The sequence below is a fragment of the Punica granatum genome, chromosome 2, assembly GCF_007655135.1.
Source record: "Punica granatum isolate Tunisia-2019 chromosome 2, ASM765513v2, whole genome shotgun sequence".
Classification (NCBI taxonomy): Eukaryota; Viridiplantae; Streptophyta; class Magnoliopsida; order Myrtales; family Lythraceae; genus Punica; species Punica granatum.
The window spans coordinates 15658005-15796448 of NC_045128.1; the positions used below are offsets into that span (position 1 = coordinate 15658005).

At 37.7% G+C, this 138444-nt stretch overlaps 6 protein-coding genes and 1 long non-coding RNA gene across 10 annotated transcripts; 4 read left to right on the plus strand and 3 right to left on the minus strand.

The window, feature by feature from the left end:
* Window positions 1-1832: 1832 nt before the first annotated feature.
* LOC116193718 lies at window positions 1833-3946 on the plus strand. Its single transcript, XM_031522465.1, has 2 exons — window positions 1833-3185; window positions 3335-3946. Exons 1-2 carry the CDS (start codon window positions 1833-1835, stop codon window positions 3944-3946), a joined length of 1965 nt encoding a protein of 654 aa, XP_031378325.1.
* Window positions 3947-24704: 20758 nt separating this feature from the next.
* Window positions 24705-30985, plus strand: LOC116194950 (oligouridylate-binding protein 1-like). Its single transcript, XM_031523882.1, has 12 exons — window positions 24705-25035; window positions 26397-26458; window positions 26747-26849; window positions 27074-27150; window positions 27222-27283; window positions 27375-27462; window positions 27621-27696; window positions 27821-27851; window positions 28473-28592; window positions 29145-29230; window positions 29982-30155; window positions 30499-30985. Exons 1-12 carry the CDS (start codon window positions 24955-24957, stop codon window positions 30775-30777), a joined length of 1239 nt encoding a protein of 412 aa, XP_031379742.1. The 5' UTR covers window positions 24705-24954; the 3' UTR covers window positions 30778-30985.
* A 1291-nt stretch (window positions 30986-32276) lies between these two features.
* On the minus strand, window positions 32277-33452 carry LOC116194951 (FCS-Like Zinc finger 13-like). Its single transcript, XM_031523883.1, has 2 exons — window positions 32826-33452; window positions 32277-32693 (listed from the first exon to the last, which is right to left on the minus strand). The coding sequence occupies exons 1-2, from the start codon at window positions 33347-33349 to the stop codon at window positions 32534-32536; spliced, it is 684 nt and encodes a 227-aa protein (XP_031379743.1). The 5' UTR covers window positions 33350-33452; the 3' UTR covers window positions 32277-32533.
* Window positions 33453-53705: 20253 nt separating this feature from the next.
* On the minus strand, window positions 53706-75899 carry LOC116193526 (THO complex subunit 2). 3 transcript variants are annotated; one of them, XM_031522260.1, is made up of 33 exons: window positions 75183-75899; window positions 74959-75084; window positions 72698-72739; window positions 71486-71545; window positions 71301-71363; window positions 70793-70873; window positions 68559-68630; window positions 68398-68445; window positions 68246-68314; window positions 68020-68153; window positions 66700-66775; window positions 66205-66398; window positions 65643-65723; window positions 65254-65464; window positions 64921-65163; window positions 64763-64843; window positions 64557-64676; window positions 64413-64472; window positions 63533-63660; window positions 61664-61760; window positions 61455-61583; window positions 60453-60556; window positions 59986-60166; window positions 59738-59904; window positions 58984-59590; window positions 58745-58849; window positions 57885-58040; window positions 57731-57811; window positions 57250-57642; window positions 56651-56846; window positions 55773-56554; window positions 54621-54937; window positions 53706-54210 (listed from the first exon to the last, which is right to left on the minus strand). In XM_031522260.1, the coding sequence occupies exons 1-33, from the start codon at window positions 75321-75323 to the stop codon at window positions 54141-54143; spliced, it is 5415 nt and encodes a 1804-aa protein (XP_031378120.1). In that variant the 5' UTR covers window positions 75324-75899; the 3' UTR covers window positions 53706-54140. The 3 variants fall into 3 exon arrangements, with proteins under 3 accessions (XP_031378120.1, XP_031378119.1, XP_031378118.1); XM_031522259.1 differs by having other exon boundaries at window positions 55773-56846; window positions 63533-63666; window positions 64419-64472; XM_031522258.1 differs by having other exon boundaries at window positions 55773-56846.
* A 19694-nt stretch (window positions 75900-95593) lies between these two features.
* Window positions 95594-96097, plus strand: LOC116193719. The gene has a single exon (XM_031522466.1). The coding sequence runs from the start codon at window positions 95594-95596 to the stop codon at window positions 96095-96097; it is 504 nt and encodes a 167-aa protein (XP_031378326.1).
* A 6937-nt stretch (window positions 96098-103034) lies between these two features.
* Window positions 103035-105253, plus strand: LOC116194902. Its single transcript, XR_004154554.1, has 2 exons — window positions 103035-104132; window positions 104400-105253. It is a non-coding gene; the product is annotated as an uncharacterized LOC116194902 (long non-coding RNA).
* Window positions 105254-109263: 4010 nt separating this feature from the next.
* Window positions 109264-121994, minus strand: LOC116196062 (DEAD-box ATP-dependent RNA helicase 13). Of its 2 annotated transcripts, none has more exons than XM_031525584.1 (16): window positions 121616-121994; window positions 121133-121423; window positions 120838-121010; window positions 120558-120752; window positions 120231-120407; window positions 118608-118996; window positions 117423-117603; window positions 115904-116026; window positions 115674-115790; window positions 114516-114620; window positions 113051-113191; window positions 112883-112948; window positions 112377-112538; window positions 109906-109987; window positions 109715-109815; window positions 109264-109596 (listed from the first exon to the last, which is right to left on the minus strand). In XM_031525584.1, the coding sequence occupies exons 1-15, from the start codon at window positions 121779-121781 to the stop codon at window positions 109760-109762; spliced, it is 2424 nt and encodes an 807-aa protein (XP_031381444.1). In that variant the 5' UTR covers window positions 121782-121994; the 3' UTR covers window positions 109264-109596; window positions 109715-109759. The 2 variants fall into 2 exon arrangements, with proteins under 2 accessions (XP_031381444.1, XP_031381442.1); XM_031525582.1 differs by having other exon boundaries at window positions 109264-109599.
* Between the last annotated feature and the right edge of the window lie 16450 nt (window positions 121995-138444).

Genomic DNA, 138444 nt, shown 5'->3' on the forward strand with positions numbered 1-138444 from the left:
GAAATTATATTACACGGTAACGTAGCTCACAAGGTTCATCGAGAAATTGACTTTCCGATTACTTGAGTAACAGTGATGCATTGCTAGATGCCGCTCACTGTTTGTAATATTGAAATAGAGATTTCGATATTACTGTCAACGTAATTGGGAACCTACAGGGTTACACACGACGACTAAATCGACGGGATATTTTGAAACAATAAAATCGTCTAATAGAGATTAGATGATTTATGGTGCGACCGATTAATTATATTCGATTTATTAAATTAAATGGATCGCATTGATACACGATACAATGTGTATGTATGTAATATATATAGAGATATATAGATCCGCGGAATTTTGGATTTCGTCACCGCTCTTTCTCATATAAAAGGGGGGGCAATGCATAAAATGTATGGCAGGCTATATATATATATATATATCTTTTATGCATTTGTGCTGCGAGCATATAAGGATATATATATATATACATACTCAATTGGGTTTTTAACTCCTTCCGTCCCACACCGGTCAAAAATTAAAATCTTTCCTCCCCAAAGCCTTATATATATGTATACATATATACAGTTGAGTTTTAAGAGTTAGCATATATGTGTACGTGCTATTGCATTTGGAAATTTAATTTGAATTGTTCAAATTGAATTAATCCAATTAGTCTAATAAATTTCGGGTGTCGCACCGGTGTTTCCTTTGAGTATTGGCCGCTAGCATCGCCGATCTCGAAGACTCGTCGACAAAGTCAGTGTGGATACCGGTAGAGGCGTCACGCGTGGGACGCTCGGTCGACAATTTTAAATATTCCAGGTACGCTTTTATTTACTCTTGTTCTTCTAGTAGGTCTTGTGATTAGTTTCACGGGTACAAAATTTTTGAATTTCCATTCCTTTTTCGCTTCCGTTGCGCCCCCTGGAACTAGCAGATTGACTGTCACTATCTACCTTGAATGATTAGTTTCCCTACCCACGATCAATTCACCTACACTTCCAGGCAGCACTTACACAGAGATATGTGTCCATTACTTTGATGATGTTTTTATAGTATATGAGGTAAAATTAATAAGGTAAAATTAATCAGAGGATGACTTTCATTGCAATAATTCACTCACATTCATTACAATGTATTCTTTGTTAACAGTTGGAGTTGTTGCTGCTGTACTTCTTGACTGAAGGTTTGATCTCCCTTTTTTTCTACTTCCTCCATCTCTAATATCCCTAGGCCTTTTCTCACCCTAACATTCATGGAAATTTAAAGTGACAAATAATATCGTATCATGAATCTCATATTGGATATTTAGGATATTTAACATACCATTGTACATGATGGGGAATTTTATTAATTAGTAAGTAATAGTTGCAATAATCTAAAATGTTCAAATTCTAGAAGTCTAGAATATTCTGGGTCATTTATGTGCGTCGTTTTGAAGTCATTCGGTCACTAAATGTAGGCAAATTAGATAGCACTGGAAAGCTCCAGAAGTCTAGTTTCCATAACATTAAATGGTTTATCAATCGGAGCTTTCTAGAAGAAGTTATGTTGAATTTACTAGAGGGTGCCAGAGCAGAATCCGAGATGAAGTGTGTAGAAGGATCTAAACTAAGTGTGAGTCTAGGCCAAATTAGTATAAATAGGGGACCTCATATGGATGTAAGCAAGTGTTCTTGAGTGAATGAAATTATCCATTGTGACTCAAATTTGAGTTCTCTCGACCTAGTGTGTCTCGGGTGGATTCTTGAGATATACTTTGTCTTTCTATCTCGTTGCTCTTGGGGGCTTGGCTCTCTTCTCTTCCTTTCCGCCATCAGATTGGTATCAGAGCCACGGTTCTTTCCATGGCGAACTGTCGACGTAGAGTACCCGACGTCAACGTGGCTCCCACGGAGCGTGACTTTCGTGATGTCGAGATGGATGAGTTGAGGAGGCAAGTGCAACAACTCCAACAGCAACTTGAGCGTCTCCAAGCTGGAAACAGTGACGAGTCACGTCATGGTTCGGATGTTGGCGAGGTTGGGGAGGTTAACCCTTTCCATGACGAAGATTCTGATTTGTCTACCGAAAGGGCTTCTTCTCGATTTGGCCGGAGGAATCGTTTTGAGGATTATGGCATCAAAGTCGACATTCCCGACTTTGAAGGTCAAATGCACCCAGAAGATTTCATTGATTGGTTGGCTACCGTTGAACGAGTCTTCGACTTCAAGAACATTTTCGAAGAAAAGAAGGTGAAGTTAGTCGCCATCAAATTGAAAAAACATGCTTCAGTTTGGTGGGAGAACTTGAAGAGGCGTCGAGAACGTGAAGGAAAACGGAGGATTGTGACGTACGAAAAGATGAAATGGGAGCTCAAGAAAAAGTTTCTTCCCGCGAGATACAAGCAAGATATTTTCTCTCTACTCTACAACTTCAAGCAAGAGGAGTTGACCGTAGAGGAATACACCGCGGAGTTTGAGCATCTCATGATGAAGTGCAATATCGTGGAGCCTGAGGAACAAACCATTGCTCGGTACCTTGGTGGTCTTCGATTCGAGATTCGTAACGTGGTCCAATTGCAACCTTATTGGACTTTCGAGGATGTTTGCAAGCTGGTTGTTCATGTGGAGAAGCAATCTAAGGAGAAGAGTACTCATAAGACCTTGGGACGAGACGGGGTCTCTAACCGGGGGAGTGCTCCGACTCCGAAGTCATCATCGACTGGTAAGGCTTCTTCTTCCAAGGCTACACCCGCACAAGGTGGCACTTCTCGCAACACTTCAAGCACGATATCAAAACAAGACTTTAAGTGTCGAGGATTTGGTCACATCACTTCTGAGTGCCCGAATCAAAAGATTATTTCCTTAGTGGAGGAAGCTAATGATGAGCCGGTGTACGACACTTACGACGAGGAGGAGAATGAGGTTGAGCAAGAAGAGGTCACTTATGGTGATCAAGGGGAGGCTCTCGTCGTTCAGCGCATCTTGAAGTCTGCACATGTTGCGGATGATAAGTGGTTGCGGCATAACATCTTCCACACCCGGTGCACTTCCCATGGCAAAGTGTGCACGGTCATTATCGATAGTGGGAGTTGTGAGAATGTCGTTTCCACTACCATGGTGGAAAAGTTGCACCTCAAGGTGGAGCCTCATCTAGATCTGTACAAGCTCTCTTGGCTTAAGAAAGGTAACAACGTTCATGTCAATAAACGTTGCTTGGTGCAATTCTCTATTAGCACGCATTATAAGAATGAGATTATGTGCGATGTGGTTCCCATGGATGCGTGTCATTTACTTCTTGGACGGCCGTGGCTATATGATCGAAGGGTGATTTATGATGGCTTAAGAACATCTACTCCTTTGTCAAGGAATGTGTCAAGATTATTCTAGCACCTTGTAGAATGGAGGACAAGTCTAAGGCCGTCATGGGAGGAGGGAGCTCTTATCTCTCCAAATCTCAATTTCTCCAAGTCATGGATCGTTCTTTGGAGGCTTATGCACTCGTGCTCTCGGAGGAGAATGAAGAACGAGAGGATATTTCACCCGTAGTGAAGTCTTTGCTCGAAGAATTTCGGGATGTAGTGCCCGATGAGATTCTGTCGGGACTTCCTCCCATGCGGGATATCCAACATCATATTGATTTGGTACCCGGGGCTGCTATCCCAAGTAAGGCGGTGTATCAAATGAGTCCAAAGGAACATAAGGAGCTTCAACGCCAAGTCGACGAACTTTTGCATAAGGGATTGATTCGAGAAAGTTTGAGCCCTTGTGCGGTTCCCGCTCTTCTTGTGCCAAAGAAGGATGGATCTTGGAGGATGTGCATTGATAGTCGGGCTGTGAACAAGATCACCATCAAGTATCGCTTTCCAATACCGCGACTTGATGATTTGCTTGATCAACTTCATGGAGCTTCGATCTTTTCCAAAATCGACCTTAGGAGCGGATATCATCAAATTCGAATGCGTCCCGGAGACGAGTGAAAGACGGCATTCAAGATGAGAGATGGTCTCTACGAGTGGCTAGTTATGCCATTCGGCCTCTCTAATGCCCCGAGTACTTTCATACGCCTCATGAACCATGTGTTGAAAGCTTTCATCGGCAAGTTCTTAGTCGTCTACTTTGACGATATTTTGATCTATAGTACCAGTGTGGAGGAGCACCTGGAGCATCTTCGAGAGCTCTTTAAGGTGCTTCGAGAGCAACGCCTATATGCCAACCTCAAGAAGTGTCACTTCCTCACAAATAGTGTCAACTTCTTGGGTTATATTGTCTCTCAAGAAGGCATTCGCATGGATCCAAGTAAAGTGGAGGCGATCGTAAATTGGCCGACTCCAAGATCTCTCCAAGAGGTTCGGAGTTTCCATGGGCTAGCTTCTTTCTATCGGAGGTTCATTGCGGGGTTTAGCACTCTTGTCGCTCCTATCACGGAGTGTTTGAAAGGAGGTGTATTCAAGTGGGACGAGGTGGCTCAAAAGAGTTTCGAGCTAATAAAGAAGAAGATGATGGAGGCACCACTTCTTGCCTTGCCTGACTTTGAGAAAGTCTTCGAGATATGTTGCGATGTTTCGAATGTGGGAATTAGAGCCGTTCTTTCTCAATAAGGCAAACCACTTGCTTTCTTTAGTGAGAAGTTGAATGGACCGAGGAGGAATTATTCGACATACGACAAGGAGTTTTATGTCATTGTTCGAGCTTTGGCCAATTGGAGGCATTATCTTATTTCGAAGGAATTTGTGCTCTTCTCGGACCATGAGGCATTGAAGTACATTAATGGCCAGCATAAGCTCAACAATCGCCATGCCAAGTGGGTGGAGTTCCTACAAGCCTACACGTTCGTGATCAAGCATAAGAGCAGCACTCAAAACCAAGTCGCCAATGCTTTGAGTTGGAGGTGTGGATTGCTTTCATCTATGCAAGTAAAGGTGTCGGGGTTCGAGATCATCAAGGAGCTTTATGAGGAGGATGTTGATTTCTCCAAGACATGGCGTGAATGTTCCAAAGGCCCTTGGAAGGACTTTCTCGTACATGATGGCTATCTTTTCAAGTCCAATAAGTTATGCATTCCTCAATATTCTTTGAGGGAGGCCATCATCAAAGAAGCTCACGAAGGAGGACTTGGAGGTCACTTTGGGCGAGATAAAACGCTTGCTCCTATTGATGCGCAATTCTATTGGCCGAATATGATCTGAGACATATCGAAACATATGGAGCGCTACAAAACATGTCACATTGCTAAGGCTCATTCTCAAAATACGGGCCTTTACACTCCACTTTCGGTCCCTAATGCACCTTGGGAAGATGTGAGCATCAATTTCGTGGTGGGATTACCAAGGACACAAAGGAACAAAGACTCGGTCATGGTGATGGTGGATCGATTCTCTAAGATGGCGCACTTCGTTCCGTGCCTTAAGACCATGGATGCGTCTCATGTTGCGGATCTTTACTTCAGAGAGATTGTCAAGCTTCATGGAATTCCGAGGACCATCACTTCCGATCGTGATACGAAGTTTATGAGTCACTTTTGGCGTACGCTTTGGAGAAAGCTTGGAACTACTCTTCAATTTAGTTCCTCCCATCATCCTCAAACCGATGGCCAAACGGAGGTGGTTAATCGAAGTTTGGGAAGCTTGCTAAGGTCCTTGGTGAAAGGAAATATTCGTCAATGGGACATGGTGCTGCCTCAAGCGGAGTTTGCTTATAACTGGTCTCAAAGCAAGTCTACCGGTAAGAGCCCATTCGAGGTTGTTTATGGATCTAATCCTATTGGTCCGTTAGATTTGGTCCCTCTTCCAATTAATCACTCTTTCAGTAGTGATGCTGAAGAAAGAGTGAAGCAAATTTGGAGTATGCATGAAGAGGGTTGCAAGAAGATCATCCGGCAAAATGAGAAGTACAAGGAGCAAGTCGACAAGTTCAGGAAGCTGACAACTTTCAAGGAAGAAGACTTGGTATGGATTCATCTTCGCAAAGAGCGGTTTCCCCAAGGTCGCTTTGGTAAGCTCAAGCCTAGAGCTGATGGACCTTTTCGCATTTTGAAGAGAGTTGGCGAAAACGCATATAAGGTTGAGCTATTGGGAGACCATTGAGTTTCTGCGACTTTCAATGTCTCTGACCTATTGCCCTATGCTGGAGAAGACGAAGGGTTCGACTTGGGGACAAGTCTCTTCCAACCGGGGGAGAAGTGATGGGGAATTTTATTAATTAGTAAGTAATAGTTGCAATAATCTAAAATGTTCAAATTCTAGAAGTCTAGAATATTCTTGGTCATTTATGTGCGTCCTTTTGAAGTCATTCGGTCACTAAATGTAGGCAAATTAGATAGCACTGGAAAGCTCCGGAAGTCTAGTTTCCAGAACATTAAACGGTTTATCAATCGGAGCTTCTCTAGAAGAAGTTATGTTGAATTTACTAGAGGGTGCCAGAGCAGAATCCGAGATGAAGTGTGTAGAAGGATCTAAACTAAGTGTGAGTCTAGGCCAAATTAGTATAAATAGGGGACCTCATATGGATGTAAGCAAGTGTTCTTGAGTGAATGAAATTATCCATTGTGACTCAAATTTGAATTCTCTCGACCTAGTGTGTCTCGAGTGGATTCTTGAGATATACTTTGTCTTTCTATCTTGTTGCTCTTGGGGGCTTGGCTCTCTTCTCTTCCTTTCCGCCATCAGTACTTTGTTGGGTTGACATTTCTACAGATCCACTGACAATCTGCTTAACAGAGAATGTTCAAAATCCAAATCTAGTTTATATGGCTAATAATGCATTCCATAAATTCATTAAAATTCAAATGAACTTACTGGTTCAGTATTGTCTTTGGCTCTTAGATTGCACCTCCTCCTATTATGACCAGGCTGCCTACAGAGGCTACACGTATTAGTTGTATCTTTACAAGACATTTGTTGAACCCCATCTTTTCCAACAGTAGTCTCCAACCCAGTTTTTCTTCTCTGTTTCTTTGGTCTGCCATTCTTCTTCTTCTTCTTTAATAATGGAGGTACAGGTGGTTCATGCATGTTAGTTCTTTCCCAAAACTTAGGATCCCTCACAGGCTCCATCACCTTCTCGTAAGCTTCTAAAAACATCTCATTCTTAGAGAAGCTATGAACACAATCACTTGGGTCTAAACCCTTATTTAATAAGGCAAAAACAACATGACAATAGGGAATTCCAGAAAGCTGTCATGCCCTACAATCACATGATTTATTCTTGATGTCAACCACATAGTTAGTGCCCCAAGCCTCGATCTCATAACCATTTTCACCATTCCAAGTAACATGACAATACCGACTCATTTTCAGATTTTCTTGCAATTTTTTTTCAATCCTTGAACTGAAATCATTCGTCCACTTCTCACAATTTGCTCTCTGAGTAGGGATCCTTTCCATCACCAACTTCCTAATGTCCTCTAACATCGAATAAATGGATTTACACCTCGCTTCAAGTATTCTCCCATTAAAGGCTTCATACAGATTATTATCAATAATGTCACATTTAACAATGGGATTAAAGAAAGCCTTACATCAGTGCTTGAGATTTGGTCTCTTTAGCAAATCCTCATATGCTTGGGGTGACATTTTACACAATAATTCCATATTTTCCTTGAAATCGACTTCAGTGGTTGATTTGACAATGTTCCATAATTGCCTCTGTATCTTTGGCCCCTTGTGACTTCCACCCCAATTAGCATAGATGTGCCTTGCACACATTCTATGTTCTACATGAGGGAACAACTCTGATACTGCTTGCACCAACCCCTATGTAAAAAAACAAAAAAAAAATAGCATTTTTAAAAAATAATAGGAGGGGAACAATTAATCTATATGTATATTATTGACATTACCTTTTGTTGATCAGATGTGATTGACCAACCCAAGCCATAAGTTATATTTAAGTCCTCCTTAAGCAGACTTAAAAACCATAACCATGTATCTTTACTCTCAACTTGAACTACAGCCCAAGCAATGGGAAACATTTGATTGTTCTCATCCCTACCAATGGTAGTGAACAGTTGACCCTTAACCACTGTCTTCAAGAAACAACCATCAACCCCTATTATTTGCCTACACCCCTTTACAAATCCTGTCTTCAAAACATCAAAGCACACATAAAATCTATCAAAAATAGGTAGCTCAACTGGTATTGGCCTCTCAACTTTCATACAGATAGAGGAATCCCTATTTGTTCTCTTCAACTCATCAGCATAAAACCACATCAGTGCATACTCTGCTTTCCTATCACCAACCAACAAATCATAGACCTTTTCCTTTGCCCTCTTACACTGGGATCTAGATACTTCCACACCTAGCTGCTCATTCACTAGCTTTTTGAATTCATTTAGCTTAATGGATGGAAGTGATCGGATTGTGCCCATGTACTGTCTATCCAACCATTTTCTATTCATTTTACTATTCTTGTAAGTGATATTGCAGGTGTGATTGTCAAAGATTTTCCTCACCTGATAAGCACCGAGATTCTTCATGAATTTAGAAACTATCTTCCAAGGACAACTCTTCTCTTTACACCTTAGTCTTATATACTCTTTGCAATTTTTTTTGAAGTATAGGTTCCTTTGGCTCTTCACAGAAGCTAAACAAATTGCATCCTTAAACTATTTTCCATCTTCAAACAGTTGACCTACTGTAACGGTAGGCAACTGACAAGTCGGTTCATATTGAGGGAAAGTACCCGACTTTCTGAAGTAACTTCTGGGTTGCTTTTCTCTCATCGTGTCTTCATTATCCCCAAACTCCGAACTTGTTTCATCAGAATTAATACTACATGCCTCATTAGAAGATGGATAATCGGTTATGTATCATTCATCTCCTACATCAACAGCAACAATAACACCATCTTTCTCTTTGCCCTTCTTGTCTTGCTTATCTTGTCTTGCTTCCCCTACAGATACAGTCTATACATCCTTCTGAAGCTGCAAACTCTTCAAATTTTCAGCTCTCTTCTTCTTTGCAATTTCAACTTGGAATCTGATGTCTTGGAGCTTCGGATTATCTTCTTCACTTAGATCTGCAAGCACATCCGCATAAGCAAAATCACTCTCACTCTCACTACTGTTCTCTTCACTTTATTCTGCAGCTTGATCTATATCAGCATCTCCCTCAATAGCCTCAGCACCTCCTTCAGCAACTGCCTGAGGTTGCTGAAACGCTTTAGGGCAAGGGTCGATGTGCTTCACATACAATTGGCAATATTCATATTCCAAAAGTTGCCCTATCAGTTGAATGACAGAACTGTCCTTGTACACCTCAAATAATCCTCTTTTAACCCTTTTCCATGGACCCTACACAAGATCACCTCTACATTATCTTTATACCCATCTTTTCTAATTCTTTCACCATATGAGTAGCAGACACTTTGTCTGGGTCAATATCCCAACGCGATATCTCACCCCCACTGTATAATAGTTCCCCTCATCTTCCTTAAAGGACCCACCATGGTGTATTTCAAGAGTGTATCCATGGTAATTGAAGTTGTGAAACTCATCCATTCTACAAGACCAATGTAATAGAACAAACATCACAGTATTGAAAATCTTTCATTAAAACACGGTTTGTCCAAAAATTGAATACAGTTCATGAAGCCAAACCTACTGAGGAAAGCTCACTAAATGATCAATCCTTTCTTCGAGTCAAGCTTCCCTCTTCTTCTACTTCGGGTCAGGTCAGGTCTGCTACTCCCCACCTGCAACCTCTTCCCCTCTCCTTCTCTCCCGTATATCGTGGCCTCGTAAATTAATTGGGGGTCCTTTGTCTTGCTATTCTCCTACGAATCGAGAGAAAAGATTTGAAACTTTCAGAAAACATCAAATGCTGAACTGTACAAGCAAATGAGGAACTGTACAGTTCGAACATACAGAAAATATTCACCAGTAATTAAGCCATGCTGAACTTTTGTTGTAACCTTTTTAGATGTATGCTGAAGATGCTAATTAATATCATCAGCTCAGCTAGTTTCTGTCATTAAATTTGAATGATGAAAATCATTAACACTGAGATTGAAGTTGCTGAGAAATTGGAAGCTCTCTCATTTGCTGAACTCACCCTAAAACCGAAAGTTCACCTCCACGATTTCGAAAGTTTGGAATAACTTCGAAACTAAAAGTCTGGAAGTTCACCCTAAAACCAAAAGTTCTGGAAATTCACCCTAAAACCGAAAGTTCACCTCCACGAAAGTCTGGAAGTTCACCCTAAGTTCACCCGAAAGTCTGGCTAATTTCGAAACTGAAAAATCTGGAAATTCGCAACCGAAAAGTTCACCCAAACCTCCACGATTTCGAAACTCTGGAAGAAATTGGAAGCTACAGAAGAAATTCGAAGCTACAGATCGCTTGCTTTGCACTGAGATCTCCACATCTGGAAGGAATTTCAAGCAGGTTTGGGGAAACGAAGAGAAGGGCGGGAATTTGAGATTTAGGTTAGGGTTTCGGTTAGGAATTTCAAGCCCGAAACTTACGGTTTCAACCCGAGATTTCGGGTTCTCTATTCGGGCCAAGGGTGCCACGTCATCATTTAACGGACACATGGATGGATTTGACTGCGTCAAGTCCACGGTGGCGGGTCGGTAACGGTTGCGGACGGAAAGGACCAATTGTGACACATTTCCAAAACTTATGGAACTTGTTTTTTCAAAGTGAAACATTTAGGACTCAATGTCAAAAAAAACCAAACATTTAGGACTCACAATGTCATTTTCCCTTCTTTTTTTTTTTGCATAGTTATCAAGGAAGTATCGAGGAAAATTTCCTCGGTAACTTAGCTTTGATTTTTCCGCAGGTAACCCATCGATGACTTGCCAGAAAGAATTTTCTATGCCTTATTAGCTTCTTATTGGCGACTTTGCAAGGGAAAATCATCGACGAAAATTCCCTCGATAATTTTCATAGGCAATCAGCATGTTTTTAGTAGTGAATCTTTATCGCCAAACAAGTTATTCCGAGAAAAATATTCTCTTTTTCCAATTCCTATTAGAATAAATCAAACCCTTTTTCTTTTACATTTTCATTTTTTAAAAAAATTCCATCTTTTTTTATGTTTTAAAACCCGTCCCGGTCGGAGCAAGGTATGCATTACCCGGTTCTCCCATCAATCTAAATCCCTATCTTTATGGACCAATTGTTTCAAGAAAACAGTATTTTATTGTTTCAATTTTTGCTAGAATAATTCAATAGAATTTTTGTGTATATGATGCCAGATATACAAATGAGACTTATACGATTTTTTGTTTTAATTTCAATTTTATATTTCCAATTGATCTCATGTAAAAGTAATTTTTCAAAATTAAAATCTTTGAATCTTTCTTGAATATATATATATATATATATATATTTTATGGAGGAAGCGACTTGGGAAGATCTTCCAAGTGGCACCTCCTTTTTTTTATCCTTTCATTTTTTAAAATTCCATTTTTGTCGAAATTGTAGAATCTATTTCGTTCGAACAAGGTATAACGCATATATAACCTGATGTACCCATCAATGTAAATGACCCGATCTTTAATCCCGAACAAGTTATTCCGAGAGAAAATATTTTATTTTCCCAATTCCAGTTAGAATAATCAAAACCCTTTTTTTTCTTTTACATTTTCACTTTTTTTTAAAGGGGTATTTACCTAAAATAGCCTATGTTTGTCCGTTTTGTCAAATCTATCATATACTTTTTTTTGTCAAATCTATCACATGGTTTACTTTTTGCATCAAATCTATCCCGGCGTTATCTTTTCCGTCGATATCTAACGGCCGTGCTGATGTGGCGCCTACGTGGCAAGTGTGGCCCACTATCTCTCCACGTGCCACGTCAGCACGGCCGTTAGATGTTAACGGAAAAGATAACGCCGAGATAGATTTGATGTAAAAAGTAAACCATGGGATAGATTTGACAAAAAAAACATAGGATAGATTTGACAAAACGGACAAACCATGAGTCATTTTAGGTAAAAACCCCTTTTTAAAATCCCATATTTGTTTGTGTTTCAAAACCCCTCCCAATCCGGACGAGGTAAATGACCCGATCTTTATGAACCAATTGTTTCAAGAAAATAGATTTTTTTTAATCAAAAGAAATTTTGTGTCTAAATTACTAGATATACGAATAAGATATGCACTTTTTTTTTAATTTCCGTTTTATATTGCAAATTGATTTCGTGTAAAAGTAATTTTTCGAAATTAAAATCTTAAATATCGGGATACCAATTCTCAACTTATTTTTATAATTTGTATACTTACAGTCACATAACTTATATATCTATATTCAAATGTGAAATTGCAAATGGATGACTTTATTAATGATTCTGAAATTTATATTAAAAAATCTTAGGAGGTTCTTATAATTTATTGAAAAAATAACGAATAGATCATTTTGTGGTTGAACTAGAGACTCATGATCAAGGGAAGATTGCGGTTCGAAACCCAGGTCGGGTTTTAAAATATTGCTTTTGTCGTCATATATCTGACCATTGAAATAAGAAAAAAAAATGAGAGAAGGAAAAGATGAGATAGAGTTCAGAAGAGGAAAGATGGTCTATAATTTTTTTGGTAAATCTTGATTAATAACTTTGTCATCATATCTTAAAAAATATATATACAACTTTGATATCTTATTTTCAAAGAAAAATTTCTTCAATTATACTTCCCAGTTAATATATAAGATTTTCATACGTTTCAAGTGTTCACCATAAACATTCCATAAGTAACCTAATTATTGAAAATTCCATATAAAATATTGAGTAGAGCAATCCATTTGAATTTCATAATTAATACACAATACAAGGCTTATGAAATACATTATAACTAGGGTAGTGCTCGCACTTCCCTACGAGAATGGAAGAAAAAACAACTTTTCTACGTATAATTATTGTTTTAATGTGAATGCACTGTAAAGTAATGATATATTCCAACTTTAAAAGTAAATAAAATTTGAAAGCAGAAGCATGATGTAGCCATCATTTTTGCATATCTACAGAAGAACCATGCATTAAAATTATAAGCTATTACAAATGACAGGAATTGCCTCAGTTGAAGAAAATAAATTCAAATAACAACATTAATGAAATAAAAAATAAACTAAGTCAATGGTAACTTATTAAAAGATACTTTGGATATTTATTAGAATTAAAAAAGTCAAGAAATTATATATCCTTTTCTTCTTACTTATTTCATAATAATGATATTTTGCATAACTGGATCAGTAAAAGCTCTTGCAAAGTTTTGCAAAACAAAGATTTTTCTTTCCTTTTTCGTTCAATGTTAATTTTCTTTAAAAATAAGTAAATATTTAAGTTAAAAATAAAAAGATGAGAAATTTCCACGGCATTTGGGAATGGAGTGGAGTTAAACTCCATTCCACTTCAAATATTATATAAATATTTAAGTGAGATTGTAATAATGATTAGAAAAAATATGTGTGATAATTTATTATTAAATTGAGGAATATGATAAAAAAGTAATGATTACGTTGATGAATTGTTAAAAAAGAAATTAATAGTTGAATTTAGTTTTAAAAATTTGAATTGAATGATAGTTAAAAAAAGTATATGAGAGAATTTATTTATATTGAATAATAAGATAAAAAAAGTAATGATTGCGTTATTGAATTGTTAGAAAAGTAATGAATAATTGAGATAATTTAGTTTTAAAAATTTGAATTCAATGATAATTAAGAAAAAGTATGTGAGAGAATTTATTTTTATATTAATAAGATAAAAAAATAAGGACTATGTTGTTGAATTAAAGAAAAAGTAAAATGGAGTAGAGTGGCGTTAAGTTGAGTATTTTTCACTCCAAAACCAAATATAATTGATCATTTCATGACATGTCACACGGCGTCCTTAGAAAGTCAAATTCTCGTTTTCAAATGTTGTAATGAAAAATATATGGATGATACAATATGATTAAGAAGAATGTAAAAGAAAAATTGGATAAGTTTTTGAAAATAAAAATTTCTTGGGTGATTAAGTGAAAAAGTAGGGAAAGGAGGCTTAATTAGAAAAGCATGGAAATAAAACTCTTTTGTAAAAGGACAAAAGAATTGAACCTAGGCCTCTGCTGCGAGAGAATGCCTCTATCTAGAGTAGGAATGATAATTCATGTCGTGTCGTGTTTAAACAGGGTCGTGTCTAAACAAGTTCGTATCAGAAAGCTCTAAACCCGAACACGAGACGTTTAATAAACATGTCAAGATTTTCAAATACAAAAACAACACGTTTAATTACGGGTTGAAACAAACACGACATGTCTAACCTGTTTAATTAAGCTTGTCTTGTATGTATACTTATATACACGATATGACACTATTATCTTTAGGTATATATTATACATACACGACATAACACTATTAACTTTAATTACACATTACTACATGATTAACATGATAAAAACACCATAAACGAGTGATTTATATAAACAAATATAGATAATTTTAGTGTACTTTCTTTTATAAATTGATACAATATGTGAAATAAATTTATTAACATGATAACACATAATATAAACGGGTCTAACCGTGTCTAAACGAGTTATAAGGGTTGAACCTATTTAAACAAGATTATTTATCGTGTCTAAACGGGTTTGACCCGTTTAGAACGAAATACATTTAGTCTTAACCTAAACCTGCTTAACTCCATGTCGTATTCATGTCGTTTTATTGTATTGTGTCAAATAATGTCGGCCCTAATCCAGAGTAGGTAATCATCACTTTCACTTAAAAGTATAAATTAATAGGATAGTTTTTGGGTTTAGCAGTTGAATATTCAATCGCTGTGCTTTCGTACGAAATGTTTTCGTACTTAGAAAATAACATTTTATACAAGGATAATTACATTTCTTATATAACGAAAAAAAATTAGTTGACTGTGTCGCACCTGGTTTTGGTCCATCAACTCTCGAGGGCCATCAAAGAGTCCTTGGCTATGACTTCCTAGAACTTCAACAGAAAGCAGACTGGTAAGCCCCAGGTCACTGTTCATAACCGGGTCAACAGGGGCAACCGGACGACTATGGAGCATAACAATGCAGAAGGCCTCATGGTTCCCCATAGATCCCAAAAAGTGGCCGGATAGCCCAAATGACCCATGATCTTGGTTAGCGGAAACCGACTCTAACAACACGATTCGTCACTCGATCATCGGGACATCGAAAAGTATTAACATGGAGCTCTTAAAATCTCTCATGGTGCCAAACTGATGAAGAGCACCTCCGAGCATACTCTACAAATCATCTGCTTGAGTTAAGGCACTCCCGAGTAATCGCAGACGACTTCCTACGATGCTTCTCAAGTCACCGAATCATCAGGCGAATTGTGGGCGCCTGAGGTCAGTCCGGCCAAGCCTAGGGGTTCTCAAGACCTTAGAGCTCACTTCAAACTGTTCTCCGGAAATCATCTTCGCTTCACGAGTGACTCTTGATTGGAAAAAGTTGCCCTTTTAGCAAGGTTCCCAAGCCAGTGGCTATCAGGCGAAATGTTAACACTCGAGGTCTGGCCCGGTCAGTCCCGGTGAACCCATGGACCAGGGAGAACATTTCAGATCAGACTGTACAAATCATTTAGGTTCCCGATTAGCTCCGAAAGGGTCCCAAACGCCGTCCGACAAACCTTCAAGATTCGTTTTCGACAAATGAAGAACACAGTGGATTCTGGACACCTCGAGACACTCAAGAAACAGTCAGGGAAGTTCGATTGCAGGTCCCTAGGTTGTCTTCGATTTTCCATTTGTAGCGGAGGCCGCATAGTCAATTGTTTTGCCCCAAGAACAAAGAATATCAAAACGACCGGTACAGAATGCAGAGACGCAAAAGGTCGACAAAAACAATTAATTTCGCTCAGATCACCCGAATTGAGCAAAACGAATCCTGAGCCTACGAGCCCTCAAGTTATTGATCCAAGCTAAACACATCGATATTAGGCTCTAAAATTCCTCTCCTTGCCACGCTCGACAATGCGCAAAGAGCTCGTTCTCGTAATTCCAAACGTGCCCTCGATCGAGACCTAAATATCTCAATTCCTTTCTTCCATCTAATGGAACCCACACACCTCTTTCATCCACCCATCTCATCCATTCTTCCATCTCACTCCCATCTCTTCTCTCATTCTCTTATTCTCTTCTCTTCCTATCCACTCTCATACACTTTTACATACATATACATCATATCTTCCATCCACCAATTAAAACCCCCCAAAATCTCCATCAACCAATCACAACACTCGTATCCCCATCCATAATCCAACCATCTCATCTCACCCCATCTCTTATATTTTCTCTTATTCTCTTCTCATTTATTTTATTCTCTTCTCATTTCTCCTATTCAGTTTTCATACACTCATACACCACCCCACACATATACATACACTTCTACCATCTATCCATCCCCAACATCCTATCATCCTCCAATCACAACTCACCAAAATTCTTTTCCAACTAATTACCATCCACCTATCTTCTTCATATATTCTTCTTAACAACCACCATACATACATACACATACACACATCTCTCATCCACTCTTCTTCCATCAACTCATCTGCATACACTCATAAACTATTCATCATCTTCTTCCTCTCTTCTTCTACACCTTCCATTCAATTATCAACTTCTCTTTTTCTATCACAAATCCTCTCACTTCTCTTTACATTCATCTTCAACTCATCGTCCATCTTGAACTTCTCTTTCCTTATCAACTGTCAATTCATCACCACTCATCACTTCTCTCTCTTCAACTCATTACCACCCATCACCAAATCATCATCTCTCCCACCACCAAGCCACTTACCTTCATCGAAGACCACCCTAGTTTTCTAATCACCATCGCACCGCCGTTTGTTGACCCAACCCAAATATCAAATGAATTACATACCCCATTGTTCTCAACCTTCCGAGTCCAACCGTGACTCCGTTTCTCCATTTGAGGCCTCTAACCCCTCGGAACAATACTGTGCAGCTACTTCCCTTCACGCTTTTCTCCCTTTTGAAGTGATTTTGCTTCCTCCACGACTATGGTGAGTCGTGCCCACACTCACGGACGCACCACCCATGTTTCTCACTCTCCCGGTGACTAGGAGGGTCACGGACCGAGGGCTTAACCCCTCCTAGTGGCGCCACCATCTCTCGGGACTTCCTCTCCAACTGAGGCCTCATCGGCGCTCTCCTTCCTCTCGTTTTCTTTGCAGCCCCAAGACCTCTTTCAGCTCATATATCCCTCCTCTATCTCCCTTCCCTTATAGGTCTATCGAGCCTCGAAGGCCTAAGCACGCACGTGAAGTTCGAAGCACCCGCGACCCCTCATTTCGGCCTCCTCTCACCCACGACATCACAGCCCCTTCTTGGGCTTCAACGAGCTTTCGTGCCACTCCATTCACACCCGGATAAAGGCATAACACCCCACGACATAGAGAAATTATGAATTTTCATTTACAAGTACTTGTGGGGCGATAAGGCAGAATCATTCTGACTTAACTTTTATGTTCTAAGTTTTGTTTTGTATGTAAATATCAATTTAACATGTGAATGTTTACTGTTGGAATGTAGAATAAGTGTTTGGACTCACTTCACGCGTTTTTTCTTAGATCCCAAGTTCGGCCTCAATGAATTTCGGAAATCATCTCACTTCAAAACGAGTTGTAATTTTTATCACATGTTCCTAATGTTATTCCAAGGCCCTACAAAAAAATTTCGATTTTTTTGGGCGTTGGATCTTCAGATAAATACTATTTACCCTCTTCGATGTTTTCGATCTGATTTTGATAGTTTTTGTGAATCATCCGATTTTGAATCGAGCTAAAATTTTTACCACATATTCCTGATATTATTCTAAGGCCTTACACAAAATTTAAAATTTTTCTGGGCACTGCATATTCAAATAAAAAATATTTACCATTCTTTTCAGTATTTTCGGCATGATTTTGATAGTTTTCATGAATCATTTGATTTCAAAATGAGCTAAAATTTTTACAACATATTTCTGATGTTATTTTGAGACCTTACACAAAATTTCAGATTTTTCTAGGTGCTACAACTCCAGATAAAAAATGTTTACCGAACTTTCTATCTATTTAACGGTTCAGTCCCAAGGTTTAAAATCGATTCTCTTTTAAAAGAAAATGTCCAAAATACCCAAATTTTCTTTAATGGAGATATTTGTACACAAATCTTTTTCAATAATTAAAATAATTGGGAATTAAAACTCTATTCGGATGGTCTATCTATAATCGATTCAACGATTTGAAACCCACAAATCCAAAAGCATTCAGTAAATTCCTTAACTTAATCAATCTCACATGCGTAGTAATGGAGACAATCCACTCGGCTAATTAATTCACCTGGCATGTTAATAAATTGTACTAATCGGATAATAATTTATAATTGCATCGATAAATCACGAATCGGTAATCATGCCCTTTTCGGAACCCACATTTTTAACAAAATATCGACACACTTGGTACGTGTAGCATGGACATCTAGGGAGGACTCGCATGTCTTGACTCGAGTCCCAGCCCGATTTGAGGTGGCTCGAGTCGAAACATGAGAGTGTTAGGAATTGGTGTATGCTCTAGAGGCAATCTATCATCAGTTCTGTAATATGATATGTATTTCATTATAATACGAGGCATTTCTGTTATTGTGTAGATTGCGCTAAATATGATTTTACACAATAATATCCTTGGAATAGTAGGTTCAATAGGCATCAAGTGTGACTTGATTATGAGATTCTATAATTACTGAACATTATTCCTAAATGTCCCTAGTCAAAGTATTATCGTTAATTAGGACAACGATAATACGGTTAGACTAGTGTGGGTGTTGATTGATGACCAAGTATCACAGGTCATGGATATTGAGTTATCAAGTCACACCACATGTATACATTAAGAGTAATGTGTATTGGACTGACCCGCCATGAGATTGCTACATGGGTTGTTACATGACTGTCATTAGCATATCTCAAAGTGACTATAGTGTAATGGTCCTTTGACTTGAGGTCACCATAGATTCATACATGTAATGTCATATACTTTGATACTGTCAAACGCCACTGTAACAGGCTGGTTATAAAGACAGTTATTGGGTATATCACAGAGCATGGAGAGGAATGTGAGTGACCAAAATAGAATTTGTCCCTCCTACGAAACGGGAGCGATATCTCACGGCCACTTGGTGGTTAAGTCTAAAAGTGTATGCATACCCAAATGAGTCGATATAGCGATATGGAGCTTATTTGTTCTGATAGACTTACCCGGTAAACCAAGAAAGAGAGATATTGAGCCATACAAGGATGTCATCGACCATGCCTTGAACTCAATAGAGATATAGAGGACAATGGATTATATTACACGGTAATATATGTCACATAGTTCATCGAAAAATTGACTTTCCGATTACTTAAGTAACAATGATGCATTGCTAGATGCCACTCACTGTTTATAATATTGAAATAGAGATTTTGATATTACTGTCAACGTAATTGGGAACCTACAAGGTCACACACTACGACTAAATTGACGAGATATTTTGAAACAATAAAATCGTCTAATAGAAATTAGATGATTTATGGTGTGACCGATTAATCGGACATTTAATGAGATTAAATTTGTCAATTAATTAGACTTGATTTATTAGATTAAATGGATCCAATTAATGCACGATCCATGTGAGGACACAATTTGGGATTCTTAATTCCCTTGTCTCACATCGGCTAGGATTGAATTTCTTCCTCCCCCTATTGCTTATAAAAAGGGGGGCAGAATACATATAAATATATATACTGATACATGATATATATATATATATACACGGGTGTATGCATATGTGTGTGCATATAAGTATATATTTATATATATATAATTTGGGTTGAATTGTTCAACTCAAATTAGGTCCATTGGTCTAAAAATTTCGGGTGTCGCATCGGTGTTTCTTTCGAGTGTTGGTCGCTAGCACTGCCGATCTCGAAGACTCGTCGACAAAGTCAGTGTGGATACCGGTAGAGGCGTCACGCGTGGGACGCTCAGTCGACAATATTAAATATTCCAGGTACGCTTTTATTTACTTTTATTCTTCTAGTAGGTCTTGGGATTAGTTTCACGGATATGAAATTTTGAATTTCTGTTCCTTTTTTTGCTTCCGTTGGCCTCGTGAAACTAGCAGAGAGTTCTTCTTGGAACACTTTCGAGTAGAGCGATAGGTCCCTTGGCTCTCTCAGGGTCCACACGACCCTGGAGAGTCCAAGGGATCGGTTGACACCGGCTACTGACCTCGATGGTCCGCATCACACAGTCTCGATTTCTTTTTTAGAAAATAATTTTTCACGTATAAGGGCTCAACTATCGCTTCTTAATTTACCGACAAACTTATGGTTAGAATGATCGAAACACTCCGAGCCACAGGTAAAGACGGGCAGCCCATATAATTGCAGGTCTCATCTACATAGCCATCTTTATCCGAACGGAGTGTTTCTGTCATTCTAATATAGATTCAGACGCTTATGAACGTGGATTAGAGATGCAAGCGGAAAAGGCCCATGAGAGGTTGTTCGGTCCTTCATATGACATGAGCAGAGATCTTGGCACCCCGGTGGTGATTTGCGTCCCCACTTCCTAAGTTTGTACTTAGATTGAGTTAAAATACGAAAATGGATTAATTTCGAAATCGACATAACTAAACACGGGAAAACAGGTGGGGCAAAACCCTAGGTTTTATCATTTCGACAAAATATATCTCTGTCATAACACATTAATCTACTAGTGTCACAAAACAGAAGAATTTAAAACAAACTTACACATTCAGGGCTTGATGATAGTTATCATGTCCATCGAGTCTTTTCTAAGCAAAGCCGAATGCTACATGCCCTTTGAGGGTGGCCCATGGCCGATTTTCACCATGTGTGTCATTTCTATTTTTGTCTGCTTAGGATGGAAATATATCTGTTAAGCAATCCCGATTCATAACCTTATAATCACGTAAATCTAACAAATAACTCATCATTTGTCTGTTTTATTCTGTTTTCTGGTAGTTCGAGCCCGAACTCATATGACACGATCAGCTCGAGGTCCAATGCCCCAATTATCGATCACGGGGTCCAATGCCCTCACACATCGAGTGCGCTCAACCCGAACGCTGGGAGAGGTCTAGCCTCGAGTTACCGTTTCAATCCGAGTAGCGTCCAAGCGAAGGACAACTCGGATCGGGGTTTGTGAAAAGAGATTAGACAATCACCGGGAGTTCGAACATTCCCACAATTATCTCGAAGACCATTCGGTCCTCCTGGGATCCATCAATTCGGTCGAACACGACCTCCGACTCTCATGAGCCCGTGTCGCATTAATTTTGATTTCAGTCTTTTAAATCTAAGGGGAGTCTGAGCGGAATATTGGTCGAGCACGAATCGATTGGGATCCACTTGATGTAATTTGTACTTATTATTGAGAGTACATTATGAGATATTTATTTGAACATTCATTCATGTAACGATCTCGATCGGCGAGTGAACGGTCTGAACATTGAACCGACCAAGTCGGTCTACGTCCCCAGGGATAAGTAAGCTCAATATTTCGGGGTTTCGGCCCGTGATATGAATCGACCATCATGGTCCAATGAACCGTAGGGCAAGGATGGCGGGCCGAACCCTTGATGTGTGGGCCTACTCCTCCCTCGGGCTTTTAGCTCAAATTGATTGTTTCTACGAATTTACGGTGTCAAAACATGTGAGACGAGCGAAACCTAATCAAGCGATAAACAAACTAATAACGACAAACCTTAGACAAACTGAGTACCGATAAGGCGTGCGGGATATAGGCACGTATGTAACAGAACCTCCGAATTTGGAGCCCTCGATTCCACAGACCATATGCCTTAATAACTAGATGTATTTCGTACCCCTAGATCCGGGAACTCACTCGCCCTCGATCTCCAAGTCATAAATAAGTAGTGAAGGCTTCTTCTCACGCGTGTCCGTCATGCGTCCCCCCCGGGAGGTGGATACTTTCAAGTCGTGCAATCGTGCGTACGAGTGCGGGTCCCGTCGAGATGAAATTCGAGTCCGCACAAACTTCATGTACAAATCAGTCGACTGATATTTTGTACGAAATGTTTTTATAGTTGGAGAATAACTTTTCGTACAAGGAGAATAACGTTTTGTATGAGACCCTGGCTGAGTATTCAATCGTTGGACCTAAGAATTGCCCTAAGTTAATAAGGAGGTTTTATTTTAAAAAAAAGAAAAAAGGCTAAAATATTTAAGCTTGACATGTAGTCTCCCTAACCAACAGTTTTATGTTATGTTTGGGAACGAAATCAAATTTAATTTAATTTGATTGATGAGATAAAGATAAAAGTAATTGGAAAAAATATGTGAGAGAACTTAAAAAAGAAGATAAAAAATTAATGATTATGTTGTTGAATTGAAGAAAAAATGTTAAATAGATAAGAAAAAACTTGAAAGAGAATTTGAAAAAAAAAGATAAAAAATAATTTTTGTATCGTTAAATTTAGGAAAAAGTAAAGTGAAGTGAAGTTAAATTAATTTAATTTCATTACCAAACAAACAATTAGTTTATTTATGAGTAAATTACAAAAAAAAACTCAAGTTTTGTAAAATGTCTCAATTTTGTTCTAAATTTTGTTTTGTAACAGAAAAAACCATAAGTTTTTTAAAATGTCTCAAAAATGACATTCGTTATAACTTCCATCAATTTTTGCCTACGTGTGACCTACGTGGACTGTTAAAGGGACCCACCATCAGCAGCAAAAATTGACGGAAGTTATAACGGAGGTCATTTTTGAGACATTTTAGAAAACTTATGATTTTTTTGTTACAAAATAAAATTTATGACAAAATTGAAACTTTTTACAAAATTTGGATTTTTTTTGTAATTTACCCTTTATTTAAAGATAAATCAATCAGATAAAATTCAGGTGGAGATTTTTTTTTAAAAAAAAATTGTTTCTTTTTTAATTTCCAAAATAAAATTTTCAAAAGTTTGGGTCTACTCAACTTGTCTTTATAAGTTTCTACACCAGCACGTCTGATTAAAATTGACAGGACATCTAAAGGCGTGTTAAACATGACAACGAATTGATAGTTGGTGGATTTCTTTGCAAAAAATTAGAACTTGTGCTAAAACTAAAAAAAGATGCAAGTTTGTGATTTTTCTAGTAATTTATCCTTATTTAATTGATTTAATTTTCTAATTATAAAATGATTTATTTTGATAATACATTAAAGAAAAGACACCCGTGTTTCGTTACAAGATAACAAATATTGATCGTATTCTAATTCAACTTCAGAAAAATACTATTTGAATTACAATTGAAAAACATACTGTTTAAATCAATTATATTATGAGTTTAAATATATAAATAAGGTCATCTACATAATATTATCAAGCAAATATTACTTTTACATTTTTATCATGATAATGTATCATGTTCATGTTGTTGAATTTTATCTGATTATCTTTAAATAAACTAAACCCTCAGCATTGTTCATTAATTTCGAAACGTGCCATCGTTCATTAAAATGTTTATTTTTTTATTAATTATAAAAATAGATAATTATGCTTATTAAATTATTAAAATATTTAATTTATTAAGAAAAACTATTTTTAGTAAGTTAATTAAAATAATTAATTTTCACAAATTATTTAATAATTGATATTTTTTTATTAATTAAAAATATTAAGTTGTAAATATTATTTACTTTTCAATTATTTAAAATGTTTATTTTTTTATTAATTATAAAAATAGATAATTATGCTTATTAAATTAATAAAAGTAATTAATTTTATTAAGAATTTTTTTAGTAATTTAATTAAAATAATTAATTTATAAATATTATTTACTTTTAAATTATTTAAAATGTTTTTTATTAATTATAAAATATATAATTATGAGTATTAAATTATTAAAATGATTACTCTTATTAAGAAAAACTATTTCTAGTAAGATAATTAAAATAATTAATTTTCACAAATTATTTAATAATTGATATTTTTTATTAATTAAAAATATTAAGTTGTAAATATTATTTACTTTTCAATTATTTAGAATGTTTATTTTTTAAATTATAATAATAGATAATTACGCTTATTACATTATTAAAATTATTAATTTTACTAATAAACACAATTTTTAGTAATTTAATTTAATTTTTTAACTTTTAGAAATTATTTACTTTTACATTTTTTAAAATGTTTATTTTTTATTAATTATAAAAATTGTCATTAAAGTTATCTATTTATCTTATAAAATCCATTATATTTATATGAAGGGCATTTTTGTCTTTCTATCATATTCATATTCTTTTTATTCTTTATTCAACTCAACCAAATATCAAAATTATAATTCTCAGTTTTGCTATTCCCTCCAACCAAACAAAAAAATTTCATCAGATTTTCTATTGTATTCCCTATCTATTTTATTCTCTATCTATTATATTTTCTGTCTATTCTAATCTTGCGAACCGAACGTAGCCTAACTGATAGTTTACATAAATAAATAAATTAATCTATGAAAAATGTTGCAAATATTTCTGAAGGGGGAAGGGGCATTGTCTGCGTCCATCAAAACAAATCACCGCGGAAGTGACGTTTGCGAGAAATTATTGTCGCCAAAACTCTGTAATAATGCCACGTGTCAATCACGACAAAAAGCCATTGGCAAGCTCACCTCTGTTACCGTGGTCCCGAGCGTACCCGATTATTATTGTATCTCCTTCTCCTTCACTTCATCCCCTCCATTTCCATTTCATTTCTACTGCCACTGATGATCTGCGCAAGATAGATAGGGACTCCATAGCTCTCTCTTCTCCCCCTTCCCCCCTCCTTCTTCGATTTTTTTTTTTTGGTGTTTTCACTTTTTTCTTCAGTTCATCTTCTTCTTCCTCTCCAAGTTTTTGAGTTTCTTCCTATTTGGGTTTCTGCCTTGTCTTCTACATTCTGTACCTGGAAACCCTAATCCTCCAGTGTCCTGTTTCACCACCCAATCTGAAGAAAAGATGATGCCTCAGAGGTTGAAGCAGCAGGGGATGATGCAGCAGTCGCTCTACCATCACCCCGGTCTCATAGCTGCTCCTCAGGTTCTTCCTCTTTTCACTTGGGTTTGCTTCTTTAATTCTCCTCCTATGTCCTCTCATCCCGAACTGTACTTGGGTGCTCGCCTGACCTTGTTTGCTGTTGTTTTACGCTCAATCAGTCATAATTACTAGTTGAGGGGTGAAATTAAATTGAGTTCAGCTATGGATACATACTTCTGTAGTTTCGGTGTCAGGCTTTGTTTGGGTGCCAAGGTTTATTCAGTAGGAAAACATTTACCTTTCCATGTGTAATACTTCTCTAGTAACAAGTTCGTATTCGTCCGATGTTCTTTTGATTGGAGAAATTCTTGTTCTTGGGTATGCAGTGTTGGATGAGAACCCAAAAAAAACAAAAAATGAAACGTATAATTGCTGTTTCTCTATTCCTTGAACATTGAAAGCAATGAATTTTGGGAGAATTTTATATATTTTACCTCGTGGAAAATGGTTGTAGAAGCGTAGTCCGCATGGGCCAAACTGACTTTGGCCAATTGCTCCGACATACAGTTCCTATGATTGGCCTTTGTGACGAACCAAGCGAATCCGGATTGAACTTGAGAGATTCACTGGCAGAATTGATATTTATATTTCCCAAAAGATTCATATCATCTGAATGATTATTCCCTCGCTAAGATTCATTTGGGCTGGACGAAATTGCTGAGGATTGCCAATTGAATTGATAAGTATTTTTGGATTACCAGAACTTCCTAGAGCTCTTCTTAAGATTTTTCTGGATCCATGTGGCCTTTTTCATTCTTTCGGTATGGCTTCTAAAGCTGTATGATGTGCAAGTTGAAGAATTATTTTTAGCAGTAAGACAAAACTAATATATGGGATCATTTTGCTCTCACAGTCTATGGACACATCCTCATTTAGGATAAATTAGGTCCAGGGGTTTCAATCTTAACATTGAATTCTGCCAACTATTTGTATCCTTGTATGATTGAAAAGCTACAGAACAGATTTCTTTCTTGTGTGAGTTCATGATTGTATAGGAGCTGGTGTGGGTCTGTCTGATGGGACTTACAATCTTTTATATCTTTTGATTTAAAGCTACAAGGGCATGGCGATATTGTGAAAATATACATCTTGCTAGTGCTGTTAGTTGCCCTTCTGATTAGCCATATTACCAAAAGGAACCAACTGTAGATGAAAAGTTTAAAAGGTAAGAGTCTCGGGTTTTTGGCTGTAATGCGTTTAGATCGAAGGTAGTGCTCTTACTTTCTTAATTGATAAGTTCTGATGTCTCTATTTTCATGTGGCTTCTGCATTAATTGGGAATAGCACATTGGGAGTGTAGATATTTTGTTTTGAAGGTTTCTCTCCATTTCCATTTTCTTTGTTTTCACATTTTCATTTTGCAGATAGAGCCTATCTTGAGTGGAAATCTGCCTCCTGGGTTTGATTCAAGTACATGCCGCAGTGTGTGAGTGTCAGAATAGAAATTTTCCTTTTATTTTTATCTTTTCACCTTTCTCTTTTCTTTAAATTTCCCCCTTTTCTATTTTTCGGCTAATCTTTCTCTGTGTGCTTTTGGTTCTGGGCATGACTGACTTTATCTTTTGTTGTTCTAGAGGCTGTGGTTTGGCCATACGTGTAGCTGCTATCACTTCCTTTATTGTTAGCTACTTTGATAATATAAATTTGCTTTCGGTGATGGTACTTATTTTCTCTTTTCATTATAAGTTTTGACCCTATCTGGTGTAAATCACAGGTATGTTGGAAACATTCATCCGCAAGTTAATGAACTCCTTCTTCAAGAGGTTTTCTCAAGTACAGGTCCGATTGAGGGCTGCAAGCTTATCAGGAAAGAGAAGGTTAGATTAAAGTATATAATTTTGAAGCCATTGTAACTTATGGATAGTGACAATGTTAGTGAACTGTGATTCTCAAGGCATCTAGATCAATACATTCATATGAATGAAGGCGTGTAATAAATCTTTGTATGTACAATTCATTCTCATTAGTCTCTGCAGATACTTTAAGGATTTATCTCCCTGTTCCTGAGTCTTACTTTTCTTGGAACTTTCCCTATATGCAGTCCTCCTATGGCTTTGTGGATTACTTTGATCGTAGATGTGCTGCACTTGCTATTGTGTCTCTAAATGGCCGTCATTTGTAAGTTGCAGTTCTTATTTAATTTGTTTTACTTTCAACAGTGTCCTGGTTAACAATTTGTAGATTTGTAGGTTTGGGCAGCCTATTAAAGTTAACTGGGCTTATGCTAGCAGCCAAAGAGAGGACACTTCAGGTTTGTAGATATATATTCATCCAAAGAAACGTTTTTGATTAATTAGGCTGCTTTGTTTGTTCATGTGGTCCATGTAACTTTTCTTATGCAGGGCACTTCCACATTTTTGTTGGCGATCTAAGCCCAGAGATTACAGATGCAACGTTATTTGCATGCTTCTCTGTTTATTCTAGTTGCTCGTAAGTGCTCGGTTCTAACTTCTTTAATTATCTTCCTAACCATGTCTAGCAAAGATTCAACAATCTAAAAATAAGAAGGGATCTCCTGGTTGTGATTGGAGTATGTATAGAGAATTTCCTTTTCTCACACTTAGTGTAAGTTGTATGATTGATTACAGGGATGCTAGGGTCATGTGGGATCAAAAGACTGGACGTTCAAGGGGTTTTGGGTTTGTGTCATTTCGGAATCAGCAGGTTTTTTTTTTTTTTGGACATTTTCTTCTTTAGGTCGTCATGTTTTCTCTTACGACTGGCTTTGCTTACCTTTATATGAAACGTTGTCTCTTTAATGACCGATGATGCTTCATTTTTCGTGCAGGAAGCACAAAATGCCATTAATGACATGAATGGTACACAACATTCTTGGTTATAGTATTTTCTTCTCCAATGATATTTCATGTTAATGTAGCTTTTTCCTTTATTTTTGTTGGATAAGTGGCCTCACCTAGGACTCTTGTGCAAGGGGTTATTTGTCCGATCACTTACACTGACTATTGGGGATGTAATTTTTCCCTTTGAATTTGTATTTAGTAAATTCATCAGCAATCATTTGAAATAAAGAACCAACACAAACCCACCCAATCCCCACCCCCCCAAGGCCCCCCCCCCTCTTCTTCCTCTCTCTCCGGGTGCCCAAAGAAAAAAAAGAATAAAAAGAAAAAATGCATGGGGTCAGTTTCTCTTGATTCAATATTGAAGAGGTTTTTAGTTTTATGGAAAGGAAAATGGGATGAACAAAGTAAGCGATTACCCACTAGCATAAGGGCATGTTCCACACCTTTAAAGGATGATGCCAAATTTGTAGAAACTTGTTAAAAATTTAGTTTTTATATTGAGATACTTAGCCATATTTGATCAAAAACTAGGTAGATTGACTGAATACACATAGATCAGCAGCATGGAAACTTTAATTGTATTTTCTATATATTAGATGTATTTTTAGCTAATTCATTTCAGATACAATATGATAGGGAAGTGGCTTGGCAGTCGGCAGATACGCTGTAACTGGGCAGCGAAAGGTGCTAGTGCCAGTGATGACAAGCAGAGTTCAGATGCCAAAAGTGTTCTGGAGCTGACAAGTGGAACATCAGGTTAGCTTCTAAGCACGTGACTCGGATTATCAGTCAGAGGTCAGATGCCAAAAGGGTAATTGATGTATCCACTGCAGGGTTTCGATTTACTATTACGTAGTTAAATTTATTTTTAAGTACATTTGTTGCTACATATTTTGTTGAGTATTTGAAGGGAGAACTGACATTCAGTTAAATGAAGTGGGAGGTGTTGCTTCCTTGATGTTACTGCTTTTTTATGGCTTAAGCTGATTTCAGTTAAATTAACGCTGTTAATTTCCAGTTACGGTTTCGAACCCAAAGTGTCTTAATGGAGTAAACGTTTAGGACTACTTGATACATTTAGGACTGAAGGTGAAACTTTTTTGCATCGTTTTATGACTTCCACTGTAAATTTGCCTTTATTTTTTATTAACTCAATTGATGATTGTTTCTCACCTTTCAGAGCTTCGAGTCATACCAAATCCCTTCCATTGAATTTTACTTCCAGCAATATTGGACATTTAAGTCAGAAAGTAAAGTGATATATGGGACTACTTACACTTATTTTCTTCTCTTTTTGTTGACGAGCAGATGATGGCCAGGAGCGAGCCACTGATGAGTCTCCAGAAAACAACCCCCTATGTAGAACTGTTTATGTTGGCAATCTTGCACCAGAAGTGAGTCTGTCAGTATATTTTATAGCTACTGTCTTGGTTCCCAATATATAGCATGGTTGAAGATAAACTTAGCATTATCAAATTTTCATTATCATTGGTAAAAGGATAATGGAAAACGGATTCTATTTTGGTGATGCTGTTCTAATAAGCAATACATGAAGACGTGCTCTTGCAACCAAGCTATCTTATATCTGGTTGCCATCACTTCTTACAGATGGAAATGAATTTCCTAATGGTTGCTTTGAATAGAGATGGGCTAGGAATGTCCAATATTCATATAGTTAAGGATATAGATTGGATAGATATGCAGTATTGAGTTGATTGATTAGATTTATTCCTCCTACTTGGTTTCAAAAATGTTAAATCCTCCTAAATTGTCCCTAATAATCCTCCTAATACTCATATATGTTAAATGGCCCTTGCATGTTGTGTAGTTTGCTACTCATGGCACTGCGAGTAGGGTTCCTGAATTAGTGAGATTTTTAGATAGATTATTAGGAGGATATAGGGGCTCTCTTTTGGTTTTCCTTACATTGGTTGGCCCCAGGTGCCGGTTCTATTGATTTATTCTCCACTGTGCAACATTCCCCCACCCCAACAACCAAAAGAAAAAAAAATTATTGAAAGGCTGAACCTTAAATATGCCGTGGCTTTAAAATTTTGTTTCACTGGCCCTTGTAAGTCTTACAAGGATAATGAGTTTCTTGCAGGTGTTGATACTTAGATATGTTTCTTGGATACTCTGTTACAGGTTAATTCAGCAGAACTTCATAGGCATTTTCATGCCCTTGGTGCTGGAGTCATAGAGGACGTACGGGTGCAACGTGATAAAGGTTTTGGGTTTGTGAGATACAGCACCCATGGTGAAGCAGCTCTGGCGATTCAGATGGGCAATGCACGAATTCTCTGTGGCAAACCAATTAAGGTGCATGTCCTGATTTATATTGAATCTTCGGAATTTAGGTGTTTTACATTAACATGATTGGTCTCTAATTTGAAATCACTCTTCCTATTGACCAGACTTTAAATGGTTCGATAAAGATTATCTTGAGCTTGGTATCTTTCTTTTTTATTCTTCTCATCGGTGTAGTTGCTTCACTAACGGCATGAAGTTTTTTCACCATTCAAACAAAGGAAAAGATCGAAAATTTCCCACCCACCTGAAAAGTGCTCTGCGGGTCTATAGATTAGGGGAAACAGTTCCCAATTTTTTGTTCCAGATACTTTAGGTCGTGTTCACTGAGACTAAAGATGATCTCTTGCTGCAGTGCTCATGGGGTAACAAGCCTACATTACCCGGGACAAGCTCCGCTCCTCTCCCTCCACCGGCAGCTCCACACGTACCGGGGTTCTCAGCTGCCGACCTTGCACTTTATGAGCGCCAGGTGGCCCTCAGCAAGATGGCTGGCATGCAAGCCCTCATGCACCCGCAAGCCCAGCACGCGCTCAAGCAGATGGGGATGGGCCCTGGCACGGCCAGTCAGGCAATTTATGACAGTGGGTTCCCAAGCGTTGCGACGACCCAACAACTCATGTATTACCAGTAATTGTCATATATACGGGATTTCTACACGTTGCTTCCTTACATAATTATTGGGCTGAATAAGTGTTCAAGAATCAGACAGTGGTCTGTTCTTGATCCCAGCTGTTGTATGAGATGATATCACACGTGTACTGCTGTTTGTAACTGTACTTTTGTATAACGAGTGTATTGGTGTTGTTATCAGTGTTAGTGCTGGATGTTTTCCGACCCTACTTCGGCAGTGTTACGAGTGACGGCCCCATGATCGTGATTTCGGCTTTCTTTCACTTGGGGTTTTCAACAGCGGCAGGTATGATAGTGGATCCAACAGCTTTTAACACTGGCATCCGTTCAATACGCTTGCAGATCTGATGCCACCGGTTGTTTCAAGTTTATTTTCTATGATCCCACTTGTCGGTTTTGGTGAATTTTAGGGAAAAAAAGGTACAGGCATATCACGAGTATCGAGAATTTTTTTTTTTTTTACGAATCTTGATATTCGAAAATTCAATTGAACTTAATTAATTAATTAATTCAGTCAAATCGGATTGGTCTATTAAGAGGTAAAATTCTGTTATAGGGGATTTTATTCATTCACAATATTCGAATTTGAGATTTTGCTTAAGAAAAATAAGTGTTGAATCACTTGAATTAATTCATATCGATGAATATAGAGCATCTTAGTTGTTGGTTAAATCAAAGGTGCTTTATTTATATGGAAAGCTCATGAAAGTGCAAAATACATGATGATGCTTCTCGTGGGTGCTATCTTTTCAGTCACCCTCTTCGAGAAGAAAAGCAATACTGGAAAATGGTAGATATGTCGCACATTTCCATTTCCGATTCCATTTAAATGTTGCGTGCATATTTGATTTGATGTGCAAATCTTAAGACGTTTCGAAATGATATGATTGTACCATGTCAAGACGTGTGGGCCTACACGCTCCACTAGCCGGTGGCGATTGTGATGTTTGGCCCCAGTGTTATGTTCTTGGTCGAGGTATGCGTCTGTCTTGGTTGGCCATCAGGCTGATAATCAATACTCTGCTGCTGTCTTCATTTAGATAGGATCGGGCGGCCGCCATTGGTTTTCTATGTACTTACGAGACCATTTGGATGTGGACGGCAATGCTGATAATATAAACTTTACCGTTACTTCATTTGGCAAGTTACAAGCTCCGCAACAATTATCTCATCGATTCTTGACATAGATACTGAAAATGGTGGCAAGGTGTTATTTTTTTTTTTCCCCCCGAAGATAAACGCCTTTACTTCCTATCTTTCCAGTTTTTCGCTAAAGAAACCTAATCAATGGGAAGCTTTTAAAGATTTCGAACCACCGCGTTTGTGACCTCTTGTGCACCAGTTTTTTTTTTTTTTATTTCGATGGCCTTCATCCAGTGTTTCGGGTCACATCGTAAGTCGATCAATAAGGTTCTCTGGACACGGTTAAGCGCCCCTGCTCATCTGCCGAAGCAGAACGATAGCAGAACCAGAAAATTTCTTCAAAAAAATAGAAGAAAATGGTCAAAATTAAATTTCTATTCTTTTTCAAAAATTTATTGGAAGTCAATAATTAAGCTTTACTACTTGCAAGTCCGTCCCTCCAAAACATCATTCGATGAACAAACGTTGTCTACCCCCAACAAAAATCCTCAGCTCCTTCCTTTCTCATTTCCTATGTTAACAATATATAACTTCTCTCTATATATATATATATATATATATATTTGTGTATAATTGGCCGTGTATAACTAATGGTGAGAAATGTTTCGCCGGGACTAAAGCGCGAGAATCCCAGCCGAGAATATCTGTCCTTCGGAGTACGGCGAGCTCGACAAGTTCACCGACCTCGAGGCGTCCGACCTGCACCGCTCCTTCCGCTCGTCCATCACAATCTGCCTCGACCGGCACTCCGTGCTGCAGAACGCTTTCTCTCCCCTGCAAAACAACCATCCCATACGTAACATGAGAAACCATCACCCGAGTGTCCGCTGTCATCTTACGAAACGGTGGAGAGATGATTCGTGGAATTTACCCGACTAATAATTTATTAATATGAAAATTATTTACCTGTACATGTAGATATCTTCTCCCTCGAGCTTCTTCCCACAGGAATGGCAAGAACTCAGAAACTCGGACGTGGGGAAGACCGCAAGATCCTGTTGACTCGGCGTTGACTCAGCACTGCAGCAGTACTCTCGACCGTCATAGAACACCTTAGTACACGGCTGGTAGTTCGGTCCGTCATACGATGTCACGTACGTGTAATTCTCCGGGTCATCATCGACCAAATCCACTCGGCCGGAATCTGCCCCGACCTTCCCCGGCCGGCTCACTCTTGTGGGGTTACAGATGCAGTACCTAGTCCGGACTCCGGACCCTGGCCAACCACTTGGCTTTTCCATGGCTGCAACTATGCCTAGGCCGACCCCTCCAAGGTCGTAGTCCCTGAGGCCTCGAGGGGAATGAGTCTTCATGTCCAAGGGGCCTCTCGGGCTCATGGCTGCATCAAAGAGGCTCGCCCCGCTGCTGCCGGCCGAGACTAGGAGCTCCGATATCTTCCCGATCACTGACCGCTGCCTCTTCCCCAACATCTTGTATATTGGTCGCTATGCGTGTACAATTGAATTTGTGATGTTGGGTGAAGTGGGAGGAGATACGTTGGGGGAGTGTATTTTGTGTGTTAGGAAATCTCCACAAAGTTGCGACAATTTATGATGGGGTGCTTAAAGTAGGCCCCTCAACATGGATGATTTTGCTTTTTTTCTTTTTCTTTTTCTTTTTTAGTTTTTATAAAAATTATTATTATTATTATGGGGGTAGATGAGAAAAATGAAAAGGCCCCCGCACTATCATATATTTGCATATCTATCCTCGTATCTTTGTTGCAAGTCCTTATCAAAAGCTCAGATCCTTTGAAATTGAAATGACCCGTAAGACACTACTGCTCACAAGAATAAGAAAATGAATAAGAGTGATAAACTTTAGCGGGCAAATACGAGAGTGAGATTTTTAGTTTATATAATATAAGAATATGTTGTCATTTATTAGAAATATTTGGTTGTTCAACTCCTGAAAAGTCACTCTCATCCTCATATAATCTATTTTTGAAAACTTAAAATTTTAAATTAATAAAATAATAATTTTTGACTATCGAGGTAGGTTAGCTTTCTTGCATTCATGACATAATTCCAAAATCTCAAGAGTTTGGCTCGGTAGTTGTCTACGGTATTTCACATTCTTTATTAAAGTTTAAATTTTCTTGAGATCGGATAGTAGAATTTATTATGTGAATTCTCTAAATGGAGCGTGAATGGTCCGTGTTTAATTCATCTGAAGAAGTGAACCAGTCGAAGTGTGCACAACTTGACCCATGCATGGTCTACTAACGTATTAAACGAAAAATAAAAGGGCATAATTCCAAACTTGGGGTTTCAAAAGTGACCAGGGGATGTATATAAACTTCAAACACTAATGTTGGGGGTCTGTCCTGCAATTATTATTGACTAAAGGAGATGGGTAGGAAAGCAAATTCCCTTTTTCATTTCTTGAAAAAAGACCAAGAAATCATTGGGCTACACACCATTATCAAAAACGGGATTCCATTTTAAATATTGTTAAAGGTCACTTTTCCAGTGGGCCCAGTCTTAAACGTCCCATTGCCTAGTGGCTGGGCCCCATCATTTTTTGGTTTTCTTGCCAATATTTTCCGTGCTGGGACCCACATAAAAGATTCCAAGTCCATCCGCTGCCGTTGATTTTGGGTCCTCGTGGCAGATATCTGAGGCGGGTCACTCAGTGAATGATTGCTGAAACCACTAAACAAAGAGGGGGCCTGACCGACAGCGTGGGTCCCATCTGAAAATCGACTGGGTCAGGGCTTCATGGGCTTTCGTGACCACATCCCGACTTTTCTTTGTTGGGTGTCAATTTAATCGCTGTTCCCTTTAATCAACGGCACCAATTTTGAATCGCAGTTAGAAAGGGAGTTTAATGTAGTAACTTCGCTTTCGATTCGTCATCAAGGGATTGTTTATTCAATTTCTATTTCTAAGTAGTACGATCTCTGTGTTCCTTTATTTTTTTTCTTCTCGATCCATAAACTTGATTTGTAATTAAAAAAAAAAAACATATAAATCGCGTGCCCTTTCTTTTTATCTCCTCCTTCATCATTATTATTCCAAAGAAATGCTTTTGTAAAATCAACCGTACTTTGCATTCCATAATCCCATTAATAAAATGTTCTGGGCATTTCTTCGTACTAGTTTATCACTATGGATTCTGGTACGTCTTCGTCAGTGTAACCAAAATACCGTATAGACTACAAACATGACCACTTTTATATCTAAATGAACTCGTTAAACATGGAATTTCTCTCTCTTTTTTTTTTTGCACGGATTGGAATTTACTTTCGAGAAATACCTTTCAGATAATAAATACAATACGACTTATCCAAAAAAAAAAACAATATAATACGATCCGGACTCAAAGATCTGTACTTATTTTTGTTTAGAGTTTTTTTTAACCCTTTTTGTATGGTAATAAATATAAATCAACCTCATGCATTTTTTTTATCCGACGTGTTCAGTCTTTGTCCCATTAATCCTCGGGTTTCGTGAACTCCCAACAACAAATGAAACTAGTAATCGCACCAAAGGCGCTCTGATGGCTCTAAAGAGTTTCGAATTCGAAATCGGTTGGATAATTGAACTCATCTTTAATCGTTATATCAAACCCTTTGAATTTTTTTTTTATTTCCCTTATTCAGACTTCTCACAACTAATGTCATTCTATAGGCCCACGGGTGGTCCTCTTTTTTGTTTATTCTGCAAAATATAGTTAACAGCTCGAAGCATATATAACATTTTCATGGAATTTTTGTACTTGTTTTACTTATGATATATACATTTTGTTTGCTCTAAAGTTTCACATGTTTTATTGGTTGGTAGCAATGCTCCTGACACATGAACTTATATCATGAGCCACCTAGATTCTAGCTAGGTGCGTTAGGGATGTGTCTCTCTGAGCGAGACACCAACGTACAGCACCACTCATCTTTCCTTGGACCAGTGCATCATACGACGGTCTCAAAGTCCTTTGGGACTAATCGATAACCGGGATTGATTGAGATTTGCATTGATGACGATCAACAAGGCTCGAGGAATGGCCCTGTTATGGAGGACAAGGGCCATCTGTTGAAGGTCCTACACTGCGGATCGGAGCACTTTGGAAAAGTAAAATAATAGGGAGAGATAAGGGTATAGAACATGAGAAACCTTTAACAGTCCACGTAGGCTAGTGGGTCCCTTTAACAGTCCACGTAGGTCACACGTAGGCAAAAATTGACGGAAGTTATAACGGAGGTCATTTTTGAGACATTTTAGAAAACTTATGGTTTTTTTTGTTACAAAACAAAATTTAGGACAAAATTGAGACATTTTACAAAATTTGGGTTTTTTTTTGTAATTTACCCAAAGTAAAATAATGGGAAAGATAAGGGTATAGAACATGAGAAACCTTAAAGATAAATTGAAATGCAAGTCGTATTCATGCGTTGACGCATTGAAGGCCCTACAATGAAACTCGAATTTAGTATTTAAAATGTTGCTCTAAAGAAAAGTATAAGCCTATAAATAAAAACTAAGAACCCATGCAAAACAAGGAGCAAAAAACTAGTATATTTGTAGTAAGATGAAATACACCTACAATAAATTGCCCTAGTAAATGTTATTGATATTCTAAAAGAATTATATCTAATCTACTTTATCTATGAAACAAAGAATAATAGTAGAAATTATAGATAATCTGATTAAACTATTATATTTATTTATATATATAAAGTAAAATGAACTACGTAATTTATTTATTTATTTATTATTTATATGAAATTGGCGACTAAATGTATGAACTTATTGTAATCTATATGATTAAACTTAAATATTTAAACTAAGTATGTCATGACATAATTATTTTCATCTACAATATATATATATATAGTAAAATGAATTTCACCTACAATAAATAGCCCCATCAAATGCTATCAATATTTTAAAAAAACTTATTTAATCTTATATATATATATACACACAACAAATAATAATAAATTATAATTAATCTAATTAAATAATAAGAAAATAAATGTTAGTAAAATTTAAACTACAAATAATTAATTAAGCATATATGTAAATTATGACTTCTCACTAATTACAAAAACTTACGAGTATGATAAAAAATAAAATTTAACGTGTGAAAGTAAGGATTTTGAATCATTGTCTTTTATATAGTAAAATTACTTACAAATTAATAATAAATACACATAATAGATGTCATTAAGTGAATAGTAAATGGAACCACATAAATCATTTTCAGCAGTTGTAATTTAACCTGAAACATTTATGTAATGATACAGTAAAAAAATTAAAAATTGTCTAAATACTCTAGCTGTTTTGAAAGAAACAATTTCTGAAAATCAGAATTTGTTTAATGAAATTCATCAGGATTTAATCTTACATTATATTACTAAAACAAAATGAATTAATTATTATGCATGAAAAATTCTTCGATGACATCGTCATTATCATTATTTGATACATAGTAAAATTAATTGCAATAAATGCTATCAATAAATGCAAAATCAATACATAAGATTTTTTTAAAATAATAAATTATCTAATAAATATTAGAATATTTTATATTGAAAATAATTAATTAAGAATATATATAAATTATCTCAACGCACTAATTATATATTTATGAGAATATTCAAAATAAAATTTAATAGGATTTTGAATTGCACCATTTCCAAAAGTGTATAAAATGAAATTTGTATATCTAAATACAATACATTTAATAAATATTTCTATTATATTGATAGTTAAATAAACATGCAACGTATATTAAATAAAATGATAAGTTGACTATACATGGGATTTTCAAAAAAATTGAACAAGACAATAATTCTACAGAATTATGGTCACATAAATATAAAATTTAATAAGTAAAATTATGGATATAATAAAACGTTATTTTGAAAAAAAAAGTTTGTAGAATCAAGTTTATATGCTTGCACTTAGCATCTGCAATGAATCTGGATTAAACAACTAAATAAATATTTAATACACTTTAAATAGGAGAATCAATACCAAGATTATCAACGAACTATTTAAAATCAATTTAATATATTTGGATTATTATTCAAAACTTTTACTTATTGTAAAGAACTCTAAAACTTGTGAATAATTCCTATTAACATATTATAATACTAACAAACGCATACAATTAGATATTAATGCAATTAAGTACTTCAAATGGAGATTCCATAGAATTTTATATTTACAAAATGTGTAATCAAGTATGTCTAAATATCTATAAAAAAAATCTGTTTAATGCACAAAGGATTAGAATAACATATAATACTCACTAATCGAGACTGTTTAACCGCAAAGTAATTATTGAAAATTTCGGTCTATTTTTATCAATTGATTGTTGAAAAATTTTGAAATTATTCTTTGAAAATAATTATTATAAAAATAATATCAAATGTGCATAAGATGAGCATTTTCGATGCAAACTTTTATAACAGCATATTATACATAGGACCTCCAAAAAAATTATTACAGGCCGCAATTATGTGCATACAAAATTATTACAGGACACTATGAACTATTTGTCATTAATTGAATAAAATAACGAAAACTTAAAAATAAGGTTGTTCTATGCACTATATAAAAAAAGTCGATACAAATGTTTAATATAATTGTTGAACTAAAATATGTGACAAATCTATATTAAACAATTCTCTTCACATCACTTTTTTCTCTCACTTATCTCTATTTCACCCCTTAATAGTTATAAGGTCATATTTCTTTATTGCTCGTCAATTTTTCAGAATTTGCAAGGAAATTGACAAATATAATTTTCTTGAATATGTAAATTGCTTTATAAGGTCTCAGGTTTGAGTATTATGAATGGTACAAATTCTTGATTGGAAAAATTTTTCCCATTATTGGGCCGATCCGGTTCCGGTTCAAACTAGATTAGTCATGACCCATTGGACTTCTGAATAACATGGTACATACAAAAAAAAATTACTTTGTAAATCTTGACTAATTTAAAATTTTGGTACGAATATGATAACCTGTAAATAGTAATATTATATATTCAAACAAGTAATAAAATTCATCATATCATTATTTTATTATGGGATTAATTTTACAAATAAACAAAAAAAACTACAATTATGCATTGGGGAAATGACACAATAAATCACAAACTTTGTCAATATTTTACGTTTTATCACGGACTATTTTATTCAAAAAAATACACAAACTATCGGTCTATTTTAGGTTTTGTCACGCCATTAATTTTCCATCAATTTTAACCTACATGATGTCGCTGGCTGCCGCCTCACAATTAAGGTCGCAGCCAGCACAACAATGACTGGTGACCCCGGGGTTTGTGGCAAGCGATAGGGCCCCATCAAACTGAATTGAGGGAACCCCCAATTCCGATTAGAATTCGGGGGTTCCGTCAATTCTGATCGGTGGGACCTCGCCACCGGCCACCAACCCCAATCGGGGTCGCCGGGATGGGAAAGCTAACGGTGTGGTAAAACTGATAGCGAATTAATAGTTTGTGTATTTTTTTTTAAAAAAATAACTTGCGATAAAACATAAAAAAATTGCAATATTTGTAATTTATTGTGTCATTTTCCTCTAATGCATTCAAATATTAGCATAACGTACAGACTATTAATAAATTGTAGAGTTATTTGAGTTGTTTGCTTGGATCCACACATAATGTGGTGTGCACATTAGTAACTCATAGAACGAAAATCAATTTGCACAACATCACACTTAGGGGAAGGTGCAATTTTAATTATGGAAGTGGAACTGTTGACTTTATATTTGAATATTCTCTTATAATTAGTGCGCTCATCACATTCATGTATTAACTAAGATAATTAGTTGTAAATAATTATGGAAGTGGAACTGTTGACTTTGTCATGTGATGTAACACTAGAATAGATAGGTGAATTAAAGTACGTGAATTAAAAGAATATATATATATATATATATATATATATGTATTAGTTAGATATTAAATGAAAACTAATGCAATCTCACCAAGACATTAATGGAAGAGCCAATTAGACCTAAAACCTACATTTAAAATGTCTATAATGAGCTACAAATCTTTGAGTGGACCACATATATGGTCAAATGCAAAGTCTTTCATTTCTTTCGTGTCAATTGTGTTCGTTCAACTACAGTTGCTGTTGAGGAAGAAAATCTACAGTGGTTTAACAAATGCACTAATCAGGCCCAATTATTAATCAATTTGGATAGCAAGTTGCAAAATCCATAGTAGTCTGATTAGTGAAGCGCAATTTGCAAAGAAATTAGATATGTCCTCCATATTTGCAAGATTACTTGATGTTTCTTTTCTTCGATTATATTACTTGATCTTTCTTTCTTAAAGCAATCTCTTTCTTAGCATAAAATTGCCATGCAAAAAGGAAATTATTCTTATTTCTTTGAAACTTTATACGTTCTATTTTTTTTTCTTTTGGTCTAAAGAAATTTTCCACCTTCTTAATTATTTCTTTCAACCGTATATCCATGGTACCTTTGGTATACTGGCTAAGACTTTTGTTCGAGCGTCAGTTTTGCTCTGACTCTCTAAATGCTTTTAGTTAATTTCAAACTCCTGCATTGACAAATAAAATCCACCAATAAAAAACTCAATTTGTGTTTGAGCTATGTTATCATGATTAACCTTATATATACATACTTTTATATTACGTTTGGTAACGAAGTTAACTTTGATTTAATTTAATTTAGTTTGATTTAAGGAGATGAAAGTAGTTGAAAAAATTACGTGAGAAAATTTAAAGAATAAGATAAAAAAATAATGATTGTGTTGTTGAATTGATGAATAAATATTAAAATTGAGGAAAAATATTAAACAGTTGATAGAATTTAATATTAAAAAATTAATTTAAATAATAAATAAGAAAAATATAAGAGATAATTTGAAAAAAATAAAAATAATAATGATTGTGTTGTTGAATTGAGAAAAAATAAAATTAAATAAAATTATATTATATTTTATTATCAAACAAAACCGACTTTTCTTTTTTGTCTTTTTGCGGTCCATCCTCAAAAGATACCGATGTCTCAAACCTCTCTCACTTCTTATTCTTTCTCTTGGTGTCAGGCTGTGGGGAACTTTGTAACGATTTCTCTCTTTTCATGGCTCCCGGAAAAAGAAACCGAAAAAATCACTTTATATTCTTTCGAAAAATAAGTAAAAATGCTACCCTAACAAAATAAGAGAGACGTGCATATGCAAAGGAAAAATTGAGTTTAACTTGAAAATTTTGATAAACTTAATGAGTCACAGTTGGTCGTGCCATACGAGTTGATACCGTACTCGACAAATAAAAATTTTAGTAAAAACCAAAAAAATATAAGTCATCACAACTGAATTTCAACATCAATTACTTTAAAATTATAATCGTATTCTCGGTGTATGTAGTACGAATTTTTAAGTATTCTCGTGTGTTGAAAAACCGAAGATCATCTTCATTGCAAGGTGGAGAGGTCGCCTCCCTTGGCCAATTGGCGAAGGGAGACGCGAGTTGAGGGACGCGCTCTGCTCGCGTCTCTGCATAGAGACCAATTGGCGGCTGCCACGTTGCAGCCATAGGGTCCCACGCAACAACAGCTATCTCTTTTTGTTTTTTAAAATTAATTCAAAATATTTTAAATGCTACAAAATGCAAAAGATAGAGAATAGCTTGGTGGAAAGCACCTCCTCTCTTCAGCTTATGGTGTGTGGCTCAAATCTTTCATTCTCTTTTTATTTCTTCCCTTTTCTTTTTCTTTTTTCTTTTTTTTTAATTTTTAAAAAAATTTAAAAAATTTGAAAATATTTTTCAAAAAATTTATTTGAATAATTTAAAATTAATTTAAATAAATTTTATTATTCATTTAAATAATTTTTGTATTTTTTAATTATATTTAGTTAATTAAAACTATTATTAATTGTATAGAATGCTAGACATATTCATTTAATTAATATAATACGTATGTAGGTTCTCATTAGAGATTCGAAAAGAAAGACTTGCATTGGAGTCGGATATCTCTCTCTTTATTGAGTGTGTTTATATTTGACGTGACGCCTACGTGACAGGCGAATGGACCTTTTCGAAGACTTGGGGAAAGACATGCATCGGAGATGGTCTAAGTAGTACAATATCAATAAGAGCTTGTAAATCAATTTTAAAGAAAGAAAACGCATATATATATATATATATATATATATCGAGTCAAGTCTCTCTGTCTGGACGAATTAGCTTCGGTATGATCGTGACCTTTTTTGTTTTTTCCTCCGAATAATGATGTGATAGAGACGCTATTCCATTCTATGAGATATGTCGACACCACTATTTTATATTCAATTCCCTTATTTTTAAAGAGAACAAACAATTTAGAGCTAGGTGTCATGATTTTGACATAGATTATATTATTTTGTCCCAAAGAAAATGGAAAAACCAACTATATATTGTGATATAGAAAGGAAGTGGCTTTTGTCTTTACATGCTTACATTAATATGACCAAATAACTAATTAAAAATTTGAGGCATTTTATTTTTTCCTAACGTGTTTTAGGTTCAATTCTCTCTCATTGAACCATTCCTACTTCCTAACTCGTCTGGGCTTCCAAGTGCGAATTAATAAAAAACCAAATGCTTGCCTGAAGATTTCGGGCAGTATTGTTTATTCCATGTGATTTTTGTCTCCATAGACGACTAGGTTTAGCATATTATGATTGATGATAATGACATGTTATATATTAATTTACTTTAGGAATTTAAGTAGAATGATAATTTGGTAAGTTCCATGGCAAAAGAAGATGTATATTTAACAGAAATGCATTTTTTATTTGCATTATTTGGTTATTGATCGTGTAGTGATCCCATGATATAAAAACTCAATAGTTTTTGTGGCTGGAAAAATCATACCGGGAGCAGGCAAAACAAGGTGTAAAAGGGGATATCAAAATTATTTCCCTCTCCAGCACCCAGGTCCAACCATACTTTCGGAAGGTATTATTTGTCAAAATGATGATGGGAAATAACAAGTATTTTATAGGAAGATAAGGATATGAAGACCTCACCTGTTAGAGATACTGTAATTCAAGTAAGCATACCGAATTATACGGGATTTAACTTAAATTAGACGATTGTCCCGCACGTTGTGCAGGCTAGCTGATAATAGTACTATAACAAAGTGATGAATATTAACTTTTGGACAAAATGCTAGCGATGAAGATACCGTAACACTTTGCCATGGAGATACCGCAAACTGTTTGCACTAATGTTTTGTGGTCATTGGTTCTTCTTTAATTTATTCTCGATCACAATTCTCAAATAAGAAATCGAATAGGAGGAGACGCAAGTGAACCTACACACTTTCAATATGTCCTTTCATATTTCATGACTGATATAAATAATGACAAAAGAATTCTAAACGCGTACAAAAATTAATCATGCACTTGAACTTCACGATGGACATAGGTGAGGTGGATGATGCGGCACCATAATTTTCCGCTATTTTTCGCATTTTTATTGACAGTCGAATGAAAAAGTATCTCAATGCGGAGTTGGCTTAGTCCCTTGTGACACCATCCGAAACAATTGCCACTGTTTTGTTTGTTTGTTTTTTTTTTTTTTTTTTTTCTATATCGTGTAATATTGACGAGCAAAGGCAGGCTGTCATTTGTGGGCTGGCAGGTCACTCTGCCCACTTCCCGCAGCAAAGCCATGGGGCCCACCGCAAGCCCATCTTGTCTTTGGGCCTCCCACTGGGCCTTAGGCTCAGAAAAGCTATCCTCATCGACAGTGATCCACGCCGAATTTGCATTATCACTAAGGACCATGTCATTAATCAACTACTAGTGGGGTAAAGTTGATCACTTAGGATAAATCAATATTTAAGTTGCTATTGTTTTGTCCATCAAATCCTATTTCAGAATATAGAGACCAAGCTGATCCAGCCAGTTGCGAGGAATAAATTATTATTATTATTATTATTATTAAATAAACAAAAAATTAAATAAGATAGGGACAAAAAATTAAATAAGAAAAAGAGAGACAGATAGAAATAGGAGATAGGGAGTACGGGTGCTCCCCCTGTCACTAACCCCACCAACGGAGGTTGCCAGCAGGATCGAACCTTGCTAGTAACCTCGATGGGGAAGGTGGTGGTTAGCGTAGATGCTCTCATGCCTTCGGCTTTGCCTGATTTGGGAGATCAACCCTCAAGTATGGAAATCGATCTCCCAAATTGGGGGAAGGCACCCACTAGCCATCATATCCCGAGGTCAGCAATGTACACAGAGGACATCGTCGATCTTGGAGTATGAGTGAGGGTCATCGGCTAACGCCTCGAACCCCCCTGTTTGGCCGCTTTCCTTCCTAGTTCGTCGTTCTTCCTTTTTTTCCCCTAATTTTTGGAGTTTTTTTTTATTTAAAAGAAAATTTGGGTTGTACCATGGTGTTCACAAACTTAATGGGCCTCCGACTAAATCCAATTGGAGTAGAGTCGGTTTACTAAGGGAGTAAAGCTCTCTTAACATCAATTTTCTTTATTTATAAAACTCAAACCCATGATATTGCTCAAAAGCACAAGCGTCGAACCACTTAAAATTTTTTTAAAAGTCAAATTTCAAAAGTATCGTGTGAATTCTTCTTATTGGCTCTCAAATCGGCGTCGATATCTATTGACGGAAAAGTTGACATTCGGACCAAAGTGGTAAAATTGCAGGAGGTTGAGGATGGGAGTGATCCCAAAAAAAAAAGATTTAGGACAAAATTAGTAAAAGTGAAAAATGGTAGGATTAAAAGTATATTTTTCCCTAAATAGAAAGACAATATCAATTATATCGATCAAACTACATAAAAATACTGACTTTTAGGTAAATAACATAATAATACTATCATATTGCCCAAAACATAGAAATAGACTAGAAATTAAATTTTAATTTGATTGCATGAGGAATATTCATATATAAGTATCTATATTTATATCTATATCTATACTATGCATTAAAGTATGGCAAATTTCTCTAATTTTCAATATTTCAAAAATAGTCATATACTCTTGTGACTTTTTCTTGCACCTTTTTTCGGCTAATGACTTTTGATTGCACATTTTCAATATATATATATATATATATATATATATATAATGGTTATGTCTATTAATTGCTCATTTTCAACATTTTATCGCCTCACATATCTTTCAATTGAGTCAGCCCTTCATCACAAGTATGTTTGTTCTATTATTTTTTTCATAATGATTTATAATTTCAAAATTTCGTGGTACCATATGCTCGTTTTCAACGTCTATTGTCCCAACAGATTCATACATTCTTTGTCTCATCACTATGAATCACTTAATTATTTTCAAAACTTATTGTTTCCTCAATTTTTTTTCAAAAAAATACCCATATCCTTCGTAAATTTTTACATTTCTTTTCATAACTTTTACTCATTCACTTTAAGTGTGCTCTGTTAGTATGAATTTTTTATTTCGACTCTCTATTCATCACTCATTCTCAACATTCATTGCCTCACATGTTCTCTCATATATTACCTTCGCCAAGTTAAACTTTGTACATCTCTTCTAAAGTACAACCCTTCCCAAAGTGTTTCTCCAACTTTTTTTTTTCCTTTTGCCCTTGTCAAATTAATAATATTGCGATTTTACTTTTTACTCAAATAATACGAATACTACTAGACATTACATTTTTTCAATAGCATGATATCCTTTCATTCGTTTTAATAGAAAAGATAAATTATAAATATTTTTTCTCATGACTTTACGATTTCAAGGCACTCTTTCATACTTCTTCATTATAAAAACTACTTAGCATGTTCTTTCTCATAACTATTCACTTTAATGACCGCATCAAACATGAAATAATTTCTCCATTTAATGCTAAAGGTTCCTCTCTCCCTTTTCCTATTTACATTTGTAATTTTTTCTATTTTCTTTTTCGGTTTTTAATTACTTCTCCTTTTAATTATTCTTATTCTTTAACTTAGCTAAATATTGGGAAACTTTTCTTGCATTCTCTTTCTTCTACCATAATCCTTTTATTTTTTTCAGGTTTCAAAAATAAACTTATACTTATTCTTTCTCATGACTTTTCGATTTCAAGGCACCTTTTAATACTTTTCCACTATAAAAACTACATATCATGTTCTTTCCCATAATTATTCACTCTGATGAACATATCAAATATGAAATAACTTCTTTATTCAATGCCCACGGTTCTTCTCTCCCTTTTTCTATTTACATTTCTATTGATGGATTTACAAAATTTATTTTAAGAATTTTTAAAATTATTTTATAGATTGATATTTCTGATGAGTTATTGATATATATTATGTGATTAATTCCTTTCGAAAATACCGAAGAAATTCAAAAAAAAATTCGATGGACTTTTCAAATTTTATATTAATTTATTTACAAAAGTACGCATTTGGCATAATAAAAAGAAGAAGAGTTTCAAAGAAAAGAGATATGATATCATTAGTTTCTTTTTATTTCACTATGGTGCCTGCCACCACTACCTGCTAGCAATGTTGCGCAAGTTTAGAGTCCTCATGCTGTTAATGTCCTCCATTCACGAGCTCTAGGTACATTTTCGTTCTTGCTCCTTGAGGTACGTGTGTAAAAAGGGAGAGAAGTTCCTTTCAATGTAAATCTAATATCGATTATTAATACAACTTATCAGTTTGCAACTGAAATTAAACTTACTCTTTTGCTTTAGGTGGGATTTAAAGTGTAATGTTTGTTTTCTCATTTTATTTATTAAATTATAATAATAATATGAATTATTAAATAAATTTATACATACGTAAAATCGGGTCCGGTCAACTTCCTTCCATTTTTCTTTTTTTTTTAAAGTTAAATATGAACCTTAAGGTCTTTAATTTTCGAAATTTTTTGATCGATTTGGGGCAGGTTTTTCTAAATTTTGAGTTATAGGTGTCATTGCAAGACTATTTGTGAAAATAATATTTCTATTAATTATTTCACAAATTTTTATCGAAAATTTGAATTCACTTCTCTACTTTTTCTTTAGAATATTCTATTGAAATGAAAGATCAAGTAAGAAAAATATATCAGCAGGAACCATTTCCTTGACATAAATTATTTTTAATTGCATTAATTTCAATTTTTAGAAAATCATTTATATTATTTTAATCGTACTTATCAAATTTATATTATTCATATACTAGATTTTGCCACCATCGCTACGTGCCATGTGAAAAAAAGGTTTAAAATGTTGCCTTTGTATTTTCATATTTACAAAGTGCTATTATTAAAAAAAGTTTAAAAAATTGTGATAAAATTGAAAAAAATTAATGAAAAAAAGAAAAATAACTTAGGTTGAGATAGTAAAATGGAAGATGACCATGTGCGAATTGATGGAAGAGCGAGATAAAAGAAATGAGTTTGAAATTTGAGCTGTTATTATAGTTTTATTATTGCATTCAGTTTTACTTTTCTTCAATAGAGTAAAAAATAATGATAATTTTGTAAAATTGTACAAAAACTTATACATATAATTAGATATAGTGATTTATCATTAGTATGCTAATTTTGTTTATATTTTTTTATGTTACACATATGTAAATACTATTATCAATATATATGTTTCCATTGAAATTGATATTATTTATTTATTTTATTAGATTACGTGAAATATTTTTGTGAATATTATTAGTTACTTTTAATAATTTTCATTTTGAATTAAATAGTTAAATACCCGTGGGGTCCACTTGGTAGATTTCTATGTGCCATGTCTGCAATGTTAGTGCTATGTTAAAAAATCTGTTAAAATTTACAAGAAATTGATGACATGATAGACGTGATACGAAACTCGTAATTTGTAATTTTTCATGAAATTAAATATATTCGTGATAGAAATAATAAGAGGGGAAATTCTTTTACATTTTTGGGGCACAAACCCTCATAGATATTATTAACTATTTTTTATTTTATTTATTTCTAACTTAAAGTAAGAAAAGATTTGTAAGTAGAAATTGTCACAAATCTATTCAAAAAGAGATACTATTAATTTACTTATAATTTATATATTTCTTTCTTCAAAAGAATTTCTTGATTTTGAACTCATGAACATTGTTAATTCTTGTATCCTTTTACAAGCATATATTATGTCGTTCAAGTATTATGTATTTTAACCTTATCAAAGAAGATTTCACGTACAACGTACGTGTAAATTCACTAGTATATATATATGTTATAAAGAAGGAGAGGGCCATATATCCTTTTACAAGCATATATTATGTCGTTCAAGTATGATATATTTTAACCTTATCAAAGAAGATTTCACATGCAATGCACGTATAAATTCACTAGTATATAACTATATATATGTTTTCAACTGAGAGAGCAGGAAGAAGGTTAGAAGAAAAAGAATAAAGAAAAGGGAAAACGAAGAACAGTGAAATAATGAGATGGGCTTATGATGTAATCTTTTGTATTGTATTATCCGGGGACTAAAATGCCTTTTAATTGACATTAAAAAGTACAAAATCCGATTTCATTCTAGGGAAATTCTTGAGTCATGTGGCTGAATATTCAATCGCGGACCCTTATATGAAATGCTTTCGTACTCAAGAATAAGATTTCGTACAAAGAAAGTAACGTTTCGTATAAAATAATCAATCGACTGCATGCATGAATCAGTCGACTGATGTTTTATATAAAATGTTATTCTCCTTCACAAAATGTTATTTTTGAGTACGAAAACATTTCGTACGAGGGCTCGCGTCCTAAATCCAAGAATTGTCCTTCATTCTAACGATTCGTCGATTATGTGGAAGGCAAAAAATAGCTCTTGTAGGGTTTGATGGGATTTCAAACCTCATCAAGCCCCTCCCCTGCTTAAGAAAAGAGTTGTGTTACGGGTTAAAAGAGGGCAAAGGAGTCGATTGCAATAAAAGAGAATTGCGGGGTCAAATTATAAGAAAAGAAGAGTGAGGGACGAGAATATAACAAATATAAGAATAGGGGTATATTTCATAAAGTCTGAGCAAGTTAGTTACAAGAGAGGCAGGAATAGCGTGAGTTAGTAATTCCTAATATAAAGGATCACTGATGTAATCACTACAAGCTATCCATGAATGAAGAAGGTTGTTTTCCTGATATCCTCTGAAATTCTCTGCTTTCTCTTTGATCTTCTTCCTCTCTTCTATCTTCTCTTCTTCTCAGGTTGCATCTCTATCAGTCTAGTCCATCACAGCTGGTATCAGAGCCAACTCCTGGCACCTATGGGGACGGGAACACGCGCATAGGAAGTTAGCAAGATGGCCATAGCCTTAGAAGAGCAGGATAAGGCGATCATCGAGCTCAAAAGCAGCACAAGCAACACCAATAGCAGGATCGATCAGCTGACCGAGATGATCAGTGGACTCGTACTGCAATAGAGTCGCCCGATGCAATGCCTGCAAGTTGGTGAGTCGAAATCTGTCTCTTATCAAACTAGTGGATCGGATGTGGGACACTATTATGCTACTGCTAGAATTGGCAAACTCGAGTTTCCTAGGTTCAGTGGTGAGGGAGTAAGAGAGTGGTTGTACCGGTGCGAACAATTTTTCGAAGTAGATATGACCCCTGATGATGTTAAGGTGAAATTGGTGGCTATCCACCTAGAGGGAAAGGCACTGCAGTGGCACCAAGCGTATGTGAGATCACTGGGAATAAAAGGGAAAGCGGTGAATTGGAGTGAGTATGTGATAGCAGTGGTGTTGAGGTTTGGTGATTCGGGGTATGAAGACCCTATGACAGATCTAAAAAACCTTAGACAGGTTGGATTTGTGCAAAGATTACATGATTGAATTTGATGCCTGACTGAACAGGGTTACAATCATTGAATCTGATGCTCTTAGCCATTTCCTGGGGGGACTAAAAAGTGAAATCCAGTTACCCATTCGCATGTTTCATCCCACCACACTAACTCAAGCTTATTCCCTAGCCAAACTACAAGAATCAACCTACACAGTCCTACACAAACCAGGCTCTCCCATTCCAAAACTACATAACACTTTCACTAGTAACAACCACACACACTCCTAAAACAGCCCACTTATCACTTCCAGAAACACCATGACTAGCAACTACAAGAACACGGGCAATGGCCTACTGCCACTGCCAATCCATACTCCTCAAAGAAATACACCACCATTACACAACCGCCCCCATAGAACACTGACTCAGAAGGAAATGGATGAGAAAAGGGCTAAGAATCTTTGTTTTTGGTGTGAGGAGAAGTTTGTACCTGGGCACAAATGTTCAAGAAGGTAGGCCTTCCTTATTGAAGTAGAAGCAGTCGAAGAAGATCAAGAAGTGGCAGCAGAGGAAGAATTGGAGGAGATTCCACCACCTCAGATATCCTTAAATGCCCTCTTGGGCACTCAAAGTTTTCAAACCATGAGGGTGGTGGGAACTGTGGGCAGGCGATTGCTGCACATTCTGGTGGACTCTGGTAGTACTCACAATTTCCTGAATGAGGAGGTAGAAGGAAAGTTGGGATGTCTAACTGAGCCTATGCCAATGGTGAAGGTGGCAGTGGCTAATGGTAATGAACTGAAATGCAACAGAGTGTGCAAGAAGTTCAGGTGGAAGATGCAAGGCAGAGAGTATGAGGCTGATATGCTACTACTCCCTCTGGAAATTTATGATATGGTCCTAGGAGTACAGTGGCTATCGACCTTGGGAGATATACTGTGGAATTTCAAGGAATTGCAGATGAAATTTGTGGTAGGAGATAAGGAGAGTATACTACAAGGGAGTAATTCTGAAGAACTCAAGACCATCGGAGAGGAGCAAATGGATAAGCTATTACAAAAGAGGGACCAGCTGACCAGGGTACAACTCTACATGTTGGAATTAGCTTGTACTAGTAAGGTGCAAGTCAGCAGCAGTCAAGAAAATCAGAAGGCACCTGAACTGGGGCCCCTACTAAGAGAATTTGAAGATATTTTTAGGGAACCTCAGGGCCTACCTCCTAAAGGCCAAATGATCACAAGATTCCACTTATGGAAGGGGCCCGGCCAGTAAACATCAAGCCCTACAGGTACCCTGCACTACAGAAAGACGTTATTGAGAAGATGACAAGAGAAATGATGGAGTCAGGAATTATACAGTCCAGTCATAGCCCATTCTCATCCCCTATAGTGTTAGTGAAGAAGAAGGATGGTTCATGGAGGATGTGCGTTGATTACAGGAGTCTCAACAACTTGACTATTAAAGACAAGTTCCCTATTTCCCTGGTGGAAGAATTACTTGATGAGTTGCATGGGTCCTCAGTCTTTTCGAAAATAGACTTGAGGTCTGGTTACCACCGGATTCGAATGTATGAAGGAGATGTGCATAAGACAGCTTTCCGGACTAACGATGGACATTATGAGTTTCTGGTTATGCCCTTTGGGCTCACTAATGCACCCTCAACATTTCAGGGTCTAATGAATGAGGTATTCAGACCATATGTCATAAAATTTGTATTAGTTTTTTTTGATGATATTATGGTGTTCAGTTAGGATTGGAAGAGACATATGGAACACTTGAGGAGGGTCTTCATGCTGCTACGAGAACACTCCCTCTTTGCAAAGCAATCTAAATGCAACTTTGGAGAGGATAAGGTGGAGTACTTAGGCCATTATGTTTCGGCTACAGGGGTGTCAACAGACCCTAGGAAGTTGAGGGCAGTACAAGAGTGGCTCTTACCCACTACTGTGAAACAGTTAAGGGGATTCCTGGGTCTCACAAGGTACTATAGGAGGTTTGTGAAAAATTATGGAGGTATAAGTAGACCTCTCACAGATCTTCTCAAGAAGGATTCCTTCAGGTGGAATGAAGCAGCTCAGGAAGCTTTCGAGGAGCTTAAGAAGGCCATGACCTCCACTCCTGTACTAGCTTTACCCGACTTCTCAAGAGAGTTTGTGATGGAGACATATGCTTCGGGGGTAGGGATTGGGGCTGTGTTGCAGCAAGGAGGGCATCCTATAGCATATATCAGTAAGGTGCTAGCTCCTAAACATCAAGCACTCTCAGTGTATGAAAGGGAACTCTTTGCCATACTCTATGCAGTCAAGAAGTGGAGTCATTATTTGAGTGGAAGACATTTCATCATAAAAACAGATCACCAAAGCTTAAAATATCTACTAGAGCAGAGGCTCAATACTCCTCTCCAGCACACATGACTGGCCAAGTTATTGGGGTATGACTACGAGATAAGCTATAAGAGGGGTAAGGAGAACGCAGCAGCGGATGCACTCTCCCGCATATCAGGACAGGAACTCTGTTCTATGGCACTATCTACGGTGTCTACAAGTTTTTTGGGCAGAATTCAAAAGAGTTGGAGCTCGGACCACAAGATACAACAGCTAATAGCAGCTATAAGGGAGGAATCAAGCTCTCAACCAAAGTTCACATGGCAGGATGGGCAACTAAGGAGAAAGGGAAGACTCGTAGTAGGAAATGACACTTCCTTACAACAGGATATCATTGCAGCTTATCACTCAAGTCCCATAGGAGGGCATTCTGGGGCTCAAGCAACTACTAAGAGAATAGCAAGCCTACTGTACTGGAAAGGACTATGGAGACAAGTCAGGCAGTTTGTGAAGAATGTTAGGTATGACAACAAAACAAGGCAGAACACCTAGCTTACCCTGGTCTTCTCCAACCCTTGCCTATGCCCAGGTCAGTCTTTACCGACATATTACCATGGACTTTATCGAGGGTCTCCCTAAGTCTATGGGAAAGGAAGTAATGTTCGTGGTAGTCGACAGGTGCACCAAATACGCCCATTTCATGACACTCCCTCACCCCTACTCAGCCTCTGTGGTGGCCCAAGTTTTCTTGGACAATGTCTTTAAACTACACGGAATGCTGGAAACTATCGTGAGTGATCGAGACCCTGTGTTTCTGAGCAAGTAGGAGAGGGATGGAAAGGAGAGGAGATGAAATGGCGTAAAATGATCTGATCTTGTTTGCGAGCAATTAAGAAGGGAAATGAGAGAAGATGATCCAAGAGAAAAAAAAAATTACACGAGTTAAAAAAAAAAGTATTATAAAGAGAGTTGCAAAGAATAAGGAGTTAAAAATACATGCATTCCTCCAAATTCCCCCAATTTGGAGGGTTAAAGGATTTTTTAACAATGAAGGGAAATGGAGGCAGAATGTCTCCCTCCAACAAATCTCCCAAACAGGAGAAAACGGGCCCTCCCTCCCTGAAAAACTCCCAAAAACACTAGATTTTTCTTACTTGTCAATGTTCTAATTTAAAACATGACAGATTAATTGAGAAAATAACGTATATCTCTTGCTACTCCACATCAAGTGCAGTCTCCACGATAATAAATAATGCAGTGATCATGAAATGATTTAAAAGGATTTGATCACTGATGTCATAAGGGATAGAGCACAGTATATTTCCAATTAATTGTGGCAAAAGATGCTACCATTTTTTTCTCAAATACCGTCAAATTTGGCTTGTATTGATCATTGTAGTTGTTAAATGCCGTTTCTACTCCAGACATCATCAAAATGATAAACGGCTGTCGTCTTTGCTATAACCTTGATTTCTCCTTTTTATCTATTAAAATTCCACGAAAATATAAATATATAATGTCATCTTCGGGTGAAACCAGATTTGAATTCAACCGATGCAATGCAAAAACTCCTGATAACTAAATTCTAGGTGATATGTCGCACAGTAAGTTTCTCAATATCGAGCGTCCATAAACCTCTGCTTCGATGCATTGGTGTTGGCTGCAAGAACCACATATCGAATGAACAAATACAGTAGGACAACATTAGCAAGATAGGACTTCACAACTATACATATGTTGAAAAAAGAACAAGCTTGATATGTTTCATGTCATATTACATCTAAAATGTGAAGATAATTATAAATTTAGGAGTGAAAATGATAACCGAAAAGCACTGATTTTTGCTTTGCCTGAACCGGTAAGATCAATGTAACTGCAGTTGCAAACTCAAAACTATCCTAACCTCAATCATTTACAAAATGTGCTGCTACATCAATTACGCCGAAAAAAAGATATATATGATACATAGAGAAACTTAGCAACAGCAGTTGGATGGATGTGTTACGAGATTTAACATAACAGTTCATCAGTATCTATCAAAACGCAAATGCCATCGGACCCCAGCAGTAGTAATACATCATTCAAAGGCTCCTCAAAGAGTATGTTCCAGGGCCAATTTGCTGCAGATCTGAGCATATAAAGACTTGAATATAAAATATCTTCTTCTACTACTTGCGATGCCTCCGCTTCTGCTCCGCTCTCTGTCGCTTTTCCTCTTCCCATTCTCTGTCATACATTCTGTCCCGAGGTTAAGGCAAGCATTGTAATGGCGAGAGATAGAACATTTCTGAATATATCAGAGGTTTAGAAAAGATTCATTCAGACACATTGATCTTATTCTATCAGAGGTTTAGAAAAGACCAATCGTCAAAAAACCCCTGAGACAGCATTAAAGCATTTGGTGAATAATGTAACGTAAGAGGATATTGATTTGACATGATTAAGAAAGCAGGAAAAAACATTCTGAGGATCGATTGCAATGAAACATGCAAATTTCCAAAGAAAAGAGCCTGTCAAAACAATTCATGTCGAGTGAAGTACTCTGAAAAGTGAGCGATTTCATGAGATAGCTTATAAGGCAACATGAAAGGGGCAATCAACTATGCCAGTAAGGAAGTTCAGCAAAGAGGGGGAATATTGAAGGATACGGATCAGCATCGCGACGGGCAATCTTTGCAGGCATATCTTTACTATGGATCCGTGGGCCTGGTTCTTCCAAGTAAGCTGGGCGTGGGGCCATTGCACCTTTTCGATCTCTCTCTCCTCTCCCGTCGTATGACTGCGATAGACTAATAGATAGGGGAGGGGGTGGGCCCCCGGGTGAGTATTCCCCTGGCTCGGCGGATGATAAATGCTCTCTTTTGAGTTTCCGCCTTTTAGCTGCTGCAGCTGCCACCTCCATATCCTCCTTCAAGAGATTTGCTTTCTCTCTTTCCCTCTCTCTTTCCTTATCCCTCTCATCCACCTTTAGCCAGAAAACCGACAAGATGACCACTTATTACATGGCAATCCAAAATAGAACGTACATCGAAAAGAATAATATAGTCCAAAGCCAGAATAAGCAAATTGGTTTATTATACTCATGTAGAAACTCATAATTAAACCTTCAGTTATTGAGATGTAGAACTGCATATCTTTTAGACATAAGTAGCAGGGAGAATCATCGAAATTGAGATATTAGTTCCAACAGTTCCACATAAGCATACAAATCATATCAGTAAGGGAAATTAAGGATTTACAAAGCATAAATAATAGGAGAGACAAAAGGATTAATGGGAAGACAAGGAGCATAATTTAGAAGCACAAGAACATTCCAAAACTAATGACCATTGGTCCAGAAGCTAAAGTCTCTAAACCACCTATCAAGCAAAAGGTCAGTAATGATTTTATCATCTATTTAGATAATATATGTATGTATCGTGTACATATTTCACTTTGGTAATACAGATCAGCACAAATCAGATAAAAATTATATGTATTGCCCAAGTCACGTTTACAGCACAAGAAGTTAATGATTTTCAGAAAACAGCATCAATCTTAACATTTCCTGGCAATCGATCACAAAGAGCTAATAAGATTACTGTACTCAAGCTGCATATTATTGTGCCTAGTAAGATTTTATCTTTCTCATCAACTAAGAATCAGAGCACAAGTATGAGAAAATACGATACATACCACTAGAACATCAGCCATCAGTCAGCTAATAATACAACATCATGCAACAAGCATCAGCCAGGCACAAAGAAAGTCCACCATAGCATTTCACAAACACATTAACCATAGTTGATACTCATGCATACCTTCAAAGGTAGAGCTTCCCGTTCTTCTCGTTTTCTATCCCGAAAGTCATCATCTCTTCTTCGTTTTGTATCATCCAGAGGCACAGTGTTCTCTTCAGATCGTCTCCTTTCTCTCTCCTCATGTCTCGGTGAAAGCCTTTGACTGTGCCGGGTAGTCCCAAACCTTCCATCGGCATTTTCATTTTCTCTTCTACTAGCAGGAACAGATTGAGGAACCATGTGAGGTGGCAAGGGGGGTGGAGGCGGAAGGCTTTGCCCATGAAACCGGTCATCACTATAAGACTTATCCCCCATAGATTCACCATGACGTAATTTGCTCCTCTCATCTTTACTTCTCTCATCCTTAGCCTCATCACGACCTTTTCCTCTCTCAACAGAACGCTCTCTCCCATACCTCTCCATTGACTTATCCCTTGATTTCTCAGCCACATCTCTTTCCATTCTTTCCCTATAATCCCTATCATGTCTATCAACACCTTTATCTTTCAACCTATCCAAAGCCTTATCTGATGCTCTTTGCATATTCTGCTCATCATTCGCCATTCTATCGGCATCAGACAGTCGAACATCCATCAATCTCTCCCTGTCGGAGACTCGAACTTCACCCTCAGTATCTCTGGAATCAGAGTCCCCCTTCCTACGTTTGCTCACCCTATCAGCTTCATCAGCTGGGCTGCTTCTCTTCTGAAGCTTCTCGCTTAACTTTGAAGCTGATGGAGAAGGATCGCGCCTTGGCCCAGTAGGTCTCACCACATCCAGATTATCGCTTCCATCATCTTTAGCTGCAGGAGCTTTAACATCAGATGTCTTGGAATTATTCTCAGCCTTCGTTTCAACACTTTGCGAATCTATGGCTGCTCTCAGAGATGAAGTCGAACCTTTACCCGTGCCACCGTTGACAGCAGAAGCAGTGGAAACATTACTGACCCCACCTTGCCTGCTCTCTGAGATCTGAGCAGTAGCAGAAGTCCTAGAGGCAGCTTTCCCAGATCTGCCCTCATCTTTGGCAGAGTCTTGTTTCATCGGTTTGCCTACAGATCCAGCAGGAATGGACCGTCTATTTGAAGGTTTAACCTAACATTTTAGAGTTCAATTAAGATTCAGAATTTTTATTACTCCTCAAGATGGTATATTTGGAAGAAAGAAAGGCAAGAGACTAATTCAGAAATTTGACAACCACAATACATGCTGAATACATGATCCAGCAGGATTGGACCGTCTATTTGAATTTTAACCAGCCATTTTAGAGTTCATTAAGATTCTGAATTTGTTACTCCTCAAGATGATATATTTGGGAGAAAGAAGGAAAGAGAATAATTCAAAAATTTAACCACCACAATACTTGCTCAATTATACACTGGATAAAATAACTCATTAACAATCCTCCTTCACAACTCTCTGTAGTGAAAAACAAAGCAGTCAAAATGGAGAATAAACTTATATAAAGTCGAATACATGACAAGAATCAGGGTTGTACCTCAGTTTCAGCAGTGTCCTTTGGAGCAGAATCTTCCACGTGCCTCTGATTTGACCCTCCAGCTTGTACAGCAGAAGTAGCAGATATCTGAACATTAGATCCATTAACTAAAGACCCACCTCTAGCCTTGGTAGATCCAGGATCAGATTTGGAATGTAAAAGGTTATCTGATTTCTCATGTTTGGCATCTGCAAGTTTCGTCCTTGACGTCTGTTCTTTGGCAGAAGTCCCAGAATCAGGCACTTGCTGTGCTACTCTTCCAGAATCACTTTGAGTAACACTAACAGCAGAGCCATTAGTCGTATTAGCAGCCACAGACTTTGTCGCAAGAGATGAAGAGGGCTTTAAGTCCAAATAACCCATCCCAAATTCTTCATCCGTAACCCAGAAGGGCTGCAAAGAAAAAAGAGATTGAACTTACTGGGGAATCTAAAAACTTATGTAAAATTGCCAAAATAAAGGCATAAATAAACCATCTTACCTTTCTAGCTGCCAAAGCAGCAGCCACACCTGTTGCCAACACTTTGAGATCTTCTCTCTCATCGCCTTTAATTTTGGCCACCTGTATACAAGAGGAATTGTAAACAATAGGGGAGACATTTCAAGTTAATTTATGCTGACTTTCCAAAATATACCCGCTTTTCAAGGTTAATCCCAGTTTTCCGAGTAACTGGGAAGACACCAGAAATTTTTGTCAGCATGATAAGGGCATTTCGAATTTCCATGTATTCACTTGATTCCAAGCAAGCAATCAATAACTTTGTGATCCTCTGACTCCATTTCCAATGCACCTACAATCAGAAAAAAGAGAAGGATAATAAGATTTTGATTGTGGAAAATGACAAATGATTGTGTAGTGTGTTGAGTTAAAGTTAGAGTTAAAATTTTTGTTATTTTAACTGCGAAACCAAACGGAGCGTATAGAACTCTGGATGCAAAAAAGATAATGCTTCACGTGTTTCATTTCATACAAAAATAAGTTTCATGAAAATAGGTTTCATGAAAAGTAATAGTAAATGTATGCAATAACAATCCTAGTGTAGTATATTATGTCACATATGAAGACACTTGAGTAAGCAAGTGCCGTGCTTCTTGCATTATTCTGTTGCTGTGTCATGACTGTCTTTGCTTTAAAATTAATAAAACCAGTCCCATAATCATATTTTAGGCAGTGTTCTGTCATTCTCCAATATATAGCGGATGATCATGTCTTATTACCGAAATATTTGTTATTTTCCACATTTAAAACAGTGTTTAAAATTATTATCCTTCAAGCCATAAAAAAATTGTTTATTAGATCTCTTAGAATGATAATGCCTTCAGCTTAAGTCATGGCAGTCAAATAATACACAAAAAGAGCATACATGTATTAAGAGTTTGTAAATTATAACTCAACAAGTGTGGATTTGACTAAGTCAATGAAATTAATTCTTATTTGAAATTTTGATTAGTATTCAAGAGGATCACAAAACAAAAGGAAAAAAGAAATTCTTACCTTTATAAATTGGCCATAAGTAACACGTTGGCTGTTTGGATATCTATAATATACAGCAAATCCTGGCATGTTCCCGCACTCTCTTTCATATATAGACTCATCACTCTGGAGACAAAGTGCAATGACCATCAATAGAAGGAAAAGACAAAAGTTGTCGACTAATGTTTCTGCACAAGGAAGGACAATCAGTAAGAAATCATATACACTAGTAGAAGAGCCAACCCCAGAGTGGTGATTACCTTCCAGTAATATGCAGTCTTCAGTGTCTCATATAAAAACCTCCCTAGTCTGCCAACTTCATACTCAGTACAGCAGCAGATCATGGGTTGTAGTGTCTTGCATATTAAGACATCAATGTGATTCACTGTGTTAAAGAAGGGGGTCCCCAGCGAATGAAGAGTATTCACAAACATGGCACAGTAAACAGCATCAGGCATGCTAAAAGTGCATCTCGGAAATATACAACGTTGAAGGAACTCCATGTTGATCTTTAGAGTATCCGGACATGAACTCAACCACTTGTCTTTCTCCCGAGAAAGGCGTGCACGAACAGAAGCAACATTCTCTTCATGCTTATAAAGCTCACTCATCAGCCTATCAAGTGCTTCCTGAATTCTTTCCTTGTCTTTCTTCCTCTTAGTAATAGCAGAACTTGAGGTATCAGAGAGTTCCTCAAGAACTTTAAGCGCAGCATGTTGCTTGGCGATCTCAGACTCATAACGAGTTCGAGGAACATACAGATCATACAACGTGAGACCCCAAAATGTGGCATAGAGATCCGGTGACAAGCTATTCCAAGCTTTAGCAGGCAACATTGTTTTAGCAGTTGCCAGAAGATCTGACCACCTGCATACATTTATTTGACAAAACACAGAAAATTTTCAGAAACCTCATTCCACAACAAAAGACAACTCTGCCACGAGGGACAAGCTCTGATAATTGCAGATAACTTGATGAATGATGGGGAAGACTAGGCCAGTAATGAATAAATACATTATAGGCTTCTTTGGAGAACCAAGATCGAGAACCAATTTGCAAGGATTGTCTTCTGACTCGGAATCTGAGCCTATAGGTTCCTTGATATCCAAAGGCCAGCAGACTTCAGACCTGCCCTGACACTTGAAGATCCTCATTACCGGACGATATATCAAGAAAGCAACCTATTGCAAGGAACTCACAAGGTCAGTAAGAAAACCAACATCAAGGCTAAAAATAAATAGGGGAGAGAGATAGAAAGGAACCTCAGGCTCAAGGTGATACAGATGAACAAGATCATCTAGTGAGGGGATCAGTTGGGCATAAGCAGTGGCTGGTGTCACTGAGCTGCACAGAAATTCAACATATTGAAGAAGGGTCCCATGACACCTATCAAATTGCTCACTGACCATCTTAACGTAGGGTGCTTCGGCATTTATGACAACCCTGCAAATAAATAAATGCATTTATATAATTATTTGTAAGGAACAGGAACACATAGATTAAGTTGCCTGCAAATAAATGTACGAAACAAGTGACAGACAAACACAAACGACATGACTGATGCATATAATATAACTTCTCTTTAAGGCAGCAGCCACAATTTCTCATGTACTAGACAGAAAATTCAGAAAATTGAACGATGGTATGCACTCTCAATAACTATAGGCTTTTTTCCCTCATCCACTCCAAGACATTCTAAAGTCATATGGCATTTACAATCAAAACTTACAGAGATCGATGTTGAGCAATAAGCAATAAAAGTGGGACTGCCAACTTGGGATCATCCTTTGGAAGCAAGGAATCTCTCAGCCTGTTAGTCGATTTGATCAGTGCCTGCACGGGAACTTAGATTCTTTGAACTTTTTCTTTTGAAAGATTAAAAGCATGAAATACTACACTGAAAAATCAAATTCTACAGCATGAACTTCAGCAGCAAAGCAAAGTGAATTTTGGCTAATAAAGAACACAACAAAGAGAAGTTCGACAAAATTAGAGGATGACGGTTGGTTATTTAGCAGCTATAGTAATATAATGAAATACTAGATGATGTTCCAGCTATAACTGAATCACTGACAATACTGCAACGGGAATGCACGCTTTAAGTTCCTCAAGGAGAAAAGACAGCTAGTATTTGATCCATACAAAACTGAATTTTTGTTCGGCACATTTAGTTTGCGAAATGGAAGTTTCAGTTCCCTATAATTGTTCAGAGGGATGGTACTACCAAATTTTAGGCACCTATAGCCTCAATCTGCAAAAATGGAACTTCTGGTGAAATCTCCCAGCATATAAAAGAGCAGGCTAGGAGGTATATCCTACTGTCAAAAGGGGGAAAAAATGACTCTACCATACATGGTGATATGGCCAGTTCAGAAGCAGTAGAGTACAAACCCTTGTGAAAATAGAATACGATTTAGAGAAAGAAAGAGAACAGCGACATTGGAAGTTCGAAAATTTTTTCAACTGAAAGTTGCCACTACATCAACTTAGCTGAAGCTTTCTACATTTTTTGCACAATCCTAGTGCCTCCAAATGAACTTTTCTTGTTAAAAAGTTGGAAGGTTTTATGTACTTCCTTAATGATCATCCCTCTGACCACCATGCTAATCTTAAGGCAAAAGCAAGAATCAGCATTTAATTGGAGGTAAACCCATTCCATTATGTTTCATCTAGGAAAAGCAGATGCAGTACATAAGAAAAGAAATGACTCAGCAGTCCAACTTCCAATTACCTTGTTGTTCCGAGTCAATCCATAAGTAGTAGCCTGATGGCGTAAAGTTTCACTGCCGGCCATTGCATCCAACTGTTCCTCTGTCAGATTTTCCGTGTACTGGACATTTGCCATTTGCTGAATAAGCTCCTGATTAAATCAAAATTCCAATTAGCAATCAAACTGGCTAATGCAGTAGAAATTGCATCGGACGCAGGTTTATATATTACCTGCAGCACAACGAGCTCAATACCTTGACCTCTCTTTAACTGGTTTACAAGATACTGGAAAAGGCCTCTCAATTCCATTGACGGATACTTTTTGCACCTAAGCAAAAGAATAATTTCTATGTAAATGTCAAATGACGAATTAGTCCTTAGTCACAGCTACGAACTAGAAACAATGAAATGAATTGCAATTAAGCACATACAACGTAGAATGGCAATTTAAGCGCATACGACGTACAATGGCAATTGGGCACATACAACATAGAGACATGAGATACAGTATCCACCTGTCTTATTTTTCTAAATTAAAGACTATCTTATAACCTTGTACATGTAACTGCAGCTAAAAACAAAATTATCCTAAAACCACCGACTGATTGTCAACTAGAAAAAATTTGAATGTGGAGATTGTGCAGCCCATCCTCTCTACAGCTGAACATGAGAAAGTGAAAAATCTACGGTTCCAGATGCAGTACAGCCACCAGTCAAATGGGTTGAGCCATCCAAAAAAACCAAATGTACCTTGATGGTGATTAAAGCCTCCCATAATCAGCTAATGCAGCTAGAATTAAAACAAGACAGATAGGCTTTTAAAAACCCCTTCCATGTTTAGGTGTCTCTTTCTCTCTAGAAGAGCATGTCCCCACTCAATCCACAAAGAAACCCCAAAAAAACAGCCAATGAACAACTCATAACTTTCCAATTTGCCCCCACATTATCTTCTGATCAATAAAAGCAATAACCTATATTGAAAAGGGAACTTGAATAAGATCCAACTGCCCAGAACAAACTGATTCTGTCTTCAGCTCCCCCAATTAAAATTTGGCACCTGATGGGACTAAGATAAGAAACCCAAGGTAACTACTCAGAGGTAATTCAGAAAGGAGTTCTTTTCTTCAGTTAACAGGGTGACTGAAGATCAATTTAGTAGGAGAAATATCATCACAAAGACCCAGAAAATTTAAGGTTCATCTGCACTTCCATACAACAACATTAAAGCTTGGAATCCAGCAAAACTTCTACTCCAAAATTCACCTTTCACCATCTGCACTAAAATATTCTAAAACAAAGATAAAAGCTTTATGATTGGATTTTGGTAGAATCATCAGGACTCCAGTATGCTGTCCAACTTGGTGTCATCTACCTTGACAGGTAGGTTACCACAAACTGCATAAAAGACCAAACGAGGCTTAAGATCCTAATTACATCTATCCAAGTTTCCTGTTAGCCTCGCTATCCTCTAATTAACGGAAATTTTGCATAAGAGCAAGCCCTTGAGAATTTTATGTTGTTCACTTGGCTTAAAAACTTACAAAAAATTTCCAACACAAGCTATTCGTGCACATGTGCCAATGATACTAATGAATTTGGACTTACTAGCGCACCATAAACAATCCATGGTGCTGAAGGGACCTAATTTAGCATGCTCTGGACCGAGTCATAGTTTTGTGAATTAACATCCCCAAAAATTCTAGATGAATAACCAGGCTTTCCACAGGTTAATATCAATATATAGGTTGGAGACTAATATGAAGGATCTGGTCACAAGGGATGTACACAAAAAAAAAAAAAAAAACTTTAGTCGTTCAAACTATAAAATAGAGGAAACGAGTGAGTTGCATGTTTTGATTATATCCAGTAAATAAAAACAAACTGAATAAGAAGTAATTCTTTTTTAATTGGAGATGTTCAATTTCAAATGTGAGCTCAACTTCAACATATGCACAAAATGTCAACTAATCGCTGAGAAAATAGATAAATTTTGGTCCCACAGCAGTACTATAAGTTAGAGAGGAGAAATCTGCAATATTAGTCCAATCAATACTTTGAAACCATAAACAGAACAAAGTCGTTAGTGGAAGTCCAACATACAGGTGACCCCAAAAGGAAGCCAAAGATTGGAGCCAGTCTGACAGATTGAGGCCATCATCTTTTAGCTTCTCCCGACCCCCTTGAGCTAATCGCTCAATAACCACATATTCCAAGATGTCATATTCGAGCTGTGTTGAAAGCAAAATTTCAAAGAACAAGATCAGACAGTGAATAACCAAATGCAGGTCCCAAATAACATCAGAATAACAATTATATCTTCAAGTCATCAATAAGAAGGCGCAAGAAATTAATGAAAGTTTCTTTCAATGGTTCCCCATCAAAGCAAGAATGTGATGGAATTTCCAATTAAGTTTCGCACTACAGAAGGAGATAAATTATTGTTCCCACTTTCATCATTTGATGAGGTTTAGTCCAGTCCCCATAGCACACCACAACCCATGGGACCACGTGTCTCCATATCCTTGATTAAAGGGCTTTCCCCAGCAGGCTATGAACCAAAATTGTATTTCAACATAATCAGAGAGTGAGATTTGCAGTTTCTAGTTGGTCCAGAAAGAAAAAGATTACAAGGCACGGATGGCCTATTCTTCCAAAAGGAGAAAGGATAATGTTTCGAACAGTGGAGAGTGATGAGCCTTTCTAGCAAAGTATTTCACTGGAAATTTGTTTTCCTTTTCTCAGCCATTCAACTCATGAACTAGGCTCAGGAGACTAGCAATGAAATGGATATGAAGCATCCAAAATTATCTCTTTTCAGAATGCAGCTTATCAAAGATTTGCCTCCTCAGATAGTTCTATCCAGGAAAAAAATACTTTGTTTTGCTTGATACCTACTCCCTCCAATTCCAGAAGATGGGGATTTGAAAAAAGAGGAAGAAGCATACTGAGATACTGCGTTATAGGCAAAAAGAAAACAGACCTGTGTGAGATACTTGAATGCATCAACTACTGGAGCAATCATGTCCCTGTACGCCTCAATCTGGGTACAAGTTGTCAATTTTACATTATTAGACATGTAATCTTCCCTCTTAAAAAGCAAGAAAAATACTCACAATCAAAGTACCTGATGTACAATTGTTCGGAGGACGGTCATGGGATTAGCATGTGCTAGTTTGGCCACCATCCGACCTAGTTGCTTCAAGTTCTCCTTTGCAAGACGTTTCAGGATCCTTCTGGTATCCAACTGTCATAGCAAAGCAAGGACAAAATAAGAAAGGGCCCTTGTAGATATCCATAATTTTTGAACGACTTATCCTTGCATGGTATGACCTTAGCCGTTTGTCTTGCAGCTAAAATCATAGGCATCCGTTCATCTTCTTTTTCCCATTCACCATATAACCGATACCGCACCTGACGACATAAGATACATCAACCGAGAATAATCGATTTTGTCACAGTAAAGGAATTCAAAGCATAAATGGGCCTACCTCGTACGGAAGAAGACTCATTACTTCCCAAATCTCCTGCCCAACAGCAGGATTTGCGGGCACCAGCTGTAAAGAAGGTAGGAGGCAAGTTCCCAAAGCTTCCTCAACTCTTAGCCTAGCTTCCTTTAGGTGGAGGCGAGGAGCTTTACTTTCCCCATTGACAAATTCAACATTTAACCCCCCATCATCACTAGTTACAAGGTCCAGAGCAGACAGTAAATATACTCTCAAAACTCGACAAACCTGCCCATATTATAATCAAATATCCATATTAATATTATCATCATTACAATAAAAGACAACTATATCCACAAACATGAATAGATTGCGCACCTTCTGCAATAATATGGTGTCCCGGTAGAGGTACGGCCCAGCACAAGCAAGCATCTGGAATAGTTCTTTAGGAAGATCAATGAAGGACCTACGGACCAATGAGTCTGTTGTATCCATAGCATCCCCGCTAGTGGGAGGTGTAAACCCGAGACTATGAAAATGCATTTTCCTAACAACACTATATGCTGGAAAGATCGTTTTCTCAATGAGCCTGGCAAGATTATCAAATGTTATATAAGTACAGAATGTATACCGTACAAAAATAATCGCCATTGAAAAGGGGAAAAAAGTATATGGTTCATAACCACCCACTTCTCATCAGAAGTCCTGAATATACTCTTGCCTGTGATCGATATAGTCAATTCAACTGAGCTATTCAAAACGCATACCTGAACAAGCCATCACAGATTTGAAGATGTGCCACTGGATTAAGAGATGAAAGTCGCTCGAACAATATATTGGCATGATACCTGAGAAAACATGGTTTCAGCAAGTTAACTTGAAGGTAGAGTATATGATGATTTGAACTATTCCTGTGCAGAAAATGATCACATCTTATAGTTAAACATGCTTGCCCCTCAGGGACTTTATGAATCACTTAAATATGATAAGTGCTACTCTAAGCAGAGATGATAAGTACTTCATATAGCAGTATGCACAACATATGACTTTGACAATATCCTTTGCCCCTGTAGGCTTTTCCTAAAACAATATTAAGTAGAACAACAGCATTTTAATAATGAACTTCTGAAAACAATAGTAAGAATAAGCCCTTTCTGGGCTTAGTCAAGTCAGATAATCCCACATTCAAAATGAGTTAGTCATGTAACATAGACATAGCCTCAACTATACAATTTTTCTTTTTTCGTTTTTGTTTTTTTCTTTTTTGGGTTTGATAGACAAAAAAGATGCTCATTGGAGTTGCAGCATGAGGAGATCTAAAGAAGTTACCAATCCTCCACAGAAAGGAATCCAGAAAGCAAGCCCAAACTTTGATTATTCTCCAACTCTGGAAGACGCTCAGCTACAGCATCTGTTTCCAAGTCCAAGGCAGCAAAGAGATCTATAGACACATCTCCCTGTTTTTCGTCTTCCATGAGATCCTTCCCAGTGGCTGCAAGATTTATCTTACCAATCTTGTTAGCCTGCACAGATTCAACAGCCAATGAACATGTGGCAAATAACCCTCTAGTAGATGGTTTACAAAAAAACTCAAAGCCTCATATCCTCTTAACTTTGAGGAAAATAAATTGCAAGAAGAAACTTTTGAGCACATCTGCGAAACAATAATATGAAATAAAAATGAAAATGAAAAGTCAAAAATAAAAAATAAAAAATAAAAAATAAAAAAATAGACTATTAGTCATGATTAAAGAGGTGCACAACAAGAATACCCATCTTCATATTATCACTGCTAACATTTAAATTTTTATTATGTCAATGTACCTCATCAAGTCTCTTGGCAGAAAAAGCACTATAGTGCTCAAATGCTTCATCATCCCTCGGAAGTAAATGCGAATACCTATAACCATCATGCAACTATGAGTTAAAAGCAATGCAACCTAAGAAGCACTAGGGCCGATAATAACAACAGTAAGCACCAAGGGCAGGCCATCATTACATCATCATATCTTATGCTTTTACTGACAATAATCAAGCAACCCTTTAGGAATTTAAGAAGCATTAAAGCCAATAAAAACAACAGTAAGCACAGCATGCCATCTTACACCATTATCATATCCTATGCTTTTACTAACAATAATCAAGCAACCCCTTAATTAAAACAAAATTTTTCAAACTCATTGAGATGCAAAACATAATAATAGAAATGAATCCCATGAAAAACTTTATCTATATTTCTATTATAATAATTATAATAAAGAGAGAGGCCAGCCTTGGGGAAATTACCGAGAAAGCCCCTCATTATTTCCAACAAACCTTAAATAACTCCCAAGAAAAACCAAATATATTAAGACTAACCAATTAATTAACTAATGCTCAAAAACCTTCGCGTTAGTATCTCTTATATGTTTCTTTCCACGCGACTTTGAACTTTGGTTGATTTTATGGTTGAAATACTGATGATAAATTTATTTACACCATGTGCTTACCGTGTGTGTAAAAGGTGCTTCATAATTCTCTAGTTCAAAATTATTGAAGAAAAACTAATTCTACCTCACGACAACCTTAAAAGTTGTGGAACAACTTCCCACAGATAATTCTTTTGCAAGAAATAAAGAATCTATATTCTGCCCTCGTTTCTTATCATTTATCAAACCATATTTACTTCGTTCTTTAACCTAGAAGAGCTTCCATCTGTGTTGCTTCTGCTGCGAGGATTATATGAATTCCAACTGCACCAAGTATAGCTAACTATGATTCAGTATAGATTGCAAACCAGTCAAACATAATCCCAGAATTCTCCTCACTTTGAATTGCATGGAGAAGGAACTAAGAAAGTATTCTGCAACCAAAATGAAAAAACCCGGGAGTTTTGATTCAAGAGAGAGAAATTTAAGCTTCCATATTCCCATATCAAGGGGACAGTACTGGATGCCAAAGTTTTCATTTACTAGCCACAAGGCAATTTGATTTTGGGCACAGAATATATTGAGAGAGCACTCCCCTTCTGCAGTTTAAGGATCAGTTACAAAGCTTCTTCAATGATTCAACAGGAGATGTCAGAATAGATTCAAACATCATATGGAAAGCAGACAAGAGAACTAGTAACTCCTAAGGAAACTGGGATTTCAAGAAGCCACTCACACACTATCAAGATCAATGAACTCTTCTTTCACCAGCAATGCTGTAATTTTGTAGAGCCCAAATGGCACAGGAGAATTTACTTCCATTCGCTGATAATATTGGAACTTAAAACCAAGAATCTGGGAAGCATGTGACTGCAGATAGAACAGAGTATGAGGCTCAGAAAAATCACTTCCTTACGTAATACTTCAGAAAAAAATAAACCCAACCAATAGCAATTCCATACCTTCGGAAAAATAGGAATTAGCTCCAAAAAGATACTAATATCTGGCTGAAGTTCAAAGCACTCCAAAACCTGATTGGTAAAAGAAATATAACATCAGTAACTACAGATGCATGTGCACGTGAAACCCAAAAGGACTAAGTCAAACAACTTACGATGTCAAAGACACGGTTTGGATCCAAATCAAAGTGCCCAATTAGCGACTGCAGGGACCATTTCAACACTTACTGTTAGAGTTGAGAACATTTTAAAGCATGATAAAATTCCAGTTCAAGATAGAAACTTCAATAGCCCAACAAACAGAAAACACAGAAACCTTAATAATGCCAATAGTGGCTGCTGTGGCGTTCGGAGTGGATGCTTCAGAACCTCGACAAAGTAGCGTGACCTACAAGTACATGAAAAAGCACCCATGTTCATTGCAGATGTTTGCAGTGATCGGTAAATAGTCTTTATTTAGTGGCTTCTCTAAAGCATACAGTACACTCATGAGATATATTTAAAGGAAATAACAAATGGAGTTAAAACGTTATCAACCTTTTCTTCAAGATAGTAATATGCCACTAAGGCTGTCAAAATTAAGTTTTCATGTACAAATATTATAGAGTCCACAGAATTGATGAACTCAAGTGCAGAGTCGGGTTTCCGCCATTTTCATCAAGTGAAATCGCATTTATACATGAGTTTACACGAGTTTATCAGAGTCAAGTTTTTATGACGAGTTGACTCACCATAGAAAGTAATGACATAATATCATAAAATGTTAACAGTTTGAATTGCGATTTTGACAGCATTTTTTACCACAACAGAGAAGCATAACTACTCGAGAAGTCTCGAGACAGCATAAACTGACACATAGCTCTATAACTGGCAATAAAAATGTAAGGAGTTGCCAGCAACCCTCCCAGAGGAAAGGAAGTTCGAGAAAAGGGCATACCATCTCAAATTTCAAGGATATTTGAGGCCCTTCTCAATTGTATCCAAACTTTCGATTTGCAGCTATTTGGTTTCTGTAATTCCTATTTATCCAAAAGGTAATTCATGTTCAATTAAAATGCTAAGCATCCTTTAAGAATATTACTTGTTTCCCATTACATTCTTATTATTCTTCAACATCTGGCTTTCTATGTAAGGACAAAAAACTAAAATCCAGAAGTGACCTCATAGCTGGCAAATAAAGCTCCAACAGGAACCTAATAATGTTAATAACAGGAAATGACCTAAAATAAATAAATGGAAAAGAAAAAAAAGGTAGAAGGATTTTTTTTTTTGGTTAGCCTCACTGCAGATTTAAGGGGTCAAATCAAATGGATGGGAGCTGGACTTGTAGACACTTCCAACAGGGCATTAGAAATTTACATTAACCACAGAATTTGCAACATAAATGATCCCGGCTTGGATATATTAGTAGACTCAAGAATCAAACTGTATGTAACAGGTTCCGATATAAAATTAACAATCCAGAGCCAAACAGGAGAGAAAAAAAATCTTTTCATTTCTGATACAAGAACATTGCAATCAACAATAACTTTCTTCTTATGCAGTATACTTTAGTCTAACACTGGTCTGTTCCCTCAACTTCAGAAAACAACAGGGAATTTATGATGCCAATGCAATTTTTCTTAATAAGAAAAACCATGGTAGCTGTATTCTCTTGTGAGGATACCTTCAGAATTTCTCATGTATCTATTACTGGGAGCCATAAGTAAGAGAGGAGCCAAATAGGACGACAGCATCAACATGTAATAAAGTATGAAACCCTAAAACCCTTAAAAACCTTATTAAAACTCAACCACAAAAGGTTGTGTTCATCATAAAAGATTGAAATTTGACTATATTCAGAATACCAATGAAAATGAGCTATAGTATTTCCCTCAGTGAATTTACTCTATAGAAGACGAAGGAAAAGCAACCCAAACAAGAATGATGAGTGGTCAGTGCAATCTAAGTCTTTGTACATCTATATGTCGACTTAGATTATATTGAGAGTACAATAAGGTATCACAGATATGGCTGTAGCACTCAAAACCGATGCCAAAGACCCAAAAACCGCAAGCCTGAGGTAAGCGGAGCAAAAACAACGGCTTGAATTATATGCCATTTGAAACATGCCATAAACTCAAGGGTTAGTCTTTCTCCTCTATAAGGCCACTGTTACTGCAAGAAAATAAATCTAATAATCTGCTTCCCTAGGGATATCTAACACAATCTATGATGCAACCAGAAAAGTATGACATAAATTAAGAACGGCATCCAACAAATTGACCGTTAGAAGACTACAACAGGAGACCTCACCATGCGAATCCATTATCCATGAGACCTCGTCTAATCTCTAAAAGAATGAATCATCGAAACTAAAAAAAAGCTAAAAAGTCTGTACTGTCCACTAAGTGAGAAAGTGAGGGGGAAAAACTTAAAAAAAAAAAAAAAAAAAACATAGCCTTCATCCAACCAGTACAATAACAAAATCTACCCAACAATCTTCATTGCTCATAAGAAAAGAATTCTGCACTGAAAATCACAAATATGTATATATATATATATATGTACCAATTTGGCATATCCCTCGCTCTCCTCCCGCAAAAGGTTAAATTTGGTTTGCTGATAGAGTAGCCGTGTGTTTACTCGAACCTGCAAAAATGAACCAATAAGCATCCACTTGGCATGATTTTCCAGTCACTGGAAGTTCCATAATCAACCAAAATTAGTATCCAAACAGCTCGCAAAATAACATCATGCATGTCACAAATTTTCAAAAATCAATCTTTGCACTACACAAACACTCATGTACCAAAACCACATTTCATTGAACATTACTGCCAAATTTCATCCCATCATCACCACAGAAAATTTTGAGTGAATCACCACACAACACAGCCCACATAGAAACAAACGTAATAGGAAGTTAAAGATAGGATGATCAAATTGCTTTTATTGCCCACGGTATACACTCAAGCGGTAAAGCATGTGATTGCAAAAGTTCAATCACTAAATTTTACAAGCCATGCCTCTAAAAGATGAAGTGCTCTACACAAGAACATGATGTAGTGTGCTTTACCTCTTTATTCTTTAACTCCTGAGCTTTAATCTTGATCAATTCTGCCTCCCATAAAAATTCCTCCTAGATTTGCATGCACAAAGGTAAGCTTCTTACTCCAAGAGAAGGATAACCAACGATGAAATTTGAAATGCAAGAGCAAGTCATATTTTAGTATTGAACAGAAAATGTTAAACAGAACTCACCTCACAACGCTCTTGGAAAAGCCTCAAAGGAACTAACGCAGACTCTACAAGCCACTTTGCCTGGAAAAAACAGCAAATATACAGTCAGCAAAAGCCCATCAGCAAGTAAGGTAGAGGAATAAGGCAAGTAGGATAGGATCTCATCAATACGCTAACTTAGGCATACTATACAAATCCACATGCCACAGTTGAGAATCCAGCACTCCAAAGGAGACCAATAAAAAGTCCAAAACTTAAGAAACTCAGATCCACTTACCATCAAATTTACTTCCACTACAGAGGAGTGAGAGAGATGTAAAGTAAATTGACTAGGAGGAATATATTTGCCATAATTTTAAATATCTATTACTCCCGAACACTGCGAATACTTGGAACTTCCGGCACTTGAGCAGTAGACATGTTCCTCATTTGCAAAACTTAACTTTGACATATTTAAACCAAAACAAGCAAGTTCCATTGTATTTCACATAAAATGTTTTAATGGGACTAAATATGCCTATTCGTATAATGTGAATCCAAACATAGCGTTTTCCGATCATCTAAATGGTTAGGACAAATCCAACTACAACAGCACATATGCCAAGGCTGTGCTTAGTCAGAAAGTATCAGAGGCAAAAATTGTCCATCATGCTTCGATGGGAAGGTGAGGGATATTCAAGGCACCCCGAAAAGACTTCTCTAATCAATAAGTCATAGGCTGGAAATTACAAATAAGTTTCCCAGTTTACTGCCATTACATTTTAAACCAATGAATTTTTTCACACCTAACACCAGAAAATGTGGAAGAAAAAGAGGATTTTCTTCCCAAGGCAAACAAACGAAATTTAAATGTATGTACAAACTCTCGGCGAGAGACAGTAATCAAAGAGCTGGAAACAGCATATACCTTGAAATTTAAATAGTGAAGATCATCTAAAATATAAGACTAACTACTCCGTATAAGGCATAAGTTGAGGTGAAAGAATGGAAAGCTTTTTCGTTTCTCTAAGTAAAAGAATCTTGTTATTGAAGCAAAGAAAAAAAACCAACAGTAAAATAATAAATTAACCATCAACGGAAATAACATTGTAATGTTTTTTCATGTAATCAAGAGCATTAAAATGATTGATTGTTATACTGATTGAGTGCTTCATCAATCCAATTTCTAGAAGGTGTGGGCATATCCATAACATGGATTCTGATAAATGAAGCTACTGCAAATTCATCACATACCAATTTAGTTAGGCGCGTGCGAAATTCTCCTTGTAATGTAAGCTGCAAGCAAGCACAAATTTTACAATATTAGTAAACTGCATAGACAATCAGAAAGGTAATTGGTAACACATGTAGCAAGGACAGCAATCCTTTCTAGAGGAATAACGATTCTAAAAATGATCAGGGAATCTAAAGGCAAAAATATGTAAATTGAGTTTAAATAACTTTGTAGTCAAACCAGATACAAGCCATAAAAGAGTATATATGTTGCAAGACAAATACAATGATCAGAACACATTACTCTTTCCAAATGAATAAGCGACATAAGGAACTTAATGCAGATGCACTAAATGCTCAGTGAGGCAAGTGAAGAAAGGAATACCTTAATCTAGTTAATGCTGAACTTGACATATGTCAAAATTACTCAATGGTCTTACATTTTACCTTGACATCTACATGTGTGTGTGTGTGTGTGTGTGTGTGTGAATAAAGTGCAAACACAAAGCATTCTGTCATTTGCTAATACAATATGTTGGTGAAAATGCCAACTCAGTAATTTCCTTATCTAACACCAAAGAATTCTCTAACCTTGTGTCATCTGAGAATTAATTTTCATGCGTCGTACAGTACAATGAGTAGTAATAGTCAATGTCAACTTTAATTGAGGTAGTCTCCTAATAGTCTTAAGAAAGTGAGGATGTTTTCACTGTCTTGGAAAAACTTTCAATATATATATTTATATATATATTTCTCATAAACCTTTCCAGCAACAAACCGTTTTCTTCTTTGAATCCCGCCATAATTCATTTCTGAAGTAAGATGTTTCTCTCTATGTTATCTAATTAACAGAGATGAGAGAACCAGGTCCAGAAAGCGCCATCTGAGTACATGCTGCAGCTTGGATGTTCATTGAAATTCCCTTAGCTTTATACTGAAAATACTACAAAATTATGCCTTTTCTAAGGGTCCTATATGATGTTAATCAGAAAGTAAAAGGGTTGTTGTTTATCATGCCAAAACCATGTAACTATATCTAACAGAACTGAACCATGGCTACTGCAGAGGTCACCAACTTAGAGGGACAACTTTGAATACTCATCTCCTCTACAAATCCCTCTTGTTATAAGTCTATCATATTGTACTTCCAAAAACCTCTAGAAATTATGCTATCAAAGTTATCTTGTTAACCAAAAAATCGTGACTATAAGAATTATCATGCTCCGTTTGGTTTCGCAGTTAAAATCACAAAAATTTTAACTTTTAACTTTAACTCAACACACTACACAACAAAAAGTCAAAAATTTGAACTTTAACTTTAACTCAACACACTACATAATCATTTGTCATTTTCCACAATCAAAATAAAATTTACTATAACTTTGACACCAAATGCACCATCAATATCTCAATTCCCACCCTTCAGTTATCAACACAAAAGTGCTTAATGCAAACAACTCCACTATGACGAAGCAAAGGAATCATTGCTAACCAACAAGAAGAAGCTTTTACCAATATAAATGTTCGCAACCCTTCTAACATGATAACAAGTTACTTAAATGCTCCCCAGACTTTCGTCCATCTGCAACATGCTTTGCACAAGTGCGTCCAGGTTCACCCAATTAGAAAACACTAAGATGCCAATATTTTCAAATCCATCCCTGATGCCGATCAATATATAAAATTTAAATGATGACGAAGATACCCAAATTCAACAGAATTGCATCTTCTCTGTCCAAGTTCATACATTAGCAATTCATTCTCTGCATATACTGAAGATGAAATTTCATTGCAGGTCACCAAGTGGGTGCCAACCACTATACAATATACACACATTCAAAAATTGGTTCAACAAAATCTACAGAAAGATGGTTGCAAGAAAAAAGGGAGGAGAAAAAAAAGAAAAAGACGTTATGCCCCTTCATAGTTGATGGAAGGCCCTGCCATTCCATGATACCCTGATCCCATCTCCTAAACACGATGCTGAGCATTTCAACGACCAAGCATTTATCTAGGAGTGAAACGGACTGATCTTCGGATTATAAAATATCAATAATACACCCTCTCTCAAAACAAATTGCCAGCCGCCTTGCCTTTTATATTATTGCACCGAGTAGAAACCTTCACAACATGCAAGTTCCATGTCATAGAAACCTAACTTCACATTGCCCATAACTCCAGACAGCAAAACCGCAGACGCTCGGTTTTCATTTTCCTGACCAAATTCCCACTTGGCAGCCGAAAGGAACTGATCTCGAAAAGAATGGGGGCTGAAGACTTACGTCGAGGGCCATTTGGCTGATTATGTCAGCTAAAGCAGAAATCAACTCCTCGCTGCTTGGCTTATCCAAAAACTCCACCGAATCCAATATTGGCTTACACTTCTGAAACGGCAATTCTCCGCGGACCTGACGAACAACCCCACAAGTATTAAACACGTAAACAAACCAACTGAACAAGAGAAGATGCACTCCATCGCAATTTTGCAGGCTTTTTATAGGCTCACCATGTTCCAGCAGAGCTCATAGAGGAACCGAAGTGACGGGACGGGGTCGGGGGGCTTCAGGCTAGGGTTGGCGCTAGGATTCTTCCATTCCCGGACGAAGTCGTCGGTGATGCAGGTGCACTCCACCGGCGGGAGCGACATGCTTCTTCAGTTCCCCGGTGGAGCACGAAACGGGGGATTAGAGACAGACAGCTGAGAGAGAGAGAGAGAGAGAGAGAGAGAGAGAGAGAAGGGGCGGGGGGGGGGGGGGGGGGGGGGGGGGGGGGGGGGGGGGGGGGGGGGGGGGGAGGAGTGGCGATTTAGGGGTTTTAGGGTCGAAGGGATTTTGGCCAGCAAGGAATGGCGGAATTGAGCATATCCCCAGTTTAGGGTTTTCCGCGAAATTCAGAAAAATGGGTGCAATTTCCTGATTCTCTCAGGAGTAGCAGCTGGAGCCGGAGCTGGTCGCGGTGGAGCAGGAGGCTGGAGCAGCAGCTGGTCGCAGTCGAGCAGGAGGCTGCAACAGCAGCTGGTAGCGGTGGGCGGGAAGGAACAGTAGCTGGTAGGCGTTCGCGGTGAAGCGCGAGGGAAGAGAAGGGGCGCTGTGGAGTAGGAGCAGGAAGGGCTTCAGAGAGCAGCAAAGATCGCCGCGCCGGTGGGGGATGGGTCTTGTCAGAGGGCGAAATGGCGGTGTGGAGAGATGAGAGGCAGAGGGTCGGGTCGGGTTGGGGTTGCGGAAGAGGGGAGAGAAATTAGCCCTTTGTTTAATTTTGCAACTTATTTTTAAGTCAGGCCACTTAATTCCATTTAACTTCACTTTAACAACACAATTATTATTATTTTTCTTTTTTTCAATTTTTTTAACCATTAAATTCAATTTTAATAATAAATTCTCTCAATTATTCATTACATTTTCCACAATTCAACAATACAATCATTATTTCATCTCGACTATTCGTTACCTTTTCACTTTATAATTCAATAATATAATAATTACAACTCAATTAATTTATATATATTCAAAGTTGAAATAGAGTTGAGTAAATGCCAAACAAAGCAAAGGCTTTCTGATTTCTCTTAATTTCAAATTGTAAATTTAAATTGAAATAATTTTAAGCAAACCTAACAAAATGACCATATGTATATGCGTATGAGCGAGAGATCCACCATTTATTATAGTTAAATTAAATTTACAAGTTCATTACTTTATATATAGATAAATATATATATGCATGAGCAAGGCATTCACCTGTTATTAAACACATTTTATGTAAGTATTCATTTGATCCCAGCCCATTAACTCAAAAGAAGAGGCGTAGACGCACAAAATTTACATGTAAAATATATATTTCAATTATTGTTATAAGAAAGACATGATAATTCAGACATTTTAGTTACATTTGTAGAACCTTAAGTTAAACCGGAGATGACAATATTACAAGTGTCGTAACATGATTAACTATTCCAGGCATTATATATTATACATTGATATATTGATTCGAAAGTTAAATTTGATTGAAATTATATTTTCTTACAATAATTTTTTTGCTTAATCATATATAACTTGCCACGTGTATTATCTCGTATTAAAAATACTACAATAATTTCAATCGAAAGTGTTAAATTCAATTGAAATTATTTTTTATTAAAATAATTTTCTCCATTTAATCTCATATATAGATTCGATTAAATCATTTTTAATCTCGTAATTAAGGAAGCGCATAAACACATGGCAACATGCGGTTGGTGAATTCCACATGGGAACATGCACACGTGACGACACATGATAAAAGTTGAAGAGGCCAAACATTACAGTTGTCCAACATGTTTAATTGTTCTAAGTATTATATATTATATATTGATAATTTCAATTGAAAGTTAAATTTGATTCAAATTATTTTTTATTAAAATTATTTATTCCATTTAATCTCACATATAGATTCAATTATATAATTTTTAACCTTGTAATTAAGGAGGCACATGACACATGGCAACATGCGGTTGGTAGAATCCACATGGAAAGATGCACACGTGGTGACACATGCGAAAGCTAGAGATGCCAAATATTACATGTGTCGCAATCGCAACTTGGTTAACTGTTCCAAGCATTATATATTATATATTGATTCGAATGTTAGATCTTATTGAAATTATTTTTTCTTGAAGTAATTTTTTCCTCTTAATTACCACGAGTTTTTTTTGCATTAAAATTATTGCGATAATTTCAATTGAAAGTTAAATTATGTTTTATTAAAAGAATTTTTTCTATTTAATCTTATATATAAATTCAGTTAAATAACTCTTAATTTTGTAATTAAGGAGGCACACGAACACATGGCAACAAGCAGTCGGTGGAGCTCACATGAGAACATGCACACGTGGCGATACATGACGACAGCTGGAGAGGCCAAACGTTACACATGTCGCAACCTGGTTTTTTTTCTTTATCTTATATAATTTTGCCACGTGTATTTTTTCGTATTAAAATTACTGCAATAATTTCAATCGAAAGTTAAATTCAGTTGAAATTATTTTTTATTAATAATTTTTTTCCAATTTATCTTATATATATATTGGAATAAATAATTTTTTAATCTTCTAATTAAGGGGGCATGTGAACACATCGCAACATGCACATGCAATTGGTGGAACCCGCATGGGAACATGCACATTTGGTGACACTTGGCAGAAGCTGGAGATGTTAAACATTACACGTGTCGTAACTTGGTTAACTGTTCCAAGTATTAGATATTTTATATTGATTCGAATGTTAGATTTGATTGAAATATTTTTTCCGCTTAATCTTATATAATTTTTCCACATGTATTTTTCTTATTAAAATTACTGTAATAATTTCAATCAAAATTTAAATTCGATTGAAATTATTTTTTATAAAAATAATTTTTTTTCCGTTTAATCTTATATATAAATTGGATTATATAATTTTTATTCTTGTAATTAAGAGGCACATGAACACATGGTAACATGAGGTTGGTGAAATCTACACGGGAACATGCACAGTGGAAAAAACTTAACGAATGTTGCAGAGGTCAAATATTACACGTGTCGTAACCTGCTTAACTGTTCCAAACATTATATATTATATATTGATAAGATGGTTTAAATTTGATTGAAAGTATTTTTTTCTTGAAATATTTTTTTCGATCTTATATAATTTTGCCACGTGTATTTTTTCGTATTAAAATTACTATAATAATTTCAATCGAAAGTTAAATTCGGTTGAAATTAACTTTTATTAAAATAATTTTCCCCTTTAATATATAGATTCGATTAAATAATTTTTAATCTTGTATTTAAGGAAGATCGTGAACACAAGGCAACATGCAGTTGTTTAAACCCACATGGGAACATGCACTCATGGCAACACTTGGCGAAAGGTGGAGAGGTCAAACATTACACGTGTCGCAACCTGATTAATTGTTCCAGACATTATATATTATATATTGATTTTGCCACGTGTACTTTTTCGTATTAAAATTACTGCAATAACTTAAATCGAAAGTTGAATTCGGATAAAATTATTTTTTTATTAGAATAAGTTTTTCCGTTTAATCTTATATAGAGATTCGATTAAATAATTTTAAGGAGGAACGTGAACACATAGCAACTTGCAGTTGGTGGAACTCATGTGGGAACATGTACACGTGGCGACACATGGCGAAAGCTGGAGAGGCCATACATTGCACGTGTCACAACTTGGTTAACTGTTCCAAACATTATATTATATATTGATTCGAAGGTTATATTTGATTGAAATTATTTTTTCTTGAAGTTATTTTTTCCGCTTAATTTTATATAATTTTGCCACAAGTATTTTTTCGTATTAAGACTACAATAATTTCAATCAAAAGTTAAACTCGGTTTAAATGATTTTTTTATTAAAATATTTTTTAAAATTTAATCTTATATATAGATTCGATTTAATAATTTTTAATCTTGTAATTAAGTAGGCATATAAACACATGGCAACATGCGGTTGGTGGAACCCACATGGGAACATTCACACCTGGTGATACATGGCGAAAGTTGGAGAGGCCAAACATTACACGTGTCGTAACCTAGTTAACTGTTCCAAGCATTATATATTATATATTGATTCGAATGTTAGATTTGATTGAAATTATTTTTTCTTGAAATTATTTTTTCCTCTTAACCTTATATAATTTTGCAACATTTATTTTTTCATATTAAAATTACTACAATAATTTTAATCAAAAGTTAAATTCGGTTGGAATTATTTTTATATTAGGGTTAATTATCCAAAATAGTACAAACGGTGTTGTTTGTTGAGTTTCTAGGATGAACTTTTGCAAATTAGTCAAAAATGCACAAAAATTCATTTTGTCCAACGTTTAGCATGCAAATGGCGTTTCCGTCAAAATGTCCAATGTGGAACTAAAAGGTGATGAAATGGCTCACGGCAGCTAATCTGGCGATGTCAGCACACTCCGAGTGCCCTATGATTGAAATTACTTCTTTGCCCCTTACGTTTGTTCTTTGAATGGGATTTAGGGTTGGGCAAATTAGGGATTTCCTATGGGATGCAATTCCACCCAATCTGTCTTCTTCCCTCAGCCTCCTTTCTCATTAGTTGGCCCCGTGACCAGCTGCTGCTCCTGCACCTTCTATAATCTTGTGATACCATCACCTTCTCCTCTTCACTCTTTCCACCTTCTTCTTTTATGCTACTGTTAAGGTTGTCAAAATCACGATTCTACCTAGAATGGTCGAGGGTCGTAGAATAGTGAATCGTATAATCGAATCGTGAATCGTAAAATTCTACCTGTAATTAAAAAAACAACAAATATGAATTGTGGAATACAAAATTCTCCTTTTCCATTCTATGAAATAAAGCAGTCTTCATAAATCTTTCGAACAAAAAGGACAACAAGTCACAGGCGAACAGTGGGAATCAGACAACACCTCCTGGCTAACCACGATGGTCAGCACATCCAATATTATTGTAATTATAACAATCAACATGTATATGTTAAGTAATCCTCCCTCCCCCAAGTCATAGCCATAATATAATATAATATAATAAATCATAATACGTTCTTTTCGTTAGTTAATTAATTAATTAACTTGCTTCAAAAGAATAATTAAATTAATATTTTAATTATGTTGCTGCATTGCCATTTCAAAAAGCTTCTTCCATCAAGCTGAAGGTTTGGTGGGATTTGTAAGCAAAATCAAGAAATCGAAGCTGAAGAATCCTAGTGGGTTGTTCCTTCTCCTCCTCCTCCCCGAGAGGTCTTCTACTTCCCACTTCACCTCAAATCCACCCGATAATGCATCCAAAGAAGGATATCAGTAGCTCATTTTGACATTTCTAGGCTCTTTCTACTATGGGTACCATTTTCTGTAAAGGAGGAGGAGGAGGAGGAGAAGAAGAAGAAGAACGTGAAAAGGGACCCCTCAGAGGTAGAAAGAATGAAGGAGTTGATTGGGGGCGCCCAGGACCGTGACCGGGCTGCTGCTGAGGATAAGGCAATCTGCTTTTGCTGTTGCTTCTATCGACGTCATGGTCGTCGCGATAGGGTTCTCTAGAAGAAATGGGGAAAAGCCGACAACCGACTATAAGAAAAAAGAACCAAAGAAAGATGAAGGGGTAGGGGAAAAAACGTTGGGCTCAGGAATGGGCTGGGCTTCAGCCCAATTAGGCTGGCCTTGGCCCAACAGTGGGCTAAACCCGGAATTACAGAATCGGCCCGATTCGAAACTGATTCTACCTTTCCGATTCTTCCCGTGGAATCAGAATTGGTGCCCTCATTCAAATCTTAGAATTGTATAATTCTACGATTCGAATCGTGATTCTGACAACCATGGTTACTACTACCTTTGATGCCTACCTGACCATCTTAGAAACCGCTGACCCCACCAGTGATTGCTCAAAACCTGAAAGCTTGGTCCCAATTATGCGAGAAGTATATGGGGATGGGAAGATCATAGACATCATCTACAGGATAACACCAAAGTTGCCCGCATATGAGACTATAGGGACAGTTGGCACATCCTATAACTGCCTATCAACATAAAGAAGGGCAACCTCACCAATAATTTTTAGATGAAGCATTTACCAAATAAAAAAAAATTCCAAGATAAAGCTACCTACGCACACTGGGAGTCCAATACCCAAGTCGATGCCCCTGGCCATGTCTTCGATTACCACTTTGATGCAGGGTTTGATGTCGATATGCTTCATTTTAAAGTCCTTTAATATCAAATGGAGCGGCTATGGGAGGAGGCTGAGGAAAAAGATGTGGTTGGTCATGGAGGGTACTGAGAAGAAAGGAAGGTGATGTTTTGTGGCTGTGAAAGAAAGAGGAAGGAGCAGAGAGAGGAGCTGAAGGTGGTGATGATTGTGTGTGTGCTACTGTGTGGTGGAACCGAGAGAGGGAGCGAAGATGGTGATGGCATTGGAGTAAATAAGATGAGGAGAAGAAGCATGGTGAAAATGGAGATAGCTATGATGAAGGTGGAGATGGCTATGGTGCAGGTAGAGATGTCTAATGGCGATAGAGATGATGATGGTGTGAAGAGATGGAGTAGCTAAGGATAGTTGAATACGTAACATGGCGACTGAGCTTTTTTTCCTAAACCACGTCTTCTTTCTCTCTTCCGTGTGAGGGTAATAATTTGGGATTACAATCAGCACCATTTCCATCCCCTTTCCTTTTATCCTTTGTTCCTATCATCTTCTTATTTTCTGACCTCAGGCACCCTCCTCTTTATTTCTTATGTCCCATTTGTCCTTTCTCCCAATTGCCTACCTCATGCACACTTCCCCTTCATCATTTGTCTGATTTTCCTTCCCCTTCTCTCTTCTGTATAAGGGTGAAGGAATGAGGAGGAGGCGGAGGGAAGCCGACAGTAATTATAGGAAAGGAGGGCTCCGATGGTGGCTTCCTCCAAGGAAGCGGCGGCGACAATAGCGGAGGAAGGCTGAGAAGGGGAAAGAGAGAACAATTAAGGGGGCAGTCAATTGGCCCACCGGACCCCACCAGATTTGATTCAACATGACATGTGGTACCATTAAGTGCCATGTCGGTAAAATTGTAAAAATTAACAGACCAAGTCACGGCGTATTAAACGTGATACAAAATCTATAGCTCGTGCATTTTTTTATCAATTTCCAAAAGTTGGTGCTAAAAACCAAATAAAGTGTATAATTCCTCCATTTTTGGACAATTAACCCTTTTTATTAAAATAATTTTTTCGTTTAATCTTATATATAGATTCGATTAAATAATTTTTAATCTTGTAATTAAGGAGGCACATAAATACATGGCAACATGTGGTTGGTGGAACCCATGTGGGAACATGCACATGTGGTGACACATGGAAAGCTAGAGAGGCCAAACATTACACGTGATGCAACCTAGTTAACTGTTTCAAGTATTACATGTTATATATTGATTTCCAAAAGTTCGTGCTAAAAATCATATAAAGTGCATAGTTCGTGCTATTTTGGGCAAACTCTTTTTATTAAAATAATTTTTTCCGGTTTAATCTTATATATAGATTCAATTAAATAATTTGCAATCTTGTAATTAAGGAGGCACATGAATACATGGCAAAATGTGGTTGTTGAAATGCACATGCGAACATGCACATGTGGCGACACATGGCAAAAGCTGAAGAGGCCAAATATTACATGTGTCGCAACCTGGTTAACTGATCCAGGCATTATACATTATATATTGATTTCGCCACGTGTATTTTCTTGTATTAAAAGTACTGCAATAATTTCAATCGAAAGTTAAATTTGATTGAGATTTTTTTTTAAATAACTTTTTTCGTTAGTCACGAGGAGAATGGGAATCGCGGGTGGCTCGTCCGCAGGTGTGGGCACAATTCACCATAGTCGTGGAGGAAGCAAAATCACTTGAAAAAAGAAAAAAAAAAAAGAGAAGGGCAGCAGCTGCACAGTGCTATTTCAAGGGGTTAGAGGCATCAAATAGAGAAATGGGCATCACAGTTGGACTCAACAAGTCAAGAACAAGGGGGTATGTAATTCGGTTGAAGTTTGAGTTGGGTTGACGAGCAGTAGTGATCGGAAAACCGAGGTGGTTTCTGGTGAAGGAAAGTGATTTTAGGGTGGGAGAGATGATGATTGGTGATGGGTGGTGATGAGTTGAAGAGAGAAGTGATGATTGGTGATGAATTGATGGTTGATGAGGGATGATGAGTTGAAGATGAATGTAGAGAGAAGTGAGAGGATTTGTGATAAAAGAGAGAAGTTGTCTTGAATTGAATGGAAGAAGAAGAAGCGAATAGTTGGTTTGATTATTGGAAAGAAGAGAGGGAAGTTGATAGTTCAATGGTAGATGAGAAAGAAGAGGATTAGGTGAATAGTTGAAGGGTGTATGTAGGTGAGTTTGTGGAAGATGAGTGAATGGGAGATGTGTGTATGTGTATATATGTATGGTGGTGGGTAAGAAGAAAATAGGCGGATGGTGACTGCTTGGAAGAGGATTTTGGTGAGTTGTGATTGGAGGAAGAAGGATTAGAAGATGATGGAATGTTGGGAACGGATGGATGGTAGAAATGTATGTAGATGTGTAGGGGTGGTGTATAGGTGCATGGAAAGTGAAGAGGGGAGATGAGAAGAGAATGAGAAAGGGTGTGATAGGTGGAGAGTAAAAGTAGAAGAAAGGAAAAATGAGTCGGAATGTTTAGGTTGTGTTTGGTTTTATAGTTGAGTAGAGTTGAGTTTTGATTTCTATTAGTTTGTAATGATTGTGTTGTCGAATTATGAGAAAAAGTGTGAAAAATGTATTGAATAGTTGAGAGAAAATAATAATTGTATTGTTGAATTGTGAAAAAAATAAGGGAAAATTTCTGGACATATCACAGTTTGAAAACAAGTATTACAGTGCATCATATTTCAAAAAATTAACATGATGCATCACGAAAATTTTGAAAATTTTCACCATCATTATTTTCGTCAACTGATGAACGGAAAACTGACGTGGCATGTTATTTGGACAAACGGTGCCAATGTGGCCTTGCTTACTCAACATCTAGGTCCCACCTTGTGATACACGATGTTATTTTCCCATTTTAATATTTGTTTGTTAACTTATTTCCTAAAACGGAAAGACACGAACAACCATATACAAACTACAATGTCCTGAACAATTTTGTTCATATCTCTCTTCCATTTTTTGTAATATTTGGCACAAGTTTCCTGATCGATCAGGAGACATGGCCTCTATCGTCGGCTGAGCCACAAAACTTCATGCGATGTGTTTCCATTGCCCGGGTCAAGGCCACATTAATACAACTCTCAAACTCGTCGTTGAGGAAACCAGACCCTTCTCTAGAGTTGACCATTTGTCTGTGGTTGAACTCTGTGTTGACGAAAGCGACGTGAAAGCCCTTGCAAGAGCTCTGCGAGTTTGAGGGTTGCGTTAATGTAGTCCTGACCCGGGCAAGGGAAACACATCACATGAGATTTTGTGGTTCAGTCGACGAAGGAGGCCGTGTCTCCTGAACGATTAGCAAACTTGTGCCAAATATTACAAAAAAATGGAAGAGATATAGGAACAAAATTGTTCAGGACATATTAGTTTTTATATGGTTGTTAGTGCCTTTCCGTTTTAGGAAATAAGTTAAAAAACAAATATTAAAATAAGAAAATGACACGGTGCATCACAGTTTGAAAATAATTTTCATAGTGCATCATATTTTCATGGCTAGGTGGGACTCAAATGCTGAGTAAGCACGACCACATTAGCACCATTTGTCCAAATAATGTGCCACGTCAACTTTCCATCCATCAGTTGACGGAAATGATGCATGGTGAAAATTTTCAAAATTTTTGTGATGCACTATGTTAATTTTTCAAAATATAATGAATTGTGATACTTGTTTTCAAACTGTGACGCACGGTGTCATTTTCCCAAAAAGTAATTAATAGTTAAAAGAATTTAGTATTAAAAATTGAATTGAATGGTTAAAAAAATTGAAAAAAATGGAAAAGTAATAATTGTGTTGTTGAATTGAAGACAAGTAGAGTAGAATTAAATAATTTTGGTTTATTAAACGGCCCTTAGGTTTCAACTAAGTGCGCGCTTGATTTGCGTAGAACGAGCACTCTATGCATTGCGAGTGTAGCGAGGAGAGGAGTTTTTAGAGCCCAATATTAATAGTCTCTGGATATCTCATTGAGCCGGGAGCCGTAGGTGCTCGGGGATCATTTTTATTCGTTCAGATGATCCAAGCGAAGTTAACTGCTTTGGTTGATTCATTGCACGTCGTGGCCCTATTCTGGTCGTTTCTGTATCTTTTTCTATCGGGGTTAACCGGTTGACTTTTGTTGACCTGGGCTTGACCTGGAGTTGACCTGAGGTCAATTGAAGAATTTGTAACTCGAGGTCTTGCTGAAGGTTCATGGATGGTCTAGGGAGCACTTGGGACTCGTGGGGATGATCCGATGTCGAAATCGACTTCAAGGGCCAAGTTAGGAACCGTGATTGCTTCGGAGTCTATCGGCTCGAGAAGATGATTTGCGAATTGCACTTGGAGGGGCTCCTCATCTGTTTGGCATTCAGAGGAATCCATAAAACCCCATATTGGGTACCTCTAGGTAGCCCAATGATAGAGCGGCCTTAGAAGCTTGCCGAAAGCATCATGCGATTACTCCGGAGCTGTTCAAGAGGTGTAGATGATTTTCGGAGATAGATCTGAAGAGTGCTTCATGGTCTTGGGAACCCTTAGGGTCGGCTGAGCCTGACTTCGGTTATTACCCATTGGCCTGATGAGCCGTTAGCTCCGGAACCTTGCTAAAAGAGCCCGTTTTTCTGCTCGGGAGTCATTCGTGAGGTGTGAATGATTTCTAGAGAGCAATATGAAGAGTGCACCATGGTCTTGGGAAGCCATGGGCTTGGCTGAGCCTGATTTCGGATACTAACCATTGGCATGATGAGTCGACGGCTCGGGAGCCACGTTGGAAGGGCATTTTTTCTACTCGGGAGTCACTCATGAGGTGTGGGCGGTTTCTGGATAGCGATATGAGGAGTGCTCCATGGTCTTAGAAACCCTTGAGATTGGTCGGGCCTGACCTCGGGTGGTCAGGATTTGCCTGATAAGTCGGTGACTCGGGAGCCTAGCTAGAAGTTGTCTGTGATTACTCAGAAGTCCTTTGGGTCAAGCAAATGATTTACGAAACATGCTCAAAGGGGCTCCTCATCATTTTGGTGCCATAAGGGATCTTCAGAGCCTAATATTGGATATCTTCATATGGCTCGGTGATCGTGCCCAAGAGAATGCATCATTCGAACTCTCTGATTATTCTCCGGGATCTGAGGAGGGGGATTCCCGATACTTCTTGCTTTGTTGTTACAGGGGTTATTATGTTGACCCTATTGATCCAGCTATGAATAGTGGCCCGGGGTTTGTCAGACCGCTTTCTATTAGAGTTCTAGGGAGTCATAGTCGGGGACCCTTTGATGGCCTTTAAGAGTCGGTGGACCAAAATATGGTACTGACAACTTGCCCATCTTTGGTTGGATGCTCGGGTAGAGGATGCTGTTGGAAATTATGGCTAATGGGTGAATGAGAAAATTGTTCACAAGCTAATGACTCTTGATTTTCTTGGTGGTTACAAGAAATGAATGGATTGCATTCATGAATAATCAAATACCATTAACACATATATTGAATATATGTGAGTTATTCTCCATAACGGGAGAATGGGAAGAGTCAAAGAAGCATTGAACCTAGCCTATAAAATCCAACAGACCTTTCAATCTGCTTTCGGGACAAAAATTGATTAATTGCTTGTTTGGGAATGATGGGCTAGTGTGGAGTTTTGTCTTCATGCACATAGATCCGAATTTCCACCCGAAACCAACGGAATTCAGTGAATTGAGGTTCGAAGGATCCAAGTCTCCCCTTTTTCTCTTATGTACCTTTTGAGATAGTGTTCACGCTTCACTTCGAGTTCATTGGAGCGTTACTGTTTGTATTGCTACTTCGCTTGTTGCCGTTTTACCTTGGGAAACGATTGTCCACGTGACCTCAAGCACCCAGGAGGGGACAATTCTGTTTCAAGGGGTTTGTGTCTAACACAGAACTCGGCTCTCTCGTATATTTCGGTTTTGCCTTTGTTCCGGTTTGAATTTCCTAGTTCTTACACTAGTGAAATTCATTTAATTTTATAGCATTTTAGTCCGAATTGCTATTTGAATTATCGTTCAATTTTGTGACTTATTACGGCTAATTTTTTTTTTTTATAATTTTGATTACAGATGCGGCCAAAGACTTTGAGAAGAATCCCGGTTTGGACCCGGCTATCTCTGTGAAACTTCTCTCAGTCTAATTTATCTTCGCCTTTGGATTATGTTAAGTGAGGTCTTGTAGAAGCACAAGCTTATTCTTGTGGGTTGGGAAGTGTCCCGCAACACCAAGTAGTAGTAAAGGTAAATGTGTTGTCATAGGGAAAGGGGAAGGTGCATGAAGTGGAAATTTGAAATTACGCAAGGCGCCGACGAAAGAGTAATAGTTGGGATGATCCCGATTGTGCCGGAAGCACATTGACAAAAAGTAAAGTTGGGACGATTCCGGTGAGCGCAGGAAGCGCGGGTTGTCGTGTTAAGCACGAGGAGTAAGCAAATGTTGTGCTGGGCTTGAACTAGCTTTGGTTGCGCAGGAATGGCGATATGACCCTAAAGTAGGGAGCGTAGGAAGCGCGGGATGACCCTAAAGTGAGGAGCACGGGATGACCCGAAAATAAAGATAGCATGAAGCGTGGGATGATCCAATGGACAAGCGCAAAAAGCACGGCCGGAACAATAAATGTTTGTTTGAAAGGAATGCGCAGGAAGCACGAACATAAAAGCAGTTGCTTGTTTGAGTGGAATGCACAGGAAGTGCGGAGATAAAATATAAGACCGAGATAATCTGGGTGCACAGGAAGTGCGAATAGAAAAGTAGATGTTTGATCGAATGGAGTCCGCAGGAAGCACGAGCTGAAAATTAAAGCCGGGATAATACCCCGTGCGCAGGAAGTACGGACAGAAAAGTAAACTCTTGTTCGACGGGAATGTGCAGGAAGCACAGATAGAAAATTAAAGTCAGAATGATTTCGAGTGCGCAAGAAGCGTGAACAAAAAAGTACATGTCTGTTTGAAGGGAATGCGTAGGAAGTGTAGATAGAAAATTAAAGCCGGGATATTCCCGAGGGTGCAAGAAGCGCAGACATAATAGTAAATGTTGAGCCTGGGCTGGGATACGCAGGAAGCGCGGATGTGTTGGGAAGTTGCGCTTGGCACGGAAAATGATCGATTTTGGTTTGCTTGGCGTTAGGTTTCCTTGGAGGGACGGCACTGGGTCACCACTGTTTCTACTAGGACCAGTTATCTATGCTTGGTAGGGATGCCCTGTTTGTCTTGAGACGTAATAGTTGGGCGTGGTGATGTCTGATTGATCCGGTTCTCGAGATCGCGACGCCTTGTCACGGTGGAGAGGGAGAATCGTAGGTGGTTCACCCGCAGAGGTAGACACGACTCACCGTTAGACGTGTGGGCGGCGATGCGCGCTAGGTGTACCGGAGAGATATTGTCATAAGGGTTCTGATTTGCCAGAGGCCGACGTCTCCACTAGAATGATATTGCTTTACTAGTGGTCAGCCTTGCCACAGGGGCACTATTGATTCACTGGAAGCCAGAGTCGCTGCTGGGTAGGTGTGAGATCTACCGGAGGCCAACCTAGCCGTTGGGGAGGTAGTGAGATCTGTCGAAAGCCGGCCTCGTCGTTGGGGCGATTGTTTGTTGATCTGCCAGAAGTCGGCCTCCCCATTGGGGCGGTTTTGATTTGCCGAAAGCTGGAGTTGTCGCCGGGGTGGTGTTGACATGCCGAAGGCTGGCCTCACAGCTGGGGCGTTAGTGCGATCTTCCGGAAGGCGGCATCGTCGCTGGGGTGATTATTTTGTTGATCTGTCGGAAGCCCACCTCGCCGCTGGAGTGGTATTGATTCGCCAGAGGCCGGCGTCGCCGCCGAAGTGGTGTTGATGTGCCGAAGGTTGGCGTCTTGTGATGAAGGACTCGAGCTCCGGTAATGAGTGCCACGTATCCCGTGGGATCGGGAATTAGAGCTCGTCATAGTTGTTTCTACTTACGGTACTTGTGGTCCTGATATCATTAGTAAGTTATTGATGAGTTATTAACAATGTATAAGCACATGAAGGCTGTGAATAGGGTGTCGTTGCGACGCGGGAGCCTTTGTCCTTGGGTTATTGGGGTAACTCGTGGAGAGCTTTGGTTCAAAGGATGCATGTGTTACGGACGGACCTTCCTAACCTTGAAGATGATCAAAAGAGTCCGAAGTTGTTGAGGTTTGCTAGGGAATGCGTGCGATGGAGTCTTCTAGAGAGCCTCGGTCCCCAAACCTTCTAGAAGTCTCTCGAGTCTTCTGTAATTAATGTCGGTAGTTGGGATAATTGCATTTATACTAGTAGATGGTAGAAGTAGTTAGATGTACATTAAATACCGAGTGCCTATATAAGAGCCTCACATTTTTATTTGTACAGACACTTGAAAAAAGAATACAAGTATCCTTCTCTAGAGCTTCTCTCTCTAGTTTCTCTCTCTAGAAGATCTGTGAAGGGAAAGGCTGCATAGAATAGTAATTCTAGGGCCGCACGGATAAGGAACGCTAGATAAAATAGCAAGCCCGTGACAAGTGGTATCAGAGCAAAAGTCTAAGGCGATGGCAACCACTAACCAATCGGAGTTGGTGATCGATGAGGCGAGGGCAAAGTCCAAGAAGCAGAGGGAAAGCTTGAGGGATCCACTAAGTTCGCTTGAGGGCCGTATGACAAAGATGGAGTTTGTCATGGCGAACGTCCAAGGCAAGACCGAGGATGCGTCCAAGGGCATGGAGGAGCTCTGCTCGGACTTAGAGGAGCTCCGCTCAGACTTGGAGGAGCTTCAAGAGGGCATGCAGAGCGCCTTGAACACTGTAGTGGACGAGCTGACCAAGCGGGACGAGACGCTGGAAGCCCTTGTCTCGGCCATGCGCGCTGAGATCGATGAGCTCAAGGCCGAGCTCGTGCAAGTGCGAAGGACTCGTGTCGACGGGGGTGGCATGGGTCAGCTTAGCGCACGTCCAGATGTCCCCAAGCCCAAGGAGTTCAGGGGAACTAGGGTGGCCAAAGACATGGACAACTTCATATGGAGTATGGAGACTTACTTCCGCGCGACGGGAGTAAAGGACGATGCTGTCCGTGTGGGGATGGTCTCCATGTACCTTGTGGACGTCGCTTTGCTATGGTAGCGTCAGAGGTGCGACAACCGAAGTGGCAACACGGTCAACACTTGGGAGGAGTTCAAGGCTGAATTTCGCTAACAGTACTACCCTGAGTATGCGGAGGATGAAGCTCGCGCCAAGCTTCGGCTCTTGGAGCATAAGGGTGAACTTTGGGAGTATGTGCGTCAGTTCACGGAACTCATGCTTCAAATTTCGTGGCTGACCGACAAAGAAGCCTTCTTCCAATTCATGGATGGGCTGAAACCGTGGGCTAAGCAAGAGCTGTAGCGCTGTGGCGTGCAGGATCTGCACAAGGCTATGTCGATGGCGGAGTCGCTGGTGGAATTCCGCTCGTCAAGCAAGTCTGACTGGAAGGAGAAGGGCAAGCCCAAATGTGGGGGAGATAAAGAGAAGTCCCACTGATCCGATGGCGGCAAGCTGGCCAAGCCAACTTTTAAGGATAGGGCGGGGTCAAGCAAGCCCAAGGGGAAAGATGAGCGGATGCTCAAGTGTTTCTTATGCGATGGTCTGCACATGGCTCGAGAATGCCCTACCAAAGCCAAGCTCGTGGCATTGGTGAAAGCCGATAAGGAAAAGGAAGAGGAGACGCGGTTGGGTTCACTGGGTATCTTTAGCTCCATTACCACCAGGAAGGCCAATCGGTCTAAAGGGCTCATGTTCGCGGATGTTGAGATTGTCGGGAAGGCATTTAGCGCTCTCGTTGACATAGGAGCCTCCAACCTCTTCATATTCGAAGAAGGCGCGAAGAAACTGGGACTTCGTGTAAAAAGGACAAGGGGGCGGCTCAAGATGGTGAATTCCGAGGAAGTCCCAACATGCGGTGTTGCTAAGGACGTGGATATCCGGATCGGGCAGTGGAGCGGAAAGGAAACTATCGAGGTAATCCCTCTTGATGACTACGACTTTGTTATTGGGATGGATTTCCTCGATAGGATCGATGCACCACTCGTCCCATTCGCGGATTGCATCTATGTGTTAGATGCTAAGTGCTAATGCGTGGTGCCGGTCAAGCAATCAATGGGAAACGGGCAAAAGACCTTATCGGCCATGCAACTGAAGCGAAGGATCCAGAAAGGAGAAGTCACGTACCTTGCGACCTTGAAGGTAGATGAGGGTGCGAGCTCGGGAGACGATGTACTAGCGGAGGTCGCCCAAGTCCTCGATTCCTTCGAGGATGTGATGCTGGCGGAACATCCGAAGAAGCTTCCACCTAAGAGGGAGGCGGATCATCGGATCGAATTGGTGCCCGACGCTAAGCCACACGCCACGGCTTCTTACTGGATGGCGCTGCCAGAATTGGCGGAATTGAGGAAGCAGCTCAAGGAGTTGCTTGATGCTGGCTATGTCTGACCTTCGAAGGCCCCGTTCGGTGCCCCGGTGCTCTTCCGAAAGAAGCACGACGGATCGTTGCGGATGTGTACAGACTACCGGGCACTGAACAAGCTAACAGTCAAGAACAAATACCCTATCCCGTTGATTGCAGATCTCTTCAATTAGCTTGGGGAAGCTTAATGGTTCTCTAAGTTGGACCTGTGGTCAAGGTACTACCAAGTGCGGATCGCGGAAGGGGACGAGCCTAAGACCGCATTACTAGTTTCATGGGCCAACGGAAGCAAAAAGGAACAGAAATTCAAAATTTCCTACACGTGAAACTAATCGCAAGACCTACTAGAAGAATAAAAATAGATGAAAGTGTACCTGGAATATTTAAAAATGTCGACCGAGCATCCCACGCGTGACGCCTCTACCGGTATCCACACCGACTTTGTTGACGAGTCTTCGAGATCGACGGTGCTAGCGGCCAACACTCGAAAGAAACACCGATGCGACACCCGAAATTATTGGACTTAATTGGTCCTAATGAGTTGAACAATTCAACTCAATAATCCCATTTATATACATACATGTATATCATATATATACATGCATATATATTGTATATTAGCATCTCAATACACAGCCATATATATAATGGCTTGGAGGGAAGGATTTCAACTCCCTGACCGGTGTGGGACAAAATCAATTAAAGGTCCAAGATTGTATCTTATATACATACACACACATATAGCCATATATATATATATATATATATATATATATTTCCATGTTTATTACTTTCTGTGGGCTATTTAATTTAATAAATCGAGTCTAATTAATCGGCATATTTAATCTCATTAAATATCTGATTAATCGGTCGCACCTTAAATCATCTAATCTCTATTAGACGATTTTACTGTTTCAAAATATCTCGTCAATTTAGTCGTAGTGTGTGACCCTGTAGGTTCCCAATTGCGTTGACAGTAATATCGAAATCTCTATTTCAATATTACAAACAATGAGTGGCATCTAGCAATGCATCACTGTTACTCAAGTAATTGGAAAAGTCAATTTCTCGACGAACCTTGAGACCTACGTTACCATATAATATAATCCATTTGTCCTCTATATCTCTATTGAGCCCAAGGCATGGTCGATGACATCCTTGTATGGCTCAATATCTCTCTTTCTTGGTTTACTGGGTAAGTCTATCAGAACAAATGAGTTCGATATCGCTATATCGACTCATTTGGATATACATACACTTTTAGACTTAACCACCAAGTGGCCGTGAGATATCGCTCCCGTTTCGTAGGAGGGATAAATCCTATCTTGGTCACTCACATTCCTCTCCATGTTCTATGATATACCCAATAACTGTCTTTATAACCAGCTTGTTACGGTGGCGTTTGATAGTATCAAAGTATATGACATTACATGTAGGAATCCATGGTGACCTCAAGTCAAAGGACCATTACACTATAGTCACTTTGAGATATGCTAATGACAGTCACGTAACAACCCGTGTAGCAATCTCATGGCGAGTCAATTCAATACACATTACTCTTAACGTATACATGTGGTGTGACTTGATATCTCCATATCCATGACTTGTGAGACTTGGTCATCAATCAACAGCCACACTAGTCTAACCGTATTATTGTTGTCCTAATTAACGATAATACTTTGACTAGAGACATTGAGGAATAATGTTCGGTAATTATAGGATCTCACAATCAAGTCACACTTGATGCCTATTGAACCTATTATTCCAAGGACATTATTGTGTAAAATCATATTTAGCGCAATCTACACAATAACATAAATGCCTCGTATTATAATAAAATACATATCATATTACAGAACTGATGATAGATTGCCTCTAGGGCATACACCAATTCCCAACACGCATGCGTAACGCGATACGGTTCCTTCGAGTTTCTCGTCATGCCCTTTGGACTGACTAATGCACCGACCACTTTTTGCACCCTCATGAATGAGGTACTCCACCCATTCCTTGATCGATTTGTGGTGGTTTATCTTGACGATATCGTTGTGTATAGCCAGTCACTCAAGGACCACGTCGAGCACTTGAGACAGGTGTTCGAGGTGCTACGGGAGAACTCCTTATACGTGAAGAGGGAGAAGTGTGCATTCGCTAAGAGGGAAGTCCCTTTTCTCGGCCACATCGTTGGTGGAGGTCGGGTCCGAGTGGATCCATCGAAGATGGCCTCAATCATGGAGTGAGAATCGCCAACCAAGGTGACGGAGTTGCGTTCGTTCCTTGGTCTCCCCAACAATTATCGACGGTTCATCAAGGGCTACTCAACCATCACCGTGTCGCTCACGGAACTCTTGAAGAAGGCTCGAGCTTGGGAGTGGATGGACGAATGTCAAGAGCGGCTTTCGATCTCTTGAAGCGGGTTGTCACCAAGGAGCCCGTTCTCGCGTTGCCTTGTTATGGGAAGCCGTTCGAGGTGGAGACGGATGCCTCAGACTTCGCTATCAGCGGGGTGCTGATGCAAGATGGCCACCTCATCGCGTTTGAGTCTCGGAAGCTTAGTGACATTGAGCGGCAATATACGGTCCAAGAAAAGGAAATGACGGCGGTGGTGCATTGTCTTCGGACTTGGAGGCACTATCTCTTGGGCTCAAAGTTCATTGTGAGGACGGACAATATTGCCACGAGTTACTTCCAGATGCAAAAGAAGTTTTCCCCGAAGCAAGCTCGTTGGCAAGATTTCCTGGCCGAGTTCGATTTCGTGATGGAGTATAAGCCAGGGAAGATCAATGCCCTGGCTGATGCACTGAGTCGACGGGTGGAACTCGCCTTGATTAACCTACTTGAGAGTCCATTGTTGGTTTGAATCAAGGAAGGGCTACAGCACGACGCTAAAGCCCGCATTCTCTTGGAGCTCGCTCGCGAAGGGAAGTCACGACAATTCGGGTGCGAGGACGACCTTAACTACACCAAGGGTCGTCGAGTTTACGTGCCGCTATATGACAACCTCAGGCGGGAGATTCTACGGGAGTGCCATGACTCAAAATAGGTTGGTCACCCGGGGATTCACCGCACATTGGGACTCGTCGAAGAGCGGTACTATTGGCCCCAACTGCGGGATGACGTGGAGACTTTCATGAAGACTTGTCTTGTGTGCCAATAGGACAAGACAGAGCAGAAGTCGCTCGCAGGACTCCTCAAGCCTCTCCCCATTCTGGAGTGTCCTTGGGATAGTGTTTTGATGGATTTCATAGTCAACCTTCCGAAGTCGGAGGGATATCAAACGTTGATGGTCGTGGTTGATCGATTCTCGAAGTATGCGACGTTCATCCCAGCCAAGAAGGATTGCCCAGCGGAAGAGGCAACTCGACTCTTTATGAAGCACGTGGTCAAGTACTGGGGCGTGCTGACCACGATACTGAGTGATCGCGATCCTCGATTCACGGGGCGATTCTAGACTGAGCTCTTCAAGCTTTTGGGCACGAGCTTGAACTTCTTGACAAATCTCCATCCTTAAACTGACGGCCAAACGGAGAGGGTGAATGCACTCTTGGAGTTGTACCTACGGCACTACTTGAGCACAACGCAAAAGGATTGGGCGACGATGATCGATGCAGCCAAATTCTCCTATAACCTACAAAGGAACTAGTTCACCGGTAAAAGTCCCTTCGAGATTGTGACGGGCCAACAGCCATCAACCTCGAGTACGGTGGCATCGGGCTACAAGGGGAATAGCCCAGCGGCGTACAAGCTTGCCAAGAGTTGGCAAGAAGAGGCTGACTTGGCACGGTCTTGCCTCAACAGGGCAACAAAGCGAATGAAGAAGTGGGCCGATAAGAAGCATCACCACGTCGAGTATAGTATGGGCGACCTTGTGTTGGTGAAGCTACACAACATTCTCCGACACAAGGATGTGCACAAGGGCCTTACACGGAGATACGAGGGCCCATTCCAAGTCCTCCAGCGCGTAAGCAGCGTGGCGTACAAGGTGGAACTCCCTAAGAAGCTAAAACTCCACCCGGTATTTCACGTGAGTATGCTGAAGCCATTCCAGGAGGACAAGGAAGATCCAAGCAGGACCGAGTCCTCACATGCACCAATTGGGGCTACTGCGGCATACGACCGACATGTCGAGCAGATCTTGGCTGATCGGGTCTTGAGGAAACATTGGTGCAAGCCGAAGCGTGAGTACCTCATCAAATGGAAGGGGTGCCTGAGAACGAGTCAAGTGGGGAACCCTCTAAAGACTTGTGGCAGTTCACGAAGTAGATCAAGATTTTTCACGCAGAGGATGCGACGAGAGCGTCGCCAGAATAGGTAGGGGAGAATGTTACGGACGGACCTTCCTAACCTCGAAGATGATCAAGAGAGCCCGAAGTTACTGAGGTTTGCTAGGGAATGCGTGCGATGGAGTCTTCTAGAGAGCCTCGGTTCTCGAACCTTCTAGAAGTCTCCCGAGTCTTCTGTAATTAATGTCAATAGTTGTGATAGTTGCATTTATACTAGTAGATGGTAGAAGTAGTTGGATGTACATAAAATACCGAGTGCCTATATAAGGGCCTCACCTTCTCATTTGTACAAACACTTGAAAAAGGAATACGAGTATCCTTCTCCAAAGCTTCTCTCTCTAGTTTCTCTCTCTAGAAGATCTATGAAGGGAAAAGTTGCCTAGAATAGCAATTCTAGGGCCGTACGGGTAGGAAACGCTAGATAAAATAGCAAGCCTGTGACACATGCATGGGGGCTCCGTTTTTTATTAAGGGCCTCGTCTTGAGGCCTCAATAGGGCTCCCGTTGGCCAAATACGGGCATATCGAGGTGTCTTCGGTGAGGCCCTAGCGGCTCTATTAGTTGTTCGACGCGCCCGTCGGCTTTGGAACATTCTCGACGGGGTGCCATAGGGCGGCTTGGTTTGTAACCCGCGGGGGGATTTCTATCTAGAATTGATCAGACTTCGGCCTAGTCATTTCCGGAGTGTTATGAGTAGACTCCCGAAAAGGAATGTCTGGGATTTTGGCTCTATAGTAATCGATTGAAGGGTGGTTGCGACCCGTTTCGAGTTGTTAATTGGACCGAGAGAAAGGTGAAAGCTTGGGAAGCACATGTTCACATCCTAAAAGGATACACGGGTCACGGTTGCAGCGAAATATACCCTCCTTCTTCTCCATCCTACTGTCGTGTAAGCTGTTCCAGAGCTGCTCTGATGGCGTGCCTAGTTGCGTGCGATATTTGGAGATGAATTCGCCTTGAACGGTTGAGCAGTTAGGATAATCGATTGGTGATCATGCTGAAGTAGACAACCTAGCCACTTCCCATGGGGATCCGTAGTCCGCACGATGTGTGACGACTTAGGGGGTCAATTCAGTTTATCTTTTCTCTCATTTTGCTACAGTTCCCACCTCGGGATTCGACCGTACCTCTCGACATATAAGGGGATAAGCTCTCCTTTTACCACGACCGCCCATGTCGAGATTTTCAGTCACATCTCTCTTTCACCGTTATCTTTGCCTAGGTCACCCCGTGGGGTGTTTAGCCTAGTAGGCTCGATTCTTTGGTCTTTCGAGTTTACAGGAGTGAAGAGTTTACTGAGTTCAACTTCCGATTCGTTGTTGTTCATCATTTGTCTCCTTCAAGGGTTCGTGTTGTTATACCCTTTTTCATCAGGGTTTCTTGATTTTTGAATTTGCGTCGCCGAGGTTGCTTTGATGTGCTTTTGCCTTGTGGAGACTTGGTTTTTTTTTTGTCTTAGCCCTGTTTCATGAAGGTCAGGTTTTGGAGTTTTGTATCTTGTACGTTTGGAAGCTAAACTACGTGTTTTTCGTCCTTGCAAAATTTACAAATGATTTTCCTTATTGTCTATAAAAAAAAGGAAAAATACCAAGTTGCTCCAAGGGTATGGGTGACAAAGGTTGCCCCAGCGTGAATGTTGGACGAGGATGCCTCGGTGTATGTGGATGTTGTCAATGGCTGGTGTTTTGCACAATCTTCTTCCTCGACCTTGTCCTGTGGCTCCAGTTGCAGCTATTTTCTAGAGAGGTGCGCTCTCAAAACCGATGGATGTGCTTGGCCTCGGGGGCTCGTTGTCGTTTGATGGCCATTGGCGGGCCTTTGCGATGGGGAATGACCAATTTGTCTTCGGCCTTTACGATGGTGAAGGCCCAATTTCGAGGGAGACTATTGCGCCGATACTGAGTGGTTTGCTTTATCGCCTCCGTTTTCAGCTTTGTAAGGGGTACCTCTTGGTCGAGCCCTTTCCTTATCAAAGGATAAGGAAAAAGGTCCGAGAAGAGTTCTCGGGGAGGTGTGAACTCGCGGTTCACTCTTGCCTTTGACCAGCGTGTCCTTGTGAAAGACGACAATGAAGATGATGCATTAGGTGATTATTTGGTGTAACATGAGAAATTTGACACTGCCTACAATATCATGCATTCTCTCACTGAGATGTTTGCTGACAAGAGTAGGCCCGTAAAGCAAGCTGCTATGAGGGCTATTATGAACGCTAGGATGGCTAAGGGTGCATCTGTAAGAGAGCATATGCTCAAGATGATCTCTCACTTTAATGAAGCCAAGATCTTAGGGGCTAATATCGATGCTCAGAACCAAGTGGATATGGTTCTTGAGACTCTGCTGGATTCCTTCAATCAGCTCAAGTTGAACTACAACATGGGGAATTTGAATATGACTATACCAGAATTGATGAAGGACTCCAAGCAGCATAGGCCATCATGAAGCCCCAAAGTAGTGTTCATTTGGCCTAGAGTTCCACCTCAAAACTAAAGTTGAAAGGCGAAAAGTTCAAGAAGAAGGGGAAGCGTTAATAGGAACGCTCGAGAGTGCAGAGACAAGCTCCTAATCCTAAGAAGAGGAACCCGGGTGATAAGCCCCTAGGGAAATGCTTTCAATGTGGGCTGAATGGCCATTGGAAGCAAGATTGTCCCAAGTTCCTTGCCAAAGGTAAATTGGATGTCTCAAGTCCTTTATCTTGAGTCTTGTTTAGTGGTTGATTTTGTTAACTCCTAGATAGTAGATTCTGGAGCCACTAACCATGTTTGTAACTCCTCTTAGAGGTTATGGGAGACAAGGTGACTCAATAAATGAGAACATGGTCTTTGCTTGGGGACTAGAGCAAGAGTATGGGCTGTTACAGTAAGAGAGATCCACTTATCTTTTGATTGCAATCAGATTTTGGTATTGAATAATGTGTTAATTCCGGATTTGAAACGGAATTTAATTTAGCTTCAACACTGATTGATTATGGATATTCCATTACTTTCCATTCTGGTGTTGATATCAGTAGAAATGATAATTTGATTTGTTCCGGTATAATACATGGATATTTGTATTAACTTAATCCAGTATTTCCTTCCCTACATGACATCGAAGTAGTAAACTCAGTTCCTCGAAAGAGGAAAGTTTCTCTTACCAATGAGACGTACTTATGGCACCTATGGTTGGGTCATATTAACCTAAACTGGATTCAGAGGTTAGTCAAAGATGGGCCTCTCAGTTCATTAGATCTTGAAGATCTACCTTAGTGTGAATCATGCTTTAAGGGGAAGATGACTAAGCGGTCATTTTCAACCAAAGGTAACATGTGCGAGCACATCTTATAATTGATAAATACCGATGTGTGTGGTGCCATGAGCATGCAAGCTTAGGGAGGTTTTGAGTATTTCGCAACCTTCACGGATGAGTACTCAAGATATGGGTATGTTTACCTGAGGTGGAGCATCAGACAGGTAAATATATCAAGTCACTTTGATATGATCGAGGAGGCGAATACCTCTCAAATGAGTTCAAGGGATATCTCACATAGCAGGGGATTGTGTCTCGGCTGACAGCACAAGGTTCACCGCAACAAAATGGTGTTGCTGAGAGGAGGAACATGACACAGTTAGATATGGTTCGGTAAATGATGAGTCATTCCACTAAGCAATGTCATTTTAGGGTTATACGCTTGAAACGACAACATACATCTTGAATCTGGTTCTTGCAAAATCTATACCCAAGACTCCTTAGGAATTATAGACAGGCCGAAAGCCTAGCTTAAAGCACATCCATATTTGAGGTTGTCCGGCTTATGTGCTGAATAGCAAAGCTGGCAAATAGGATCCAAAGGCTGAGATGTGCTATTCATAGGGTATCCCAAGGAAATAAGTGGTGGATATTTCAATCATCCTAAGGAGCAAAAGGTGCTCATTAGCACTAATGCTAGATACTTGGAGAATGAGCGAATGATCCATCTAGAGTTTACGGATATTAGATTGGAGGAAATCAAGTCATATAACTTCGGGTCGAACCAAACGATAGATCAGGGCGTATCGAAACAGTTACCTATTTCGGGTACAGATCCAGAGTCTTGTCGTAGTGGGAGGATATCTAGACCACTAGAACGGTGGGTTGGAGAGTTTTTCGAGGCAGTCTCCTACTGTTTGATTCCAGATCCCACTAGCTACAATGAAGCACTTAGGGACATAGATGCTAACCAATGACATCTAGTGATGAAAGTTGAGATAGAGTCTATGTACTCCAATCAGGTCTGGGATCTTGTAAATGCACTTGAAGGGATAAAACTCATAGGGTGCAAGTGGGTCTACAAGAGAAAGAGAGGAGTGAATGGGAAGGTTGAAACCTTCAAGGCAAGGTTGATGGCAAATGGCTATAGATATACCCAAAGAGAGGGTTTAGATTATGATGAGATATTTTCACTTGTTGCCATGCTGGAAGTCCATTCAGATTCTCTTGGCTATCGCATGTCATTATGACTATGAGATATGACAGATAGACGTCAAGACTGCGCTCTTGAACAGTAGTCTTGATGAGAGCATATGTATGGTGCAACCAGATGGGTTCAATGCGAGGGGGCAAGAGCATATGGTCTGTAAGCTTAAGAAGTCCATTGATGGGCTTAAGCAAGCATCTCAGTCATGGAACATTTGATTTGATCAAGTGGTTAAGTCTTATGGCTTTGATTAGAACCGGGATGAACCATGTGTGCATAAGAAGTTATATGGTAAGACTGTCTCTTTCTTGGTTCTATATGTAGATGATGTCCTGCTCATCGGAATTGATGTAGGTATGCTATCATCTATTAAGGTTTGGTTGTCTAGTCAGTTCAGTATGAAGGACCTTGGTGAGGCAAGCTATGTCCTAGGGATTAAACTTTTGCGTGATCGCCATAATAGGACATTGGCCTTATCTCAGGCTTTACACATTGACCAGGTCTTAGCTAGGTTTAGCATGTAGAACTACTCTAGGAAGGGTTTTATGTCTTTCAGGTATGGAGTCGCTTTATCTCAAGATCTCTCGAGACTCTTGAGGAGGAAGAGCGGATGAGGAAGGTCCCTTATGCTTCGACAGTAAAAGCCTCATGTATGCTATGCTTTGTACCTAGCTAGACATCTACTTTGTCGTTGGCATGATCAGTAGATATCACTCGAACTCGGGACCAACTCATTGGTCGGTAGTGAAACACATACTTAAGTATCTTCAGAGAACGAGAGATTATGTCCTGGCCTACCATGTCGGGGATCTAACACCCATTGGGTATATAGACTCAAACTTTTAATCGGACAGAGATGCAAGGAAATCAACTTCCGGATACGTGTTTACTTTGTCAGGAGGCAAAGTATCATCGAGGAGCGTCAAACAATTGAATCTACCAAAGAGGCCAAGTACGTGGCGGCAGCTGAAGCGGCTAAGGAAGCTGTATGGCTCAGGAAGTTTCTAACGGATTTAGGAGTTGTACTAGCTGTGCAGAAACTGATTGTCATGTATTGTGATAATAGTGGTGTTGTGGCTTAGTACAAGTAACCCATGAACCATAAGAAGGGGAAGCATATTGAGCGGAAGTACTACTGGATCCGATAATTTGTCCAGCGAGAAAAGTGTTGCTGCAACTAATAACTTGGCAGATCCCTTTACTAAACCTCTGGTAGAGAAAGTCCTTAAGACTCACATGGAGAATATGGGTCTTAGGCACATAAGACATAGTCTGTAGTGCAAGTGGGATATTATTGGATTTGGTGTATTGGTATTGCCCAGTCTTGTAATTGGTTGGAGCCAATTCAGTACAGTATGCCCTAAAGACTATTTGTTCCTTGACATTTCGTTATGGATATTGTTTATTTTTCATTAATTTAGTAACTATACTAGACTCTATGATGTGTACGTGTATAAGGTCCATTGGATCAAGTATGTGACTTATGCACGTGGTGGATATACCTGATGTGCGGAAGGTATAAGTCATGGATACTTAAGCCTAAAGTAAATATTCATAACCGATTAATGAAGTTGGACACTTCATCTTGTAAAGGTTATAGCTTGAGGGTCTCCTACGTATGTAAGATCAGCTTGCCTTACATCGGATGGGGTCCAGACTCATAGAGCTAGTGCAGGTGGCTAGCATTGAACATGACCACGTAGAAGTGATTCCTGAACGCTCTCACAAAGAGGAATCAAACACTTCCACTACTGTAAAGTGTTCGTATGCTCTTAATCTTGAGCATATGTGAATGAACTTACAAAGTTAGAACCTTATGTTTTGACATACCATGGGTGAGATCTTTTATGGATCAACAACTCTGTATGTTGGGCATATGGGAATAGTTAGTGGGGACATGTACATGAGATACAGAATCGACGCCAACGAACTAATCGCCCCTTTGGGCCATCCTAGTTGATCATCTAGAAACTAAGTACTTAGTCATGTGGCTTCCAGTCACGTCGGGTGTTGGAATACTTGTAGATTATATTGGTTCAGTGGGAGACAAGTATAACACTCAAGGATGTTCGCCTTTTGGACGAGATATCGCAAGGATAAGATGTAATTGATGAGGTGATAGCCATATGGGACCTGGCCTCAATTACGGGGGTTACGTAGAGGGGCAGCATGTAAAGACACTTACAGGTCAAGGACAAGGGTTGTGCTCGACAGATCGGCCTTTGTAATTAATATAGTGCTTAACTCTGGAATGCGGCTCTGTTTACATATTGGTAATAACTAGAGTCAAAATGGCCTTAGTGTGTTATTTGTTTGCAGGGGCATTATGGTCATTCTAGGAGTCGGGTTAAACATGTCCTAGGTCCCTCTTCTAGCCTCATTCTCAACTGGTATATTGGTACCTACTCTCTATGTAATTGGTTCAGCCCAATGATAAGTCTAGACATGGGCTTAAGTAAGGCCCACTTGGGCTTGGCCTATTTATTCTTATATATAACATATGAGATAAGATTTTTGGGTGTAGGTGAAAAGTGATCGGACACAAGCAATTAACTGCCCACACAGTTGAAGACATAGAGAGAATGAGAGAGGAATAGAGGAGAAGATCGGGTAGGGGCCGGCGATGATCCAGACGACGATTGGCCAACGATCAAGCATCATCCTTAGTTCCTCCTGAGATTCGGGACAACCCCGATCAGCTTGTACTAACCTTGTGGAGATTGCAATCCGCGAAACGAGATATCCAATGAACCGATTACTTGAGTTGCTGCGTGTTCGTATGATTGATGATCCTAAACAATTCTATAGAAACCAGAAAGCCCATGTTGGTTGCTCCTCCCTAACCAAGCCCCGCCACTCCATTCAACGGTTCGTGCCTTCTCAACAATTCCCTTGTTGCCCTCTCTCCCTTCATGCTTTCGATGTTTACTCGCCTAACCACTCCTTCGACAACCCTCTTCGTCGCCCTCACGCTACTGCTTAGTCTCTTTTACAGTTGCCAGCCATTGTCTTCTTCCAATCTGTTTGTTGCTTTCACCGATTCACCTGTCTTGCCTATTCCATCGCTGCTCCAGATTGTGCTTATGGTGGATTATAGAAATGGATAGCCTCTTCCCCTTCCGCTAGTCCTCGCATTCTATTCCTTGTAACTAATCCTTCTACACATTCTTTTCAATCTTCCGCCTCTAAACTGTACGCTGAAAAACTTGCTCCAGTTTGCTAAATGAGGTTGGATGATTTAGCCATTGAGGCCGTCGGTGCTGTTGATTACTTGGAGTATATATGAGTATATTATAGTCTAGCATTAAGATTGATAAAGTATTTATAGTTATTCCTCTTTCTCCCCATTTTTTTTTCATGCGAAAGTTCAACTGAATCATTCCATATCATGATTGATCGGCAAAAAGTATGCAACGACTATGGCAGAGCAAAAGATAAAATTCTTTGGAGATGGGTTTCAAGGCGTTCGACTATCAACTTAGGACAAGCCCTTATCTTCTTCTATGGGAAATGGAGTTAGTTTCGTTTCAAAATTTCTCTCCTCGAAGCTGAGCAGAGGATGAGAATGCACAACCTCTCGTGGATCACTTTGTGAACCTCAATTTTAAGGGGGATGCAAGCGACAAAGATTTCTGGTATTCCCTTCTTTCCTGTGGACATTATTAAGGATCAGTTTTAATGATTTTCAAAATTTTGACATTCAAGGATCTTAAGATAGATGAAATGTTATAAAACATGCTTCAGTTAGCACTAATCATAGTAAAAGCTTCCCTCTCAGCACTTGTAAAATAACACCCCATGCCAGAAGTTCAAGATGAGGTTATCTTCTTGTCCTTTCATAGTTGCAATTGAGTCAGTGATATCGGGCACATTTTCTCAAATAGTTTTATCTTTATGAGCAGTGATAGTGGGACAATTCCAGTTGGATTGCCTTGAGTATTACATACGAGAAGAACTGAACAAGACGGAATCTCAAACAAATGGTTGTTCTTGATAAACTTAAGGTGCATGCCTGATTTGTCATTGAACTTAATTTTTTCTCTGTGTTCATCATTGAGCTTCAGTGGTGTCTCTTCATTTTAAGGTTGTGATTACCAATTTACAAGCAGGTAGCATATTAGAACTCAATGCAAGGAAATAGCCTGAGGCTAAATCGGATGATGTTGTTTATAAGGTAAATTAAGAATACAAGCTGAATGATCGAGTTTCTACATATAGCTTGATTTTCAACAGTGGTTTTGTGTTAGGGTCTTTTTAGTTGAGATACCAAGATCCATAAACGTGGACTTCGTAAACTTTCGGAGCATATATATATATTTTTATTTATTTATTCCTTTTATTTGTTCGTTTTTGTGGAGCCGTCATTTGAAGTGCTTAGAGGACACTTAGAGGTTCCATTGTCCAAGACAACATACATAGTACAATCTGATTTCCCCTTGAAAGACTCAAAATATTACTATGGCCTTGCTCCTGGGAAATTTGTAATGTAAACATGAAAACGTTTTCAACCAGGCTCAACCAAACGTGACTTTGATGTTGACCATCATATCACAATGTAGATATGATTTCCTGATACAGTGCACAGAGGTTATTCGGGCAGAGTATGATCCCTCGAAGACGATGAAGCCAAAGGTCCTTTTGTATTCTTGCTATTTACTACTGTCAATGCAAAGTTATATCTCAAGACTCATGGCGCCAAGCAGTTTCGTTTTATAAATAAAAGGAGAGGAATCCAAGCAGTTTTTACTTTGTTTAATTCACATCTATAATTTAAATTTATGTTATTTTCAGGGGGTGCTTCAGTCGATTGATGAACCTTCTACTAATGTCTTCAGGTGAATGTGAAATTGTTTGACAAGTTATTTAAGGTTTGGAACATCTTTTGGAAAGATTCCAATGGTTTATATTCTTAGCTCCTCCTTCTTGTGCAAAAGAAGAGGGAGACTTACTAAGTTTATCCATTTCGATGAAACAAGATCCTGCTGAACAAATTATCAAAGAAAAGAATCCTCTTGAACAAATTAACAAAAAGAAGAATCCTGTTAAACTGGATGACTGACTTGGTGATCTGAACCCACAGTCGAAGGTAGTCATGCTGAGTACTTATGGCGTTCTATCTCTTCGAGAAGCTGCTATAATAAACAGTCTTCAGTTTGAAAGGCTTGGAAGTGTATATACCCTTTTCTTCACCGTAATAGTTTAGATACTGCTGGCATTGGAATGTAAATACGTAAAAGATCACTTTGTGTTGTTTCTCTGTGGGTTGGGTCTTACGAAAATGTTGGTATTACTGGTCATAACAGGTTAGAAGGCTCATGCCCGATGCTTAGGGGACCAAGTGTAATGAGAAAGTAGAACCCTCGATTGGAAAGTTCTGCAAGATCCTGAATCAGAACCTCTTTCAATTTGCTGGGTTGAGTTCTTTTTCCTTCCTTTCCCATAAATAACAAATATGTTAATTAAGATTTAAAAATAGAGTTCTTATTTTTATTTTATTCAATAGAAAACTTAAGATCTAACATCTTGATGATGTACTGCGTTTTGCTTGCATATGATTAAGAAATTAAGCTTGCGAATTCATCCGATGAGTCGCAAAAAATGATCTCCAAAAATTTAACGAATTTTACATTCAAATTTACCAGTTACTTTTTGATACGTGAGCACTAATCCTTTAGTTCTCCAGATGATAGTAGCGCCTGACCATGTTATCACGGAATTCAGTATATTTATGCCATTGCTTCTTAATGATTAATTGTGTGTTTGTTTTCGAAAAAATGTTCAACTCAACTCAACTCAACTCCACTTATTTTCAATTCAACATCATAATCATTACTTTTTTTATTTTTAAAATTTTTTTAACTATTCAATTCAATTTTTAATATTAAATTCTCTCAACTATTCATTACTTTTTCACAATTCAACAACACAATCATTACTTAATCATTATTTTCTCTCAATTATTTATTATTTTTTCACACTTTTTTCTCATAATTCAACCATACAATCATTACAAACCAATTAAAATCAAAACTCAACTCAACTCAACTCTCAATCCAAACGCACTCTAAAGGTCCCATCATTAATTTGACTTGAGAGAAAAGAAGGGGTTACTGTGGTGTTGTTAGGCGTCTATTTGAACTTCGTCTCAAGATCCCACAACTCCTAATTTAACTAGATGACTGGGCCGCGCATGTGCAAGGGATAGAATTGTTACGATGATTAACAAAATCTTTTTTTTTTTATAACATTCTTCATTATTATCTCTATATAATTTGAGTTTTATTTATTCTCATATTGGTGACATTTTATGGATAATATCAAGCGATTGGAATACTCTAACTCAATGTATATATAAACGAACATATATGTAAAAACTTCTCTAATTCGAAAAATCGCTTTGCAGATATCTTTTAATGCATCCATCCAACAAAAAGATAACAATATACCAGGGTTTATATATATTAGCGCAAAAAAATGAAAGTTTTATCTCATCTTGCTAAAGTTGCCAATAATCAAATCAATTTACTATAAAAGTAATTATAAATATATGATTCATGACTTTCTACTTGTTCAAGCCTTTTCGACTTCCACTGTCAATGTGGCAATATAATGTTGCACCAATTGTCACACTCTCATTGGAAATGACTTGAAAGGCCTCACCACCAAGGCCATGCTATCATGCGTGGCACATTCTGGCTTGTTGCCTCGGCTTTTAATATTTACATAGATTAGGTGAAAACTTATGCTTTGCGCTGGTAATGCACATATAATTCTTTTTAAAAAAAATTCCGGTTTCATAATTTTATTTCACTTGAAAGTAACACATATTTTTAATTAATTTAAGTATCAGGTAATGTTTGAGTAGTTATAATTTTTATAGGCATATAAAATATGATGTAACATATATAATCCAAAAATATATATAATGCTACTCCTTATAGAATATGGGAGGTCCTCCCTCTATATGTATAATATATGTTTTTTTAGTGGACTAAATTGTACATGTAATATAATTGATATCAAATACTTTGCCACACTATTTATATAAGTTTCCGAAATATTCCATGTACAACTATTTAAAGTCTATAATAACAGACAATGTTTACAATTAAATTATATATTTGTGCAATTAAATGTTAAAATTCTCAGAGATAAATATCCAATTATGAATATATCTAACGTACCGTGTAAACATATTGTATACATTAATAGCGGAAATCTCTTAGTTACTAATAGTAAACAATATATTGATGTCATTTCTTCAAAAATTCTTAAAAATTTCAAAATATAAAATGTTGTTATGACTAAATGAGAGAGTTTAGAATTTCGATGATGTGACAATATGATAGAAGATTATAGTAATTTTGATCTTTTGATTAGGTAGCAACGTGCAATTTCAACTCAAGAGTTTGTTATTATATATATATATATATATATTGATTTAGGATTTTCCTTCAAGAGCTATATTTAGTACTTAACTTTTTTCTAATTAGTAACATTATTTGAATTGAAAAAAAAATGTGTTTATTAATTGACTAGAGAGAGAAGGCAGATATGGTGTTGTTAGGTAGACATCAAATATGTTTATCCCACATTCTGTTTATGTTGCATATTGCCCCATAAATATTCAATAAGTAACCATTTGAACAAAGTTCTTTTGTGTGATATTACACAATACGTGTATTTTTTCATTTCAATTAATATTATTGTAATTCCCATAAGTTTAAATAACGAAAACGAGTGCACATGCTGATACACTAATTAGATTTAAATAATACTGAAATTATAGCCAATGGTTATACATTTCACTGAAAATATTTGGAAAAAATTTATTAGAATATAAATTCAATGATTATACTCTTAAGATCTTTATAAAGTATGTATGATGTGTATAGTTCCTTCAGTTATATTAGATGGCATGCATGAAATAGGAATGAAATCAACGAAAATATAATTGAAGACAAGTGTCAAACTTTTGAAGGATATAACTGAATAAAAATGAAAATTCAAAATAAAAGTCATAAGAAAGTTTTTTTTTCCATTTGGTAATAGTTAAAAGTTCAAGCTAGAATAAAAAAGAAAAAACAGAAAGGACATACATGGCAACACATGCTTGCCACACTCACTTTATAAGTGCTCTCTTTGTAAAAAGCACAATCTTGGTTGCGAATGCAAAAATTCACTAGTGGAAGGATTTCACTCCTTAATGAGTCGATTATTTGAATCTAAATTATTCGGGACCTATTGAAATTTTAGAAATCAAGTGATGCACGAAAAAATAATAAGAAATTGAAATTCTAAGAAATTAGATTCGAAATATTAAACGGTACATACCCAAAAAATATATTAAAAATTGGAATTATATAATTATCACACCTTTTGGACCTTTTAAACTGCATATACTGCATTTTATTCTTTTTTCTCAAAAAAATAATCATCGCAAACTTTAAGAGGGATAGCTGCATTTTATCTTTTTTTTATACAGTTCTCAAATTGTAGTTATATGTCGAATAAAATATATGCATGCGAAAAGCGTATTTTCATGGTACGAGATATGTACAGAAGAACTATTTCTTCTAGCCACCTTGGTTTGTTAGACTAGTTTTCAGAATTCTTCGGTATTGACCATCCATCCGCTCCCGCTACACCGGCCTCATTGAGGCTTCTCGGAGCCCAACTAACACTTCATGTTAATAGTAGTAGCAGTATATACTGAAAGGATTACGACTTAGTCATTGATTAGAAAGTCTGCAGTGTGATCTTCCATTTTGATCTTTAACCAGCTCTGGATATTGAAGAAGACTGTAATTTCCTTGAATACAAGAAAATACCAAAAATAAAAAATAAAAAGGGAGCAGAAACCGTACAACCAACAGCTTGAAAACAAACGCAGCAATGTTAAAAGGAAGAACAACCCTACTATTCCAGACCCATCTCAAATAGGTATATTTAAAAGAATCTGTGAAAATATACATGGCATCTCGAGTCGAAAAAAAAAGCAAGGCAAAATTGTGCAGCGTATAGGCCATTGTCGTCATAAGAGTATAAGCAGCAGCAGGAACATTCCTCTGTTCTGTGCGAAATACATTAAACAAGATCCTGCTGATGATGACCAAACAAAAAAATCAAGAAGAGTTCCAAGGGAAACTGGTGGTCTATGGTTTTTTGCCAAAACTAGAAGACGTCGAAATCAGAGTTTCCAGGAGAATTGGTTTACCTGCTTTTTCTCAACAAAATCAAGTTCACATTGAAAAATCTTTAACTAATCGCCGTCTCCGGTCAGTTTTCTCCTCTGCTTTCTCCGTTGATCACGTAAACCTGCAATAAAATATGAATAAAGAAATTTCAGCACTCCCAAGATAGGAATTTGTACAGACGAGTCACGAAATAACAGCTACGGAAGCATACGTTTCTTCTCATCTTTTCTCTTTTTCTTCAAAGTCTGCATCATTTTTCGTTTCTCTGCTACCTCTTTCACATTCATGTGTACCTGAAGAATGTGCAAAGCATCTGTAATGTTAGAACACAGGAATAACAACAGATAAATAAGCTAGGAATGACAGTTTTTGAAGATATGGAATATGATATATGCATTGCACTGGTGATCTTCCAATTATATATATATTTTATGAATTAAAAAGTACACACCACATTTCAATATGACAGGTACCAAGAACATCTTTATTATCATTCCAAGCAAAAATTCTGTGCATCACAGGTAAAGAATCCTTTTGCACCAATTCGAGTCACTGTAATGAAAAAGTATTCAGGAAAACCTCAGCCCTTCCATATATATTCAGATGCACAAAAAGCAAGAGCAAAAATTGCCGGACACAATTTGAGGATCAAAAAGTTTTTAGACTCAATAAATTTCAAACATTTTAAAAGTGCTCTAGATGCTTCCAAGGAAATATGCATTTTTGTTCCACAACAGTGTCAAGGCAATTTCATCCGGGAAGATAATTGTAAACTTCACCAACTGTCCCTCTGTATTATTATTGCCCAATGAAGCTACACCTGATCCACTTTTATCTACCACAATTTTTTTGTGAAACCCTAGGCAAATCCCACATCGATTCCGGCTAGTTTAGCTTCTGGTTATTCATTGGGCGTCAAGCTCACCCCTAAACAAATCTTTTCAGCTATTTTTACAGGTCAATGCGGCAGTGGAAAAGCATGGGATTTTATTCAGATTTTACATTTTCGGTAAAACTTGTATTTATTGAATATTCGAAATTAGTATAAAAAATTTGTATTTTAGGAAATTGTATCTATGGATTTTATCGTATGCATTGTATTTTATTGAAGATTCGGGACGTTACATTTTTACTGTGCCACAAACTTGAGGAAATTTCAATCTGTACAAGGGATTCTAATTATACAAATCAGATGAACTTACTGAAACATTATTACCCAGAGAAAATGGCACCAAAACGAGGCAAATATGCAATATAACTTGATGGTGAGAAGATTGGAACCTTTGTTTCTCAAGCTTGTACTTTTAAAAAAATAATTTATGCATGCAGAAGGATACGGAAAGAAAATTTTCAGGGAACATGAGGGCAGAAGGAGTTGAGTTTTGCAACAAAGCTCCTGAGTTGGCCTGGATCTATTATGCATGATTCGCTGAAAGGCATTTCAGAAGCTTGCAAGTTAATTGAATTTCTTTGTCCAATAAATCCTTGAATGCTATGACTTGGGACTGCTTTTACTGTTAATTTGGACACTAATCAAGAGCCAAATTGGATAAACTGACTTTGTTTGCTTGCTTAGTCACAACTTTGATGAGCACTCTATTCTTGATGTCGTTCTCATTTCTTGAACATAATCAATACCTCGACTATATGATGCAAATGATGATGCTATGATGAAGGATGTTTGACCAGTCATCTAACATTGTACATTGGAAATTATACTACTTCGTCATCTGATAATTATTACCAATTCCATTCACTTAATCAAGAACTTCTATTTCTGCTAGCTATAAATAGAATATAATAAGTTTCAGCAAGTCATCTTTGACATACTGGGAAGTGTTTCCACTTCAACAACTACAAGAAAGATGGACTGTTTGGGATATTTTACGCTATGGTTGGTTTTTAGATAATAATCAAATTTTACCCAACTCAATCTATTATTTCCCAAATTCAACAATATAATCATTATTGTTTTGTCTTTTTTTTCTATTTGATAATACTTTCTCGCTTATAATTTTTTCCTAATCATTTTTAAATTTTCATTTAATATTACTTTCTCAATCATATTTTTTTCTAATCATTTTTAAAATTAATTTTTTTAATAATAAATTCTCCATCTACTTTCAATCTATATATACATGCATGTATATATTCTCACACATCAATATATTTATCAACACTAGCAATCATTGCACAAAATCAAGTTGAGTTGCAAGTGTTGACAAATATATTGATGTGTGAGATTATATATATGTGTATGTATATATAGATGTGAAAGTAAATGAGGAATTTATAATTAAAAAATTGATTTGTAAAAAGTAGATGTGAAATTTATTATTAGAAAATTGATTATAAAAAATAATTAGGAAAAAATATGTAGTGAGAAATTATTATTAAATGGCAGAAGAAGACAAAATAGTAATTATTATATTGTTGAATTTGGAGAACAATAGAGTTGAGTAAAATTATTATTTGAAAAACAAACAAGACCTTAGTAATAAACTGGGAGGCATTTACGGTCATCTTTGTTAAACTGGGAAGCATTTCCAGCGACACTATTATTGTTGCTATTTGTTATCTTTATTACTAGATGGTGCATGTCCAGTTACTCTGGGAACTGTAGGCGCAACTTATTCATAGAACAGGAGAGAGGAGGGTAAAGATAATGTTAAATGCATATACCTCCTCACCAGCACTCCGAAGTGCCTGTAGTGGTTCCACGCAATCCTGACCAATAACGACCAGCTTCCTTTTCTTATTTGCTACCAAGACCTTTGAACTGTCATCTAATTTTTCCTTGGCCAGTTCCTCAAACTGATGCTGGCGTAGAGGTGAAACACCCGCCTAAATAAAATAAAGTCGATGCAATTATAAGTTTCCAAAAAATGGCATCGGAGTAAACCATAGTGCTAGAACTATATCACTTATAAATGGGTTGAGGACCTTTATGTGTCTACCAAACTTAATTCTAAAAAATAAAAATTTGTTGATGATTATAGAGGACCCGATCATGAGAAATATGAGAATAAACCTAATCCAAATCACAAGTGTATATCATAATTAAGGCTTTCATCATGTAGTGTTTTCAGTCTTCAAATTGTAAGCAGCAATCATATTTGACAACAGACTATCATCAAAGAGACTAGAGAAAACTGAATGCAATCACAAAACAACTCAAAATAATTTACCCCTGCCCAGAAGCGGTGAGAGAATGTTTTTGGTTGCAATGGCCGTGAAAGGAGTGCATTGAGATCCTGCAGATTAAGACAAGGTGCATCAAACCCAAGGGAAGAAATAAGCTGCTTCCTTTTCGCTTTAAGGCTATATACATAATAGAAGCATTATTGACAAGTCACCTCTTGTAATTTTTTTAATTGGTTGGAACTAGCTTTCTTTTTGCGGTATGCAATTGCTTTTTCCTCCTCACTATCATTTTCCTCTATGTCCAATTCCAGTATCTCTGCATTTCGCTGGAGCCAGCTCTTTTCCGCCTTTTCCTATGATGAGTCATGAGAGAAGAATGGGGAAATGTTCAAGGAGAAAAGCATATGAAAGTGTAAGTTATGTCAGACAATTTGACAAAGTTCACATCCACTATCAGTCTCTTCGAGCATGTCAAAATTCCTTAGACCTCTGTTTGAATAGAGGGAGATGGAGGGAATGGGAGGGAGGGGAGGGGAATTCTGTATAGGATTTTTAAATTTTATATACAAACACCTCCTCTCCTCCCTTTCCTTACCCTTCATTTCCCTCAATACACACAAAGGATAAAAGAAAGAGAGTAGTGGAGGCATAACAAAAGGGTCCTAAGTTAAGTTTTGGCATACTCAAGAATTAGCAACTCGGGAAAACTAGTAAAGGAAAAGCATGTAGATTTACTTTTTATATTATGTTGAAGAGAGTTATTTTTTATTTTTTATTTTTTTTTAATATATAAAGATTTCATTAAGAGACACCAAGAAGGTACATAATTGAGTATATACAAAATAGGGGTCGCAAAATACAAGAGTTTCATTAGCATGACATAAAATCGATCATCTGACTAACAGGCATCGAGAAGGTGCATAATTGAGCATATACAAAAAAGTTTCATCTCGAAGAGAGTTGAGCTACCCTAAGTAATAATTGCTGACAATAGTTAATTAATTCTGTTAGACCCACCCCCTCTGACTAATCATGTAAACTCTGGGTCATCCCTCAAGAAAGGCCAACATATTATGGGGATAATCTGGATCTGCTATGTAGCTCTGAAAACTTCCAATCTATCCTCATTAAGGATGTTACCAAATGCCAAGGTAAAATCATCGCCAAAACATATATCCAAGAAAGCATTATAGGAGACTAACTGATCTATCCAGCAACTACATGAATCCTTGTCAACCTTTCTCATTTTTATAGCATTCTAATCCATACAAGTCGATGTCAATGTCTTACATTAAATTATTTCTAATTCTATCTTTCCTGATATTCCTCTGAAGCAGATCATCAGCCAAACGCTCATATAGAGGTCAAAACTTGAAGCAATAGTTATAATAGGTAAATGTAAAAGTGCAGCAAATATCATTTGGAATGAACAGGAGAGAATCGCAAAGTTCCATATAACTTATTGCTTGAAACCAGTAACTTGTTTATGACACCTAGGGCTAAAATAGCCAAATAGCTCCTGATTGCTGGGCATACCTCATGAACTTTGATTAAAAGTTAAAGGAGATTATGACACAGAAATGACTATCAAGACATTGGCAGCTACAGCAGCTCCATATCTCCATGAAGACAAAACTGCATCAAATGCTAATAGCTTAGAGTAAAAAAATAACTTACCTGAGAACCCTTTCTGGAAATTTTCTCAATCTGCCGTGCCAAAGACAATCTTTTCATAATCTCTGGCAAGTATGAACTCTCTAGAGGAAACCGCTTAAAAGATTCCTGAACAATGTGCACAAGCAGTTTAGAAAATTCATGAGTTTTATGTTTAATCATTGGTTAAATCAGAACACATAAACATCATCATATGGCAGGAGACAATGAAGAACTGGTCTTTTGCGTTTAATTGCTAGTTTATGAATAAATCATCTAATACTGCAGGGGGTTTAATTGCTAGTTTATGAACCAGTCTCATGTATCCACCCGATCCTGAGTTCGAAACCGTGGGGGACACCGGAGCGCCTTTGGAGTGATTATCGGCTCCGTGCGCTGCCGGAGGTTCACGGAGCCTTGGGATTAGTCAGGTGAAGCTCAGACACCCAGGTCAGCCAAAAAATAAAATAAAAAAATCTAATACTGCAGGGAAAAGATTCTAAACAAAGCAGCTTGGAGGCCACTGTAACAGAAGGAAGAAAAACACACTAAAATTCAAAACATCGGTTTAGTAAGACAAGTAATATCCAGAGGAAGATCAAAGATTCAATAAACGCCTCAATGAGAAGGAACCAAAGTGCATTCAATGGTTCAGCTGAAAAATAGTCAACAAACAAAGAAAAGGTGAAATTAACGCTAAGGAAAACAAAGGATCACACTTATGTCATCAATGTTGATCTTTCAACTCACAAGATTGTCACTAAAACAGGGAGACCAAGAAAGCATCAGTTTAGTGTGCTTATTTTATTTTATTTCTTTATTTTTTGAGGCGAAAAAAAAAAAGTACAGGCTTGTTCCACTTTCTAAGAGTCTCTAATAAAACACGATTACTACTATGCACCTGAAGTAAACTATTGTGTGGAATCTAAATATAAGCGCTACATAGAGCCCTCCTGATAAAGAGAAATTAAATCATCTCTCCAGCTCAGATACACCTTATAAATTCAACACAAGCGCATCTATAAAAAAATAAAATAAAAAATAAAAATAAAAATTAAAAAAACCCGAAAAGCTACCTACAACAAATCCCAACCGTTTTCTGCAGCTCCACTTGTCAAAATAACTACGAAAGTGGAAAAAGGACAATCTACATCAGAGTGTTAAAAAAATTAGTGAGGATACCCTTGAAAATGATCTGCATAAGGTGGCAAATTTGGTTGTCTCCTTTGGAGAAATCAATGCTACAGTGCATCCATCAGCAGAAGCTCTAGCAGTTCTTCCACTTCTGTGAACATAGATCTGATAGAAATAATAAAAACAATTAGAAAGCTTCAGGACTGTATACCCATGAAAAAATCTAGTAATTTTAATGAGGTAGCTTTAGTTCAATATCATAAACCTACTTAACTCACCTCAGCAGAATGTGGAAGCTGATAGTGAACCACTGTTCGGACACCAGGAAAATCAAGACCTCTTGCTGCTACATCAGTTGCAATAAGTAGACCATTTTCATTGTCTCGAAAGCGATCGGCTTCCTGCGTTTTATGATAAAAAAACAAGAAAGGTTGATTGAAACAGAACTATTGCAAAATTAATGGGTACGGTACTTAAAACTATTCCTTCATGGACTGTGTGGCGGTTGAGACGCATGAGGGTTATGCCAAAAACCTGATTATCAATCACTAGAAAGAAAAATCCAGCATTCAAGAGATAAAAATGTCACCACAATGATTCTAGATATTGTCTTAGACCCCCATTTTGGAGTGATGAGTGCTTGAATAATCACTTCCCCACCTCAATTTTTCCAATGGTGGTGTTTGCAAGCATCTTTTCAGGATCAGATGCAAGCGATCAGACAGGGCATAATCTAAATGCCAAGGCTCTCCAGCTTCCAAAAAGAACTTTTCGGCCCACGGACTCCTTTTATTACTTATTTCTTTTCATTTCTTATTTTACGTTTCTTAACATTTCTCAGTTACATGTATAATAAACTTTTCTCCGTCACTGTTGCCCTCCCTCTCACCCATAAATTACAGGTGGCCATAATCAGAAAATAGGTAACATGGGTAATATACATAAACATAGATAGACTCATTAAATTTGCGCTAAAAAATAACCCACTGCAGGACTGTCAAATATCTAATAAGTGCAGCACTGGCCACAAGAAGGCCAAATATGGGCTTTCCTTGATGTGATTGGCCAGGAGGGGTCAACTGTGCGCTCAGTGGCAGACGTTGGCGACTGTGGTGGTGGCATCACGGCCACAGCATGAGACGCAAGTGGCCAAAGGCTTTTCTTTTTTACCAGTACAAAATATTTAAATATTTTATGTTCTACAATAACTTAAAACTTTATTTTAGTAATAAGGGTGGTTTAGCCTCTTGATATTTTAATCCTATTATATTCCTGGTTATTTCCAAGGTTTAACCAAACAAAACAATTTGAGTCATAATCTTATTCAAATCCCCCTCTATCCCAATTCTAATCTCCCTTAATTCCTATCCAATGAACCAAACGCCCGTTAGAACTGTAATATTTACAACCATAAAGAGCACTCCCAAGGCCACATTAACAAATAATCAAAATAATAGTACAGATCTATCTCACTGCATTGACCTTAAAAGGAACTTAGCCATGTTTTACCCCAGACAATAGTCTCATCTAAAAATAGGTGCTTTCCTCATGGTTTGCACCCTTGATCTTCTCATGCAAAAAGGTTTATCAATCTGTTTCCACCCCCAAATAGCCAACCCACTGAACCGAGGTAAGTTGTTTATGCTAAGGTATAATTGAACATTACGTCAGAAAAACCATACTTAAATGGGCCAAAAATTACAATTGTGAAGGAAGAAGAATGCATATTCAGAAAACATCTACAAGCAAACAAGCATTGAGTTAAAAATGAGCAAACAGACTGGTGCAGAAACAAACCTTAACTCGAGCTCGTTGCTGCATCTGCGCATGCAGAGTACAAACATTGATGTTAAGGATGCGTAGAATAGAAGCTATATGGCGCAGAGCTGCTATTGATGTACAGAAGACAATTGTGCGGCCTTGCCCATGCAGACTTAGAATATAATATAGATACGCATCTTTATCTTCTTCCCTGCATCTGAATTTTCAACTGTATAAGTAAGACTCAAGAACAGTGCTCAACCATGAGACATAGGAATAAAACACCTGCACCTTATTCACCTTTATAGGCACGTAAAAGGCAGCTTTAAAACAAAACAAACTCTAACCGTAATTGAAGTATAAGGTATATTGGCATCAAGTACAAAGAGAAAATAGATAGTAAAACTATCCAATTAGAAACTACCGCTGTAAATAACGAACATCTGATTTGGTTTCCTTTATCTTTGCAGCAGCACTTTGCTGAATAGGCAAAGCGCAGAAAATGCAATATTTCAGTTATTAATGCTAAATATTGCCAAAAGTGATTGTTGTCCTACTTTAGCGATTGTTCTGCATCAATTATTCTGCTGGCAGCGCTGGCTACACACGCTTAAAAGATTTTTTTCTTACTTTCATTCTGCAATTTCCAATTAGCTGGTAATGACTAAATCTTTAGAAATTGAAAGTTAATCCGTCAACAATGAAGGCAAGACATATATAACAGTAAAAAATGCCCCTTCAGAAGAAACATTTTAAAGATCATAATCTGCTATTCCTCTGAGATACAAAATTGAACTTGCTTGGATATGACGATGCCAATGAAGATAGCATTTCCTTATTAAATTTTGAGAAAAATATATCCTTCCACACGTAACAATATGTGGCACGAACAATCTAAATATTTAACTGCCTCAAAAATACCAAATACTTGGTCAAAAGAATGAAATAGGTCGAGTAAACTGAAATAAGTTTAATTCCGAACCATAATATAGATAGTCATGATAACTTGCAATAAACACTATTGACGACATATTGTCAAGTAGAATCAGAAGTTTTTATGACTGTCCACAACATAAATCATGATCCAGTTCTGTTACTTGGCTCAACCAGCAGCTTTGACTGATCAAGTTCAAAATAACCACCAAAACAAGACAAATGATTATATAATATTGCAAAATCATTAAATGAATTATCAATAGCAAAGCAGCAGAAAGCACATACTCTATAAATGACTCCTCAAGCTTGTTTGCCAAAATCGATGTACTTGTGAGATCAATGATAGCAGTATCAGCTCTCATACCAGCTCGTTCAGAAAGTGTTTCGATAGAACTTAATCCATCAATTGTTGGCAGCTTTGATTTTGATAGACCACGTTTCAGCTTTTTCCGAAAGTCAGCAGATAGTGCAAGAGTGGCAGAGAAAACGAGAGTCTGCCTCTTCTTTCTTTGCACATTTGACACTGTCACACAATTTTGTGTATCCTGTGAGTCCCCTCTCAAAGAGCCATTGCTCAAGGGAAGCATATCAATTATCGATTGCAGCTCCCGGAAATGTCCATTTTCAATCATCCGGTCAGCTTCATCAAGTACAAAGAATGACAAAGAATGTAACTGCAAATTTAAAAAGTGGAGTGGGTCAACAGAATAAACTCCAATAAAGAAGCCGACAAAGAACGCTTTCCAATGAGTACTTTGGGGATAGATGCATTAGTGTTATGATCCCTTACAAAACAATTTACAGAAAATGAAGAAGACGTACACGTAAAAATTTATTCCAAATAAGCATTCAAATTAGAGGAATGCAAACATCTACCATCTGCAGTAAGAAAATTATGGACTAAAATGATGCACAACTAGGGGTTGATTATTCAGAAAAAATTAATTTGGTGCAAAATAAGAAGAGAAATTAATTTTCTTAGATGAAGACAGATATTCTTGAGCATGATCAGTCAAACTTTTCAAGTGTTTCAGCCCATTTAAAGACTATTCTAAATTTTCTATGTGATTTTACTTTCTTTTTTATTTGTTTATTTATTCATTATTTTTATATGTTTATTTTTTTATTTTTTATTTTTATTTTTGAGAAGTGAGAGTATGTTTAATTAGGCTGTACTTTGTGAAAAGTCTACTTCAAAGGTCATCTTAAGATAAGAGTCAATTCCAAATGGTTTCATTTATTACTGATCCAATCTAGAACCTATGGCTTGTTTGGGATTAGAGTTGAGTTAAAGCCCAACTCTACTCTAACTTTATATATATATTTAATTGGGTTGTAATGATTGTGTTGTTGAATTATGAGAAAAAATGTGAAAAAGTAATGAATAGTTGAGAGACAATAATGATTGTGTCGTTGAATTGTGAAAAAAATAATGAATAGTTGAGAGGATTTAGTATTAAAAATTGAATTGAATGGTTAAAAAAATTAATGGGAAAAGTAATAATTGTATTGTTGAAATGAAGATAAGTGGTGTTAAGTGGAGTATTGTAGAGTAGAATTAAAAAATAACACTAAAACCAAACATGAAATAAGAAACTATATAAGTTTCTTTACGTGTATTTTCATGTCAGTCAATGAAATTATATAATTTCAACATCTCTAGTGTATAGTTGATTGCTAATTTTCGAATTTGATCTTATAAGAAGTGAGTCCAACAGATGGACACTTTCCACACTTTAGCATGCTTCATTTCTTATCAACCAAACTATGTTCTGCATCATAATTTATCTGAATGATCGAATACATGCGACAATGCACAATTAAGTTTTATTTTATTACATATTTAAATCTTCTAACATAATGAAATTCAATTCATTTCATTCAATAGGATCCATGCATCCATGTTACCTCAACAAGATGGATTTCACCTCCAGACATGAGTTCCCATAATCTCCCTGGAGTTCCAACCACCACCTCTGGCCTTGCTTTTAGAAGTCTCTCTTGCTTCTGAGGTGCCACCCCTCCAACAATAGGAACTACCCTAATATTTGAATCTTTGGATACAGCTTGGAGATGATTGGTTACCTAATGATTATAAAAAGGATCAGGATTCTCCAGCAGAAAAATTGGAGAACTGTAAAGAGCACTTAACTCTTTGCCCATTGGATTAGACTTTAGAGTAGCAAGAAGCTATATTTCCTCTGATTTATCTGCTGTAGCGAGTCAATAGTGTACCTGAAGAGCGAGTTCCCTAGTAGGAGTGATGATAAGAGCCCGTAAAACACCTTTGGGAGCATATTTTTCTGCTTCCTCTCCTTTCTCACTTCGCATCCTTTCTACCTTTTCCTGTTCCTCATGGAGTCGTTGCATGATGGGCAAACCAAAAGCAAGTGTTTTTCCTGACCCTGTCTCTGCAGCACCTATGACATCCTGTGCGATGGGCAAACTCAGAAAATCTTTCGAATCACTGGCACAAAAATCAGCATAAAAATTTACTCTGAGGACCTGAACCAACCTTCCCTTCATGAGCAGCTTTAGGAATACATTTTTCCTGTATCGGTGTCGGTTCCTTAAATCCAAGCCTATGAATAGATTTCATAATCAAAGGATGTAACCGTAACTTATTCCAAGCTTGGAACTCGGGATCGTCTAACCCCTCATCATCAGCATCTCCATCGACCCCATTAACTGTTAAAATCGAACAGTATAAAGGCTCTCATATATAACACCGTCCCATACATGCTGAATTGCATTTAAAACAACTCAAAACATGGACTCAGTATCAAGTGAAAGGAAGTGTGGCGGCTTACCATCTGCAGTACCATTTACATCTTGGGCACTCTCAATCGATTCCTCATTGTTTTCCTCCTCCATCGTCGTGGTCTTCTGCTTCTCCTTCTTCTTCTTCTCCTTCTTCTTCTTCTTCTTACTCTTTACCTTTTCCTCCTGCTTTCCTTCTGCGGCCTCATCACTTTCCCCTTCAACGCCACCCGTATGCTTCTTTTCCTTGAATACCCCGGTTCTCATGGGTTTCTGCTCGCCAGCTGTCGGAATAGCCAAACCGTATTCGGCTTCATCAATCTCTTCAAGCGACAGGAAACCTGCAAGCGTTCATATATTCTGCTACATCATTCACCGCAACAGCCAAACTAACGTCCCCAATGTCCAATAGAACCCAATGATTTCTTCCCAAAAGCATTACTTCTACGTTCGGCATTCTCTCTGATTACCTACAAGTGTGCAACAGAGGCAATGGAGTTGAAAATTGATGCTAAGGAGAGAGCGAGACTAACCCCCGTCGAGCTCATTAGAGCCAGTGAAGAGAGAGAAGGCGGGGTCGTCGGCCTCGCCGGGAAGAGCGGAACTCCACGGTAGCGAGTCAATGGATTCGGGTTCAACTCCCGGGTGAGTCCTTTTCCTCTTCAAGTTTTTCTTTCGGGGTCGGAGCTCGCTGCCCATGGCGGCCGCAAGACAACAGAGAGAGAGAGAGAGAGAGAGAGAGAGAGAGAGGAAGGGGGAGGTTCCAGGGACGGAATAGCTGCAAAGACACAGCGGCTGGAGGGCAGGAGCAGATCGTCGCCGGTCAGAGGTTGCCGCGATGGGAGACGGGAAAGGGCGGCAATGGCAGGTCGAAGCAGCAGCCCCCGTCACAGAGCAACAATGCAAAGACACTTTCGCAGAGAAGGAGATGGAGAAGAATTAGCGAATGAATGGGCTGGGCCTGGTCATAAGGCCCATATGGTTCTTATAAAGAAGGACCATTTTTTTCTGGAAGTCCATGAGTTAGACCATAGTAGATAGAGAAGGGAAAATATAGGGTGCGGAGAGTTTCACCGGTGAGAATTGAATACAATGACCTCTTGCCAAGTTGTGGCTGTGCCACATCTCCATTCTCTAGAACACTAATTTCAATTGTGATTCTAGCTTTAGGTGGCTTTCGGTTCGATTCTTGTTAAATTATGAGAAATGTTAATTAGAAGCTTGCATCATAGGAGCTTTGCTACTTGATATGTGTTAATGACAGCTTAGAGGGATACTTTAAATGTCCGAAATGGGTAAGGCAAGGAGATCCGCTCTGCCCCTACCTTTTTATTGTTGCAATAGAGATTTTGACACAATTTCTGAACGAGGTTCTTGTTAGTGGAAGAATAGCATATCACCCTTACTGTTCCAAGATAAAGCTAAATCAATTTAATTTTTAATAATAAATTCTCTCTATTATTAATTACTTTTTCCACAATTCAACAATATAATCATTACTTTTTTTTAATTATTCATTATTTTTTCACACATTTTCTCATAATTCAACATCTCAATCATTACAAATAAATTAAAATTAAAATTCAATTCAACTCAATAGTTTGAAGGATGGGAGTATGCCTGTGATGTACTTGGGGGTTCCTTTAGTCCCTGGTCGACTTACTGACAAGGAGTGCCAACCTTCGATAGAAAATATAACTAAGAGGAATATTCACATCATGGATCTTGCCAAGTACGGGGTATTACACTGTGCGCCAAGCTTGGGCCTGCGTGCCTAGTTTTTCTTTGAGGCTTGCGAGCCTATTGTCAGTTAGTAGCCCATGAGTGATGGATTATTAAGTATATTTTTTCGGTACGTATTATGATATTCAGAAACTCAATGGGTGTTACGATAAAAAAAATCAACACAAGTGCACGCTATCGCTCAAGTAATAAAGTGAGAGTAGAGTATGTTCCCACAAAGACGTAACTCGACTTCTATCGAGTACTAAAATTATATCAACCTACTCTTATCCAAAGAGTCGAATTTCAAATAATTTTTCTAAACTAATTAAATTGACTAAAACAAGAAATTAATTAAGACTAAAAATCAATGGCAATGGACCTAGAGTGTACATTTGTACTCAACGATTAATCTCGAGTCTATTCCTCTTTCCTAATAATATTGAATAAATAAATTGTTAGTCTAGGATTCTAATGTCTTCCTATCTCTCTCCCGAGCATCTAGGAACGTACTCTCTTGTTAATAATCGCTCACTCTATTCCTAGGCAAGACGATTAGTGAGAAACTGTTACGAATAAACCCTTACTCCACCAGCCCGAGTTGTATGTGTTAAAGTATGAATTCAAAGTCAGGCATTGCTCAGTTGCATGGCAGTCTCCAGAAAGATCATAGTTAATTAGTGGGTTTTCAAATCTTCGGATGTCATCAAGTACATCGCCCATATTCAAGAGTGTAGCCCTTTGTGTGGCAAATTCTGTAGACACCTCTGGTTCAATAACAGTTGCTTCTACACCTGGCCTAATACACTTTGCCAGCCATTGATAATTTGTCGATGCCATCACAAGACACTAATCTCCTTGCAAATCAAGAAAACAGATAATAATTAAGTAAAAGCTAGAAAAAATAAAAGTCTGAACAAATAATAGACTGATTGGTATTAATATCAATAGAAGTAAAGACTTGGTCCCCGGAAACGGCGCCAAAAACTTGTTACGATAAGAATGTATCAATGCAAGTGCACGCTATTGCTCAAGCAATAAAGTCAGAGTAGAGTATTGTTCCCATAGACCCCCAACTCGACTTCTATCGAGTACTAAAATTGTACTAACCAATTATTATCCAGACAGTCAAATTTCAGATGATTTCTCTAAACAAATTAAATTGACTAAAAGCAAGTAAATTGATTAAGATTAAAAATCAATGGCAATGGACCTAGCGTGTACAATTTCACTCAACAATTAATCTCAAGTTTATTCCTCTCTCCTAATAACGTCAAATAAACAAATTGTTAATCTAGAATTCTAACGTCTTCATATCCCTCTCCCGGGCATCACATGAACGTATTCTCTTGTAAATAATCGCTCACTCTAAGACAATTAACAAGAACCCATTAAGAATCAATCCTATTTCGACTACCTAAGGCGAGCAGGTATCTTGTCATCCTTTACGCAGATAATCCCATCTTCTGACCAAGATTAATTTAGGCTATTCCTATCATAGCTAAACCTAGAATTCCCCTCCCGAGTTCATCTAGATTACCAAATCATCTCAATCGGTGGACAATCAATTGAAAAGCATTAAGCATAAATAGAAATAAACAACTGAAACTTCATCCGATAAAATCAAGAGAGAGTTCACAACTCTCAATCAATTGTAATGATCCATCGTAACCCTAGAAAAAAGAAATTTATTCATGCTAAATATAATGAAAACCATCATTTGATAACAGATAGATAGCATAGAGACAAGAAAAGTAAAAGATCGTCAGAAGGAACGCGACGTCGGACCCGTCTTCTCGAACTTCTCCTTGCTCCAGGCGTCTCCCTTCGAATGTGGCTCTCCCCTTTGAACGTTCAGCCTCTCACCTTTGATGCCCAAAAAGATTTTCCTCATACAAGAATGTCTCCCCAGAATCTATTTCCTAATTTTCCTCTTATTTCCCACCTTTCTCTCAAGAATATGCCCATAATAAATCACAATCTTGTTTCCATAGATAATTACCCCAAATATCTCTAGAATATATCTCTTTGAAACCCAAAATGTCTTAAAGAAATCCCGGTAAGAGAATCAGGTCGGTTTGGGCAGCAGCATTAGTGCTACAGCACCGAGAATTTTATGCTTAGGCATTTCCGAATCTGTCCACTTCTGGCAGGCATTTACCTTTAGCATGATAAGATCATACCATGAAGTGCTAATTAGGACAAATTCATCTAGCTTATCACACCTTAAGCATTTGTTATCCAAAACACTAAAATGAATGATAAGTTTAGTTCAACAAGTGATAACAGGGACAATTTGCGCTAACTTAGCATACATTCCTCATGCTTTATCACAAATATTTCAACCCGTGATAAGTTCTATACAGAAAGTGATAACTACCCCCACTTCAACGAACTTATCACATCATGTGCAAAGATTGTCAGAAAATGCCCATCCTAATATAAGCCTGGTTGCAGAAGTGATAATCCCACAAATTCAACTAAGTTATCACATAGTGCATTGTACTTATCTCGATAAACCTTCACCATGATGAGCATACACCGTGAAGTGATAATTACAACAAATTAACCTAACTTATCACACTTTAACAATTGGATATTTTAAAAGAGGAAATTGGTGACAGGTTGGGTTCAACAAGTGGTAACAGTGCCGACTTATCATACTTTGCACATGAATCATCGTATTTTTCCAAACTGCGATAACTCTTCTTTAGTAAAAGATAACTAGCCCAATTTCAACAAACTTATCAAATCACGTGCACACGTTATCGAAAAACTCTCTTACGAAGATAAACCCTGTTCCTCAAGTGATAACTCCACAAATTGAACCAGATTATCACATACTACAGATAAGTTATCTCGTTATCCCTTTAAAATGATAATCTTACGCCGGCAAGTGATAATAGGACCATTGTGGTAACTTATCACATCTTAACCGCTGATTATCCCAAAAGTTACATCGGCTCATAAGTTTAGTTCAAGAAGTGATAAAAATGGCACTTTGTACTAACTTATCATACATTCTACATCATTTATTACATATTTTTCAAACTCTGATAAACTCTCTTCACGAAGGGATACTAGCCCCAATTCAACGAATTTATCACATCATGTGCTGAGCTTATCGGAAAATTCCCTTTCTAAGATAAGCTGGTTCAATAAGTCATAACCCCACAAATTGAACTAAGTTATCACTTATTATAATTTACTTATCAAGATGTTCTTTTATTGTGATAAGTTCACGCCGCGGTGTGATAAATACCACAACTTCGGCTTGCTTGTCACACCTTATCTACAGGTTATTCCGAAAGTCCACTGTGCTGATAAGATGCATCCATTATGTCATAACGAAGCCAACTTCTTCTAAATTATCATACATTTGTACCAGTATTATCACATATTTTAAAAAATGTTTTTATACCTGTTTGACAAGTGATAACACCACAAACTAATCTATCACATGTTCTACTCTAATTATCAGTCAAATCTTCAAATAAGATTTCGTGATATCCGCGGTTCGACAAAAATAATAACAAAAATTCAACTATGTTATCAAATCGTGCTATGTGGTTATTATCATGATCTCATTATGTGATACGTCCAGCTCAATAATTAAGTAATAACAACATTCTTTTACTTCTTTATTACTTTTGTACAGTGTTTATCACAATTGACGTATCTTATCTTGTCATAATCAAATATCATGTCATAAATATACTAAATTGAACCTACTTATCACTTCTTGCACGTTGATTATCTCTAAATATTTATTGTGTGATAAGCTCTTTTTTTGCATTAATTCTCTCCTCTCGAGTTAATTTTCCAGTGTTAAAAAGTTAATTATTAATATTTTTTTATTAGTCATATCAATTTTTAATATTTTAAAATTAAATGTCCTATTTTTCGTTATCATTTACCCTAAAACCACAAATAATACGAGATTTAAAAAATTAATTAATTAATTTTCCGGTAACCGATGAACCGGTTACCCCCCGTCTGCGGTATGATATCGCCAGCAGTTTGCTAAAGCCTCCCTACTAATTATATAAAATTTCAATGCAACAAAGTCATCGTCGCTGATTAAAAAATCTAAGCATTTTCTTATTAGAATAAGTGAAGATAAAGTAAAAAAGTCAGGGATAAGAGCAACTTTGTGAATAATCAAAGAATATATATATATTTGTTCATTTTGTAACATTGCCTAACAAATAAATATACATTTAAATTTGGACAGGAAAATCACATGTCATTTTGTGAATAAAAAAAGAACAAACGTTTATTTTTTACTCTTAGTGGCTGTACTTTAATACAAATACCTCCAAGTCCCATGTGATTGACCCGATTCACCCATCCAAACAAGCCTGCCTTTGACTGCTATTAAGAACGTGGCACCCTCACACTTCTACCATAGTAGAATTTAGATTGATATTTTAAAATCATTTTTCATATACCACGATTATTTTACTTCTCTATATAATTGGTGACCTTGCTCATTACCTGATAGATTAGTTGGCTTCTGATTGACACAGCGACTCTCATCGTAAAAATCCAAAATTTGAGTAAGGTTGAAGTGATATGCTATTTACACAGCCTGTGCGCGGACTTTTCTGTCCAGCATTTCTATATGAGAGAATTCATGTTATTTACAGGGATGTCTTTTTTACAAAGAAAAACTTTCCCTGCTAAATTATTTATGTTTAGTTATAAACTCGTATAATTTTAAATACTAGGTAAAAATACTTATGCTTCGCTGCAGGTTCAAATATGTCGCAAATGATTCTTACGCACATGTAATATTAAAAAATTATTATTTCTTATACTCACTTATCTATTAATAATGACAATATCTTAAAATAATGTGTTCAGAATGTTCATAGGGTCATGAATTATACTTATAAGGAAAGTCCATAAATTATAAACTCATTATAAATAACTATCATTATTATATTTAGTTGATCTTATTATAGAAATTCAAATATTCGAAATAATCAAGCATAGAAAACATCAGACAAAAATATAATATGGTGATATTATTTTTAGTATGATAACTTGCACTTCATTGCGCGTCCGTTTTTTTAAGAAATCTAACCACCATATCGAGATAATATTTGTTCTCCTTTTTGTATATTCCAATACAAAGAAACACTATTGCATCTAAAATTTTATACAATCTTTAAATGTATTCTTTTTATGTAAACTCATTCAAATATATAGACTTCTAGATATAACTTTCTACATATATTAACATCATGATCATTTTTTTTATATCTTTTTTCATTGACACTACACTTGACTTTATGATTATTCTATCAAATTAAAATTTAGTATGATTTATTGTACAAATTTAGTTGAGTTCATCCTATGTTTTTTTATGAGAGCTTATAATGAGTGACAAACTTTATTGCAAGCACATGTTTATTTTAAAATTTTAAGTTGGTACATGGTGGAACCCATTCTTCCTAGATGTTCTTAATTTTTCAATGTGAGTTTTACCTCAACTATAGGGATATTTATTCATATTATCATTTATGATATCATTATCTTTCTTCTATAGTAGGCACTCTAAATGCTTAAACGTGTTGACTATTGACTAGAAAGCTTATTGTTTTGTTTTTAAGTGGTATGAATATATAATGTCAGCACCCCATTTTGGTCCACCGGCTCCAACAAAGGACTCCCGGCCGAAGCTTGGATTACTATTCATGACCCGACAATCGGAGGCGAACGCACGGACGTGGGAGCACAAACTATAGAAGAGAAGCAGGGTCCTCCAAAAGGCTCAAAAGTGCAATCAAAAGGGAAGATAAACAACGAACCCCAAAATAGCAAAAGTCGGCACTGTGGCACTATTCATCGCCGGATCACCGGAGCGTAAGAAGATATCCAATATGGGACTTAAAAAATCACTCTTGGTACCAAAATGACCAATGGCACCTCCGAGCGCATTTCAGAAGCCTCCTGCTTAAGCCGGGGCACTCCTGAACTTTTGCAGACGCCTTCCTAATGGGGCTCCCGAGACGCCCGATCCACAGACAAGTAAACGGCACCCAGAAATAGGCCTACACACACCCAAGGACCACCAGGACCATGAAACATGATTCATACTGCGTTTCGGAGTTCATCTTGGTCTTCCGAGTGGATCCCGACCCGGGAAAAAGATGTCTTTTTCTACAGAAAGATATAACCGGAGACCCTTTTAACAAATTGTCAATGCACGAAATTTGCGCCAATCAATCCCAGGGACCTCAAGGGCTTGGGAGATAAACCCCGATCGAATTGCATAATCTATTTAGGTTTCTCGAGTACCATTCCGGTAACAAAAGGGCCCATTTCACGGGGAATCTTATGCTCATAGCTCATTTGGGAAAATGTTGAAGTCCGAGCTTTGCACCACCCACTCCCTAGGGGCTAGGAAATCATGTCAGTTCGGACCAAGCAAATCATACCGATCTCCCGAGTGACGTTTTAATGGTCACGAACGCCTCCCGACAAGCCTTCAAGACTCGTTTTTGACGAACGGAGAACACAGTGGTCTCCGAACACATCAGAACACTCGGGAAACACCGAGAAAGCCCCGTTCGTGGATTCTTAGGATGCCTCCGGATATCGATCTCCAGCCGGGGCCGGCAAGTAAACCGTTCTGCCCAAAGCACAAAGCACGTCGACACGAGCGGTACATCACGCAGAGGCGCGAACAAGCGACAGAAACGGACAACTTCAACCCGATCATCCAAACGGAGCAAAACCGGCTTTCGAGTCCCCGGGACGCCCGAGCATTCACCCATACGAAGAATGTCAATATTAGACTTATTAAAACCGTATTCGCGCATACATCGATAATTCGTCGTTCAATCGAACCACGAAAATCGAATGCGTGATCAATCAAGCCCCGAGCTTCTTCCAGCTTTCTTCCTAATCAAGTGGGACCCTTGAGCTAGCCAAGCCGAGCCGAGCCGAGCCAAGCCGCGAGCCATGGCTCTCCTCTAAAGACAAGCCAAATGAGCCTTCACCACACATTTTCAAAATATCTTCTTATACCCATCACTTCCCTTCTCCCATCCATCACCTCCCATAACCTTTCAAGACAACTTCCCCACCCTAATCTTCCCTCCAAAAATTCGGATCCCCTAAGCACCACTTAATTGCACTTAACTCCACTTAATCTTGTCATTAAGCTTGCTTTTATAAGTGCATTGGGTCATTAACTTAATCACAACTCTTCTTGCAATCTCTCTCTAGCTTTCTCACTCAAGAACACTCTCCAAACTCCCCTCATTTTCCAGATTTCGCTCAGCCCCATAACAGCCCGGATACAAGGCCGGTTTGCCCAAAAACTCAACCGTTTTCCGGCGACCGCCATCCAACCCGATCCAAACTTGATCAAACTTCATATCCCACACGTATTCGACCTTCTGAGTCCATTTATGGTGTTAGTTTTGCCATTTAAAGTCATCTAGGTCCCATTTCAGCCCAATCCAGATTCGGGTCCCTAGGGAGTTTCCCGGTTTCTAGGCGAGTTCTTCCTTCCCGACTTATCCGAGTCTCAAACAAACTACATATCCCACATGTAATCGACCTCCCGAGTCCATTTCCGGTGTTATTTTTGCGATTTGAAGCTCCCAGCAGCCCGAACCAGCTCTGTCCAGAACCGGGTTCCGTAGGCGTTTTCACGGCTTCCCGGGCTTCCCGGACATTTCCACTACCTCACGACTATGGCGAGTCGTGCCATCATTTCCTAGGGATTCCTCATGACTCTCACTCTCCCCCGTGACAAGGTGGTCGCGTGCCGAGAGCCGCTCAACTGCGCACCACCGCCATTTCTCTCTTTTCTCCCTTCACAGATTTTTTCCATTTTTTACCGGTTTTCTTTGCATCTCTCAGGAAAATTGACATGTCCAATCTTCACGAAACCACTGCAGGCACGATCCTCAGTCAGTTAGGAGTCCAATGCCACCAATCTTGCATCAAAAGACCATCGGAAGCCTTCCGTAGAGTCATTTCTTCATCGGGTGCCAATCGAGTCTGTTCCTTTGGTTTTCTATTCTGACCCGAACTTTGCAGGAACATACAGGTCAGCTCGGGTTGAATCTCACTGCAAGCCACATATCACCGTGATCATCACTCAGTTAGGAGTTCAATGCCGCCAACCTTGCAGCAAAATACCATTGGAAGCCACCGGGACAGCCATTTCTTCCCAACCTGCCCAGTCGGGTCAGTTCCGCCCAGTCAGTTCTGTTTTATGCTAGCTAACCCGACTTTGTTTTTGATTTCCAGAAAATCTACATGTGCTCTCCTCCCGAAACCACCGCAGGCGTGATCCTTAGTCCCTTGGGAATCCAACGCAACCGACCCGCACAAAAAGGCCACCCCGATCAACCGGTACAGCCCCGACAAGCCGGACTGCCAGTCAGGTCTGCCAGTCGACCCGACTGCACCGATTCGGGTCTGTTCATTCCAGGGGGCAGAACCGACTTCCGAAGCCCCTTTTTCCAGCTTTCCTCGACTTTTCCCGCATCCCGGGGCTAGGTAAAATCATTCCCAACTTAGAGAAGTTAGGACTTTTACGTTTTCTTTGCGTTTGTGGGGCGATAAGGAGGTCAACGACCGATTCGCATGCAAGTTTATGTTTTTATGTGTTTTTTACATCGTATTATGCATGTCTTCATCGTATATAGTGCTAGCATGTCGGGAAATAGCTTGAATCGGAGTCGAGGAGACCTCATTGGCTCGGGCAAGCCAAAGGAGCCTCTCGGCCTCACCCCAAGGGAGGTGGCCGAGAGCCCCTCTTGGCTTCCTCGGGCCATGGATGGCCTCCTTTCCCTGACTCAAGTCGTTTTTCGAGTTTTTACATTTTTCGCTTCCCATGACTCGGTGCCGTTTTATTGATTCCTCTAAATATCGTGTTTGTGCTTGTTTGTATGTTTAATTGTGTTCCTAAGATTATGGCGGCATCGGCTATGTAAAAAATGTACGTTGTTATCGTGTTTAATGTTTTATGCATACAAGAAACGGTCAAAACCGATTCTTGGAATTGATTGTAATTACAATTTTTATTTAATCGTTGGTTTCATGTTAATTCGTATGCTATGTACGTTAATATCGAACAATCATTTCATTGATCCATAACAATTGAGGTTTGAGGTCTCAATCATTAAATCATTCCACGAACGGGAAATGGGACGTGCCATTTGGTTAATGAAATCATTCGGCTTAAATAATTGGAAAAATTGAATATTAATTCGTAAACGCATCGATGGTTCATGGAACGGCGGAAATGCCCTTTTCCTTAAAAGCTCATAATTTCAAAACATCGAGATGTGTAACACGAATAGAATCGTGTCTAGCAAGTACTCGCGTACTATGACTCAAGTCCGGGCCCAATTTGAGGCGGCTCGAGTTGAGATGCGCGAGTCCTTTTTAGACCTGTTCGTGTCACACGATCTTTAATTTGTATATGAACATCACATGTTTTACCACTTAAGGGCATAGTCGTCATTCCGTGATTCACCGATATCCTAGGCTTTAGGGAGTCAGAAACACCTCGATTTATGGACGGAAAGGGGCGGCCCGTTCGGGTGCGAGTTTCATTCGTACGGCCCATTCCGTCCACTTTCGGTGTTTCTACCCCCTATTGTAGATTTGGTGGTAGACGTTTTCATTGCCGTTGCAAAACACGAAGAACTGGATTAATCATGCATTTGATTTAATCAAACATTAGATAATGGATAGGTGGAATGCTAGGTTCCAATCTAGAGTCAAAAATACAAGTTTGGCTAATTCGGTGAAACCATAGTGACACATCACTGAATAAAGTTTTAAAACAAATCCACGCATGTAATCGGCGTAGAACCATATTCCAGGCTACCTCTTTGTTTGCCTAGGTTAGATACATTGTTTGCTAATCAACCCCGGTTAATAACTGATTAAATCACGTACATTCGACTTAATATACAACTCGTTTGTATTTACCTATATTTGTCAGTTATTGTCTGTTTTTCATCAGTTTTATCAGTTTTCTTCTGTTTTCCATTTGCTTTTGCTAATTTGTTGCGGTTCGGGTCTGAGCCCATAGGTTACGTGTTGCACGGGGTCCAACGCCCCAAATCACCGAACACAAGGTCCAACGCCTCTTAACTCACTGAGTGCGTGCAACCCGAGTACGGAATAGGATCTAGCCTCGAGTCACCATCACACTCCAAGTATGGCCTATGTGGAAGGCGATTTGGATTGGATGTGTGAATCGCAGTTAGATATCACCTGGGAGCTCGATCGGTCTGATGGTTTCAGTAAGAATCAATCGATTCTTCTATCACCCGTCGGTATGATCGGACCCGACCCCCGGCTCTCTGAGCCCGCGTTGCTTTAATTTATTTATCGGTCATTCAAAACACACGGTGAGCCGGAGTGGAATATTGACCCAATGCGAGTTGATCGGGGATTCATTTATTCAATTGTAATTTGTATTTCTTTGAGAGAACACTGTAAGGAACTTTATTTGTATATTCATTTGTAAGGATCCTCGATCGGCGAGCGAGAGGTCCGAGTGTCAAATCGGTTAAGTTGGTCTATTGTTACCAAGAGATGAGTAAGCTCGAACACTCGTGGTCTCTGTTTGCGCAGGGAATCGACCATCACGGTTCGACATACTGTAACGCGAAGATTGTGAACCGATTTCTCAAGACGCAAGCCTACTTTTCTCTCAGGGCCTTGGCCCAACTTGATCAATTCATCGACTTTACGGTGTCAAAACGGGCGAGTCAAGTGCAACCCTAAGTCACGCGGTAAATAAATAAAACGGCAAGCCTAGCAAACTAGAGTACCGAAAGGGCGTGCGGGATATAGGCCCGCACGTAATAGAACCCCCGAATTCAGAATTTCCAGTTCCGTATGACCATTGCCTTAGCATTTAGGTGTACCTTGTACCCCTAGACCCTTCTGGCATTTCCGAATCTGTCCACTTCTGGCAGGCATTTACCTTTAGCATGATAAGATCAAACCATGAAGTGCTAATTAGGACAAATTCAGCTAGCTTATCACACCTTAAGCATTTGTTATCCCAAACACTAAAATGAATGATAAGTTTAGTTCAACAAGTGATAACAGGGACAATTTGCGCTAACTTAGCATACATTCCTCATGCTTTATCACAAATATTTCACCCCGTGATAAGTTCTATACAGAAAGTGATAACTACCCCCACTTCAACGAACTTATCACATCATGTGCAAAGATTGTCAGAAAATGCCCATCCTAATATAAGCCTGGTTGCAGAAGTGATAATCCCACAAATTCAACTAAGTTATCACATAGTGCATTGTACTTATCTCGATAAACCTTCACCATGATGAGTATACACCGTGAAGTGATAATTACAACAAATTAACCTAACTTATCACACTTTAACAATTGGATATTTTAAAAGAGGAAATTGGTGACAGGTTGGGTTCAATAAGTGGTAACAGTGCCGACTTATCATACTTTGCACATGAATCATCGTATTTTTCCAAACTGCGATAACTCTTCTTTAGGAAAAGATAACTAGCCCAATTTCAACAAACTTATCAAATCATGTGCACACGTTATCGGAAAACTCTCTTACGAAGATAAACCCTGTTCCTCAAGTGATAACTCCACAAATTGAACCAGATTATCACATACTGCAGATAAGTTATCTCGTTATCCCTTTAAAATGATAATCTTACGCCGGCAAGTGATAATAGGACCATTGTGGTAACTTATCACACCTTAACCGCTGATTATCCCAAAAGTTACATCGGCTCATAAGTTTAGTTCAAGAAGTGATAAAAATGGCACTTTGTACTAACTTATCATACATTCTACATCATTTATTACATATTTTTCAAACTCTGATAAACTCTCTTCATGAAGTGATAACTAGCCCCAATTCAACGAATTTATCACATCATGTGCTGAGCTTATCGGAAAATTCCCTTTCTAAGATAAGCTGGTTCAATAAGTCATAACCCCACAAATTGAACTAAGTTATCACTTACTATAATTTACTTATCAAGATGTTCTTTTATTGTGATAAGTTCACACCGCGGTGTGATAAATACCACAACTTCGGCTTGCTTGTCACACCTTATCTACAGGTTATTCCGAAAGTCCACTATGCTGATAAGATGCATCCATTATGTCATAACAAAGCCAACTTCTTCTAAATTATCATACATTTGTACCAGTATTATCACATATTTTAAAAAATGTTTTTATACCTGTTTAACAAGTGATAACACCACAAACTAATCTATCACATGTTCTACTCTAATTATCAGTCAAATCTTCAAATAAGATTTCGTGATATCCGCAGTTCGACAAAAATAATAACAAAAATTCAACTATGTTATCAAATCGTGCTATGTGGTTATTATCATGATCTCATTATGTGATACGTCCAGCTCAATAATTAAGTAATAACAACATTCTTTTACTTCTTTATTACTTTTGTACAGTGTTTATCACAATTGACGTATCTTATCTTGTCATAATCAAATATCATGTCATAAATATACTAAATTGAACCTACTTATCACTTCTTGCACGTTGATTATCTCTAAATATTTATTGTGTGATAAGCTCTTCTTTTGCATTAATTCTCTCCTCTCGAGTTAATTTTCCAGTGTTAAAGAGTTAATTATTAATATTTTTTTATTAGTCATATCAATTTTTAATATTTAAAAATTAAATGTCCTATTTTTCGTTATCATTTACCCTAAAACCACAAATAATACGAGATTAAAAAATAATTAATTAATTTTCCGGTAACCGATGAACCGGTTACCCCTGCCGGCGGTATGATACCGCCGACGGTTTGCTAAAGCCTCCCTACTAATTATATAAAATTTCAATGCAACAAAGCCATCGTCGTTGATTAAAAAATCTAAGCATTTTCTTATTAGAATAAGTGAAGACAAAGTAAAAAAAGTCAGGGATAAGAGCAACTTTGTGAATAATCAAAGAATATATATATATATATATATATATTTGTTCATTTTGTAACATTGCCTAAGAAAAATAAATATACATTTAAATTTGGACAGGAAAATCACATGTCATTTTGTGAATAAAAAAAGAACAAACGTTTATTTTTTACTCTTAGTGGCTGTACTTTAATACAAATACCTCCAAGTCCCATGTGATTGACCCGATTCACCCATCCAAACAAGCCTGCCTTTGACTGCTATTAAGAACGTGGCACCCTCACACTTTTACCATAGTAGAATTTAGATTGATATTTTTAAATCATTTTTCAAATACCACGATTATTTTACTTCTCTATATAATTGGTGACCTTGCTCATTACCTGATAGATTAGTTGGCTTCTGATTGACACAGCGACTCTCATCGTAAAAATCCGAAATTTGAGTAAGGTTGAAGTGATATGCTATTTACACAGCCTATGCGTGGACTTCTCCGTCCAGCGGTTCTATATGAGAGAATTCATGTTATTTACAGGGATGTCCTTTTTACAAAGAAATACATAAACTCGTATCATTTTAAATACTAGGTAAAAATACTTGCGCTTCGCTGCAGGTCCAAAAATATCGCAAATGATTCTTACGCACATGTAATATTAAAAATTATTATTTCTTATACTCACTTATCTATTAATAATGACAATATCTTAAAATAATGTGTTCAGAATGTTCATTGGTCCATGACTTATACTTATAAGGAAAGTCCATAAATTATAAACTCATTATCAATAACTATCATTATTATCTTTGGTTGATCTTATTATAGAAATTCAAATATTCGAAATAATCAAGCATAGAAAACATCAGACGAAAATATAATATGGTGATATTATTTTTAGTATGATAACTTGCACTTCATTGCGCGTCCGTTTTTTTAAGAAATCTAACCACCATATCGAGATAATATTTGTTCTCCTTTTTGTATATTCCAATACAAAGAAACACTATTGCATCTAAAATTTTATACAATCTTTAAATGTATTCTTTTTATGTAAACTCATTCAAATATATAGACTTCTAGATATAACTTTCTACATATATTAACATCATGATCATTATTTTTATATATTTTTTCATTGACACTACACTTGACTTTATGATTATTCTATCAAATTAAAATTTAGTATGATTTATTGTACAAATTTAGTTGAGTTCATCCTATGTTTTTTTATGAGAGCTTATAATGAGTGACAAACTTTATTGCAAGCACATGTTTATTTTAAAATTTTAAGTTGGCACATGGTGGAACTCATTCTTCCTAGATGTTCTTAATTTTTCAATGTGAGTTTTACCTCAACGATAGGGATATTTATTCATATTATCGATTATGATATCATTATCTTTCTTATATAGTGTGCACTCTAAATGCTTAAACGTGTTGACTATAGACTAGAAAGCTTATTGTTTTGTTTTTAAGTGGTATGAATATATAACATCTGAAATTTTGCAAATAATAAGATAGTTAAGAAAATGAAAATGCTCACATTTTATAAATTTATGCAACCTAAAATTTGAAAAAGAAATAGTGAATATATCCTAATTTGTACATCTAGTAGTTTTGATACAAAATTCTTTAATTTTTTAAGATAATTAGTATGACCATAATGACCGGATCATTTGGTCCGATGGGTTAACTGGTTACCTACAACCTTAATTTGGGTTGGATTGCAAAATAGCACCTTATTTGGATTGAATCCCAAAATACCAAAAAAAGAGGACAAACTTTTTAAACAATAAATTTTTTTGGGCGAAAAATTTTTATTTTAAAAGAAAATGGGAAAGGAGCAAAGTAGGGAAAAGATCCCCACTCTCCCTTTTGGCCCCATATTGGGGCCTAAAATCACTTCTTACAGGGGCGACCTGCACGTTGCCATGGGTTAGAATTTTTTTCAATTTTTTGATTCATCATAATGGTTTGTGTAATAATCAATATAGTGTATAACTAAAACTAATAATAAAACTACTTATTTGTAAAGAGTTCATAACTACTTATTTGTAAAAATTATGAACTCTCTATTAATAGTAAATAATCTAATTTTCTTAAAAGATGGTATCATATTATCGTATATGATATCAATTTTCTTTTTATTTCATGGAGTGTGTGTTTTAATGTGTCAAATAGGTTGATTCTTGAATGTAAAGCCTATAGTTTAAATCTAAAAAGATAGGTAGGAATAAGTTTTGAAAATAATATAAGTAAAGGAAGACATGATATGAAACTTAAGAAAACGAAAATGTTTGCATTTTATAAATTTATGAAAATAAATTAACAACGAAATTAATTTTCAAAACGTATGTATTTAGTTAGTTTAATTTCTTAAGAAAGATGCAATATAGACGAAGAAAGTTTGTGTCTATTAATGAATATGTTAAAAAAAAGTATAGGATAATGTATAATTCTTCATAAAATGGTAAAATAGATAGAGAAAACAATGTAAATACATAGTGTCAAATCTTATAATGATCAAGAAAAGAAAAAGAGAAAAATTTGTACACCATATGAACTTAAAACATGACATTATATTTTTTAAAGAATAACTTGTCAACCATAATGATGGGTCATTTGACCCCGTGAATCAATTAGGTTATAACATTACCTTATCAAGCCATGATTAAAAATATTGAAAAAAAGAGGGAAAATT

Coding starts and splice junctions, on each gene's coding strand:
- LOC116194950 (XM_031523882.1), top strand. CDS start 24,955: ATGATGCCTCAGAGGTTGAAGCAGCAGGGGATGATGCAGCAGTCGCTC. Junction 25,036..26,396: donor GTCTCATAGCTGCTCCTCAG/GTTCTTCCTCTT, acceptor TTCATTTTGCAG/ATAGAGCCTATCTTGAGTGG. Junction 30,156..30,498: donor TCTGTGGCAAACCAATTAAG/GTGCATGTCCTG, acceptor CTCTTGCTGCAG/TGCTCATGGGGTAACAAGCC.
- LOC116193526 (XM_031522259.1), bottom strand. CDS start 75,323: ATGTCGCTCCCGCCGGTGGAGTGCACCTGCATCACCGACGACTTCGTC. Junction 72,740..74,958: donor TCAGCCAAATGGCCCTCGAC/GTAAGTCTTCAG, acceptor GCTTGCTTGCAG/CTTACATTACAAGGAGAATT. Junction 59,905..59,985: donor TGTATCACCTTGAGCCTGAG/GTTCCTTTCTAT, acceptor TCCTTGCAATAG/GTTGCTTTCTTGATATATCG.
- LOC116193719 (XM_031522466.1), top strand. CDS start 95,594: ATGAAGAAGTGGGCCGATAAGAAGCATCACCACGTCGAGTATAGTATG.
- LOC116194951 (XM_031523883.1), bottom strand. CDS start 33,349: ATGTTGGGGAAGAGGCAGCGGTCAGTGATCGGGAAGATATCGGAGCTC. Junction 32,694..32,825: donor GAAGATATCTACATGTACAG/GTAAATAATTTT, acceptor GTTGTTTTGCAG/GGGAGAGAAAGCGTTCTGCA.
- LOC116196062 (XM_031525584.1), bottom strand. CDS start 121,781: ATGGGCAGCGAGCTCCGACCCCGAAAGAAAAACTTGAAGAGGAAAAGG. Junction 120,408..120,557: donor CTAGGGAACTCGCTCTTCAG/GTACACTATTGA, acceptor TATAATCATTAG/GTAACCAATCATCTCCAAGC. Junction 112,539..112,882: donor CTCACCGCTTCTGGGCAGGG/GTAAATTATTTT, acceptor TATTTTATTTAG/GCGGGTGTTTCACCTCTACG.
- LOC116193718 (XM_031522465.1), top strand. CDS start 1,833: ATGGCGAACTGTCGACGTAGAGTACCCGACGTCAACGTGGCTCCCACG. Junction 3,186..3,334: donor ATGTCAATAAACGTTGCTTG/GTGCAATTCTCT, acceptor TCCTTTGTCAAG/GAATGTGTCAAGATTATTCT.